This window comes from Meles meles, chromosome 18, assembly GCF_922984935.1.
Source record: "Meles meles chromosome 18, mMelMel3.1 paternal haplotype, whole genome shotgun sequence".
NCBI lineage: Eukaryota > Metazoa > Chordata > Mammalia > Carnivora > Mustelidae > Meles > Meles meles.
Window position 1 is genome coordinate 59,798,860 of NC_060083.1, and position 138,964 is coordinate 59,937,823.

At 50.9% G+C, this 138,964-nt stretch overlaps 5 protein-coding genes across 19 annotated transcripts; 2 read left to right on the forward strand and 3 right to left on the reverse strand.

Moving 5' to 3' along the window:
• Nucleotides 1-22,966: 22,966 nt before the first annotated feature.
• Nucleotides 22,967-53,179, reverse strand: MXRA7 (matrix remodeling associated 7). Its single transcript, XM_045985126.1, has 5 exons — nucleotides 52,875-53,179; nucleotides 38,232-38,307; nucleotides 34,114-34,210; nucleotides 27,217-27,327; nucleotides 22,967-23,066 (listed from the first exon to the last, which is right to left on the reverse strand). The coding sequence occupies exons 1-5, from the start codon at nucleotides 53,133-53,135 to the stop codon at nucleotides 22,982-22,984; spliced, it is 630 nt and encodes a 209-aa protein (XP_045841082.1). The 5' UTR covers nucleotides 53,136-53,179; the 3' UTR covers nucleotides 22,967-22,981.
• A 5,261-nt stretch (nucleotides 53,180-58,440) lies between these two features.
• Nucleotides 58,441-64,543, reverse strand: JMJD6 (jumonji domain containing 6, arginine demethylase and lysine hydroxylase). Of its 8 annotated transcripts, none has more exons than XM_045985822.1 (7): nucleotides 64,173-64,543; nucleotides 63,261-63,649; nucleotides 62,488-62,774; nucleotides 61,548-61,683; nucleotides 60,975-61,068; nucleotides 60,072-60,308; nucleotides 58,441-59,196 (listed from the first exon to the last, which is right to left on the reverse strand). In XM_045985822.1, the coding sequence occupies exons 1-7, from the start codon at nucleotides 64,299-64,301 to the stop codon at nucleotides 59,065-59,067; spliced, it is 1,404 nt and encodes a 467-aa protein (XP_045841778.1). In that variant the 5' UTR covers nucleotides 64,302-64,543; the 3' UTR covers nucleotides 58,441-59,064. The 8 variants fall into 8 exon arrangements, 7 of the variants coding, with proteins under 7 accessions (XP_045841778.1, XP_045841779.1, XP_045841780.1 ...); XM_045985824.1 differs by having other exon boundaries at nucleotides 58,447-59,196; nucleotides 60,072-60,210; nucleotides 60,975-61,063; nucleotides 61,586-61,683; nucleotides 64,173-64,539; XR_006815965.1 differs by having other exon boundaries at nucleotides 59,060-59,196; nucleotides 60,072-60,210; nucleotides 64,173-64,535.
• Nucleotides 64,544-64,705: 162 nt separating this feature from the next.
• Nucleotides 64,706-69,409, forward strand: METTL23 (methyltransferase like 23). 2 transcript variants are annotated; one of them, XM_045984101.1, is made up of 5 exons: nucleotides 64,706-65,075; nucleotides 67,142-67,246; nucleotides 68,480-68,717; nucleotides 68,806-68,890; nucleotides 69,039-69,409. In XM_045984101.1, the coding sequence occupies exons 2-5, from the start codon at nucleotides 67,163-67,165 to the stop codon at nucleotides 69,202-69,204; spliced, it is 573 nt and encodes a 190-aa protein (XP_045840057.1). In that variant the 5' UTR covers nucleotides 64,706-65,075; nucleotides 67,142-67,162; the 3' UTR covers nucleotides 69,205-69,409. The 2 variants fall into 2 exon arrangements, with proteins under 2 accessions (XP_045840057.1, XP_045840058.1); XM_045984102.1 differs by lacking the exon at nucleotides 64,706-65,075 and having other exon boundaries at nucleotides 67,158-67,229.
• Nucleotides 69,410-69,704: 295 nt separating this feature from the next.
• SRSF2 (serine and arginine rich splicing factor 2) lies at nucleotides 69,705-72,874 on the reverse strand. 7 transcript variants are annotated; one of them, XR_006815865.1, is made up of 4 exons: nucleotides 72,297-72,874; nucleotides 71,780-72,090; nucleotides 71,415-71,518; nucleotides 69,705-70,756 (listed from the first exon to the last, which is right to left on the reverse strand). XR_006815865.1 is itself a non-coding variant. In XM_045984100.1 (3 exons), the coding sequence occupies exons 1-2, from the start codon at nucleotides 72,656-72,658 to the stop codon at nucleotides 71,787-71,789; spliced, it is 666 nt and encodes a 221-aa protein (XP_045840056.1). In that variant the 5' UTR covers nucleotides 72,659-72,874; the 3' UTR covers nucleotides 69,705-71,518; nucleotides 71,780-71,786. The 7 variants fall into 7 exon arrangements, 3 of the variants coding, with proteins under 3 accessions (XP_045840056.1, XP_045840055.1, XP_045840054.1); XR_006815866.1 differs by having other exon boundaries at nucleotides 69,705-70,154; nucleotides 70,658-70,756; nucleotides 71,415-72,090; XR_006815867.1 differs by lacking the exon at nucleotides 71,415-71,518 and having other exon boundaries at nucleotides 69,705-70,154; nucleotides 70,658-70,756; nucleotides 72,297-72,873.
• A 225-nt stretch (nucleotides 72,875-73,099) lies between these two features.
• Nucleotides 73,100-98,885, forward strand: MFSD11 (major facilitator superfamily domain containing 11). Its single transcript, XM_045984097.1, has 14 exons — nucleotides 73,100-73,533; nucleotides 73,814-73,984; nucleotides 74,519-74,574; nucleotides 76,095-76,202; nucleotides 77,134-77,213; nucleotides 77,335-77,431; nucleotides 78,652-78,710; nucleotides 79,337-79,481; nucleotides 83,371-83,411; nucleotides 90,233-90,298; nucleotides 92,917-93,042; nucleotides 96,366-96,540; nucleotides 97,202-97,337; nucleotides 98,247-98,885. Exons 2-14 carry the CDS (start codon nucleotides 73,889-73,891, stop codon nucleotides 98,409-98,411), a joined length of 1,350 nt encoding a protein of 449 aa, XP_045840053.1. The 5' UTR covers nucleotides 73,100-73,533; nucleotides 73,814-73,888; the 3' UTR covers nucleotides 98,412-98,885.
• Nucleotides 98,886-138,964: the final 40,079 nt, after the last annotated feature.

Consider the following 138,964-nt stretch of genomic DNA (forward strand, 5'->3'; position numbering starts at 1 on the left):
AATTAAAAGATTTTCGGTAAAAGGGAAGCTCGCGACTCGCATATGGATAGGAAGCATGAAAATGTGTTAAAGATTTTTTCCTACTCATGAGAGTTAGTAGATGCAATAATTGATTCAAAAGAGAAGGCCGGAGGCACAAATTAACATAGAACAGGGATGGCTGACCATCAACGGCAAGCTGGGCAAAACTGGTTTTTCCACAGGGAGGACAGCAGAATCTGCGGCTATCAACTCCCTACAATTTACAGAATTGTAAAATAGCTCAAAGGCCGTGTTAGGCTGGAATCAGCTAAGCTGGAAGGCTGTCTCCTAGACGATGCATCCTTTTCCACATAAACACGCACAGTGTTTCTAGAGTGAAGGGACCTTGGAGCCACTCCAGGATTGCAATTGTTGGAAACGTCCTCTCCACTGGAAGACACTCTTGGTGACTTAGGGGAATGCTGGTACTGATGGAAAGAGGTCAGCTTTTTAGGGACGTTGAGTAGCGGGCGTTCAGCGTCCCTTTATATGTCCTGCCTTCTCTGTTTTCTGTACCATGCTCGCCCCTAACTTTTTTTAACAGTCTGATTGCGATATAATTTATGTACTATTTAGTTCGCACACTTAAGTGTACAATGCAGTGGAATGAATTGAATGTATTTACAGAACGGTGCAACCATCACAATAATCTAATTTTTTTTTAAGATTTTATTTATTTATTTGACAGACAGAGATCACAAGTAGGCAGAGAGAGAAAGGAGGAAGCAGGCTCCCCACTGAGCAGAGAGCCCGATGCGGGGCTTGATCCCAGGACTCTGGGATCATGATCTGAGTCGAAGTCAGAGGCTTTAACCCACTGAGCCACCCAGGCGCCCCACAATAATCTAATTTTATTATTAGTTTTTAAAAGATTTTATTTTTATTTTTAAGTCATCTCTACACCCAACATGGGGCTCGAACTCACAACCCCGAAATCAAGAGTCCCAATCTCTGCTGTTGAGCCAGCCAAGCACTGCTCAGTAATCTGATTTTAAAACATCTTCATCACACTCGAAGGAAAAAACCTTGTGCCATAAAGGGGAGCAAAATACACCACCCCAAAATATGCCTCCTTTATCACATTGATTATTTTAAGCTGGTTACTTTTAAGAAACTGCAGGCATGAGAGAGATGCTCTGAAGACCAAGTATAAGTTTGCCTTTTATAAGGGACATTCCCATTATAAAGGAAATCTCCATTTATAAGGGTGTCTTCCTCCATGTACCAGGAAGAGGATACCGAATTCCCTAGAAACTCTTGCTAATGGAGATGGTGTGGACTTGAATCTGCACAGCAGCCTCACCCTCGTGAGCCATGAAAACAGGGGCGTCTGGGTGGCTCAGTCAGTTGAGCGTCTAACTCTTGATCTCAGGGCGGTGAGTTTGAGCCCCGCCTTGGGTTCCAAGCTGGGCATGGAGCCTACTTAAAAAAAAAAAATGCAATCAAAACACAGCAGATTCAGGAAAAGCTCTTTATTTCCTTCTCCCCCACAAAAAAGGCCAGAGGAGCTGCTCCAGGAACAGAGTTATCAGCATGGATAACCTCATAAGGATGGGAACAGGGAGGCTAGGCAGGGAGGAGGCTAGCAAGTTCTGGTCCATCAAAGTCCTCTCTGTCCCATTGTTTCTGAGTGACCCTGCAAACATTTCCTGGTTTTCATCTTCCGGTGAAGTGCATTCCTTCTGCTTGAAGTCCCAGACCCCAACCCCCTCCTCCTTAGTTCAGGATGATATATGTACCTCCTTGAGCCTGACTGTCTTTGGAATTTCCACATCTGTGTGGATTCCCTGTATGTATGCTATTAAATTGGATTTTCTTCTGTTAAAGTGCCTCATGTCAATTTGATTCTTAGTCCAGTTAGAAAGTGCTTGGTAGTATTTAAAGTGATGACTTTGGCCATTTAGGGGAGCTACTGTTTTCCTGGGTCTCTCCCATGTATACAGGAGGGATGAATGTTATTCAACCTCTGTTTTTCTCGTTTAATCTGTCTGCTGTCAATTTAATTATTAAACCGGTCAAAGAACCTAGAAGGGCAGAAGAAAAACTTTGCCATCCCTGCAGCCCCGGACTTGCCACTTGTTGTAACCGTTTGTCTGGTTACTTCTGTATTTGTTTAATTCTTTCTTTTTTTAAAGATTTTATTTATTTATTTGACAGACAGATCACAAGTAGTCAGAGAGGCAGGCAGGGAGAGGAAGGGAAGCAGGCTCCCCGTTGAGCAGAGAGCCCGATGCGGGGCTCGATCCCAAGACCCTGGGATCATGACCTGAGGCGAAGGCAGAGGCTTTAACCCACTGAGCCACCCAGGCGCCCCTGTATTTGTTTAATTCTTGAATAATTCTATAAAGTCTATTCCTGGTTTGTGTGCAGACCGTGCAGCTCCCATTGTCTCTGCTCAGATTTTTCTTTTTAAAATATATTTTTTTTAATTTTAAAATAAAGTAAAATAAATAAAAGGCAGACACTTAACCGACTGAGCCACCCAGGGTGGCTGGCAGGTTTGGGTGGCTCAGTCGGTTAACTCTCTGCCTTTGGCTCAGGTCATGATCCCAGGGTCCTGGAATCGGGTCCTGTGTTGGGTGCCCTGCTCTTTGGGGAGCCTGCTTCTCGCTCTCCTCCCCACTCATGCTCTCTGTCACTGTCTCTGTCTCTGCCTTTCTCAAATAAATAACTAAATAACTAAGATATTTAAAAATATATTTTTTTAATTTTAAGGCTGGCTTTCTATAGGTCACCCCAGGTCGGCATAGTCACTTGTTGGACAAAGATTGTGCTTTAGCCAGTTAGGTTTTTATTCTTCTAGTATTGGGTGTGTGTGTGTGTGACTTGGAATCTGCTTTCACAGTTTAGGATTTTATAATTTTGTCCCTATTCATCGAGGCACTAGTAGCTTAAAAGTACCCCCCTCTTTTTAAAGATTTTATCTATTTATTAGACAGAGAAAGAGAGATCACAAGTAGGCAGAGAGGCAGGTGGGGTGGGGGTGGGAAGCAGGCTCCCCACTGAGCAGAGAGCCCGATGCAGGGCTGGATCCCAGGACTCTGGGATCATGTAAAAGTCCCCCTTCTAACTAACTATTTTCTTTTCTTTTTTCTTTTTTTTTAAGTAGGCTCCACACCCATCGTAGGCTTGAACTCATGACCCTGAGATCAAGAATCACATGCTCTACCAACTGAGCCAGCCAGGTGCCCCCAAAGTTCCTCTTTCTGAGGGGGAGAAGCCTTGGGCATTTACACAGTGTTCTAGACCACCAAGAATCCGTGTGATTTTATTTTATTTCATATACTTATTTTTTCTTTTAAAGTAAGGCATACTGCCATATGCAGTCCTTCGTGTGGATGTGTCTGGAGTCTTGGAAGTTTGACTACCCTACACTCTCTTACAAATAGACCTTGAGAGCTCCTTTAGCCCTTTCGGTAGGAGACGGCAGGTATTTGTATGCCCTTGACCAAAGAATAGTCCCCCTCTGTCGGGGAAGGTCATCCTATTCCCCCCAGTACACAGCTTTGGGAGGGATGCCCATGGAGTGGTGAGGGATGCTGGGGACCCCACCTAGCCAGTCAGATCAACCAAAGCAATCCTGGAGCGACGGGGTGATGGGCATCACAGTCAGATAGCTCTCACATCCAGTGTGATCTCATTTTTAAACCTGAGGTCCAAGTTGCTTGTTTCAGTTCCTTGAACCAGGAAGGCTCCTGACCTTTGCTGATGGGTCTTTGTGGTGTGGAAAATTCTCTTGACTCTGCTCCCCATCCTGCTCTGACTGCTCCAGCGTGGGGACACGTGCTTTCTGGACCCCCAGGAATGAGTGGAATCCTGTGAGGATTCTTCTCGGCTGTCTCTTTCCCTGGCTCTTTCCATTAAACTTCTGGCTGGTCTGCTCTTTTGCTTGTCTCTACTAGGATCATGGAGCTACCATCCCTATTAATGGTTTGCCCAAAATGTGCTTATCTCTGAAGAATCTATAAACCTTCATAGCACCAGGACACTATTGCCTTTGACTTTGAAGATATAGGACAAAGGACGTGAAGAAGTCTTTCTCTGGGGCTTGAGCAGCGTAAGTCTGAAAAGCATATATTGACAGTTATGGGTCGTGCTGTGACAGCGTTGAGCACCACCTTCAAGTGAAATAATCTTTAGTTTTATCTTTGATTAAGTCTGTGTTTGTACATCTGTGACATGGGGGCTTCTAAAGTGTGGGGTTCAGGCTAGGGGCTCCTCTTGTCTGTATCTTAATGTAATGTTATTCTATACCCCATTCAACCCCACTTTTCATCTCATCTCTTCTCTTCTCTCCTCTTTTTTTCTCTTCTCTTCTCTTCTCTTTTCTCTTCTCCTCTCCTCTCTTCTCTTCTCTCTCCCTTCCCTTCCCTTCCCTCCCCTCCCCTCCCCTCATTTATTTCCTTCATTCCTCCCTCCCTCCCTCCCTTCTTCCTTCCTTCCTTCCTTATTTTCCTTCCTTCTTTCTTAGCTAGAATGCCCTGGTTCACAAAAGTACAGTATTTTACAGCATTTGTCTTTATAACAGGCTCACACGGCATATTTATTACTTAGAAGTTTCTCACAGAAAGAGAAAGACAAACATAAAGCCATTTGGTTGAAAAAATACAATTTTAATTCATGAGTCTTTGTGGTCTGATGAAGGAATTGATGATTAAGGGTATCCTAGGCAAGTGTTCACTATTACGCTAGACAGCCTGTCTTCCATACAGAATGTCCTATCTCCTGGGTGGTCATGGTCAGAGGTGTGCTTGTCTTGGGACACTGAGTCTGGATCGGGTGGCCTGTCAAGTGCCCTCTGGTCTACTTCAGTGTTTGTGGAGGCGGCTAGAAAGGCCAGGAGGACGCTGATGGACCTTCTTGACAACATTTCTTCCATCTCCGGATGCAACGACAGTATTTCCTGTTCTCTTAAGACTCTAATATCAGGGGCACCTGGGTGGCTCAGTGGGTTAAGCCTCTGCCTTCGGCTCAGGTCATGATCTCAGGGTCCTGGGATCGAGTCCCACATCGGGCTCTCTGCTTAGCAGAGGGCCTGCTTCCCCCTCTCTCTCTGCCTGCCTCTCTGTCTACTTGTGATCTCTCTCTCTTGTCTAATAAATAAATAAAATCTTAAAAAAAAAAAAGACTCTAACATCAAAGAAGAATCCTACCTCACTTTCTAAGATCATTGCCTCTCTTTCCCTAGCACATGAGAAAGCTTCTGCCCTTCCTCATCCTCTCGTCATGAAGAAATACGTCCAACAGAAAGGTTGGTGCACCACTGAGCCCGGTGTCATGGTGACAAGTGCTACGGAAACGAAATACGGCGTGAGGTCAAAGTTTCTCCTGATGAATTTGTTCATTTCATACTTATTGAGAGATTCCTGTATGCTGGGCTCTTGGATGACTCCATGATGGAAGACATATAGGGTCACTGGAGGCACGGGGCCGGGGGTGCTGACCTGGGGGTGCATGAGTATAAAAAGGTTCTCCTGCAGTGCTCCCAACATGGCCAATGAGTTCCACAGAATAACATGGGACATGGAAGCATGACAGGCAGCACCAGGAAGGCTGAAGACGCACTGTAAGCAGGAAAAGTCAGCCCTGCCCACATTCAGCACTGGTGCCATCAGTATCTAGACAAGAAAGGCTGAGAGTGAGTGGCCAACTTGCCCTGCAGACCCCCTGCAGCATTAATAATTGCTATGTAGAAGGCAACTTTGTGGAGAGGGTGGACAAAGACAAAAGCCCATGTGGCTGGGGCTGAGCCAACAGAGGGCACAGGGTGGAGGGGCAGCTAGTGTTGGGAAAATAGAATTAAAAACAAATCTCCCAACCCCAAACCATCTCCACAAAGGTGGAGGAGAAAGGAAACATGCTACTGAATAAACTTAAACCAGAATTCAGTGGGCTTCGTAAGCAATCTGCTAAGAGAATGCTGCAAAGATGGAAAGAAACCTTGCCTTCTGATGCAGCCAAGTGGGTACAGGTCCCTACAAACATGTTCCCAACATAAGCAATAATTAATACTCAAATAAGAGTGCTGGACAGTGCAATTGTCACACGGAGTCCATCCTATCCTCTCTTGGTGGTTGGGGGGACCATCTGGGTAGCTAACTGGCTTTGAATAAAATAAATGAGACTCTTGCCCTCCCACAGAAATTGGGTATAGAGGGTGCTATCTTCCTCGATCATGTTTCCAAGAGATGCTTCCGGGAGTCCAGAAAGTCCAGAAAGACTTTCCTAGGTCTAGCAAGAGGATTCTTCAGCTTTAAAAAGACTCACATGCATTTCAAATGGACAGAGGAAGAATTCCCAAGTTTTCTAAAGCAAATGCTCCAAGAAAAGGGAGGGGAAGCAAATCTCCATCCTTATTCTTAACAGGGGAATTAAACATCTTAATTTTTTTACTTGTATCTGCTCTTACCCTAGACAAGCAGAGCATGTGGGCCTCGAAAGTCTCAGGAATTTGGGTTTACTCTGAGCTTGATGGGAAGCCCGGGGAGGTCTTGAGCTGGACAGCGTTCTAAAGGCTCAGTCTGGGTGCTGAGTGGAGACTTGGCCCCCAGGCTTGGCCTGATGTCTGTAGGGAGGAAGAGGACTTTGGAGGTTCCAGAAGGTTGAAAATGGAGCTGATTTCCTTTGATGGTTTGTGCCAAGGAGCCAAGCAGGTCTGCTAACTACAGCACTTAGCAGGGGTGTTTCTTGGCATTGTTCTGCGAGGGCCCCAGATTCCTGTATAATGAGTGTTATCTGGTCATTGTGGAATATGCCCAACGTTCTTCCACTTTTCTGGTCTTTTCTCTAGGACAGTGTCTCTCAAATGTTTCAAACTTCTCCCTAAAAGGTGGAAGTAAAGTAGAGCTCTGGGAAACAAATTCAGAGGAGCTATTTATGAGAAGAGTAAAGAAATGCTAATGAAGGCAATGGCCCAGGATATTCAAATGAGGTAGACAGTAATGTGTGCAACCATAGGGCAAGGCTGTGAATGTGCCCAGCTCCTGAGAAAGCAAGCAAAGAGAGACAGCATTATCGAAACCAGATCCAAACCAGTTTCTCTTTTTTTTTTTCAGGTTTCCCACCTGGACCCTTTGTGCCTTCATCATCCTTTATATAAACATTTGCTTGTAGAATATTCTAGCTAAACAAACAGGTCTCTGAAAAGAAGCAAACTAATTACATAGTCTCTTTTATGCTTGTGGCATAGAATCATAAATAGAATTACACACCACAGCGCGCTGAATGTTTGGTTTCCTCTCTGCCTTGCAGGCTGGGAGCTAATTCTTACCTGTTGGATCCACCTGCTCACCTGAATTCTTGGGTTTGTTTTTGCTCTTATTTGTTCTTTGGCTATTTGTTGTTGTTGCTCGGCTGCCGGTTGGTTTGGGAGCACTCACCCTGTTTCTGAGCTGCTGGCTGTTCTGAAACAAGAAGCTAATGGATCTTTACAGCTGCAGGAAGATTTGTTTTGTTTTTATATTTTTGCAAGGTCTTGGCTCTCAGGAAACGCAGATGTCATTTCACGTGGTACATGGGTCCTCTACTGTGGAGACCTTTGTCATCTAATTGCACAAGCGTCACCGATAAAGACAAAGTGCCAAATTGTAAATAAGAAGGACCTTCAGGTAACTTTGGGAGTGAAAGTCCTTTAATCTTTAGACAGTCCTCTCCCTTCTTTGGGGCGAGAAAGCTGTTTTGCTGCAGCTGTCTCCTGTAACTGGGCATCAGTGGGTTCCACGGCAAGCAGCCTCCTCCTGAGAGCAACACAGAATGCATTTCATCCCTTCCCTGTCTTGCTCGTTATACCTGGCCACTATTTAGCTGTATGACCTTTTTTTATTTTTTAAGATTTTATTTATTTGAGAGAGAAAGGGATTGAGAGAATGAGTGGAGAGGCAGAGGGAGAAGCAGACTCCTCCCTGAGCAGGGAGCCTGATGTGGGACTCAATCCCAGGACCCTGGGATCATGACCTGAGCTGAAGGCAGATGCTTAATAGACTGAGTCACCCAAGCACTCCCTAGCTGTACGATCTTCAGCAAATCACATGTTAATGGTTATAATAACAGTTCACAAGGGAACTTGTTAGAACTCTGTTCTAATCAGTTACATATATTATCTTATTCCTCATAACAAGCCAATGAAGTTGGCAGTTAAAATCCCCATTTTATAGATAAGGCAAAGCACACAGGAACTTGCCCGAAGCCCCTCAGCTGGGAAGTAGCACAGCCAGGATTTGGGCACCTGCACCATGATGCTGTGTGGCCCAGGGCTTTGTTAAACCTTAGTGTGGTCCTCTGTACCATGAGCTTGTTGATCAGATGTTCTCAAAGCTCCCAAAGATCCCTGGATGCATCCATGATGGGCAGTGTCTCACTAGTTTGAGTGCAGAGGAGGAAGGCTCCATGGTGGCCCTGTTCATTCCCCAGAACCTACCCCAGCAGACAAGTTCCGAAACCACTGCAGGCGGGACAAACCAGATAGGGCTCGTCTTCGTGGACCAGTGTTCACGGAGCTCTGCTCTGTCTGACGGTCAGTGTCTTACCCTACACCATCGTTCATACACTAGCTGAAATTCTTGCGTCGGATAGAGCCCCCAAACTTCTGGAAACAATTGGTTCTGGGGTTGTTTAATGAAACTAAAGTAAGTTAAGCCTTCTACACCCCAACTGGAATTGGCTTCTCTGTCCTTCGCCCTGGGGTTTGGAGGGCTTAGGCCTTATTAGTAAATTTAAAACACAACAGCAGGAATTTAAAGCCTGGGAAGAGAACAGGCAAGGCGGGCCCCATGGTCAGTTATGAGTAAAACTTTTTTTTTTTTTTTTAAATATTTTATTTATGTATTTGACAGACAGAGATCACAAGTAGGCAGAGAGGCAGGCAGAGAGAGAGAGAGGGAAGCAGGCTCCCCGCCGAGCAGAGAGCCCGATGCGGGGCTCGATCCCAGGACCCTGAGATCACGACCCGAGCCGAAGGCAGCGGCTTAACCCACTGAGCCACCCGGGCGCCCCAGTTATAAGTAAAACTTAAATATGCCTTTCTCTTTTTGTAATCCAAGTGCTTTATTTAAGTTTTACTTGCCAAGGCATCCACTTCAAAGACAGCTAGCGCAAATAAACACATCACCAGCCACCCCACTCGGTAAGGAGCCGACTGTCTCCCCTGCACGGTGGATCTTGCTTGGCGTCGATAACTGACCATGGGGGCCGCCTTGCCTGTTCTCTTCCCAGGCTTTAAATTCCTGCTGTTGTGTTTTAAATTTACTAATAAGGCCTAAGCCCTCCAAACCCCAGGTCCCCACCCTCCACCCCAATAAAAGCAGAACCCCAGGCCTGCACTCCTCTCTCTCTATCTCTCCCCCAGCTGTGTGGTGTAATTTCCAGGTACTGTTAAGTCATCAGCCTCTTTCAGAATTTCCTCATGGTTGTTGCTGAAGGGCCGCTTGTCATTGTAGCAAGAACCACCAGGGTCCACCCACTCATAATGCTGGTTTGGAAGCGGTGGGGGGTGGGGATGTGTGAGGGAGGCTCACCCAGGCTGGGACTGCGACAAAGCGATAGAAGACACTGGTTTTCCAACCCAGATGTCAGGGCTACGTGTTGTCAAAGAAGCACTCAGTCTAGTCCAGGAAAAGGGTTGGGAAGAGATTGAACTGAAGCTCTCTGGGCCTGTTATTACGTGGCACATCCAAAACATCCTGCCAAATGGAAATTAATTTCACATTAGTTACGTAGGGGCCAGAGCAGTGCCCCTTCCCCACCCCCAAAGATGGGCCACTTTGGCGTGAAAACTATCTTGAGATAAAAAGTAATCAAGGGGCGCCTGGGTGGCTCAGTGGGTTAAAGCTCTGCCTTTGGCTCAGGTCATGATCCCAGGGTCCTGGGATCGAGAGCCCCGTATCGGGCTCTCTGCTCAGCGGGGAGCCTGCTTCCCCCTCTCTCTCTCTCTGCCTGCCTCTCTGCCTACTGGTGATCTCTGTCAAGTAAATAAATAAAATCTTTAATAAAAAAGAGTAATCAAAACCCGGCAGATTCAGGAAAAGCTCTTTACCTCCTCCCCCTCCCCCCAACTGCCTAAAAAGAACTCAGGCAGAGGAGCTGCTTCAGGAACAGAGTTATCACCACGGATAACCTCGTCAGGATGGGAACAGGGAGGCTAAGCAGGGAGGAGGCTAGCGAGGCCTGGTCCATCAGAGTCCTCTCTGTCCCATTGTTTCCGCGTCGCCTGCAAACATTTCCTGGTTTTCATCTTCCTATGAAGTGCATTCCTTCTGCTTGAAGTCCCAGACCCCAACCCCCTCCTCCTTAGTTCCGGATGACATATGTACCTCCTTGAGCCTGACTGTCTTTGGAATTTCCGTGTCTGTGTGGATTCCCCAGATGCAAAAAGTTAGACTTTCTCCTTAATCTGTCTTATGTCTGGTTTACTCTTAGTCCAGCCAGAAGGACCTTGAAAGGGACAGGAAACTCTCTCTTTTTTTTTTTAAGATTTTATTTATTTATTTGTCAGAGAGAGAGAGAGAGCACAAGCAGGCAGAGTGGCAGGCAGAGACAGCGGGAGAAGCAGGCTTCCCGCTGAGCAAGAAGCCCAATGCAGGACTTGATCCCAGGACCCTGGATCATGAGCCAAAGGCAGAAGCTTAATGAATGAGCCATCCAGGTGTCCCAGGGACAGGAAATTCTTGCTCTGCGACAATTCACCTGCAGCACTGTGGCCATTCCATGCATCGGATGTTCCCTAGGATTCTTTTCTCTGCGACACTTTCCTATCCTCAGGTCCTTCACAATTACCCCTGAGAAGATACAGGGTAAGTAAGCGTCTTCTGTCTGGCATACTTGTACCAAGGAGAGAAACCCTGGAGGATGTCCACAAAAGAAGAGAAGGGGCTCCTTTGGGCACCCCTTTCGAGCCATGCCTAATAAGAAGAAAATGCCATTTCTCTAGACTCAAAATAGCAGCATATTTTTGCTAATATTAGAATTTTTACTAATCTTCTTCCCAGGGTTCAAATTTCGAAAATGAGGCCCTCTTCAGAATTGTGTCTTAAAAAAATAGAAAAGCTGGACTTCCTCCAAAAGAGCTAAGTAGGAGATCTCTTACTTTTCCCAAACCAGCGAGTGACAGTGGTGGAGAGGGACAGCAGCTTCGGGGAGTGGTCAGAATCCAACTTCTTTGTCATAGACGGCAAGGTGCTGAGAGGCATTCTCCATGTCATTCCAGAACTACCGGCTAAGGCTCGAAGCTGGAGACCAAGATGCCAAGTGGCTGTGGGTAGGCACAGCAGTGTAGACAGGAACCCCCGTGGGAAGCGGAGCCTGGTGTCTCCCGCTTACTGGAGTTATATAGCAACTTGACCCTTCTGCGAGCATGCGTCTTTGTGGGGCAGGACCTTTTGAGAACTGACATATGTTCCCTGGGGCTTCGGGGGTGCATATGCGTGAACATACACAGTAGTCCCAATAGAGCGACTCTTATTTCCAGTCTAGGGATTTCTGAAGGCAGGATACCCACTAGAGTGAGTGGCCCTCGCCAGTGGAGTCTGAGAAAACTGTGTGAGTCTGGGAATGAAGACGGGGTGCCCCTAGGCCAGTCTCCCACAGCCCTTGGAAGGCGCAGAAAAGACTCTGCATTTCCTGAGTTTTTATAAGCAGCAGCATGGAGGTCAAAGGAAGGGTGGGGCCCAGGGGCTGTCCAGGGGCCAAACAATGGGCTCTAGAGATGGGGAAGTGGACTGCCGGCGGGGGGTGGGGGGGGGGGGTGGGGGGGTGTCAGAAGATGAGGCTGTCCTTTCTGGGGGTGGGGGGGCTCAGCGATGGAGGAGACCGAGGGAAGCCCGCCGTCTATGCGGAGATCACTCTATGTTGGTGACCAGTAGTAGTAGATAGAACTAAGCCAAGCCTGACCTGGGGCACACAGCCAGTTCAATGGAAACATCTCTCTCCCTCCCTCCCCACCCCAACTATTTCCACTTCCTGTTCTCCACGCCAGGGCGGAGCTTGGAAGCCAAGCCTTGCCAAAAGAAGGAGCCCCCGTGCCCCACGCTCACCCCCAGCCCTGCCTGTCTCCGCATTCTCCCGGCAGCCAGGGGCAGTACTCCAGCGTGGACTGGGGAGAGGCACCTAACCTCTGAGGCTGATCAGCATCGGAGTTTGCAGCAGAGCTGGCCTGAGCTTTCCCCACCTACGGTGACCGAGTCTGCCCGCCACCCATCCCGCAACCCCCCTCCCACCAGGGACCAAGAGGGAGCTGGCACGGAAAGGCTGAGCTAGAGGGAGAAATTAGAGAATTGTTTCTCGTTTTTTTGCTGGGTCAGTTGAGGCTCAATGGAACCGCACTTAGACTGTTGTCTGGACCAGAATTTTCCTTGTCCTGACGTCGTGCCCTCTGATAACTCGCAGTTCTGTCCCGAGGGAGGCCCTTTTCTCAGACAACCCCGAGCACTTTCTGCGACTCTTCCATCCGGAAAGCTGAGACACAAAGCGTGCGGGTCCCGTAGCGCCCCAAGCGGAGATCTTTTACTCCAGACTTTGCAGTGGTTTTGACCCTGGGGACAGCGTCTTCCGCAGAATCCAAGACAAAGGACTGCGTATCACGTAAGAAGTTCGCTCTTTTCGGGAATTCACAGGAATAAGAGAAAGGATTGCTGATAGGCAAGCAGCCGTCTGGGTGAGTAAGGATGCCTTCTGACCACAGACGGAAGGACTGCGCCAAGATCAACAGCCTCCAGGGACAGGCAGGGCTGCACAGCCTGGGACAAAGCAGGTCCTCAGTGGTGCTGTGTACTTACTGCTTAACCAGAACCAGGGTTCAGTTTCGCTCAGCTACCTTGTGTTCATCCAGTCGTGTGATGCGTCCTTCACCGCCTCCTGACACTCCGGGTTCTGTGTTTGCCGTTCCAGTGACTACAGTAGATCAGTGATGTTAGAGAATAAAAAAGAAGTCAATCTTCCCAGCCAGAAGGTAAGATAAAGTGTGCCATAGTAAATGACTAGGTAAACGACTCAGCGCTTACACCCAAAGCCACCCCAGAGGATAACGGCCCCATGTCCTCCTGATTTTCCTGGTCAGAAGAGCTGGTTCCACCAAAGCCAGCCTGGAACCGCTATTCCCCAAAAGTGGGGTCCCCGGTGCTGCTGGGAAGCAAGCCCGGAGCCCTGGGTGCTGCCCGCCCGCCCCAGCCCCCACTCTTACCAGCTGTCACCAGGATTCAGTCCTTATCTCTAGATCCCATTTTCCATGGAAGGCAACCAGCGAGCGCTGGACAAGCAGCCAGTTAGGCTCTAGAGCAGGAAATGTACAGACGGGCGTGGGACATCTTGTTAGGCCAGAAAGCAAGGAGGCTCTCAGATGAGTCACATTAGAAGTTCACAGAATCTCTTGAGACCTGGCTGTTACTCTTCAAAAATGTCAAGGTCATGAAGGACAAAGAGACGGAGGAGCTGTTCCAGATCAAGGGAGACCAACCAATGCAGTGCTTAATCCCTGACTGGATCCTGGAATAGGGTTTTGTTTTGTTTTTAAAGATTTTTTTTTTTTTTATTATTTGAAAGAGAGAGAGGGAGAAAGAGGGAGAGAGAGTATGAGAAGGGGAAGGTTGGAAGGAGCAGCAGACTCCCCACCGAGCAGGGAGCCCCATGCGGGACTGGATCCTGGAACTCCAGGACCCTGACCCAAGCTGAAGGCGGTTGCCCAACCAATGAGCCACCCAGGCGTCCCTTGTTTTGTTTTTATTTTTTTCTTATTTTTTATTTTTAAAATATTTTATTTATTTGACAGAGATCACAAATAGGCAGAGGGGCAGGCAGAGAGAGAGGAAGGGAAGCAGGCTCCCTGCGGAGCAGAGAGCCCGATGCAGGGCTCGATCCCAGGACCCTGGGATCATGACCTGAGCTGAAGGCAGAGGCTTTAACCTGCTGAGCCACCCAGGTAACCCACCTTGTTTTGTTTTTTTTTTTTTTTAAAGATTTTATTTATTTATTTGACAGAGAGAGAGAGATCACAAGTAGGCAGAGAGGCAGGCAGAGAGAGAGGAGGAAGCAGGCTCCCTGCGGAGCAGAGAGCCCGATGCGGGGCTCGATCCCAGGACCCTGAGAACACGACCTGAGCCGAAGGCAGCGGCTTAATCCACTGAGCCACCCAGGCATAACACACTTTGTTGGGACAACTGGCAAAGTACGGCTACAGCATGGATGAAGTAATAGAAGTTAGCTGCTGATCGTCTCCTGATCATTGTTGGTGACTGTGCAAGAGTATGGCTTTGTTCTTAGGAAACAGACACTCTCGTGTTTGGGGGACCAGGAACACCCTGCGAGCAATTTACTGTCACATGGGTAAAATGTTATACCTGCGAAAAAGAAAATGATTAAGCAAATGAGATCAAATGCTAACAATTGGGGAACCTGGAGGGTCTATGAGAGCTCTTTGCATCGTTCTTGTAACTATCTTGCAAATCTAACATTTTTAGGAAAAAAACAAAACAAAACAGAGGCACCTGGGGTGGCTCAGTCATTAAGTGTCTGCCTTCAGCTCAGGTCGTGGTCCCAGGGTCCTGGGATCGAGCCCCGCATTGGGCTCCCTCCTCAGCGGGAAGCCTGCTTCTCCCTCTCCCAGTCCCCCCTGCTTGTGTTCCTTTCTCTCGCTGTGTCTCTGTCAAATGTATAAAATCTTAAAAACAACAACAACAACAAAACAAGGTCACAGGACACCATCAGCCAAATCCAGACGGTGGACTACTCTGTAAGACGCATGAGTGACCTGGTTTCTCTATCACATCAATGCCATTAAAAAAAAAAAAGGCAGGTAGACGGTTAGCTAATAAAAGACTTCAGACACAATGACTAATTGTAACGTGTGGCTCTTGTTTGCATTCTGCCTTGAACAAACCAGCTAATTTAGACAACCAGAGATTAGGTGACACGATGGAATTATTAATTTTATTGAGAGGGACAGTGGCACATGACTATGGTTTTTTCCAAATGTCTTTATTAGTTAAAGATGCAAATTAATGTATTTATGGGAGAAATGACCCAGTACCTGCGCTTGTCTTTAGAAGGCTGGCCAGGGGTGTAGGGGCGGACAGGAAATAAGATAGGCAAAGCCGGTAATCACTGAAGCTGAGCGACGGGGACGTAGGGTTTCAATACCTGATTTCCTCTACATTCTTGTATGTTTGAAATTTTCCATATAAAAATCTTGAAATCGATTACGCCCAAAGACTGCAGTTTAAATTCCATTATTTCAGATGACTCTTCCTTTTCTCCCACCAGTCAAGTCTTCCCGGAAATACGGTTCAGAGTCTCTCTCTGGTCCTTGCCTGGTGGTCTGGTGTCTCTTTTGATCCTGCTGGTGAGTGGCCCGCCTGCGCTTTCCTGCTGATGGGAAAGAAATCTAATTTGACTGGACTTCAAACCCAGATTGCAGTCATATGAAATTACAAAGAAACCATCCGACTCATGATGTCATTCACCTGTCTCCCCCTCAACTCATGTCCCTGGTCTCGCTTGATCACATATCTGAATTTTTGACAAAGAAACTAGTTCCACAAATGCAGAATGCAGAAACTCCAGTGTTTACAGAAAATGATACGCTCTTTCCTGTATAATCTGCAGACTGGACCTTTGTTGCATGTACCCCCATCTAGCATAGCAGCGAGGTTGACATGCCTGAGGCATTCTTTTATTTATTTATTTTTTAAGATTTTATTTATTTACTTGACAGACAGAGATCACAAGTAGGCAGAGAGGCAGGCAGAGAGAGAGGAGGAAGCCGACTTCTCGCTGAGCAGAGAGCCCGACTCGGGGCTCGATCCCAGGAGCCTGGGATCATGAACTGAGCCCAAGGCAGAGGCTTTAACCCACTGAGCCACCCAGGTGTCCCCGCCTGAGGCATTCTTATCTGAAAGCAATTCACTAAGGAAAACTCTGGAAAGATGAAAATGGTAAAGTCCGAATTAAAAGCTGTCACTGAGTTTCATGAAGTGTTCTCAAGAAGCAGACTCTCAGGGCGCCTGGGTGGCTCAGTGGGTTAAGCCTCTGCCTTCGGCTCAGGTCATGATCTCAGGGTCCTGGGATCGAGCCCCACATCGGTCTCTCTGCTCAGCAGGGAGCCTGCTTCCCCCTCTCTCTCTGCTTGCCTCTCTATCTACTTGTGCTCTCTCTATATATATCAAATGAATAGAATCTTAAAAAAAAAGAAGCAGACTCTCAAGTCGTTTGTTACCCACGACCGCAGAAACCAAGATGAAACACACAAAAAAGCAGACGAAATCTTGAACCATGGGAGAAGCAGATTAACTTCTTGCTCACAAGTCTGATACAAAGAAAGAACATGTCAAAACTCACACGCCAGGGTCTCCTGGGGGGCTCAGTCATTAAGCGTCTGCCTTCGGCTCAGGTCATGATCCCGGGGTCCTGGGATCGAGCCCCTCATCAGGCTCTCTGCTCGGCGGGAAGCCTGCTTCTCCCTCTCCCACTCCCCCTGCTTGTGTTCCCTCTCTCGCTGGGTCTCTCTCTGTCAAATAAATAAATAAAAACCTTAAAAAAAAAAACCCACACGCCACTCAGACATAAACTTTAAGGGTAAGTCTCAAGTAAATAGCTTCAAGTCTCAAGTAAATAGCTTGGGCATACGTGGAAAGATTTAAATTCTGATGTTTGCACAATGAACACCGACTCTTCTCTTTTGGTCATCTCGTTGGCACAGAATTGATTTTTAATATCTGCCCGTACCAGGATGGGTTTTTCTTCATCTTCTCACCATTTTTTCTCCCCACCCCCACTTCCTGAGTGGGAATCTTTGATAAGGGGAGAAAAAGAGACAGTTGTATGGCAAGAGACAGACAAAAAGCAAGAGGAAGATGTGTTTGTTCTAGACGTGTTTTACCTTTGCGCTTGTATGCTGCCCAAAGGGCTGAGTCCAAAGAGAAAAGAGGGAACGTGGAAGGTGCTTGAGGAAGGTTCGGGTACGTGGGTTCCTGGGGCAGCTGGCCAGGAAGTCCTGGTCAAAGAGCTCGTCGGGCCAACGGCAACGTTTGGGTGCCAGAAGCATCGCTGTCCCCTCCGGCCCAGTTCTGGATCTCTAGCCCACAGGGTGACTTGATCTCCCCATTTCCTTGTAGGATGTGTCCCTTCCTCTTAAATCTGCCAGAGCTGGTTTCTATGTGAACTCTGACCCATACCGTGCGTCAGTGAAAAACAAGAATTCCTGCATTTGTAGAAACTGAGGCCTGTGTTATCTGTTTTGTTCCTGGGCTCACCTCCCCGGTGAGATCCCCAGTCCTCCTTTACATTAGGGCTGCAGGGTTGCCGGGGCATGGGGAGGGGGAAGTCAGAAGACCAGGGGGCTCTACTCTTGGGGGAGGGGAGCTTGGTGCTTCTGGGCTGGTCCAAAAGGGTGAGAGGCACTGGGGAGGTTGGTCAATGGGTCACCAGGTTGGTCCCAGAGGGGTCCGCGCTCTAGGGGACACTCCAGGTTGTGCGTCACCGCTGAAGGGAGCCGTTCTCTGCAGGACCCTGGGCTGTGTGGTTCTTCCTTCATCCCAGGGCTCAGGGCTTCTCAGGGCAAAGGCAGGTGGGTGCAGACCCCCAGCGCTGCAGCCAGTGGGAGGAGATTGGAGTGTCTCTCGGCTTCTTCATCCGTACTGCTGGGCTAGTGACTCAGCCTCTCTTTGCCTCAATTTTCTTTTCTGTAAAATGGAAATAATAATCATGGTAGACGGGTTGATGCACCACCAGGTTCCCCAGCAGAAGGGAGGATTTCCCCCTCGCCCCTCTCGGTCAGCGCCTGTGCGGAGCACTTGGCCCGAGACAGCAGGCCCCTTTCATGGATCCAAAGAGTGATGGACAAGGCAGTGTTAACGCATGGTCTCCACACTCCACGGGGTCAACAGAATGGCCATCCCGTCTTCAGCACTCCCTCCAGGGTCCTCCGCGGCCCCTCTCTTCCTCTGGGAGGTGTTGATGCTGGAGCTCTCCCCCGTGAGCCTCTGGTACAGGGATCTCCACATCAGAGATTCCTGGGGACCCAGCCTGCCACACACCGCCTTCTCATTAGGACTAAAGTGCACAGAACTTGGGGCTCCTGGGTCGCTCACTGTTAGGCATCTGCCTTCGGCTCAGGTCGTGATCCCAGCGTCCTCGGATCGAATCCGTATCCAGCTCCCTGCTTCTCCCTCTCCCACTTCCCCTGCTTGCATTCCTGCTCTCGCTGTGTGTGTCTCTCTCAAATAAATACTTTTAAAAACAATAATAATTTAAAAATTAAAAAATTAAATGCACAGAACTTAAAATTCTCATCGCAGACCCAGGCACGAGCACACAAGAAACATCACGGGGGCTGTTACAAACCCAAGACCTATCTCCTTTCTCCTTATGATTAGAGATTTTTAAAAATCCTCTCAAAAGACCAAAGGAGGCAACCTCTGTGTGGGCTCACATTGCCATTTTGACTGGAATGCCGAAAAGCAAACACAGAAGCAAGAGCAATCAGGATTTTTGAGAGCTCATTCACATACCGCACAACTCATCTGTTGAAAGCAGACATTTCAATGGCTTTAGTATATTCCCAGAGCTGTGCACACATGACCACAGTCAACGTTAGGATGTTTTCATCACTTCCCCAAAATACCCTGTGCCCATTAGTGGCCACTGCTCTCTCCTTCCAGTCTACCCCAGCCCCGGGTAACCCCCAACCTACTTTCTGTGTCTATAAATTTGCCTTTTCGGGACATTTCATATAAATGGAATGATACCATGTATGGTCTTCTGTGTCTGGGTTTTTCACTTAACATAGTATTTTCAAGGTAACTACTCTGTTCCTTTTCATGGTTGACTTACATTCCGTTGTGTGGACAGACCACATCTTGTTTATCCATTCACCGGGTCCTGGGCATTTGGGTTGTTTTCACCTTTTAGCTATTATGAATAATGCTGCTATGAACTTTCATGACAAAGTTTTTCTGTGGGCATAGTCCCCACCCCACCACCAGCTTTATTGAGATATTGACGTTCAACATTGTGCAAGTTTCAGGTGCCTGGGTGGCTCAGTGGGTTAAGTCTCTGCCTTTGGCTCAGGACATGATCTCAGGGTTCTGGGATCGAGCCCTGAATTGGGCTCTCAGCTCAGCAGGGAGCCTGCTCCCCCTTCTCTCTCTGCCTGCCTCTCTGCCTACTTGTGATCCCTCTCTCTGTCAAATAAATAAATATAATCTTAAAAAAAAAAAACATTGTGCAAGGTTTAAGGTTGTCTAACACATTGATTTAATACAAGTACACAGGGTGCCTGGGTGGCTCAGTCAGTTAAGTATCTGCGTTCGGCTTGGGTTGTAATCCTGGAGTCCTGTGATCGAGTCCCTGCTCAGCTGGGAGCCTGCTTCTCCCTCTGCCTGCTGTTCTTGTTCTGTCCTTGTGCTCTCCCTCTCCCTCTCTCTGTCAAATAAATAAAAACCTTAAAAAAATACACATACACAGCAGAATGATTTCTACCATGATGTTAGCTAACATCCCCAATCACGTCACATAATGACCATTGGGGTTTTTTTTTTTTTTTTTGGTGAGTGCGGACTTCCTTTTGATTTCACATGGGTGTAGAGCTAGGAGTAAAATATGCCGAATCATATGGCAATTCTTTAATTTTTGGAGGAACTGCAGCTGTTTCATAAAGCAGCTGTCTCATTTTACAGTCCCATCGAGAGTGTGAGGGTTCCAACTTCCCCATGTCATCAACCACTCATTTTTTTTTTAAAGATTTTATGTATTTATTTGACAGAGAGAGATCACAAGGAGGCAGAGAGGCAGGCAGAGAGAGTGAGAGGGAAGCAGGCTCCCCGCCGAGCAGAGAGCCCGATGCGGGACTGGATCCCAGGACCCTGAGATCATGACCTGAGCCGAAGGCAGCGGCTTAACCCACTGAGCCACCCAGGCGCCCCCAACCACTCATTTTTATCTGTTTTGGCCGTTCTGATGGCTGTGAAGTCACGGCTCATGTTTTTGATTTGTGTTTGATTTGCACGTGGAGCATCTTTTCATGTGCTTGTTGGCCCTTATGCATATCTTCTTGGCAGAAATGTCTACTCAGATCCTTTGCTTATCTTAAAATTGGGTTATTTTGAATATATATATTTTTAAAGGTTTATTTATTTATTTTAGAGGGAGAGTATGCATATGTGGGCAAGTGGGGGTAGGGACACTTGCCTAGAGTGAAGAGGTGAAGAAAGAGGATCCCAGCAGACTTCCTGCTGGGGGTGGAGTGCCACGTGGGGCTCGATCGCGTGACCCTGAGATCATGACCCCCCGGAAACCAAAAGAGTGCTTGCTCAACTGCCTAAGCCACCCGGGCACCCCGTCTTCGATATCGTTTCCCTCTTCTATAAAAGAAGGTTACTGGGGCACCTGGGTGGCTCAGTGGATTAAGCCGCTGCCTTCGGCTCGGGTCATGGTCTCAGGGTCCTGGGATCGAGCCCCGCATCGGGCTCTCTGCTCCGCAGGGAGCCTGCTTCCTCCTCTCTCTCTGCCTGCCTCTCTGCCTACTTGTGATCTCTCTCTCTCTGTCAAATGAATAAATAAAATCTAAAAAAAAAAAAAAAAAAAGAAGGTTACTGTGTCCTTCACAGATTTGTCATGGAGATTTCACACAGTGCTCTGCACATCGCAGGCACCCCAAAAAGTTAGTGGACCTTCGTCTCACCTTGCCTTGAAAGTGGAAACCGAGTCAAATTCATTTAGCATTACATCACCTAGCGCACGCTTTGCACGAAGACAGGCTCAATAAACTTCGGAAAGTATAAATGTGCCCATTCACACCGCTCAAATATTCTAATTGGAATCTTATGTGGTTCGCCCCCTTGCTCCCATTACTTTCAGTGAACCTCTTCTTCTGAGAACAATGTTCTTAATTTTATTCCCCTTGCCAGCTGCCTCCTCTCCCGAAATTTAACTGGCACCATCAGGGAGGCTGATTACGAGACAAGCAAAGACGCCACCCGACAGGGCTGACGTGCACACGAGAACCCTTTGAAGGAGCTAGAGGACTGACAGCCTGTCAAACACAACCTGTCCCTTTTTGGAGAGCGCAAGGGAACGTAATTAAAGTCATTACAGAAGTGAGAAAAATGAGATTGTTTTCCCCCAAAAACCCCTGACTGCCGACTGACAGTAATTTCACAGTTCAGTAACCCGTCACCAGCCAGCCCCGGCTGAGGCATGGCCCTCGTTCTCATTTGGAGGGGACCGGGCCACCCGCCAGCCCAAAGATTTGGCGGGGGAGGGTCCCCGCTGGGACGTGGACAGGAGACCTCCAGGCCCGAGTCCCGCCTGACTGCTCGCTGAGCGCCGCTTCGGCACGCCCGGCTGAGCTGCCTGGGGCACACCGGGAAAGCTCCCGCACGGTGAGGCCCGGCGTCTCACTCCACCTTGCACCTTCTGGAAGGCCAGCCCAACAGCGAAGGCACGCTGCGGGGCATAGGGGTGCGTGCGGTTGTGCGCTCGCGCACCTCGGGCCCGGGCATAGCCGGGAATGTGGAAAACAAGGCGTGTGTGTCTTGGATTCGGCCGCAGGACGGCGGGGGAGCGGGGTGGGGGGTTCTGAAACCCTGGGTCACTTTCTCGAACCCACTGGAGGGCAGGCCCGGGCAGTGCTGGGGGATGAAGGTGGAGATGGGCGGCTCCTGGGCGCTGGGACCCGTGTCCCCATGCGGGGGTCGAGCAGGGTGCACTGCTCAGGGGCTGTCACGGGGCTCCGCGGGAGGGCACTGGAAGCCGGCTCCGGGCCGTCCAGCTCGCCACGCCGTACCCCGACGCGCCGGGCTGCTGGGCGCGGGGACCGATCTCCCGACCTGAGCCGCGGAGGGGCGGCGCCCGGGCGGGACTGCGAGCCCACGGCTGGCGACGCGGACTTCGCAGGAGGCGGGGAAAGCGGGACCCCAGCCCCGGCCCCCGGCAGCCAGCACTGACAAGGGCGAGGCCTGGTGTGGGCGGGACAGGCCAGCTCGCACTCCTCATTGGACAAATGCCCCTGTCCATCACTGAGGAAATGCGACCGGACATCCAGGACTTCCCCACCTCGGGGGAAGGCGGGCTCTGAGGAGATGGGCGGATGCGGTACCCAATAGCAGTCGAGCTATTTGCCTGCGCGAGAGATTGGCAGAGGCGCTAACCACGGAGACGTCGCGGAGGTTACTGGCTATGCCGGTGATTGGTGGCGGCGCTTGGGGCGTTCAGGCGCGGAGTGCTTCATAGTCTGGAAAACTGGCTTCCAGTGAACACGTGGGTGGGGGTGATGCTGCGGCGGGTTTTTCGTCTTGTGTAAGGCTCGAGGCTTTCACGGAGGCTCCTGAGTTTGGCTTTTCCTGGAATTACCCAGATTTTCCGGGCCCCTTACTAAAGCACCCCCTCCCCCGCGCAGGAGCAGGGCCGGACGAAGACGGGCGCTGCGCCCGCAGGGGCCTCGTGCATGTGCCGTGGGTTAAAGCGAAGATCCCGTGGAGGAGATTCAGTGGAAAGCAGGAACGAGGAGAACGGAAGATTCTGTGTTAGGAGCCCCTGGAAATTTGAATGGATGCTCAGCCTTCCTCACAAGAGAAAGACGCGAGCAAAAACTTCCCCGTCCGCTGGCGGGAGCCCAGACTCGGACGAGGTACGGCCTCGAGCTGGTGCAGAAACGGCTCTTTCGAGTCGCGGGCGGGTTGCGAACTGGTCCAAGCCCCGAGGGTTAGCGGGGGGAGGGGGTCTACGAAGTGTCACGTGTTCATTCACCTTGGGCCCAGCCACCCATGTGGGGGGATCTGGTCTGCAAATGCGCTTCCGCACGCAGGGAACTCCGAATGCACAGTTTAAGCCACAGCGCCGTTGTTTGAATTCGCCAAAGGTGGGAAACTGCACGAATGGCCATCCGCAGGGGAGCGTTTGAAGAGGCCATCCGCAGGGGAGCGTTTGAAGAGGCTTCGGGACGGCCGCCCCAGGGAGCATTCTACAGACATCGTAGCACTCAAGAGAATGAGGGAGCCAGCGGTTCTTTCTGTGCAGTGAGCTTCGGAGACCCATACAGGCCGCTCCCTTGAGCAAAAAAGATGCTGCAAGGAGAAAACCAACACTAAAAAAAATGGTTGCACGTAAGGGATGGAGGCGGTGGAGGTGCATCCGGTGGGAGACTTAAGGGGGAAATAGAATAAAAATAAAGTGATGCTGGGATGCCTGTTGGCTCAGTCCATTAAGCGTCTGCCTTCGGTTCAGGTCATGATCCCAGGGTCCTGGAATCAAGCCCCACATGCTTTCTTCCCCTTCTCCCTCTGCCTGCTGCTCCCCCTGCTTGTGCTCTCTGTCAAATAAATAAAATCCTAAATAAAAATAAAGAGATAGCCATACTAATAGTAAAAGAAAAACGAAACAAAAATCGGTGACAATAGAAATCTGCCAAGCTTGACCACTGTTCTGGGACCCGACATGAGATCCTGAAAGCACGTGGACAGGGCCACATTGTAGACGGGGTTAAGGGTTTCTGGCAGCCTGCCCCTCTCCAGGGCTCCTCCAGAAGATGAAGACAGAAAGAAAATGACTTTGACCTACTTTCACATTTATATGACCTTGCCTTCCATGGTTAGAAGTAGGGGTGGGTTGTGGATCCCAGACAGCGAGGATGAAGGGCCTAGTAGGTGACCACGGGCTTCTCTGCACCCAGGCATCCCTACAGGATATGGCTCAGAAGGAGACAGAGCTCCTCGCATCCCTTCTCCAGCACTGCTCGGTTCCACGGAAATGAAGCCGTGGCCTTCAGAAGGCACGTGGCTTGGCTGGATCCAGCCATCCTGACACATGAGGTCTTCCAGGCCCAAGAGCTGCCCGAAGGATAAACTTGGCTTCTGTTCATCTGAGTTCAGGGAGGTCCTGTGGACAAATGTGTTTTCTCACAATCAGACTGGGAAGACCCAGAACAACCCCAAAGTGACCTGTTTTTAGGAAAACTATTTCCATTTACAGATGTTAAAAAATTGAGAACAAGGGGTGCCTGGCCGGCTCAGTCAATAGAGGGTGTGACTCGATCTCAGGGATGTGAGTTCAAGCCCCACCATGGGTGTAGAGAGTGGTTAAAAAAATATTTATATTGAGAACAGGTACGAGTCATCCAAAAAGGGGGAAAAAGAGTTCACAGCAAGTTTGTTCCAGGTTTTAGGTTTTAAGCTGCCCTTAGAGCTGCTTTGATTGCACGTTTTCTTCAACACGGCCGTTTTTAGTACAGGAAGTGGGGAGACACCTAATTTTCCCGGATGCTGGCAGTTACAAGACTTTTTTTTTTTTTTTGAGACAGGGAGAAAGAGCACAAGCAGAGGGGGGTGGGCAGAGGGAGAAGCAGACTCCCCCGCTGAGCAGGGAGCCTGACTCTGGACTTGATCCCAGGGCCCTGAGATCGTGACCTGAGCCGAAGGCAGACGCCCAACCGACAGAGCCACCCCGGCGCCCCTACAACAGACATTTCGACGGAAGGTGGCCCTGAAAAGTTTCTAGTAAGCGGAGTCTGGTGAATAGAAACGAATCGTCTGTGGACTTGGGTTTTCGCGCACCGCGGGCCTGTGATGTGTGGGACGGTGACAAGCCCCGGCTGTTTGGGTCATGTAGGAAGCCGCAGTGAGGGGGCGCAGGGGAAGGGACTGAGAGTTGCGGGGCGGAGACTCTGGGCATCCCAAAGCCTCTTGAGCCCCAGACTGGAGCCCTTCAGCCTGGCTTCTGTCAGCCCCTGTGGCTCCGGGCCCTGCACGGCTGTGTCATGTCAGTGGTACCACATCGGTGGCGGCCCCGCCATGGCCTGTCTCACGGGAGTCTCACTCGGCGTTTGCTCTCTCCCTCCAGCCCTGCTGCTTCCTTCCCTGTACCTTAGGCTTTAAGTGGCCCTAATGGTATCGAGATCGTTTTCTTCCACCCAACGCTGTGCGGGTCTCCTCTTGGTTTCAGTTCGCAGGTGGGATGGTACCTTGTGGTGGTGTGTTATGGCCTTGCCATCGACTCTGAGAACGCCAGGAAACTTCTCAGAATGGGTTCTTCTCGTTTCCTGAGCGGGAGCGGTCCTGGCATCTGTCTGGCGGGACACATGGGTGGGAGTTGACGTGGGTTCTGAGTGGTTCTGACCACAATGGACTCGAAGGGGCCCCAGTGAGGCAGTTGAGGGGACAGGTATGGTGTAAGCACGGGTGGAAATGGCGGCAGAGCCATCCCCACAGTCCCAGTGAGTGGGCAATGCTTCCTTGAAGCATCAGAGGCTCAGTGTGAAACCTGGGCAACGGGACCACCACCCAGGAAGTATGCAGGGTGCTGTGTGCAGCATGCTTCAGAGGCTCCCCAGTCCCCACCAGGTGACACAGTGGTCCTGGTGTCTGCGCAGCCACTCCCTCCCCCATCCCTTCCTCACAGAGTCCTGATGGGGTCCAGTTCTCTGCTCCTCTGAACGGCCCTGTGTTCATGGGAACACCCCAGACCCAGGTACCGCAGCCAACCTTGGTCGGCCCATCTCCTCGCTGGAGATTGGTTGAGGTGTGAACACATGACATATTCTGGCCAATTGGGACCTGACAGGAGGCCGGGGACGGGGCAGCGGGACAGGCGCGAGGGATCCCTCACTCCTACGACACCAGGCAAAGGTGGCCCTTTTCCTGCATCCGGATGCGACATGTGAGCTGTGGCAGCAGTCTTGCAAGGACGAGGAAGGCTAGTGGGCCCCAGGAGCCCGAAGCGCAAGGAATTCGGAGCCACGGGGACGGCCGCATAGGCCCATTCTGCCTTTGGGCTCCTCCGTGCCCCGGCTCCCCTCTGGTTTGCTGCTGGACCGTCTTAGCCGATCCAAGGATATGAAAGCTCCTTGAGTTTACTTTCCAGAGTCCTGGGAATTTTGACTCAAGTACACAGGAGTCCTTCGTGTTTGGTGTAATCAGAGAAGAAGGATCCCAGTAGGAGGAGACGAAAGCCCATCAGTCGGCATCAGGGCAATGTGCTGGGCAGGGCGGCCCCGGGGTGGCGGAGCTGCGATGATGGGGAAGGGGTCGCTGGGAGGTGACAAAGGGAAGAAAGAACTCTTAAAATCAGAATTTTAAAAAAAAAAAGAGCAGTGACAAAAAGATGATTTTTAACAAAGAAAGAACCACAGACATTCGGCTAGAACAGCAGAGATCAGCCCCTCATTCCGGGCAGGCTGTCAGCAAGGAAGCAAAAGGAGTCAGGGCCACAGAAGGGAGGCGCCCGAGGAGAACTCCAGCACCGAGCGAGAGAGGAAGGAAGGAGAGGGACTCACTCCCGCCATCACTAACGTCAGGTGTGCAAAAGGCCACTGCTTCTTTGAGTTCACTGTACTGATTTAGCTTTATTCCAGCAAATACAAAATATTTCTAAGAACTTCGCAGGTTCTCTCCTCAGCAGACCCTCCCTAATTCCGTTTGCTATGAGCTTTCCTGCTAATGGAACAGAAACGGCCTGTGGAGCACGAAGGAACCGCTGTATTCCCCTCGTCCCACGTTGGCTGACCCCAGGAACCTACAGAACCCCCGAGCTGTCCCAGACACTCCCCATCAGGCCATTTTGGTGTTTTCCGGCGTGCTGTCTGGGGAGAGGCCCTTTCCCTACGCACATGCCTGTCTTCTCTGGAGGACCTTTGTCTCCCTACGGTGGGCACCATGTTGCATCTTTGATGTCTCTGTCTAGCAGGGGACACAGCGCTGGGTGTGTTATAAACACTCAAACGAGCCTCCCTTCCTTAAGCGGGAAGTCAGTGTCATGCTTAAATGGGACGGGCTCTTCTCGGGTCCCGCCTCTGAAGCCACTGATCAGTTCCAGCATGGAAGGTGGGTGTTGAGGTGTGGAGTTAGGGTTTTTGCTAAAAGCACGCTCAGAGCCTGGGACAGGCAGCAGCTCGCATCCCCGAGCACGGTGCCCCCCCCCCACCTGCCCGCACCTGGTGTGGAAAGGATTCGGGGGCGCTGTGCACAAGATGGGTAACAGGTCCCGCTGCCTGGGTGTCCAGCCTAACAACGCTGCACCCTCATTCTGCCTCAGAAGACTTCCTGGAAGCCTCCAGAACCATGGGGAGCATTCTTCTTAGCAAACGCGTCTAACTCTGACGACAGTGATCCCAATTCCTATAAAAGGAGGCCTAAGCTGTGGGAACCGCGCCATCAGGTGCCATGCACCTCTACAGCTATGTCTGGGAGAGGGAAGGAGCCTCGCCGGACGAAGGCCGCCTACATGTCATAGAGCCGGAGCTGCTCCTGCACGTCGCCGGCGGACATCTCCCCGAACGTCTCCTTGTTGTCCTGCATGAGCTTGAAGATGGCTGCCAGCTGCTCCTTCTGCACTCTGTGGGGAAGAGAGGACAGAGAGGAGAAAGGTGCTCCGAGCCCGGGGTGGCGGGGGCGCTGGGGGGCCCTGCTCTATCCGCTACTGCTGAGTCTGCTTTCCAGGACAAGAAGAAAATTAAACTGCACCAAAACCCACTCAAAGCTCAACGACCTCAGCTGGAAGGTTCTAAAAGCCGGCTCTAGGTCTCGGGTGTTCCCTGCAGGTCTGGGGACCCGCGTGACCGTGTGGGTTCCGGTGCCCCTGTTTCCCCTCGGGCCCCCTTTGAGCATTGACCTCGCACGTCGGGGGAGGTAATGGGGAGAGGCCCGTTCTGTTAGGTGGCTGGAGAGGGAGCCCCCGAAGAAACAGGTTAGTGACAGGCTCAGTTTAGAGGGATGAGGACAAAGACCACGGTCGGCCGAGACGGAGGGGGCGCACGTGGAGAGGCACACGGGGGCTTGACCCAGGGCTGGCATGGGGTCTCACTGCCCAGAGGAAGGGGCGCCTTTTCCTGATTTGCGCAGATACCATACAGCCAGCGGGGGCCCTGCCCCTCCTGCCATAGACCGGCCTGCACAAGCTGGGCTGCTGGGACTGACCGGCTGTTGTCTCTGTGAGGCTCGGCCACGCCATCTCACCAGCACAGGGCAACTCCCAGGAGCGCAAACGTTTGGAAAGGGTGGGGCAAGACTTCCTCAGAAAGCAGGGACGGTCTGCAGGTGGGTCCCCAGGCTGGCTGTTTGCACGGCGGGCGTCTGGCTTCTGCGGTGTCTCCGGGCCACCACACCCTGCTCCTGGGCCCTCTCAGCCTCTCCCTGCAGCTGGCCATGCCACAGACATGGGCAGGTCCCACGTGGCTGACTGGCACAACCTCCGGCCACCCAGCACCCAGAACGCTGCCCGGGGCCGGGTGGAGGTCTGAGCGTCTGGTCTTACACGTGTGTCCCAATAGATTTCCTTCCGTGGGAACCCCATTCTCCCATCCAGAAGTTGGTTTTCTGGCTACAGCAGCATCTAGAAACTCAAATATTGAAGTCCCAAACCCCAGCCTCTCTTTGTCACCCTGGGAATGTGCTTTCTACGGTCCGTTTCCCGTCTGGAGGAGAAGGAGCATGCGGTAGGCTTTTGATACTGTCCGAAGACAGCCCTGAGAACTGAAAGGGCGTGTGTTGAGCTCCTTGGTTGAAATCAGCATCTCCCCACCCCGAGCGACCACAGATTCTCAGATATTTTTGGTAGCTGTGGTGTTTGGGCATTTTTAACAGGGGTGGACCTATGACTTGGACTCGGCCAGAGAGCAACAGGCATTCAAAGTGAGAGAGAGCTCAAATTTTAATGGGTTCAAAGGAGATTATGTTTTAAAAACAAAGCAAAACTGAAAAACCACACAGTAACCGAGATCATCTACTCCAAGTTTATTGGGCTGAACAAAGGCCGAATACACAGATCCAAGCCATCAGGAGTATGTGAGGCCTGGTGCCTACAAGGCCCCAGCAGGAAGAGCCCAGACAACTAACTAGTTAGATAACTAACCTGTTACCTACTTACTGGATCCATAAGATCCCAGCCTGGGCAGGGCCGTTCTTACTGCTGTGTGGGGACCTGTGTGTCACCAAGCGTACATCTCCTCGTCACGTGGCTCAGCGTGGCTCACCCACTATTGCCTGGTCTGTTCTCCGCCCCCAAACCTAAGCTTTTAGGCCCAGAGGAGGAGGTCGCCGGGAATGTAACATGCCCCAGGGGTCAGCATCCTGGCCTTCCATTAAATGGCAAAAAAGTTCTCTATAAACTTACTGCTTAAAAAAAAAATGTTTTAACCAACACGTCTAAAAACTGCCGATTAGTCTCATATAGTATAAATACTGTCCAGTATAAAACTCCAAGAAACGGATCTGGGACTGATCTCACTATCTGGTGGAATTCTGACCTGGCTAGGACACCGTCTAGGGAACGGCACAGCCCAGAAATCTACTTCAAGCATGCTCTTCTGCCGAAGCGAAGGTGGAGATTCGGCTGAGCTGGTAAGAGCATCAGGGAAAAGGTCTCTGAGCCCCAAGACGACCGGATTGCAGAGACTGAGGGCAACAGAGACCTGGGGTTGGCGCTGGTTCCCTGCTCTGGGACCATCAGTATGGCATCCCTCGCCCCCTGCCACCGAGCCAGCCAGCAGGAAAGAGGGAAGTGGGCCCCCAGGGAAAGGAGGACAGTCAACCACCCCAGAGCGGCTAAGAGCACAGGAGCTTGGCCTCAGCTGTCTGCAATGCCTCAGAGTCTTTCTCGTTTGGGCTCCAGTGAAGGAGGAGGCTGGCAGAGGGTAGGGGAGGCACAAGAATGAAGCCACACTGGTTTTGCAATGACCAGGTGTCTGTCACTGGGGACATCACAGGTGTGAAGGGTGAGTGGAGAGCGGGGTTCAGCAAAAAGAAAGCCCAAAGTCTACAAAACCCTGGCTTCACCAAGCAATCCACACCAACTGGGAGGAACACCTCTACCCCGGGGTGGGGGGCCAAGGCACTCCCAGCACCCTCCCCGCCGAGGGGCAGGTCCTGATGGAGGGTCTGGGTCCCCGAAGATTTATGCCGGCCAGAGCCTGTACGGCCCTGCTCTGGGGATTTCCATTTTATCTCTCAAGCTTTTTAGATGCCAAAAGGAAAAGCCTTTAGCAGGAGGCTAAGGATAACTTCATTAGTCTTCGGTTCTGTAAAGAGAAATAGGGAGAAAAGATCATTTATTTTACTTCTTCCATCTAACAGGTATTGTGGGGAGGACATGGGACACGGGGACGAGGAGGAGGATGTTTCGGATTGCAGATGCTGGACACTGGTTTTCGGTCACGGGGCAGTTTGCTTCTTGTCACCTGCAGTAGGACACTCTGTTCCCCAAAGCTGGCCTGACTCGGCACAGGACCTCAGCAGCCTGCCACACCCCATTCTGAGTCTGGAGTCCGTGAGCTACTATTGAGTTAGGTCGGGCAGACCCTTTCTCTGGGCAGGTGGGCAAGGCAGACTCTAGGTCAGACATTGAGCGCTTCTGATTTTTGGCTCTGGGGTTTACTGGGCCCATCCTGTCAAGTTCGACTACTCCCTATTCCTGCCGGCAGGGTTTTGTCCCTGCTGGGAACACTGACACCCTAGGATGGACATCCACCTTTTCTAAATGACAACCAGGAGCACACAGACTCATCAAGGGATCGCCGGGGATCCGATTTTGTCCCTCCGGCGCCCTCTCCTGGAAGTCAGAGTCTCGCGTGTTTCTAGACCTTGACACTGGCCAAGCCTTGGCGGACGGACTCAGCAGGTTGCAGAGGCCAGGATATCCCAGAGCCTGGGTTCCCCGGCCTCTTCCCCACCCCCTGCCTGTGATGCAGTACGAAACACCTCCACCACAGTCGTGTCCCCTTCCAGAAAGGTCAGGACATTCTGAAGACCTTCAGAATAGGAGTGGGTGCTGAGGTCCCAGGTTCCCGTGTATCAGAGCCTTCCTGGTCTACCCTTTCCTCTGGACCAGAAGGCGGGGAGGAAAGATGGTGTGCGAGGACAGGAGTGGGCAGGGGTGCTGCTGCTTTCTCCTGCCAAGCTCACTAGCTTCCCGAGCTCTGAGAGCCAGAGGAGCCGTCAGCAGCCGGCAAGCCCACTGCCCCGTCCACGCTCGGAAGCTGGATGCGGCCCCTCCCAGAGAGACTGTGGTGGGAACGCACACCCCTGCCAGCCAGGCATGGCAAGGTCAAGGGGGCCTCGAGCCCTGAGCCCCAGGAGAAGCCCCAGAGGAGGGGGAAGGCCGTGACAGAACACGCTCTTCCTTGGGCGGCGACAGGCTCTGGATTCGCAAACCCAACCGTGTTCAGCCCCTCGGGCAGAAGGAAGCTGACCTGCGAGCGAGTCCAAGGATGGGAATGTCCATTTAAACACGCAGAGGAACGATCTGGGGGTCTTGATTTTAGTCCCGCTTCCTAAGTGCTATGCCCTGAAAATTTATAAAGTGAGGCTTTAGGGGATGCGGGATCACGTGACCACTGAGGCCCCGGGCTCAGCCTACTGCTGCTCCGTTGGCTGAGTTGAGAATTTTTAAAGTCAGGGATTTGCGGCATTTACTTGCAACCCAGCTGGGACCCAGAGTGCCAGGAGAGGAATTAGAAACCGGCAGCGTTTGGTCGGAAAGAATCTGACAGGCAAAGAAGAGAGCACACTTCGCTGGCCTGTGGTTTCAGCGGTTGGACAGTAACAGACGTGTTGTTTTCCATACTGGAATTCCAGGGCAGTGTCCTACACTCAGCTGGGACCAGAACGCACTTGCCCCCGCCAGCGCTTCCCGGGCCACACGGGAACTAGCGTGCTGTCAGTGGAGACTCGGAGCCCAGCGCGCCAGCCTCTGCAACCCCAAGCATCACCACGAGAGGGACAGACGCGGCTGCAGGAGGGGTGTGGTCAGGCAGCCCCATGCAGTGCCACGTGGGCTGGCCGCGTGCAGGGGCAGGAGGCGGCAGGCAGATGCAGGCAACAGCCGCGGGGAGCATGCTGGGAAGGGCAGGCATGAAAATGGACATGAACTCCAGCTCCACCCCGTGAGGACGGCACCACACTGAGCGGGGACTGTGTTTAAGGGCCACGGCGTCCACCGGCCCCTCCTTCTCCACTTGGGGAACAGCCTCCTTCACCCCGAGAGAAGCCCTGGAGCACAGTCTCCACCTTACGGAATAGCCAAATGTCAAGTGGTGCGTGAGAAGCCCTCCCCACGAGACCCCTCGGGAAAGAGCCCCCTGGCCGATGCAGAGTCTGCTGTCTAAACCCAACAGAGGACAGTCTTTCCCTCCCTCTTCCCGAAGTCCTGGCTCAGAGCCCAGGGTCGGTGGCCATCCGACCCCACAGCCTAAGGCCTGACATCCATTCCCTGTCCTTCCTGTGTCAATGGCTCCTCACAGCCACAGGGAGAACCTGCCCGAGCCCTGGCAATCAGGCCTGTCCCGGCCACAGCTCCGCCCACGGGGACCTCTGCGGGATCTCAGGTGCCCCCTGCCCTCCCTATTCTTAATCCAGGGGCCCCACGTGTTTTCTGTAAAGGGCCCGATACTGACTCTTCTGGGCCCTGTGGCCCATGTGGTCTCTGTTGCAATGACTCGTCCTGGCCACAGGGGCGTGGAAGCTGCCACAGACCACAGGAAACGGAAAGAGTGGCCGTGTTGCAGTCACACTGAGCTTACCGACCAGGACCGCACTCGGCCACTCCTTCCTCTGCCCTGGAAAACCTGCCTGTCCCACCACTCAGGAGCACAGGGTGTTTTTTTTTTTTTTTTTTTTTTTTTTTTTTTTTTTGCCACATGAGGCTTTCTTCTCAGGGCAGGACAAAGCGGCAGGGCGACACCCAGAGGTTCCCGAGGGGGACGACAGTTTGGCCCCAGCCTCACAAGGGGGCGCTAGCTCCCCACCGGCGGGTCCGCGAGGCCTGAGGACTTAGGTCCCCTGGGCTCCCAGAACCCTGCAGCCCTGGGAGGGGGCTGGGTCACAGGACGCCTCCCCCCCCCCCCCCCCACCGTGCTGGTGCCCGGAATGTACCAACTGGTTAATGAAGGCGGCGGAGGAGGGGAGGTTTAGATTGTGTCAGTCATGTCGGGGACACGTTAACAGACAGGGGGAGGGAAGCACCACTGGTCTAGGGCCTCAATCTCCTTACCAAAAGGATTTGCAAGAGTTATGTGTGGCTCAGGACCTAAGGAACTTGCTACAGGGAAGTGAGGTCAGAGGTCAGCTCAATCCTGAAATATAAAGGCAGCAAACCAGGTCACACCCAGAGACAGTGTCACCAACACCCAGGGGAGGGGCGCGGGCTCCCCTGGAGGCCACCTTCCCCTGCTCCGGGTCTTCCTCAGGCTGGGCCTACGCCGCCACCCCTCTGCCCCAGGGGAAGAGGCTTCCAGGCCGGGTTTGGAGGAGCTGGGGACAGTTGACAGAAGGGAAATGGGGATTCTTGTGGGCAAAGCGGCTTCTGACTTTGGAGGGACCCTGAGTGGCGTGGCCAGCTGCAATGAACGGCTGTTGGAGTTATGCATTCGAATACGCCCTCCTGCCCCCTGTGAGCCTAGCAGCCCAGCCTGGGTTCCTGTTTCGATTCCAGCTTGAACCGAAGCACGCCAGGCCCTGGGGCCGGCCGGCAGCGTGCAGGAGAAAGCTGGGCTGGGGGTCTGAGCACCGCTTCTCTCCCCAGCTGTCCTGCTGCTTCCAGAGCATTCCTTAGCACCCTGGCGGGATGGAGGGAGGCCCACGGGTGCGCAGTGGGTGTCCGGCGGGGGCGGAGGAGCCCCAGTTCTAAAACGGAGAAGCCAGGCAGCTGCCGTTGTGTGGGAGCCCCATGGAGCAGAACAGATGCAGACGGACCCACCCGCAGACGCTGGGCAGGAGGGGTGGGAGGGAAGGGGGAGGGGAGCTGCCAAGTGGATGAGCAGGAAGAATCGGTCTCAAGAGATAGATTGGTTTTGTCAGGAACTCGCCCTGGGAGGGAACGGCCAGATCTGCTCCAGGCTCTTCCCCGGCTGGCCTCTCGCTTTTCCTTTCTGAGTGGGAGGGAGGCGGGTGGAAGAGGGGTTCAGCCGCCCTCCCCTCCTCCCCAGCTCCCCCCCTCGGGGCACCCCAAGGGGACTGTCTGGGGGGGGGAACTGAGCCTGGCTGAGGACAGCCAGGACAGGAAAGAACCCCTAAACCAAAAGTGGGGGCGTGGCAGCGGCTAGGGCAGCGGCTTGCGCAGGCTCACCCCCTCAGCTCTCCCCCTGCCCCGCGTGACCGTGACCGGAGAGGAAGGTGCTCCACGGCCTACCTCTGCTCCTCCTCCAGCTCCTCTTTGGTCATCATCTTCTTGTACTGGTTTCCCCGCAGCTTCCCAGGGCTGTATTTAAAGGAGAAGACCTCTCCCCCTGCAGAGAGGAGATGGGGTCAGAGGCAGCAGGAGGGTCTGAGTGCTGGGGGGGCCTCCCCCAACTCAGGGTCCCCTTCCCCTTTTGTTAGTTTCAAAAGGGCCGTCTCGGCCAGAGGGGGTCTCACCCCACGCCCCTGTCCACCCCAGTGCCCGCACAGGAGCTGCCAGGCCTCAAGAGAGGGGGGTGGCGACTTTTCCTCTCGCCTGACAGGGTTTCCTCCCACACCCTTTCTGTGAAATCCCACGGCCCTTGAGGAACTCCAAATGGGGATATGGAGACAAAATTGTAACAGCTGGGGAGAAATTGGTCCCCCTCCTCAAACAGCACAGCTCTGTCCACCAAATGATGATTCCCTTCCCAGACCGGGCTGAGCTGTCCACAGGTCTGTCTGGCTGTCCCTCTCCAGCGAAGTCTCCCGCCGAGCTGCTGTCTGCAAGGATGGTCCACCCTCGTCTTTGAGGCCCCCCACTACTGCTGGGCGACTCACACCAGAGGGAGCAGGCTGGGCCAGGGTGCTGGGCTCCCTTCCTCTCCTCGGGCAGGAGGGTGCCTGGGACAGCACAGGGACTCCCAAGCCTCCTGCTGGGGTCCTCCAGCTCCAGGGCCTGGGGCTGCCTGCCAGTGATTAGAAATCTGGAACAACACATCCAGCCCACGGTAGGACATGGGAGTGTTGCGGCAGTTCCACACATCTTGAATTCGGGCATCAAAACTGGTTCGTATTACCGAGTGGGAGTGCTGGGATTTGCCAGCCTCTGAGGGCAGACTCCTAGCTGCCTTAGAACAAATCATCTCGAGGCCTGATGAGGGCACACCAGAGGTCTGGGCAGAGGGAAGCAGGACCATGAGACAGGGAGCAAGGGCAGGTGCTGGGCACACGGGCGTGGGCTGCAGGACAGAAGAGGAAAGTGCCCCAGAGCATCGCCCTGGGCTGAGCATCCAGAAGGAGACAGTCCCCTTGGAAGCGAGGCCCTGAAGTGGTCCTTCAGCCCGGCAGGTGTAGGGTACACAGCCCCGGCCGCCCCCAGGACAGAGCCTGAATGACCTGTCTTGTCTAATTCCCATGAAGGCGTAAAGCAGAGAGTATGGGAAATGCGGAGGCCAGCAAATCGCCCTTCCATGCAGGAGCAGACCTTTTCAGTTCTGTTCTGGAGAGTTTACCGCTCTGTCGTTCTGGTGCCAGGAATCGCAAACGCCTGGGCACCCTGCCCCAGGCCACCCTGGCCTCCCGCTGGCGCCTGTCCAGCTTGATCAGGCAGGCTGACGTGGGCCCAGGGGGGACGAAAACGCCTGGGCCCGTCGGATTCAGCTGCTCTCTGGGCTGAGGAAGGAAGGTTCTGGATGCAAATTCCGAACCCGAATGTTACGTGGTGGGGACCGTGTTCTCTCCGAAACCTCGCCGAGGAGAAGGCTGGCCGGCCCCACCGTCCTCTAGTGGCCCCCTCATCCCGGCCAACTGCCCAGAGAGCAAGGCTGAAGCCTTGCCTTGGGAAGAAGTTACTGGATTTGCACAAGGATTCCTTTGCTCTTTGTTCTTTCTGCAAATATTTAGTGAGCACTGTGCTCGGGCGGGAGACGTAGCAGCAAATAAAATGTACAGCAAGGAAAGAGAAGTCAGATACGGTTTGAAGTTGGTCGTGAGTGCTCTGCAGAAACGACATGGTGTGGGAGGGAGGGAGGGGGCGGCATCAGGAAGGGTTTTAGTTGAGGGGGTGCGGTGAGTTGAGGCCTGCGGTGTCTGGGGAGCAGATCCTGCAAAGCAAGGAGGCCGATGGCACTGAGTGGCAGAGAGAGGGGCCAGGTCATCATGCGGGTGGGGTGAGGCTTGGTTCTTCCTCCGGGTGGGATAGGGGCCTGGCCCAGAAACAGAGGAATCCATTCCCACCCCTCCCCACTGGGGTCCCCAGCCTCCGCTGGCCGGCTCTTCCTCCAGGCTGAGCTCTGTTCAGGTTGACAAGCAAAGGCTGGGAAGTTCCATTCTTTGTGGGCCCACAGAACCGGGAGCTTCCAGCAGCACCGGGTGTGGGCTGCCGGCATCTGGGGATCTGGGCACTTTGCTGAGTGATTCAGAGCTGCTGTCTGAGGGGCCTGGGTCCTTGAGGATCAGGAAAGCCCCAAAAAGCCTGCCGGAGGGGCATGATCGCACAGAGGCTGCCGTCTCAGAATGAGCACACAGCCGACGCCAGATTCCGGATCTCAGAAAGAGGCAACAGAGAAAGAAAACCAATTAGCCTCAACATCAAGGTCATTGTGTTGCTATGCTTTAGAAAAATCAAACATAAAAAACTCTGCCAGCTGGGTACGACTCAAGGTTTCCATTTATGGGGCAGGTCTGATTAGTCTCATGTTTTCGGGGCCAGGCAGAATGAACGACTAGAAAAGGCTTTCACTTAATCACATCGTATGTGGTGTACCCAGGGACAACGGTCGCATCCAATTTTGCCGGAGCGGAGGTTTTGATGGGAGGGCCCCCTGGGAGCAGGACTTCCTCCTGCGGCTTTCTGTGAATCACCAGGTCACTTAGGGAGGGCGTCTGAGCGGCACTAATCAATTAGCCTGAGAGCCGAGTGGCTCACTGCAGAGGGGCTGGGGGCTGGTCCTCTTTTCCTCTGACAGCTGCGGCCATAAACCTCCCCTCCCTCGCCTTGTCAGAGCTGCCAGGAAGATGCTGGGGGATGGGGGATGTCCTGGGGGCAGCAGTCAGATAAGGGGGAGGGCTCCTGATGAGGCACAGGGCTGGGTGTGAGCCTGGTGAGCCTCCCCTCGTCCTAGCCTGGGGCATCTGGCAGCCTTGGCTCTGGTCGCTGTCGGTGTCCCCAAGTCACTAACAGGATGCCGACTTTTGGCATCCCTGCAGGCACCTGGGGCCACCCAGGCAGGGACAGATGCCAGGGCCACAGTCCCAGGCATCTCTAACCTACAGATGATGGAGGAGAACCAAAAGCTCTGGGGAGAGCAGGCTCCTTCACCACCAGCCTGTGCAGCTGCCTGCCCTTGCCTCCTCCTCTGAGGCAGTACTGACAAGCCGCAGCCCCATGGGGCCTCAGGGGGGAGCTGTGGGGCCCCCAGTACTGCCCTGCTGCCGGCCACACGCCCACACCAGCCGTGGTCACAGCATTCCTGCAACCCTCTCTTTCCACTGCCCCTGCCAGCAGTCGGCTGAAAGTCACAGCAACAGTCTCACTTTAAAAAAAAAAAAATGATGAACTATTTCAAACATACACAAAAATTAAAAAAAAAAAAAGGAAAAGAAAAGGGGCGCCTGGGTGGCTCAGTTGTTAAGCGTCTGCCTTTAGCTCTGGTCATGATCCCAGGATGCTGGGATCGAGCCCCACATGGGGCTCCCTGCTCTGCAGGAAGCCTGTTTCCCCCCCTCTCACTGCCTCTCTCTGTCAAATAAAAAAGAAAAAAGAAACAAACAAACATACACAAAAGTCCAAGTAATAAGTCCTCCATGTACTTTCCATATAGACTTAACAAACGTTGACATGTTGGTTTTGTTTGTCGTTCGTTGGTGTGTTTTTAAAGAAATAGAACACGACAGGCCCAGCAGAGACCCAGACCACGTATGGTTCTGTCTCTGTCTGTCCAGGGGACTGGCCCTGGGGGGTGCCCAGGGCAAGCCCACCGCCGTCCACCCAGTCAGGTTTGAATCTGGCCAGTGTCTTAAATGCTCCCGGTCACTCCCGCTCCCTTCTCCTGGTGGGCGGGAGTCTGATGGCGGGGAGTCGGCCAGTCAGCTCGTCACCGTGCAGAACCGTGCAGCGCGGGCAGTGGCCCCGTGAGTGGCTTTCGTCTGTCACTGTCGAGAGACTGAAGTGTACGGGCAGTGATGGGAGGGGCGCTGGGGGGCAGGGCAGGAAACGGAGGGTCAGGGAGCTCCGTCCACTGGCAAGATGGGCCTTCCAGAGCCGGAGACAGCTCACAGTTTGGAGACAGGAAGGTGGGAACAGAAAGAGGAAAGGCAACCGGGCTGGGGTGGGGGGTGGGTACGCCCTGGGGGCCAGGTCCCACTCACCCTCCTCTTCCTCAGGCCCTGCGTGGGGTGGGCTCTCCTGGCCCGCCGCCTCCTCCTGCTCTGGTTCCTCTTCCTCCTGCAAGGCAAGGAGGGAGTCAGCCCCGGGCGCCCCGAGCGCGAGATGGTCCCTCTGATACGTCCTGCAGGTGCCTGACTCCTCGGCGAAAGCCACCTGATAGCGGGGCGGGGGTGGGGGGAGATGGTCACCCTGTGGGGGGAGCTGGTGGAATCCGCAGGATCTCTGTGTACAAGATGACAACGGGGAGGCTGTGGGCGGAGCAGCTACGCTTTTGACCATTGAACCTCAGTCCCTTTACCCTCTCTGGGTGGGTGCCTGTCAAAGGCTTTGGAGGCCTTCCCAGTAATGGGACGGGGACTCCCACCCACGCCCCCCGACCCGGCTCCAGAGAGTAGAACTAAAGGCTCAAGAGGAAGGCTGGCGGGCCATCTGCGGCCCAGGCCGGGCTGGGCCATCACAGGGGAGCGGCGCTCACGGGCGCAGACTCCGTCTCTGCCTCCTGGCACCTCGTTTGTACCCCTACTCTTAGGGGTCATCTCAGCGTCCATCTTCCCAAAATTGGAGCTCCACCTCCTTCAGGGCCGGCGCTCTCCCACGAATGGACTCAATAAACAGATGGCTGGAAGGAGTGTCCCAAGATGGCCTTCTTGGGAGGAAGGAGTGACTTCAACCTGCAGGAATGCTGGGCGGGGGACAGGGACGCACAGATTCTCCAGCTATAGGGAGTTTAGGGTCCGCACGGCCCAGGAAACCGTGACGGGAAGCGGGCGGGCAAACGCGGACAGACCCGCAGGTTCAGCGAGGGAAGCACACACAGGAGGGAGCCGCCCACAGCCGGTGCAGAGGGCAGCACGCCTGGGCTTTTGGGACTCGGCTCCCAGAGCAGGAGCCTGGAGTGGCCGGCAGCAGGCTCGCTCACAAAACAATGCGTGAAGCAGCCTGTCACAAGTGGCAAACCCAGAAAGGCCTTGAGTTTTCTGGGACTTTCTCGCCCTCTGGACCCTACAAAATGCAGCCGGGGAGAGCGGGGCAGGAGGCAGGAGCAGGACTTCTCCACTTGGCAACAGTGTCCAGCAAGCTCAGCACCAGCGAGATGGGAGCCACGCTGTCCCGAGTGCCGCCGTGATGCCCCCCAGATTTTGCACAGCAAAGCGTCTTTGTGGCTGTGGGGAGGGGGCCAGGCCTCTCCGGGCGAGGCAGGAAAAGGAGACACCCCTTTGACCCCGCAAACCCACTTCTGGGGATCTGCTCTGGACTGGGAAACCATCTGTCCACGTTTTTATACAAGGGCTCTGATCGTATAAAACAGAAGAAAACATGGCAGGAGAAAACACGGCAAACTGCAAACAAGGAAATGCTCATCCTTAGAGTGAAACGTCTTACCGGTAAATATATTTGGTTAATGTGTTCACCACGACATTACCAGGCTGAATACATCACGTGCCTGCGCTACGCAGCCCTGTGCTTTAAAAAGGAGGCAGCCGTGCAAACCGATGTGAGAAATGCATCAGGGTAAATGACCAAGAGGAAAAGGCAAGAGGCAGCACAGTGTGAGGGGGACAGTCTTCCTGGTGTCAATACAAAAACGGAAGTGCACACACATGCACCTGGACGCCAACGAAAGTTTTTCTGGAAGGATGGCAAGGCACTGTTAGCAGTGACTACCTTTGGGAGGTGGAGCTACCTTTGGGAGGCGGAGCTACCACTGGGGGTGGAGCCACCTTGGGGCGGGGCTACCTTGGGGGGAGGGGCGGCCCTTCTCTGTTCATCTGATCCATTTCCATATGTTTGGATTTCCTAATAATATGCACGAATATGCATTAATTACTCCTAACATGTTTTAAAAATACTACACAAGCTGAACTTGAAATCTGCTGGACTATGAAATCTATTTTTTTTTAAGGAAGAGAAAAGGAAAAAAAGAGAGACAAACAGCCATTAACCCATTCGGGGCTAGACCCCAGAAATCAGGCCAATAAAGAGACGGAGAGGAGGTGGATTCTCCCATTCTGTGTGAGGGACACCGAGATAAAAGAGAAATAAGCCCAGTCCCTTCCACAAGGATGTCATGATGCAAGCGGGAAGACAGCTACACAGATAACTGCCATCCAAGGTGAGAACGTCAAGAACCGAGGCCGACCCCACCACCCCAAAGGGACACGGTGAGGGCAGACCTGCTAACACTCTCCCGGGGAGAGGCTGGTCTATATTTGAATCTTGCACTTGACTTGTGAAGTGTGCTGTTGCTTAAACTGTGGTTGTGATCCTTTCGGCAGGTTAGGAAAGCAATTCAGAGGTCGCTACTGATAGATACATTTTTAAATTTTATTTATTTGTTTTGACAGACAGAGAGCATCACAAGCAGGCTGAGCAGCAGGCAGAGGCAGAGGGAGAAGCAGACTCCCCGCCAAGCAGGGAGCCCGACGTCGCAGGACTCGATCCCAGGACCCCGGGACCATGACCTGAGCTGAAGGCAGACGCTTCACCGACTGAGCCACCCAGGAGCCCCGCTCCTGATATTTTTTTTAAATGTGCAACCCACGACTTAGTGTGGTTTTCAGCTTTAAGAATTTCAGACGCTACAAACATACCAGAAGATGACATTGGAGAGGTTATTTTCATTTTAAATATACTGCTACTGTGCATTCAAGTTCATGTAATTACCACAGTCCGGGGCTAGATATGGCTCCAGCTGATTTTCAAAATTCAAAAAAATATTCACGGCCCGAGGTTCGGCGACCGAGGGATTGCTTTTGTGATTCCAGCCTCTCGATCTTACGACAATCTGACACACACCTGACCACCTGGGCATGACCTCAAGGGAGGCTGACCAGCTCCCCAAGGTGCCCGTGGGAGAGGGCTCTTCCACCCGGGCTTCCGGCGCGCACGAAGATTAAAATGAAAAACTTGGCATTCAAATGTCAGGACGCTAAGTATAAGAGGAATTTAAATAAGTAAATACACAACGGATGTGTGCTGTAACTTTGTAGCATTTACACTCCTCAAGTTATTAAAACCTAAAACTGCACGAAAACTTTGGAGGTACCCCTGTATCCCGGAATTAAATGACAGAAAAATAGCGCTATGTGTGTGGCAGACAGAGATACCGTTTTATAAAATTTCTGGCGTGCTGTGGCTTTATACATGGGCATGTAATTTAAAATAGATTTTTTACTGGAGAGTTTATGAAGTTTGGAAAGCAGTGTGGGGTTGGCCATGTACTGGTTTCTGTCTGTGCAGAAAACCCCTTCCTTCGGAAGATGCCCCTTGAAGCCCGTGGGCCCGCTGGGCACCAACCACCTCAGGGCGGCCAGACCCCCTCCCACAACAGACTGCTCACACCCCACTTTGCAAGGCCAGAACAGGTCAAGTCCTTGTGGGAGAGCACAGCGGCTGAGGGCTGGGCCCTGGGCACTGCAGGGAGCCCCCCTACCGCCGCAGGCTGGTCCAGGTTACTTGGTGAACTTTTAGATGACATCACCATAATGGAGCGGAGTCCATGATTAAACAAAACACTGTTTATTGCATTTTGCCCTTATTTTATAAAAAATGTGTCCCCGACAGAAAAACGGAAGTGCTGATGCCGGTAATAGAGTGGGCGGGTCTCGTACACAGCGCGCGTGGGACAAAGATGGTCGCGCTTCTGGACGTGGTGGCCCATTGACCGCCCTCCAGTGCTCTCTGCCTCCAGACGGTGACCGGTGTTCATGACCGAGAAGGAGGGCGGTACGGGGCAACACGGTCGTCAGCCAGGCTGCCCCTCTGCCCTTCCCTCCTGCAACACGTCCCACCTTCCATCCTGCTCTAGCATGTGCACTTTTGAAGATATGTTTTCTGGAACACACTGTGCGTCTAAACAACACAATAGAGGGGCCCCGAGGGCAGCTCGGTGAGCCTGAAGAGCAAAGTGAGGCCGCAGAAGGGACGCTAGGTAGGGAGCCTCGCGGCTTCCGCAGTGACTTGCAGGAGTTTGGTGTGGTTGTGGGGGACTGCGGGGGGTTGGGAAGCAGGGCTCGGACCAGGGAGATATTACAGGGGACAAGGCAACGGCGGGGGGGGGGGACCCCAGCAGCTTTAAAATGGGGAGAAATGGGAGGAGACCAGCCTTTTGGGAGCAGAAAGTGGAATGGCGTAGCGAGGACAAGATGGGAGGCAGGAGGAACTCCAAGAAGGGGGTTCAAAGCGCAGGTGAGAGAGGTCAGGCCTGACCTGGGCGGCGAAGGGACTCTGGCCTCCAGCTCCGTGTTTACTGAGTGAAATCAGCGAAGGACTGGCTGGCCCCGGCTGAAGGCGATCCCCTGGGGCTCTGGACGTCTGAATCCCACCCACCCTTGGCTTGCTTCCCCACACTCGATCACTGTGGATTTCTGGTCAGTGCCCTCGGTCCTGAGTACGCTGCAGAGTACCCAGTGTTGTGGGCTGAACTGTGTCCCTCCCCACGTTCACAGGCTGAGCTCCAAACCGCGAGTATGTCAGACTGTGACCACGTTTGGAGAGAGCGTCTTTGATGAAGGAATTCAGTTAAAATGAGGCTGACGGGGTGGGTAAGGCGGGGGGGGGGGTGTCCCCAACCCCATCTGACTGGTGTCCTTTTAAGAGGAAATCTAGAGACACCAGGGGACCTTGGGACCTCGCGGTTCTGGAGAAAAGAAATACCTGTGTTCCGAGCCGCCCAGTCTGTGGTACGGTCACACCAAGCTCTAATGAAAGTAAGTCGGTTTTGAGAAAACCGTGAATTGGCGACGCCCTCTGGGACCGACAGCCTGTGTCCTCCCGGCTGGTCCCCAGAGCAGTCTGGGGCTGGGACCCAACCCCTCACCTCACTGACCAGAGCCCACAGTTAAACTTCACATGTCCCGGGACACTTCTCCAATTCAGCCGTTTCCTCCAGTGGAGGGATGGCTCGGGGGAGAGGCCAAGCACGGGGCCAGGGGCTCCCGGAGGCCAAGGAGGGAGGCTTCTCGGAGCCAGCGCGAACCAGCAGCTGCGTATTGCCATTTATGGCTGCCCCGGCCGATCCAGAACTGATACACAGCGCGGAGGCAGAGGAGGGGGACAGAGAGACAGAGAGAGGGACGGAGACAGGGGTGGGGAAGACGCAGACAGAGAGAGAGAGAAAAAGAGACGTCTTCGTGTCTGCCTGAGGAGATGTTTCTGCCCTGGGGTCTCACACTCAGGACCCGCTGCGATCCGGGACTGGGTACCGGAGCTGACTCGGGCTGTTACCAACCCCCCCCCCCCCCCCCCCCCCGGTTAATCCAGGATGAAATTAGAGGACCGCGGGGCCACTTGCACGGGGATGCCTGTCCCTCGCTCCCCTGCCGCAGCCAGCAGAGAGAGCAGGGAGCTCTCAAGGGCCCGTGCACTCCTCCGCAGCCTGGGTCAGGCCCCTCCACCACACGGAGACCCGGCCCGGGTGCGGGTGCCGCGCTCCCTCCTGGCTCCCACCGCAGGCCCAGCGGGTCTGACGGCGCTCTCCCCCCTTCCAGACAGATTCCATTAGGCAATCGGGCTGTTCATCTTCTGCATTCAGAGGGCAGCAGCTGCGGGCGAGCAGAGGGCACAGAGCTGGTGCCAGCTCCCAGACCGCCCGCGCTGGATGGGGAGGGCGGGCCAGCACAGGTCACGGCGGGCTCTCTCCACCCGTGTGTCTCAGCAGCTCAGCCACCGGCGCCTAAGTGACAGCTCCAGGCCAAGGACGTGGGGGCCAGCCCTCTACATCCATATTTGCAGCTGGATAAGGTACCCCCCCACCAAGACAAGGAACTGACGTCTTCTTTTCCGAAAGTGGCCCCTCTCAACTCGTCAGATTTCCTCTGCGGTCGCAGCATCGTTGACACCTGGTCACGACCTGGGAATGGTGATCCAAGCCTGCCGCTTCTTTTCCACTTGGACTTCCCGACCGCCCCCACTCTCCATGCTCCTGCCAGTCACTCAGGGCCTGACGGGGCACCGTGTCCTTGACCTTCCTCTCCTCCAACTCACTGGCTCTGAGAACATCTTCAGATACCAGCTTTATGATTTTTTTTTCCTACTAAAACCCTAAAATGACCATTGCCATGCTTAATTCAAATACTCCCCGGCTCTGAGGTTCTCCTGCCTCGGGAAGGTTGGTCCCGAGTGCTTACTGGGAAGTGCTGTCCACAGTGGGTGGAAACTTGGGGTCTCCTTGGGCACACGGTCTGCCTTCCCCCATGTACCTCTGGGTGCTCCTTCCTCTGTCTGCACAGGATCCTCTGAGGCCACAGGACCCGGCAAGGATGGTTTTGAGTTCAGTTTATATCCTGGCCTCGGCAGGCAGAGCCCTGGAGCTCCACTGGGGGTGGAATGGAAGGGAATTGCTGTATGGAGGGAGGCGGGAAGAGAAGGGCCAAGACCCTCTGCCTGGCACACCCCCCCCCCCCCACACACACGGCAGTTCTGCTATTGCTTTATGCACTGGACTTCCATCTAAGATTGAAGAAGAAAAAGGGTATCTCGTGCTTTTAAAAATATGAGAAAACCACTGATCTAATGTGGTTGTTTTTTTTTGGGGGGGGTACCAAATTACTTTATTTGAAGGAATGGTACAAATGAAAGAGGTTGGGGCGCCTGGGTGGCTCAGTGGATTAAGCTGCTGCCTTCAGCTCGGGTCATGATCTCAGGGTCCTATGATCGAGCCCCGCATCGGGCTCTCTGCTCCGCCGGGAGCCTGCTTCCTCCTCTCTCTCTGCCTACTTGTAATCTCTCTCTCTGTCAAATAAATAAATAAAATCTTAAAAAAAAAAAAAAAAACAACAAAAAAAAAACAAATGAAAGAGGTTAAGTAGATGTTTTGGTACAACTTACAGAAAAGGTAAAGGTAACCCAAGACAAAATCTTAGCTAATAAAACCTTTGATGCATTGCCAGTTATCCAGTCTCTGTTTGAACACTTCTAGCCTCGGGGAGCTCACCACCTTACAGAGCAGACTGCCGCTCTGGGGCACGACACACAGCTCTAGTGCGTGCAGACAAGGCACACGAGGCTGGGAGCGTGAAGAGAAATGGTCTCGGCCTGCTGCAGGAGGCAGCATCTGCCTTGCTCCTTCTCTTCGCTGTCCTCGCAGCGGATGCACTCGCAAACAGGTGCTGGGCTCTGCTGTGTGCTGAGCCTCCTGCTGCAGCTGGGGCTGTGGCCGTGAACGTGGCACACCCGTTCTCCGGAGCCGACCTCTTGCTGCGGCAGACAATGGACACAAACATAAAGGGTGACCTCAGGGCTGTGAAGAGAGCCAGAGAGGGCGGCGTGCTGGGGTAGGGGTCGACGCACTTTCATGTTCGAAAGCTGCTCAGGGACACAGAGGCTTGCAAGGTGAAGGAACAGTCGTGTGGAAGTCTAGGCCAGGAAGGGGCTGCCAGGCAGAGCAAAGAGTTAATCCTGGGCTCCAGCTGAAGTGCAGGCCTGGGGAGTCCGAGAGCCCGGACAGCGACGGAGGGGGCACAGGACAACGGGGACCAGAGGCAGGGCTGGCCGCAGGGGCCGCGCTCAGAGTTTGGAATTTATTCTGCATGTGACGGGAGCCATCGCAGGACGTGGAACAGGAGCCTGGGCTGTGGTTTCCATGTGATAAAGATGGTGCCTGCAGACAGAGGTGACAGGACTTGCTGATGGAGGGACTTTGGGCCAGAATATAAGAAAACAAGGACGTTGTGTGGGCTTTCAGCCTGAGCAGCTTTGGGGGGCCACGGAGGAACTCCAAGCAGATGGTGAAGACCAGTGGGGGCAGGGAGGGGCCGAGGGCATGCGTGGTGGGCAGAAGTCAAGAACCCTTAACAGACATGATGGTCTCAGGGGACCTCAGGGGCTCATTGGACAACCATGGCCGGCAGCCGGCCACGTGAGGTCAAGCTCAAGGAGAGCCTGGGCTTCATCAGCCACCGATCAGGAGGATGACAGTGGCCAGCATGTTCTAGAAGACAGGTCTAGAAGTGAGCCATCCACTTGATACGGGCCTGAGCTCTTCCAGCACGGGCAAAGAACAAAGGAGGAATACTGAGGAAGAGGCGGACTCCTGAGGCGGGGCTGGGGGACGGGGTGTAGACTGTGCCCAGCACACGCCGTGCGGGGGGCAGGGAAGAGCCGGGTTGCAGGGCCAAGTTCAAGCAGCCAGACTGAAGGGCCATCCTGGACGCCGACCTCATATCCCCATTGAGGGCACATTCACAAGCCCTACACACGCTCTCTTGCTCCCATAGTCAAGCATGCCAGATCCAATCCTATCAGATTAACGGTTTTTGGAATTGTTCCTACAAAAGAGGATTTGGAGGGCATCGAAAGCTTCACTAAAAAAACCAAAAACAAACAAACAAAAAAACCACCCAGGGGCAGAAACACAGATTCTCCCCTTATCAGCAAGAATTAGGTGGGATTTTTGTGTCTACAGTTTGGTGGGGGGCTGGGGATAAACGGAGATGCTGGAGCACAGGGAGGAGAGCTCGTGGACTGACAGGACCAGAACAAGAAGGGGGAAGGGAAAGAAAACCGCTGTGCTGGGGACCAACCAGGCTGAAGAACTTTGACCAGAACCAACTTTAAGGATCCTTTTTTTTTTTTTTTAAAGATTTTATTTATTTATTTGACAAAGAGAGAGAGAGAGAGAGACCACAAGTAGGCAGAAAGGCAGGCGGGGGTGGGGGGAGCAGGTTCCCCGCTGAGCTGAGAGCCCGATGTGGGGCTTGATCCTAGGACCCTAAGTTCATGACCTGAGCCGAAGGCAGAGGCTTAACCCACCGAGCCACCCAGGCGCCCCAACTTTAAGTATCTTAGTAGAAGACGGGGGTCCAGGGTTTAAAGTTTCTAAGGTGGCCTCAATCAGGGGCACAGGAACTGGTGAGACTTCATGAAGAATAAAGATAAGAATGGTTTGACCCCGGAGCTGGGTTTACTAATCTTCATAGGACACCACTGGGTTGGAGGGATTTGCTTGTCTCGGGATTGATCTCAGAATCTGAGCCGTCAGTACATCAGCCTCCGGCCAGGAGACACAGGATTAATACCAAGGTCACAGAGCTAGCTTCTTGCTGAGAACATGTCCAGGGTTGTCTCCAGCGGAGGTCAGGTTGGCCAGAGTTAATGAACGCAAGGAGTACTTCCTTGCAAACACTAGAAACAGGCGCGCACACATACCCTCTCCCCCACCCCATACACAGAGGCCACGAAACAGGAGTGGTAATGGGAAAGCCCATGACTGCTAAGAGCTCTAGGACAGATCAGAGATGGTTTGAGTCCAACCCCTTCCGCTTGGGGAAACTGAGGCCCAGAGGTTCTATGACTTCTCTCAAGTCCTTCGGAGGCAAAAATATTAGGTGAACGCATACCGTGACTTCTCACGCCGGGTTTCCCCTGGACCCGTTAAATCTCATTTGTTGTTCCTTAGCCCCCGTGGCCAGGAGGACCCGATTGATCCTTCTTTCCTCCCGCGCTGGAGGGCAGGAAGGCAGCATCCCAGACCTCCTTCGTGGCTCTAACTGAACAGCAAGCTACTCTGTCCGCGTAAAGCACCCCTTCCAGGGGGAGGCTTCTGAACCCCAACAAAGTCCTGCTTTATGCACCGTCCCTAACGGCGGCCAAGCGAGCGTGGTCGGACTCTGGTTGTTCCAGAAATGCCTGAGCCGCCAGGGATCGGACGTTTCTCAGGAAGCACATCCACCAATGGTCTCAGGCCATCTCAGCCTCCCACTCTGTGGCTGAGGCTGACGGTCCGGGAAAGAACAGGGCTACGGACAGAGACTGTCTGAAAGGGCGCACGCTCCACTTTTCCCTTCTAACCCTCCGACGCTAGGCAGCTTCACTGCTTCCCACTGAGTAGAAAATTCTAACCGACGGCCACATTTTCTGTGTGCAAACAGACTATCTCTGGAAGAAAGAACAAAGTTGAACCATTAGGAAAATCCCCGGACTTCTTTCTCACATGGAAAAAAAAATAATTATGAGCTGGAACGACTTCGCATAAAACACTCTCTTGCGCTCCTGAACACTGGACTCTTGTTCACAGCTCTGGGCATCGTCCTCTGTTCAGGGATGTTCATGACTGTAATTACTGTGAACACACAGTTTTATGTTCTGCACTTTTCCTTACTTATTTCTACCAACTTGCTAATTAACTCAATGTCCGAATTAATGGACATTTGGACTATTTACAGTTTCCTTCCCAGCAAATCACTTAGACCTACTACAGACTGAGTGTCTATATCCTCCCCAAGTTCCTATGTTGAAGCCCTAAGCCCCAGTGTGATGGTATTTGGAGGCGGGGCCTTTGTTGGTAACTAGGGTAGCGTAAGGTCCTAAGAGTGGGGCCCCCAGGAAGGGATTATTGTCCTTATAAGAAGAGGAAGAGACCAGAGAGCTCTCTCTCCACTAAGTGCAGACACAGCCAGAAAGCGGCTGTCTCGTGAGCCAGGAAACAGGCTCTTACTGGGAACTGAATTGGCTGGCACCTTGATCTTGGACTTGCCAACCTCCAGAGCTGCGAGAAATAAATCTGTACTGTTTAAGTCTCCCAGTCTGTGGTATTTTGTTATAGCAGCCCGAGCTGACTGAGACAAGATTCCAAAGTGATATGAACAACTGCCAAATATCTATTTGGCCCTCGACTAGCTGGCTTCTGTGCTTTTGTTAAGAGAACAGAGAGCGGGGCCATGTTGACATCGCGAAGGTCAGGACAGATGATGCCGGAGTGGATTCACCTCCTAAATCGTTCCATGGCTTCTGCAGGGGGTGGGGGGCACAGGGACACACCTGTGGTGATGATGATGGTGATGGTAACGGACACAGCATGGACCTAAGAGCAGGATAACTTCAGAAGGTGAACTACAGGGCCGCTTGGGTGGCTCTGTTGGTTAAACGTCTGCCTTTGGCTCAGGTCATGATCTCGGGGTCCTGGGAAAAGGTCCAGGGTCCAGCTGCACAGTGAGGGCAGCCAAAGGAGGCTGGGCAGCTCAGTCAGACCACCACCACCAGTGTGTCTGAAAAACCAAGCCCTTTCCTGAGAAATTCCCCCACTGGTTTCTTTTTTCCAACACCGTATTTTTTTTTCACGTATAATTCACATACAGTGTTATAGAAGTTTTAGGTGTACAATATGATGATTCAACAACTCTACACATTTCTCAGGGCTCATCAAGATAAGTGTACTCTCCAACAGTGTGTTTTGGGAAATTCCAACTTACAGAAAAATCAGAAGAATGAAACAATGAACACTCATACACCCTTCTCCTAAATTCACCAGCTGTTAACGTTTTGCCATCTTTCCAGTCTCTCGTGTGTGCAGGTATGTGTCACTGTTAGGATCGTGACATGTCGTCCCTAAATGTTGGGGCATGCACCTTCCTTTTTAAAATTTATTTTATTTATTTATTTTTAGAGATTTTATTTATTTACTTATTTGTCAGGGAGAGAGAGAGATCATAAGCACAGGGAGCAGCAGGGACTGGCAGAGGGAGAAGCAGACTGAGTTGGGAGCTCGGCAACAAGGGGTTCAATCCCAGCGCCCTGGGATCATAACCTGAGCCGAAGGCAGACGATGGCTTAACGGACTGAGCCACTCTGGCCTCCCAGGCATGCGTCTTCCTAAGAACAAGGACATGTTTCTAATCATAACACCAGCACCACATGCATGGAATTGAGCATCGATGATCTCATAAGTCATTCCTTTGAGATATCTCCCAGCTACCTGCAAGATGCTCCTGACAGCTCCCCACTCGAGCCGCAATCCAGAATCCAATCAAGGATCAGACAACGCATTTGTCCGTCTTGTCTCTTTAGTCTTTAATCTAGATGAGTCTCCCTGCCTGTTCTGTGTGTGGTGACGTTGTCCCTACCCTGTTGCTGAGCAGAGCAAGGACCCAGAGTGCCAAGAAGTCCGAGTTCTGGCACGGATGCAAATCTAGCACTATTCGAGTGACCCTTGACCTTCACCTTGACCACGGTTTAGGAATTCTCTGACATAGCCTTGCTGGAATCCACACCTCCATTTCGCAAGAAGCCCGGCTCTCCTAAGATTGCAGCCTACACATCAGCACCCAAAGGCACTGTTTCCTGGCCTTAAAAGGGACCAGCTCTTATTCCTGACATTGTTGGCCATGATTCTTGTGAGGGCGGGGCGTGCCCATCATGCTTCCTCGGCTGCCCACCCCACACTCACCCCTAGGAGACATAACAAGAAAGACGTTCTAACAATACGGCTCTGCCCTTTGCTTGGCCTCCCTGTCCCGGCCGGCTGATCACCCCCCATTTCTTCAGTGGCTGCCCAGTGCCTCAGTCCATTACGCTACTTTGCTTCCCAGCACCGCAGGGCCGATTCCCCGATGACCCAGGGCTGCTTCCCTGGTGACCCAGAGCCGCACTGGAAGGCTGCTTCCTGCTGTGGAAGGCTGCTTCCCTGGGCTCCAGATCCTTTTCAATAATCAGCTTTGTGAGTCAGAGGCAGCAGCTGCCCTGGGCCTCCCGGGCCTGGCAGGGCAGAAAGATGATTGGATCAGAAGAAGTGCCATTAGTAAGGCAAGGTGGCTGCTCTGCATCCCCCCCACTGTCCCCCACCCCTGCCTCATTTCCCCAGGGCCCTTTGACCCGCTCTCCAGGCCCAGCAATATGATAATGAGATCTCAAGAAATGCCCCGACCCACGCCACATCCATATACAGACAATTTCTTAGCGGCTTCTTGCAGGGCTAATCCCACCACCGGGAAGGCAGAGCAGTGTGGGACAGTGGTATGTGTCCCCCCGCAGCACCTGACCCCAGGCCCGAGGCGCAGCCACGACTGTTTGCTGGCTGGAGTTGAGGGTGGGCTCAGCAGCTCGGCAAGGGTGGGGATCGGAACCCATAAGGGCAGGGAAACGGACTTAAATGTAACGCTTATGTTGGGATAATCTCGGGACCGGCTGTCGCACAGGGAGGAGAGACCGAAGCCTCGAAGCTCAGAGTCATCTGGCAGCTGCCCCACGTGGGAACCCCTGTGATGGGCTTTGTCCTCCAGAGCACCCACTCACCCCCATGGGACAAGCGTTTTCCTAATAGAGGCAAACTGTCCTCTGGCTGCTCCTGACCTGCGCCGCTGAGCCCCGCCCACCAGCTCTGGCACTGCCGAGGGCCCCACAGGCCTACTGCAAAGCTCTTTCAGAAGTGTGTCGCCCAGGGATTGAGACACTGACGAGCGCCGCTAAAGGCAGCGCTGCAATCTTCCGTCTAGAACTTGCTGCTGGGGGATCCGGGGCCCTGTGTAAATCGTGGGAGCAGGGCTGGTTGAGAACTGGGGCTGGCTGAGAAGGGCCCCCACATCTCTCCTGTGCCCAGGAGGCTGTGAGGGCAGGCAGAAGCCCAACCTAACACACCAGCCCAGGTCCCAAACCCTACCTGCCATCGGCCGGGGAGGTTTGCAAGAGCAGCTGGGCCTCCATTAAGCAGAGTCTCTGTCCTTGGCCCCCGGCGCGGGGCAGGGGATAAGACAGCCCTCCTCCGGCTGGTGAGAATCCGCTCTCATGACACAATTAGTCACCCACTTGTCAAACAAAGCGCCTGCTCAGAGGGGTCCCCGCGCACTTCACTTGGCAAAGAGAAGCCGGGCCTTGGCCCAGCCTCACGGCCTTCTCCCCTCAAGGGTTCTCTCCCCTGTAAACCACAGTGTCCAGCAAAATTCTAAAGGCCGCTGCAGATACTCTACTGACAGGGCCCCCAAGCAGCTTGCTCACGCTTTCTACTGTACCAGCCGCCCTCCCCTGCAGGAACAGGGGCTCGGGAGTAAGAGCAAGGCATTCTGGTCCAACAGACTCGGGGCGGAGTGGAAGCCCGCAGGGGTCAAGGGCGCCGAAATCCTGGCGGTGTGTCTCATGGCTGCCAAGTAGATTTCAGTGTAAAGAGCAGCACTGGAAAAAGTGTACGGGGCCAGGGGGATGGGTGCACATCTCTCCTGATGTCCCGAAGCAGGGAAGCAAGGCGTGTGGTCAGGACAGAGCTGAGGGACCGCAGGGAGCACGATGGGGCAGAAGCAGGAGGGCCGGTTCGGGGGTGCTCAGCTGCGGCTTTACCTTCGCCTCCACTCCCCCCAGGCCTGGCTTATCCGCAAGCCCAGGGCAGAGGTGCCAAAGCAGGTGTGCAGTTGGAAAGGCAGAGTACAATGACTGCGTTGGCGCGACGCCTCTTCTTCGGGCCCCGCCCTGTGCGCTTCCCACCCCGAGACCTCACTGGCTCTGGAGTCTGGATTTCACATTGGCTTAACAAGAAAAATCAGCATTTTTTTCCCAAAGTATGGCTATTTTTTCCTTATGGAGACAACTCTCATCCTCGCAGATCGTGAACATGCACGTGGATCCGGGAACGCGCGGCCGCAGGGGTGAGGCGCGAGGGGTGGGTGTGACCCGAGCCGGGAAGGAGGGAGCCGACCGGGAAGTGGAGCGCCAGCGCCACACACTACACAACTCCGACAGGCTCGGCGCTCGCAGGCACTTGGGAGGGGGAGGGCCATGGCGAGTTGGCTCGGCGGGGTCTGTGCTCCTGGGGGACAGTCGGCCCGAGGCTGGGAGCCCGGTCCCCGGCCCCGCCTGAGCTGCGGGGAGGGGGAGGCGGGCCCCGAGGTGGGGAGGGGCGCCCAGGAGGGCCGGGTCCGTACCTGCTTGGCCTCGGCGGCCTGCTCCTCCGCCTCCGCCGGCGCCGCCTCTCGCTCCCCCGGCCCCTCGAGCTCCCCGGGGCCCTCCGGCGCGGCCGCCGGCTCTGGGGCGCGGGGCGGTGCGGGGGTCCCGGGGGCCTTGGGCGGGGTCACGGGCTCTGGGCTCGCGGCCGCCCCGCGCCGCACCAGCAGCCAGGCGAGCAGCAGCGCCAGCACCGTGGCCAGCACGGGCAGCGCCGCCAGCAGCTCCGCGGGCGCCTCCATCGCGGCTCGGCCGCCCGAGTGCCCGCCCGCGGGGACCCCGAGGGAGCCCGCCGCGCCCCGCCCGCGCCCCGCCCCAGGGCGGAGCCCCTGCCCTCGCCCCGCCCTCTCGGACCCCCCTTTGCGGGGGGGTGGGGGTTGGTGTGGGGAGGACACGGATGCTGGGGGACCCTGACCCCTGCGGCGGCACTCCCGAGGCGGGCCAGTCCCTCCCTGCACCGGGCAGGCCTGCCGCTTGCGCTTCGATTTGTTTTGAAAACCCGGCTCCCAACGCTCTTTCCTCAGGCGCCCTTAGATTACTGTCATTTTCGGCATCATTTCCGCCCTGCACAGAAGGTCCAGCACTTTGGCACCGCAGGCTGGGAGACGCCGAGGCCCCGGACGGCCGGGAAGGCTGGCCTAAACCGTGGCATTGGCCTGCCCGTAAGGCGACGAAAGGCAAACGTTAACCGGCTCGCTCCCGGCCACTTCCAGATGGGCCGCAGCATCTTCCGGGAGCACCGGAGCTCCTGGCGGGGAATGCCGAGCCCTGACACCCGGCAGCCTTCAACACAAGCCTCACTGTAACGCGGCTGCCCCCCAAAGGCGGCTTTCTGGAATTCAGCTCCAGGTGCCTTGGGATAACATTGCTCCCAAACTGACTTTTCCTCTTGGAGTAATTCCCCTGTGGAGGGAGGGTGGAATGAAGGGAATTCTGTTGTTTCTCTTTCCCCAGATCCTTCCTTCCGTTGTGTTTGAGATAGATACGCTGTAACCAAAACGTTGTGTCTTTACCCCTCCCGATAAACACGGCGATAAACACGGCAAAGTTTGTCAGGTACCAGTTGAAAAAACAGGATGCCAGTTTTTGTTTAGGACACATTTCCTGCTTTTTTGGAAAAAGTACAGTGCCTGAGCTGGTATCTGGTGCACGCCAGAAGCTAGATGGAGTGCCGCTTACATGGGAGGCAGAAAGATGTGCTCAGGCTTCTTCCCCGGCTCCAGTTACGACCAGCATGCCCTCCAGAAAGAGGGGGAGCTTAGTCCTGGTGCTTCACATAATGGTAAGGGGTACCAGCAAAAGGAATTTCAGTGGTGATTGGTGAAAAATGCCCCAATGGGGCTCCTATCTGGCTTTTGACCCCCGGGGGACTTTCAGCCAAAGCAGTCCTTCTTTTTTGGCCCCTGCCTTCACTGTTTGAAAGTACACGTTTAAGGGGGCCCATGGTGCAAACGTAGCTACGTTCTGTATCTACTACCAGATGGATAACGAGAAGAAACAAGAACAATGCAAAAAACCGAGTTTCTTTTTAAAAGTTGCTTTATTTAAAATGATAAACAAGTTTCATCCAAGTGAAAGTTAAAACCACCCAGCCAAACGGCGGAGCCACAGGCAGCCCGTGGTGGAGCGCACGGTGAGACGGAAGCAGACGGAGCGGGCTGCTGGGTGCCTCTGTGGCAGCGGCCAGAGGCACAAGGACTCTGCATGGTCCCAGTTCTTCCGCACCGTCCGGTCACCTTGAAGACAGCAGGCCGGGCCAGTTCTCATGGGACTTTCAGCGAGGACCTGATGCCTCAAGTTTTTGAACAATGAGACGAAAGTCGAGAGCCACCACCTGAGGGTGCCAAGGCCCAAGGTTCATCTAGTTTCGTGGCATATAATGTAACGTCAGTGGAGCATCTTGACAGAAGGCAGGGAGGGAGGGGCGTGTGAGGAGAAACCACACAGGGAACCAGCCGCAGTACCCAGCACACACGACAAACACCTTGCGGAAACGCTATGCACGATTCGAGGAACCTACAGCTGTGCACGTATACGCCTAAAAGCACTTTTTACAACACTTCCCGCGAAACTCCTATTCTGTCCCATGCTCTTGTCTAAAATCCTATGTCACAACCAGACTGAACCTCTACTAATTTCATGACGTACTCACACCAGCAACTTTCTTGCTGATGCTTAAATATCTTGAGCTGATTTAGAGAGAAACCCAATACCAAGACCACAACGTGACGTTCTTATGTTCTTTTAGGAAGATCTCACAGACTTGAATACAGTAAGGTCTCACCTTGCTTTTCTGGTCATGGAAATGGACGTGCGTGATCCCTCCTAGCCTGAGCAGTGACCCTTGGGAACCGTGGACAGCACACTGCCTTTCAGCTACACGAGGGGAGGGACCTGCACTTGTCACAGCAGCATCGCCAGCGCCCAGAACACTGCCTGCCCCTCAAACGCGGGCTGAACACTTGGATGATTCATTAACGGGCACCTGCAAGCCTAAGCCAAATGGGAACGATGTCCCTGGGCTGGGTGGCTCTCCCCTCAAAGGTGTCACCCTGAATATCCCAGCACTACTAATGAGCCCAGAGACACCCGTGTGCGGCACCGGGTCCTTCAGGCTGGTGGTGAAGTCTTAGGTGCTCGCTCCCAAAGCCCCGGAGCCGCACACTGTCTTCTTCGACCCTGCTCGTCCCCGTCAGTAGTTCCGGACCCAAGAGTCCTTCTTCCAGGACCTTCCTGGTTTTTTAGTTGGGGAAGAATCCCTACTATTGTTGACGTCACTCGAAAGAGGAGGCTCAGACCAGGTGGGGTGAAGGGTTAACTTTAGAACAGACCTGGTTCCCTCTTCCTACCTGGTCTGCGGCACCTAGCCATCACTGCCCCCCTCTCCCTCCGACTCCCCCCCTCTCCCCTGCTTTATTCCCCCAACGGTGTGCTTGGGTGGCCCACAGCAACAGGGGACGGGGCGGGGTGGGAGGTGTTCAATCTCTGGCCTGGCTAAAACAAGGACTGTTCTACCGTCACTCGTGGGATGGCAAGAACCAAATGGCAGCACTTAAGCGACGTGATCCGAATGCTTCCCGGTGAGGGGACTGCGCGCCCGTCAGGTGGGCTGGATCCCTCCTTTCTGCATATTGTTTGTCAAAGGGTAATCACCCTTGGCCTCTCAGGAAGGCTAGTCTCTCCCATTCAAACCTCCGCCGCGTCATCCCAGCCACAGCAAAAGAGTCCTATCCTGCCCCCTGGCGGCAAATAATTTTGGTTTTGCTTTTTTTCTTTACGCTGTCGTTTAGAGAGAAGTTGATATGAATTAGAGAGGAAGGCGTGATAGCCCGACAGCAATACTGGGGTACAGAAAAAAAGCGTTTGGAAGATAGCACAAACATTTTAAAAAAGGGGACAGAGGAACCCCATTCAGGTGTGAACACAAAAAGACGGGTTCAGAGTTTGACTTTACTCACCCCCCAAAACACACCCTGGAATGGAGGGAAGCAAGGCTGTCTGAGCCCAGGAGGCCTGGTGGGGAAGCGGAGCGGCACCGAGGTGACAGGCGCCAAAGGTGAGGAACGTGGTGGACGTTCTCCGTCCACCCAGCCATGTTTTGGGGTCGGGATTTGAGAATGCAGAAAACTCTGGGGGACCAGCCTCCTAGGGGAAAGCCACGTGACCAACCCAGTGTCAAGAAACGATCATGAGTCTGTTAAAAATATAACCTTTGCACAGAAGAGCCCTGGATTCCCCAGATTATACCCACGGTCGGGGAGAATCCAGGGAGGCACCACCACACCGTCCCAGGCCGCTTGCACAGCTGCTCCTGGCCGCCCCGGGACGCTACAGGGCCAGCTCCTGCCGCCCTCCGGCTGCCCGTGCGCTTACCTACACCCCGCCAGAAAAGGGCACGCTGCTCAGTGCTTTTCACTGGACACATCCTTGACAAGCCCCCTCTCACTTTTATTTAAATTTAGCCGAATTGAGGGGCAGACGAAGGCAAGCAGGTCAACTGAGAGGGCAAGAGATGGAACCTGCTGGTCACAACCCCCAAGTCTTCACACCAGAGCCCTTCAGAAGCCTCAACATACCCGAGACCAGAAGCACCACCTGTGCGTTTATTCCGACCTGCAGCCCAAGCCACCCACCTAGCATCTGCGGGTCTAACCAGTGGGGACACTGACCGTGACGTCTCTCAGACAGTGAGAGCTTCTGCCTTTACGGATCACGTGGGGAGAAAGACCCATCTGCCGGAAGCGGGCCTGTTCACAACTTGAGTTCTGTGGGGAGAATCCGCCGGACCTTTCCCCTCCTGTTTCTAAACAGAAACCCTGATAGGTCATCCCTGCCCCAAAACACACCGCGCTGCATTCCCGAGCCCGTCTGGCGGTGGTGAGAAGGTCCCACATCTGAGGCCCGTGCTCGCGGTGGTGAGCGGCGCCACCTGCGCCGGCTGGGTTGGTAACACATTGGGGGTGGCGTGGGAGTGGCACTTTTCAGGTGTGATTGGCTCAGACGCAGATCCGAATCCACTCGCCCCTCGGGGCCTGCTGGTGCGCTGCCGGCTCTGGAGAGCAGAGGCTCCTCGCCCGTGTCGCTGAGGATCAGACGCGGCGAGACACTCAAGGGATCCCAGCCCTGCGGCCTCGAGGCGGAGCAGCGTGGCTTAGAGGGGACAGCACAGACGCCCTGGCCCCGCAGCGCACCGGCCGTCGGCGTTTCGGGTCTCACTGAGCTTCTCGACCCTCTACTCTTAGCAAGCGGTAAGGACAGCATGTGACCGAAGACAGAAGCCTGGGCCAGAGAAGGATGATCCGAATGCAAAGGAGACAAAGGAGAAGGCGGGAGCAGGGGATGTGGAAGCGGAGTGGAGCGGCCGCCCACAGCGCACAGGAGCCGCCTCAGGGAGAGTCTGTATTGGCTCAGGGGTGAGCCCGGCCTCCGCAAGTGTCCCTAATCCTGCCAAGGAAAGCACAACCGCCTGTCAGCAGCGTGGAGACAGCACGGCGGGCGCGAAGCTGGAAGGACACGTTAAAGCAGAAGCCCAGGGCCCCACATGCAAGTCAGGGCAGGGCCGTCCCTGAAACTTCTTCTGAGTAACTACTGAGTCGCGCGGCACAGCCAGGTGGGGTCCACAGCGACAGAAACCCCCCGGAAAAGCAAGAAGAGAAATCGGACAGTGGCTGTGAAGAGGGCAATCTGGTTGAGAAACGCAGAGTCTAGCTCATAAATTCACGCCACTAGGACACCTGAGCTTCTGGAATTGCAGTGTGAACAAACAGCAAGGCCTGTGGGTCCGCCACTCCGCTAACACACGTTGAGGAAACACCCAGCTGCTCAGAGATGCCAACAGCACAACAGTAACGTCACCCATGGCAGGCCAGGCCCCCAGACGCTTAGGGTCCCCAGAGCTTCCGTACTGAGCTTCCTCCCCGAAACCCCCTCCCCCGCTTACCGCCACCGTCAGTCAGACAGGTCAGCACGTGAGAAGAGGCTCTGGACCCGAACCTCAGTGTCGCCCACAGCGTGTCCACCGTGAGGGCATGCGCCGGCAGACGTGATCTTACTGACTCTAAGTCTGAACTCATTTAGATCCCATCCGGTTCAAACAAACAAACGTGGAGACGTCGTGAAGACCTTCGAGAAAATCGGAGCTCTTCACGGCTGTCTCACGTGGTGTGAGCGCTCAAAGTGACAATGGCAAGTGGGGGGGAAAGCAGGAGGCCACCCCTCTGGCTCCCGGGAGACACCGCGGACCTGCTCTCGGGCCGCCCCGACTGCCGCAACCATCTCTTCCCCGTCGAGGGCCCGGGGCAGTCGAGTCGCTGCTTTCCCACACCACCACAGGAATTGCCACAAGGGGAGGCTCTGGGATTCTCCAAGGACAGAAGTTGCAAAGATATAAAATGGTTTTAATTTTTATTAAATAACGTTAAGGGTTTCCTTGGCACCATCCACACAGATCCTTGCCTTTATGCGTAAAATAAGCCACGTGACTTTGCGTCGGTAGCGGAGAAAGCAGCTACTGGAGCAAACGCTAAGTGAACGGACTCCTATTCCAAGGGCGTGCTCGTTCTCCGGCTTTCTCCGGCTCCCCCCTGGTCTGCAGATCCAGAAGGCTGCCCTCCCCAGGGCCCTGGCCTCGCCGCGTGCACGTCCTCCTACAGAGACAGCAGCCGCGCGCGGTCACCTGGAGGAGCTGCGCTCTTTGCTCGCACAGTCGTCGTGGGAAGTGGTGTCCCCGTTGCCCATCATGCCGCACGTTCTCCGCTTTTTTCTGCGGTGCATCGTCCCATCGCCTTCAGACCCCGACTCGCACTGCACAGGAGGGCAGGGAGGAGGCAAAAGACAGGAAGTCAACCAGATGCAGGCCCTTCTGTCTGTAAATAACCTTCCGGCCTCCAGAGGCCGCACGAATGTCACCCGAGGCCTCCTGGAAGCGAAGCAGCCACAGACGACAGCTCCCAGCACGGTCCGCACCGACTTCTCCCTCGGGTGTTTCCGGCCCCCTGGACACTACGACCTCCCTCACATGCCACGTGTCCCCCCAGGGCTTGCCAGTGGGAGGGCTTGAAATCGAGACAGGCGTCAGCCCCCTGAGACAGCATGACGCCATTTCGCTGCCTCCAGGCAGACCCCGAGAGGGACACAAGAGGCCCGGCGCTGACGCTGTCCCCCACACCGCAGGCCCCGCAAGATACTGCAGCCCCAGACGATGCAAAGTGCTACGGCAGCAATTCCATCCAGTGAGGGCCCAGGTTCTTCTTCCCCAAAATGATGTCAGCTTCTAACAAGCCACCGAATTCGGGGAGCTTCCAGGCTTACAACCTACACCCACAGGGACACCTGTCACCGCCGGCTGCGAGGCTCCAAGTCTGAAGCCCCGCACTGCTGGTCACGAGCTGGGCGGCCCTTGGCCATTCACCTAGCGAAATCCCCCAATAATCCTCCTTTTATCTCTTCAAGTCGCTGCCGACAACGCACGAGCTCACGCGCGTGCACACACGCACGTGCGAGCACACACGCACACGCCGCCAGGCTAGAACATGGGCAAAATTCACGACCCGGCAGGAAGGGTGCAGTTGTAGCTCTTGCAACAAAGCGGGAGACTGTTTCCCCCTTTCCCCCTCCTGGGCAGGAGGTTCCAGGGGGACCTGCCCCGCAGGCCGGGGGTCCAAGAAGCGGGGCCTCACCTCGGAGTCCGAGTCGGACGAGCTGGAGCTGGAGGAGCTGGAGGAGTCGCTGGAGCTGTCGGAGGCGATGCCCGTGGACTCCTGCAGGTCGACGGAGTCAGCCAGCACCGCCAGCTCGGGGTGCTCTTGCTTCAAGATCCTGGGAGACAAGAAACATCGTTCCCAGTGCTGGGAGCGGCGGCGACACCGCGCGCAGTAACCGGACTCAAAGCTGAGGCCTGTCTCTCTCGGAGGCACCTGCGAAGGGCGGGCGCCTTGGCTCAGAATGGGCGCTGGGCAGTGGTGAGGCCGCACGGATCCACAGGCTGGGAACAGGCGCCCTAACGTGCTGCTCAGGCTTTGCTGAAAGGCGGACTGGCTGCACGCGAGTTACCGCGACCTTCGCACGCCAACGAGCCAGCCGTGCTGCCGACGTGAGGCCGGGTGCCCCGCGTCAGCCACTTATTTTTTTCCACCTGGGAGAAAGTCTCTCTCTTCCGTTTTTTCCTGAACCGTTCCTAGCTGACTTCTTTCAAACCCTTCCTTTCCACGACACAGCACTGAGTGACCGCAGTTGGGCTTGGTTACGTTCCATTCGTAAGAGGAGCAACAATTAGGTTTGCGACAAAGAAGAGGCAAGCAACAGAGAGGGTCCCCCTCACTCGAAGATAAAGCTGGACTGGACTTTTGGAGGACGCAGCCCTCCCCATAGGGACCTGATCTTGGCATCCACTCTAAGCAGGGACAAGAGACCAGCTGCGTGGTCAGGCCTTTAAGATGACCAAATCCCAGCACACAGCGGCCGACGGGATGGAGTCAGTGGGCCTTAGGTGCCTGAGAGTCCGGGGAGAATGAAGCCACCACCCTTGCTGGCCCTCTCAGCAGGGAGGCTGAGCACTGACCAAGCCAGGATCCCTCTCTTACCCCGAGAGCTGGTCCCTCCAGGTCAGGGTTGGGACACAGTGGCACGGGGTGGCTGGGGGTGGCTTGCACTGCCGCTGCCCGTGCTGTATCTGTTCTGTGGATAAACAGAGGAGCTAAGTCTCCAGGGCAGTCACCTCACTCACAAGAACTGAAGGTATTAAGTTTAAAGGCGAATAACGCTTCTCAGTAAGAAAAAGAAAGAACCAAAATGCAACCCAAACAAAATGGCTTCCTTTGCTACTGCTAGCTGCGGGGGGAGGGGGGGGGGAGAGCGGGGGGGGGGGGTACCAAAAAACAGAAAATAAAACAAAACAAAAACCAGAAAATAAGAACCAATCCCAATTATGGCCATGTTGACTGACTGATCAAACATGCAGTCTGACCCTGTCACCTGGAGGCTGGCAAGCATCCCGAGAACTAGCCCTGACCTTGGACCCACTCTCCTCTGCCCCAGCTCTCCCAGGCCTAAGATCGGCACACGTCACTGCGGCAGTGAACTCTTTTCCATTTCACCTCTGGGGTATGAACTGGAACGAAGTGAAAATAAGAAGAAAAAAAAAAAAAGTCTCTCACCTATACCATTTCCTCGATAACTTTGGTCTCCCTCTTACCGTCTTGTGCCATACAACAGGGAAGTTGGTGCTGCTGGCAAAATTCTGCGTGATGGCAATGGTGGTGTCAAGGTTAAGGACGACGTGCCACCAGCCTCCTGGAACCCAACGAGGAAACAGTTAAACAGGGTTAGGGTGTGCTTCTGTGCACGATCACAAACAACATAAGCTTGGTGAACAGAGGGTTCCTATCTACCCATCCACAGGCGAGACAGGTAGAGACTCAATGGAGACAGGAGATCCAGACTGGTCAATGCTTCTCCTGATCCAGAAATCACAACCTATTTGTGGAAAGTTCTACTGGAGCACAGCCCATGCCTGTTCATTTCCAGACTGCCTGTGGCTGCCTTCCTGCTCCACAGGCAGAGCTGAGCTGCTGGAACAGACCCGGTCTGGCCCACAGCACTTAAAATATTTATTCTCTGCCTTTTATAGGAAAAGTGTGTTGACCCCTGTGAGTCCAAACCTGGATTGAAACTGGAAAGGCAGCAAGTTTTTCAGCTCCTAGGAGGAGAACACCTACCTCCAGTATTAAACACCCTCACTTTCAACACTTAAGTCTGAAGTGAGCCAATGTTACACTGTATTGAAAACCCAATTCACAGAACAAGCTACAGTTTATCCACAGTCACACAAGATAACTACTAGGCATAAAGGTGAGTAGAATCTTTACACACAAGGAATTTATCAACACGTGTCATGTACGTAGGTTACAAGAGATGTGGACAGCAGCCCTCTAAGCACTTGACCGCACAGCCGCACATCACTGTCCGAGCTGTGCAGCGGTCAGTGGGTTTACAGTCAGCAGGCAGACGGGTCTCTTTGACTCCTAGATATACTTGTGCTCGGAAATGACAAACAACTGAAATCAAAGAATGTACTTCCTCTTAGTTCGTCTATACCTGGTACAAAGACAGTCTCTCCTGGTTTTTGTAAGATTTCCAGGGGTTTGAATTCAGGTGGCCATGTGGGAAGCTGTGTCCGGGGATGAATGATACTAAACCAAGTAATAGCTTCATCTTGCTGGTTCCCTCCTTCTTCACGGGTCACCTTGATGAGCTCCCTGGGCGTGCTGGTAGGAAACAGGCACCAGCGCTTGTGGCCCTGAACTAAGGCATTCCAGGCACTGGTCCCCAGAGGGTCGATGTGAATTCCAGTTCCAGAGCGCGGTGGCCCCATCACAAACCATCTAATGGAATGGAAACGTCCGAGATATGAAAGGTAATTTAACTGTACACGTATGCTACCAACGAGCGAGTTTTTAGTCTTATACTCTCTATTTCAGAGACTACATAAATCCTGCTACACAGACACACTAAATAATCATGCCTGGAATGCTCTGTCACAAGAAGGAAAAAAAAATCCACTGATGTGACTTACTACTACTGAACGTTAACTAATAAAATTTCCTTTAAAGATCAGTGGCTTAACTGTGGTAGCGTTTTTGAGTCACCTGGGGCGCCTTCAGAAATCCTGATGCCCAGGTGGCCATCCAGACCAGTGAAACCAGTCTGTGGCCGTAGGATCTAGGCAGACAGCAGTAACCCACTAAGTAAGCTCCATGTGCAGCCAAAGAGAACCACTCACTGTTATGGGAAAAGGTTAGCCGACCGAGCTCCAGTGACACAAACTGCCCTACGTGAGACCGTAAGGGCTTCACCGCGAGGTACTTTACCTGTAAGGGGGCCTGCGTTTCTCCCCAGCATACTGGAAGAGGTCATCGGTGAAGAACTTGGGCACCTTGTAATCTTCCAGAAGTTTCCTTCTTTTGGGGTGTTCGCCGTAGCTGCTGTCAAAGATGTAAAGGGGGCTGTCATCCCGGGTGCTCTCCATGTACTCGATGTAGTACTTCATCTTCATCTTCACCGAGTAGCCATCATTGTCCTCACCGCACTTGAACTTCTGGTTACGGTACTTCCTTTTCAGGCGCTCCAGGGTCCACTTCTCCTGCGCAGACCAACCGTCTTGGGCATTGAGCAGAACCACGGGCTTGTACGGTCTTTCGTATCGCTCCACGAACTCTTCCACCGACAGCTGCAATGCATCTGCCCTTTCCACGTTATCCTGAAGGAGTCAGAAAAGACCTATCCAGTTAAAAAAAAAAAAAATGTCCAGCGGCAGCAAAGGGCGTCCCCCAGGACCAATTAGCAACGACATACCTAAGGAGCCAGATTCTCTTTCTGGCTTATTTTGGGGAAGAGGCAGAGAAGAGAAGGGGCAAGGACCTGCGTGTGGACTGACACGTCGCACCCAGCGCCGCCCCACCAGGGGAAGGGGGCTCCGCATCTCCCACTCGTGGGCCTCCACAGTCGAGTCCCCTGGGCCCCACCGCCCAAAGGGGTCAAGGGGCGACGGTCCTTCCTGTGGGGATCGCCAAAGGCGTCAGCCTCCAGGTGGCCCGGCAGGCGGCGGCGGCGGCGCGGGAGGAAGGAGGCTCGCCCTGGAACCCGGCCCCATGACCCCGACCTCCGCGGGGTGCCGATGAGTCCATCGGAACTCGGGGGTGCCGCGCTGGACGCCGGGGGAGTCGCGCAGCCGCCCGGAGGTGCCCGTGCCCGGCCTCGGCCCGCGATCCCGGCCCACTCACCGCCACGGCCGCCGGGTTCAGCGAGAAGCTCTCGTAGTAGTTGTGACGGGTCCAGTCCAGCGAGTCCTTGAGCTCCGGCCGCGCACTACGCTTGGCCTCGCGGATCCGCTTCTTGCTCTTGTGGTTCATCCTCCGGGGGTCACCAGCTGCTCCCGCGACGACCTCGGCGCGCCTCGCTTCCTGCTTCCAACGCACCCCTCCCCCCCGGTCCGGACAGCGGCTGCGGCGGCGACACCCAAACGCCTTTCGCCCTGGCCCGGCGCCTTTAAAGTCGCCTTCCAGAAAATTCACTCCCCAACCACCTCCCGGGCCTCGGGTTGGGCACGCGGCGGCCGTCTTCCCCGCCCCCCGGCCTCTCGCGGTGAGCCATTGGCTCGGGCACCTCCGGGGTCCGCCCTCACACTCGCCGGCTCTCCGCCATGTTGGGAAGGTCGCGCCGATCGAGGAGCCGCCTCGTTGCGGCCCCGCCTCTCCCGCGCCCGCTTCCGGTGTGTGCGTCACTTCCGGGCGTAAGCCGCTTACCCGGCGGCCCATTTCCGGCGTGCGAGTGGCCGAGGCCACCTGTCTTCCGTGTCCCTTTTGCCTGGCCTCCGGTGTCTCCTCACCGCGCGGCCGCGTTGTCGCCCGCCGGAGCGGTGCGTTCCCCGCCTTTGCAGTCGAGTTGCAGCGACCCGGCAGGGCAGCGTAGCGTCCGTGAGGCGGCCCCGTCGGCCAGGGGTTTCCCGCGCGCGCAGCCTGGCAGCCCCGCGCTCTTCGCTGTTCCCGGCCCGGCGGGGGACCCCCGACTCCCCCCTGGACAAGCGTGGCCTCCGAGGGCATGAAGTCCGGGCCCAGCGCTTTCGATTCTCGGAGGAGCCGGGCCTGGGGGCCGAGGGGGCCGTGCTGGAGGTCAGCGTCCCGCAGGTGCGTGCGTCGGCACCCGTCGGGAGGCGCCTCCGGTCCTTTGCGGTGGCGCCCGCGGCAGGAGCCGCTCCCAGCCGGCCTGGAGGTGTTGGGAGGGGTGGGGGCGAGGTTTGGTGGCTACCCTGCTTTAGGATGGACCTCAGGGCGGGCAGGCTTGTGGCCTGAAGCTCTTGGCAGTCTTTAAGGAAGCAGCTTGGGGACCCTGCCACGAGAAGGGCCTTCCACATCGAATATTTTCTGCCAGAAAGGTGGCATTTTTGACACCAAGTATTTTCTTTGATCTTGTTGAAGGGCTTCTTGATTCAGCTTTAGCCAAGACGGGGGACTCCACCCTCACTTTCCAAATAAAGTTTCTTGGGTTGGCACGCACTTGCTCCTTTCAGCTCACGGCTGTTCCCAAACTCTCAGTAATAATAGCAGGAATACATTATGCGTCCGGTTTTTCAAAGCACTTGGACGTTGCAGTGTTTCGATTTTAACAGCAGTCTGTGAGGAGCGTGTCAGCAAAAACAATTTGAAGATGAAAAACCGCCCAAGAGGAGGTAGTCTCGAGTGAAACCCATTTCTGATCGTTTTTAAATGCCTTCGTGTTGAATATCCATTGGGATTTCTTCCCAAGTTTAGGAGCTGACCCCACGTGAGAATAAAGACCCCTTTACACCCAAATATGCAAACTCCTGTGGTCAGAAATCCTTTACTGTATCCTGCGTGAAATCTTCCAGGGCAGGCGTTTTATTCACGCCGCCCTCCCTACACTTAGAACCAACCAGTGGCAAGGCACTGATATTTTTGTTGAGTGAATTCACCTTTGATACTTCCAGGGCTTCAGCCCCCTTTCCAGCCAGTCCACTAGCAGCACCCTCTGCTCTAGAAAACAGAAAGACTTGCAGTTTTGCAGTTTAATAACTGCTCGCTTTGCTTATTTTGTGCCTGGCACATTGAGTCTCCCAAGTCACGGTATGAGATAGTATTTTGCAGGTAAGGAAACTGCGGCACAGACAGGTTAAGTAATGGGTGAGGTCATACGGCTAGTAAGTTACACATCTGGCATTTGAACTCAGGCAGGCTCATTCCAAAGGTGTGAGCCGTTATTTTGTGTCCCTAAATACTGTGCTCTCTCAGAATTCTGTATCTTTCCAAGGGCTGTGGAAGCTGTCTGCCCTCCCAACTCCAGGACTGAGCTGCTTTCAAACTTCTGGAATGTCCTTCTGGCCTCATTGTTTTTCATTAGCATACCAAGTTATGCCTGTGATTGTAACCCTCTGATACATTTTTTTTTTAATTTTATTTATGTATTTGACAGACAGAGATCACAAGTAGGCAGAGAGGCAGGCTCTCTGCTGAGCAGAGCCCGACCCGGCGCTCGATCCCAGGATCCTGAGATTATGACCTGAGCAGAAGGCAGAGGCTTTAACCCACTGAGCCACCCAGGCGCCCCCCTCTGATACATTAACTGCACTTAAAAGCTAATCTTCCTGCGGCCTACAAGACCCCACAGTTCTGATCCATGCCATCCCATGCCATCCCACTGACCTCAGCACTACCACAACCCTGCCGCCCAGCCCCCGTGCCCCTGCTCTCAGTGCTGTCTGTACTCCAGCCAGAGACTTTTTAGTTCCTGCTTCAGGACCCTTGCCAGAATCACTCTTATCTAGGACAGCCACCTTGTGGTCGCTGTCTCCACCCCTCGCTGCCCCCACTACTCTCTCACTAGGTTTTGTTGTTAGCATTATCATCAGCTAAAAATGTATGTGCTTACTTGTGGCTTATCTTTTCCCGTAGGGTATGTATGTGTCTATGTATGTATTCCGTGATAACCTAGTTACATCCTTAGCCCGCTACGCAGCGCAGTCCCTGGATAAATGCTTGTTGAGTGAATGAGTGTATGAAGAGTGCTTATCACACGGTATTGCAATTTTATAAACCCCATGGGATGTGAACTGGACAGCAGGGAACTGTCATTTTTGTGATAGATGCCAGGTGTCGGGCACTCTGATTGCTGTGAAAATAAATATTACAACTGTCAGCAGATGAGTTATTTTTGGCATACAAAAAATTCTTTTCAGGTGCTGCATCCTGAATATGGAATGTATGTTTGGCCCTGTGCGGTGGTCTTGGCTCAGTACCTATGGTTTCACAGAAGATCTCTGCCAGGCAAGGCTGTCCTAGAGGTACAAGTGCTCTTGAGGCTTCCTAAAATGCTCTGTTCAGATTTAAGTCTATGTGCTTGTTACTGATTTTTGTTAAAGATTTTTAAATCAGGTGATTTGCCAGCTTGTAAGTCATGTGAGCTAAGGATGCTTTTTATGTTTTTGTTTTAAAAAAGCACGTGCACCAGAGACCACAGGAGTCCCACGAGACTAAAATGTCATCTGGCCCTCTACATTATGCTGACCTTTATTCTAAGTGATTGACTAATTCTACAGAATCTTGGCATGGAAGCAATCATTAAGACTATCTTTTCAGGGTGTCCCAACAGGGTCATCTGGGGCCTACTGTGACACATTCATTTTCTCATACAATAGTCCTTTCCACTTTTGGAAATCTTTACAGTATCCCAAATTCTTTCTCATCACTCCACCTGACGTTAAGACTGCTAAAGGCTTGGAGAAATTAACTTTTGTTAAGTTTGCATAAATGGTACAAGGCTTAAATCTTAAGGCTGAGGACAAACCCAAAACTTAGTAACCTCTTAACTTTTGCAGAACCATGTGTGAGGGGTGTGAGTACTTAGCATACTTCTGACCCTGAACAGTGGCAATTTGTAAACATTCAGAAAAGATTGAGAATCTCCAAGCTTATGATCAGAACTGGAAATTACGTTTTAAATAGGGATAATACTTATAAAGGCATTCCTCGGTTATTCCTTACTTAGCATGCTCAAGACTTTGCCACTTTGAAGGCCCAACTGGAAAATCCCTTCTGCAGAAAGTCATGTTGCAGACCTGTCCGGTTATAGCCACATAAAAGCAGTAAAAATTGGTAGTAACAACCATAATGGCCAGGTGTGCATGCAAGTCACCCATCAGGCTTCTAGAGACCCAATGTTCTGTATAATTAAGAGTTTCTTTATAGACTGTAAGAGAACTGAAAATGACAAAGTGTCCCAAACTGCCTAGGGCATATTGAGCAATGAAGCTGCCAAGTACCATGAAGGTTGGAATAGTCAGTTGCAGAATGCAGGGCCCTGTATGGGACTTAACCTTCCCACCCCCCATAAGAGAAATCTCAGGAATTTCTACAAATTGAAAAGCTCAAAGCTTCATGGGGTAAAGCAATGTAATTGCGGCACCTTTTGTAGATAGGACAAGCTAATCATCAACTCTGTACTTAGAGAAACTAAGGCCCCCGATACCCTGCAATGGTTAAGCAGAACTTGGAATGCTATTTTTTAAATGTATTAGATTGGAGCTGGAGTGAGCCTTCCAGGAATTATGGCTGCAAAATGTGGCGCTGAAGTAATCTTGTCGGACAGTTCTGAGCTGCCTCACTGTCTAGAAATCTGCCGGCAAAGCTGTGAAATGAATGACCTGCCACAGGTACGCGTCATAGGACTGACATGGGGCCATGTGTCTCGGGATCTTCTGGCTCTATCATCACAAGATATTATACTTGCATCTGATGTGTTCTTTGAACCGGAAGGTAAACCTTTTTTGGCCTTCAATAGTAAATTTGGCTGGAGAGATGACCCAAGTTTCCTAAGTCCATTTAAGGAGTCCTTTCTTCCCAGATTTTGAAGACATCTTAACTACAGTCTACTTTTTGATGCAAAAAAACCCCAAAGTCCAATTGTGGTCCACTTACCAGGTAAGAAGGTAAGCCTGAATAATCCTGGTTTACTCTCAATTTTATTGAAACTTAAATCCTTACTCCTCATGCAGTATTTACGGAAAGGATAAATGAAAATGTATCTGAAGCAAAACAGGAAAACGTGATTTTAAAAAACAATTTATTTTTTTTCAGTGCTGACTGGTCACTTGAAGCTTTGCTCTACAAGTGGGATATGAAATGTGTCCACATTCCTCTGGAGTCTTTTGATGCAGACAAGGAAGATATAGCAGAATCTGCCCTCCCAGGAAGACATACTGTTGAAATGCTGGTCATCTCCTTTGCAAAGGACAGTCTCTGAATTACACCTACATACAGGCTGTTCTCAGACAATGTCAATACTAATTAGCAACCTGCCATGCCAACTAAGACTCAGACCACTTTAGCTTTTTGGGAGTACAAGCATTGAATTTGAGGATGGTCAGATCTGTTGGCCTTTAAGATTGTGATGGGTCACCTAGACAATACTCACAGGTTACAAAGCGATGAAAACAAAAATTAACACACCTGTTGTTGGTTTTTTTTTTTTAAAGGGGGGGACTTTGATTTTTAGGGGGGGGAAATCGTCAAAAACAGGGCATAAATTAAGCAAAGAGAAGGGGGTACCCACAACCTCAAGAAACTGCTACCTTAGAGCATTGATTTTAGGGGTTATGGGCACTGAAATGGCATTTCCACTTTAACTTAGGGAAAAAGTCAACACTACACATAATCACTTTCATACTGTACAGTCAGTAACAATTCACAAGGTAATTGCACAGGTATTTCCAATAAAGGGGAGGGAAAAAACACCAAGACATATTCTGAGAAAAGCTAACACCAAGGAAACGTTTTAATTAAACTACAGAAACAATGGTTATAGTACAGAATTTTCATGAGCAAAAAGATACACCATGTTATAAGTACTTACAAAGTTACAAACCATTTTTTGCTTCCTTAACATTTTCCATATTTTAAGTTCATACATGAAGATGATCAGATATACCATTTGGGGGGGAAGGGGGAAAAAAGGTGTATTTATCATCAGCTAGATGTGCTCACTGTATGCTCCGTTATTTATATGCAAGGCCCGGGTGACTGGAAGTGCAGTTGTCAGGCATTTTAATAAACTGGACAGCCATTTGTTTCTGCACGACAAGGCATCTTTACACAGGAGCAATCAGGAGAAAACAGGAAACAGCCAAGCACTCTGCACTGCAACACGCCACCTTAACAGCTAACCAGCATTACTCAACTGCTACACAACTGCGCCTAGTGCACAAAAATACACAAGAGAAGAGATTAGAATTGTGTTTGGTAAACAATCCTTTCAAAAAATCAAGTCTTTTCACCTGAAAAGTCTTTATACAAATTTGGATTCAGATTACCATTTAGATCTGAAGGTAAATAACATATACAAACAAATTTACACCGACTTTTGTAGGTTTTTAATTTTAAGGAATGAAGGCAATGTTGAGTCAATCTCTTGACAGCTTTAGGCTGTGTGTAATGGCTGCACACGTTTCCTTAAAAGTCAGGAGGCCACAAATTAGGTTACCAATCTGTTTAATTTCAAACAAAAAAAGTCAGCACTATATAAACAAAAGGAAAATTTACCTCAAATATCCAAGCCAATAATGAAATCTGAAGTCGTTCACCTCACTAAATTACAAGAAATTTGAATAACAGCAACAAAATGGCACATAAAATGAAGTTTGCCACCTGAGGCAATGCTTAAAACAAGTAAAAAGTTAGACAAAATGTTACAAAATAACCTTTTCAATAGCCAGTTGCGTGATCCAAGGGACTCTTCGATGGACTGAGTATGTGGTCCTGTGCCCCCAAGTCTTCTGTTACGTTGCTTGCTGACCCATCTAGGTTCGAAAAGAAAAAAGTTCAGTTTACCTTCCATTACAATGAAGCTCCCGAAAGTGCACATGGTTTCAGTTTCAGGCATGTACTTACTAAGGCTCTGGTGAAACAAGGAGGTTACGGAAAGGTTCCACCCAGCCATTATCAGTTTTTTAAAGGCCCAATTAGGAAATTTTCACAAAGGCTACCATCCGCTTTTACAAATTGGTGTTTACGTAATCTTGGCCAAATAACCAAGGTGAAAAATGATATAAGGGAGGGAAAAAGAAAAAGGAAAAAGGGGGGGGAAAAGGAAAAAGAAAAAAAAAAAAGGACGGTATCCAAAGAAAAACTTGAAATCAGAAAATCAGTCTATTTTAAGATAAATTTAGTCTTTAAATGAAACATTTGGCAATTGAGAATAAAGCTTTAATATCTGAGCTACTTAGGGCCCTTTCCTTTTAAAAAATAGGACCAAACAATTCGAGAGTTAAAGACACACTATCCTTTCCCCACCCAGTGCGATACCTGCAAACTTTTTGGGGGTTCCAAAAGTTCATCGCTTCTTTGCGCAATTCGTTTGCCACATCCGTTAGAAATGAAGTCCCAGTCAGTACAACAATAGTTGAACTGATCCTTTTCTCTAAGAGGATAGTGCATCTTTAACATTTAAAGACAAACCTGCTCCAATACACGCCCACAGAAACTGGTCCCTGGAGGATCAGCCAAATCAGTTAAAATCTGCAATACTGGCCAATATTCTTTTATCAAACAGGAGACCGCAGCTTTAAAGGGGAAAATGCAGACGTTGGATAAAAACAGCAAGAAATAGTCATTTTCATTAATAGGTCTCAAACAGTTTACGAAACAGCCATTATTATCTAAGCTTTACGCACATCCTCTCTGCAGACCCCTCTCTTCAGCATCTCTCCCAACGCCGCTCCCCGACAGCGGGAGCCGCACTTACACTAACACGGATCGCCACAAGCTCCTACACACCCCAGCTCTGAGTTCGGGCCGTGCGCCTCGGATCTCCCCGACATTACCATTCGCTTAAGAGGACACCGCTCCTTCCTCCTCGGGAGACTTGGGGGGGCTCTTGGAGCGCGACCTGGACTTGGACTCCCTCTTGGACACGGGCGGCGGACTCCGGGACCGGGAGCGGGACCGGGAGCGCGAGCGAGACCTGGACACCGACGAGGACTTGGACTTGGACCTTCGCGCCGACCTGGACTTGGACGTGGACCGCGACCTCGAGCGAGTGCGGGAGCGAGACTTGGAGCGGCTGTAGCGGGAGCGACTGCGGGACCTGGAGCGGCTCCGACTCCGGGAACGGCTGCGGCGGCGCCGCCGAGGGCTGCGGGCGGACGGGCCGGGCGTCAGGGAGGCCATCGGGGCTCGAGGGCCGCGCCCCGCCCGCGTGCTGCGCCCGCCCCGCCGCCATTACCGCGCCGCCCGCCGCCCGGGCGCCATTTCCCCCGCCGCGGCCCCGAGCCCGCCCGCCGCCGCCACGTGTCCACGCGAACCTTTGTGCCCCCCGCCCGCGCCCCCCGGCCCGCTCACCTGCGGCTCCGGCGTCCGTAGCCGCCGCCCCCGTACCGGCGGGGCGGCGGGCCCCGGCGGCTATGGTGCGAGTCGGGGGGTCGGCCGTAGCGCGCCATCTGCACCCGCAGCTCGCGGCCGTCCAGCACCGCCCCGTCCATGGCGTCCATGGCGTCCTCGGCGTCGCGCTTGTCGTGAAAGCGGACGAAGGCGAAGCCGCGGGACTCCTTGGTGTAGCGGTCCCGCGGGATGTACACATCGCCGACGCGCCCGTACTTCTCGAACACGCGCCTCAGGGTGTCGGGCGAGGTGCGGTAGGTCAGGTTGTCCACCTTGAGGGAGGTCATGCCCTCCACATCGGGAGGCGGGCGACCGTAACTCATGGCCCTGGAGAGCCGGCCGGGGGCCGCGACTGCGCGCCGAAAACTAACGCCCTGGGCGGGCCCGCGCGCTCGGCTGAGGCGGCGGTTTCCTCACACTCGGCCGGCTCGACGCCGCGCCGCGCCTCTGGCAGTTGGCTTCCGCGTGGAAACGCTGGGCGAGGCCGGACGGGTTTAGGGGCAAACAAGAGGAAACTCGACCCCACCAAAGAAACAACTGGGCGGGCGGCCGGCCCTAGCGCCCGTTTATATCCCTCCTCACAAAATGGCGCCCGCGCCACCCGGAAATGAATCCCCTGATTGGCTCGCCCCTCCCCGCCCCGCTACGCCGCGGCCACGCGCCCCACCCCTGTCCGACGCGCCTGCGCAGAGTCCGGCGGGCGGGCCGAAAAGCGCGGAGTCACTGTTGCTGGGAGGGGGGAGCGGAATTTTCGGGCAGTTGGAAAGCCCGCGAAAAGCTCTTTCCGGCTGCGAGGCCGTACGGGCGTTCTCCCGCAAGAGGAACAGGAAGCGCTCCCCTTCCAGGCCACGCCTTCTTTTCATGCCAATATCCGAGCCCCACGCCCCTTTTCTGCTCGGACCTCCGCAGGAGGTTCCCGCTTCTATCAGAGGGAGTACTTCTCCTTCTCCCCCCGTTTGCCCCGCGGTCCCCGGCCTTCTCAGACCCCGCTACAACGTCTCCGGGTTCCCTCCCGCAGTTCCCGATTTCTTGGTGGGGTTCCGCTTTGAAGCTCCTCCTTCGGGGGGGCGCGCGGGTTCGGCGCCCCTCCCCTCCTTACGGCGCGCCTGCGCGTCTCGGGCTGTACAGGACTACATTTCCCAGAGGGCCGAGCGGCCGGCCGAGGCTGCGGTCAGGTGACCGGGTCGCCTGACCCGCGGTGAGTCAGGGCCGGGCGGGCGGGGCCGCGCCGGCCGCTGCACCTCGGTCTTGGCGGGTGATCCCCCTTGCTGGCCCCTCAACCTGAGCCACGGCATTATTGGCGCCTCTCCGGGGTCGGGCCCTTCTCTGCTCGTATCGGCTCAAAGGAATGTCCTGACTGCCCGCGGGGAGAACCTCACTCTGGCCCGCGATTCGGATCCAAGAACTGGAAGTTGACAGCTTGGCAGCCTTGCTCCCGGATCGGCCTCCTCTTCTCACCATCTCATTTCCTTCCCCAGGATTGTCAGTGGGTTCGCCCCGAGGAGAGCTGACCGCCCTGGGCCGCTGCGGACCCCCGGCCACGTTGAGCCACAATGTCCCCGGAATCTAAAAAGCTCTTCAACATTATAATTTTAGGAGTTGCCTTTATGTTTATGTTCACCGCCTTTCAAACTTGTGGAAATGTGGCGGTGAGTCGGGATCTGTTCCTCCTCTGACGTGCCTCGTAACGCATTCCGAAAATGATAATAAACAGTAATTGTGCCGGACAGCGCGCTTAAGTTGCACCTTCCATTTCCCCACCGACCCTTCCTCGTTTTTGATGCCTCAGGTCAATTTCGTGTGTCAGACGTTTCTTGCTAATATTGCACCGGGATGGGGGAGTTAAACCGTGCGGCTCATTCCTCTGGTTGACCTGGGGGTTGTACGTTGACCTGTTATTTCTTGTGTGTGTGAAGGGCTCCATTAGTCGTGGGAGAATTGAGGAGAAAAGAACCCCCCGGCATAGCCTCAGCTGATCTTTCCCCCCCTTCCCTGTCCTCGGTTTGCTTTTTCCTGTTCTGCAGTCCTTCTTGTCTCCTAGTTGACTTTCAACATGAAGTACTGAGTATCTTGAGTTTTACTTTACCGGGGGCTTAGTTTTCAGTTCTTGGAGACAAACTTCGGTGGGGATGGGGAGGGAGACCGCGAAATGTTTTCATTGATTAGCTTTATCTTTCACGCAGCAAACTGTCATCAGGAGCTTAAATAGCACAGACTTTCACGGCAGTGGCTATACCAGGTATGGTACCCTGTGACTTTCCTTCCTATGTTACGATGGTTACCGAAATCTTACCAGAATCTCCGGCAATGGCTCTGTGATTGAATTCGAAGTGGTTGCTTTTTCTCTGTGTCTGGTCTGTTTGGGAGAACATAATAAAGATGGGGAGTTTAGGTTTCGTGTAGAATTAAATACTGGGTTTGAAATCCTGGTTTCATGGTTTAACACCGCATTACGTTAGGCAGGTTACTTCTGTGAGCCGTTTCCTCGCCTAGAAAATGGGTGTAAAGCTCTTGGCACAGCACCCGGCATTTAATAAACACTCAAGTGTTGCCGTAAACAGAGGATGTTTTATAAGATTCTTGAATCAGCCTTCCTGTCTTTGTCATTTTGTAATGATGAACATGCTGTCGTCAGGAGCTTTTAGATTTTTGTTAAGGTGTTTAGTCCCACTTTTACAGACAGAAAATAAAGTGAAAAGACCTTCATGAGTCACTAGTACTTTGTGATTGAAGCTGGGAGTGTAATGCACACATGGATATGAGCACTTGGATATAAACACGTACAGGTTCTTAATTTCTCTGCAATTAACCATTAGATGCTGACCAATATCCTCCCCTCCCCCCACAACTCACCTTATTTGCTTATTCCCTATGCTAAACCTGATCTTACACATGATGTTTGAGAATAATGGGGCGCTAATGTCTGTTTTTTTAAGTGATTAACAATACCACAGTTTTTACTTTGTCTTTCATTTCCAGAGAAACTTAACTGTTTGAAAGGATCATAAAAGTCACAGAATAATTTACTTTGGGTTTGTAGATAGTGTCTGGGGAATGAATTCAGGACCCTCAAGATGGTTTTATCACACTGCTGCACACGTGTGTTCTAGGGCTGGATCTATAGTAGCCGAATAATGTTCAAGTGAGACGATTAGATTGAGTTAAATAAGTTCTGGTTTAAGTGAGTGAGAACTCTGTGCTTGTTGGTCATAACCATGAAATTTCATGTAGTTGCCAGGAGCTGTAAACTAAGTTTGTAGAGCAGACTGGTTGACGAGGGCTTCTGGAGCGAGATACCAGGGATGGGATTCTGGCTTCCCTATTCCCCAGCTATCTAGCTGGACTTCTGGCAAGTAACTGAACCCCTCCATGTTTCAGTTTTCTTTTCTGTAGAGTGAGGATACTAATAATACTTTATAGAGCTGTCAGATTTAATAAAGAAAACATCCATAAAACACTTGGTTCGATGTCTGTTACGTGTTACATGTTAGCTGTTTTTTATATGTTACCATTCCATTAAAAGCATATTGTCCAAGGCAGGCTGAGTCAAAGGGAAAGCTGATGGGACTTCAAGATTCTGGGTACGTGAAAACCTCACTGTAGCATTCAGCTTAATGACAGAATTATCGTTAAGTTCAACTAGAGAAATGAAGGTTTGGGGCAAAAAAATCTATAGGTTCTAAGCAGATTTGAAAAAACGCACTTTTGAGACAGTGATTCAAGGGTTTTGTTTTTCCCTTTTATGTGTTGTGTGTACAGCATGGCAATTATTTATGGCGTGTTCTCCGCTTCAAATTTGATTACCCCATCGGTGGTTGCCGTTATAGGACCTCAGCTCTCTATGTTTGCGAGTGGTTTATTTTACAGGTGAGTAGTGTGATTTTCTTTCATTTAATCCAAACTCCCTCAGCACCTTCCAAGCACGTAGTAAACTTTTCACAAGAAACTGCTGACCTGGTGGTGCGTGGCTGGTTCAGTCAGAAAAGGCATGTGACAGTCGATTTCCGAGTTGTAGGTTCAAGCCGCACACTGGGTGCAGAGATTACTTAAAAAAAAATTTTTTTTGTTTGCCTACTTGGATTGAATAGCTTACAGGCAGTATTTTAGGGATTTGGTTCTTTTCTTGATGCCCAGAGATGCCTTGTTGTTTGAATGTGATGGTATGTGTACGCACTTGCTTTCACTTTACTAGTCATAAAAGTAGTATCCCCACATCTCTTTCTGTGAAGCTGGAAAGAACTTCCTGTCAAATACTCTTATTTTATATCACGTTGATTAACAGGAATTCAGCCGAGAGAACTAAGCTTTTCTTCTGGGTTGTAGAACTCCAGTCCCAGCACAAGCTGAGCTATTGGCAAAGGCCAATTGCAAACCCTCGTTCAGTGTCTGACCCAATTTGAAATAATACGTTAAGAAACGAGTAGGTCACATTTGTCCCTTTTTTCCCAATGCTGGGGAAGTCCTTTACAGGTTGACCTTTTTTTTTTTTCTTTAGGATTATTTATTTATTTATTTGACAGAGAGAGAGAGAGAGATCACAAGCAGGCAGAGAGGCAGGCAGAAAGAGAAGGGGAAGCAGGCTCCCTGCCGAGCAGAGAGCTCCATGCAGGGCTGGAACCCAGGACCCTGGGATCATGACCTGAGCCAAAGGCAGAGGCTTAACCCACTGAGCCACCCAGGCGCCCCCCAGGTTGACTTTTAAAACAAGAGAATCCTCAGAACTGATTCCTAGAAGGCATAATTGGCATTCTCTATGCGGTATTGTTTGACCGTAATGCGTTGACCTGTTACATTTTAGCATGTACATTGCCGTTTTTATCCAGCCTCTCCCGTGGTCGTTCTACACAGCCTCTGTTTTCATTGGAATTGCAGCTGCCGGTAAGTATCTTGATGTTTATTTTCTCTGTCTTCTGGGATTTATTTAAGCGTATCATGTGTTTCGTGGGGGAAGAAGCCAAGTGATCTCATTACCTTGACAAACTTTTGGTTTGAATTTCAGTGCTTTGGACAGCACAAGGAAATTGCCTGACAATAAATTCAGATGAGCATACTATTGGGAGAAACAGTGGAATTTTCTGGGCACTCTTACAATCTAGGTAATAATCCTCTTGGAGCTCAGTCTTTCCTTTAATTCTTGTCTCACCATTTTTTTAGATCTTGTGTTGCAAATTGCATCCTTCCATGTTCCAGGACCTGACTTCCTAGCTACGTGTGCTACGGATTTAACGTTTTATAGAATTGTGTGAAAGGCATGCACCCACCTCATCGGCACTCATGATTAGTAAAGAGAAAATCATGTTAACCGTAATGTATTTAGCATCTGCTATATTTCAGGCAGGGACCGTTGGCTTCCTTAGTAAATCTCAGTAATCCTCACCACCTCAGGAGACCAGAAGGTATTATCTGTGTTCTACAGATGAGAAAACAGGCTTAAAAGTGAAGTAACTGATCTGATTTAAACCATCCTTATCTGGATTCCAAAGACCACATCCTTCCCGCTGAGCAGCTCCTGATAACACGAACAAATATATTAAAATTCAAAAATGAGGGGCACCTGGCTGGCTCAGTCATGGGGGGGGGCATATGGCTCTTGATCTCAGGGTCATGAGTTGGAGCCACACGTTGGGTGTGTAGTGAGTACTTAAAAACAAATGAATTTTTAAAGATTTGAAAGTGAGACTGATTATATCAGTGCTGAACGATCTAGCATGTTATATATTTCCTAAGTAAAAAAGCAAAAATGGTCATTCTGTTGGGGAATCTGTCCTGAGGCTTTACCCTCATGGTTATTGCCTAAAATCGTGGTGTTGATAAGTCTTCATAAATACAGATGTTTAGTTGTAAGGGGGTGTGTATTAAGAAACCGAAGTGTAAGTGAATGATTCCTTCTCTGGGAAAGTATGCTAAAGTGTCTGATTAGATGCAGGTAACTGAATCGTGGGCCCCCCCACGCCTCACCATAGATTCTTTAAAACAGAGAATTGGAGAAGTAGCATAAGCTTGTTTCCAAGTAGTCATTTCCAGAGTTCCAGTAGATCACGTGTTTCCGAGAGAGTCGGGCCTTTGAAGAGCAGCTCTGATTCAGGTCAGGTGGAAGGAGACTGAATTCCATCTGGGTCAGTTAGTTTTTCAGAAGGAGTCAGGGCGGACTTGATACTCTTAAATGATCCAGGGCAGGTCGATACTGTTAAAATTATATATGCTTTAAAAAAACTTTTTCTCTCTCTCTTTTTAACAAATAATGGAAAAAATGCTTTAAAAACTATAAATATGGAAATAAATCCTCAACATGCTGTCCTCCCTTTTCTTCCCCCAGCTTGTTCTTTGGAAACCTCTACATATATTTTGCTTGGCAAGGGAAAACTCAAATATCAGGTTTGTGCTTTTTGCTTTGCTTTACGCACACGTTTGAAGACGAAGAATAATTTCACAAAAAGATCCATTATTGCTCTGTTCACATTGTGCTAATGAATTTTGCTGCCTTAAGTCCTCTCAGATTTTAGTCTTTAGTCACTTTTTTCCTTATATTACTTTTTTCCATTTTATAATTAAAAAAATTTTTTATAAACATATAATGTATTATTAGCCCCAGGGGTACCGGTCTGTGAATTGCTAGGTTTGTACACTTTAGCATTTCCTCATATTATTAAGCTAGGATTTTAGTTTTTGACTCCGCTTTGAGCAGCAGCTCAAGGTATAGGGGAAGCTCATGCCGTGTACAAGCTTACCAGTCGCTTGTTAGACTTTTGAACCCTTGTTTTGTCTGTGCACTTCTTTGGTTAAAAGAATATGATTAATTTCTTGTGCCATTTTTCTTTTGGCTTAGTAGTACTTTAACTGAAAGACAAAGGTAGAGGTCTTCTGTTGAGTTTCTTGTCTGAGATTTTCACTAATGCAGTAGAGTAAACACGTAACAAGGAAATGTTTGGATGGTTGTAAACACCACACTGACTCGAACTGTTTGCATGTGCTATCTGCTTTCTTCTTTCTTTTTTCTCTAGAGAGTGACCGAAGAACAGTGTTTATTGCCCTGACAGTGATTAGCCTTGTGGGGACAGTTCTTTTCTTTCTCATTCGGCAGCCAGATTCTGAAAATGTCCTGGGAGAAGATGAGTCTTCTGATGACCAGGACCTGGAAGTCAACGAGTAAGAAGTTGGCAATGTTCCTTTTTATTTGAAAATACATTCTGAGTGGTTGTAGTTTAGAGATTCCCAACCTTTTTTTCCTTTTTTAAAAGATTTTATTTATTTATTTGACAGAGAGAGAGATCACAAGCAGGCAGAGAGGCAGGCAGAGAGAGAGAGGAGGAAGCAGGCTCCCCACTGAGCAGAGAGCCCGATGCGGGGCTCGATCCCAGGACCTGAGATCATGACCTGAGCGGAAGGCAGAGGCTTTAACCCACTGAGCCACCCAGGCGCCCCTTCCCAACCTTTTCAGAGCCCTAATATCCAGTGTTGGGCAGTCAGGATGAAAAAATTTCATTTATTTATTTTTTATTATGTATGTATCTATGTATGTACTTTCTTTAAGTAGGTGACACACCCAGTGTGGGGCTACAACCCTGAGATCGAGAGGCACAGGCTCAGGGCCCCTGGGTGGCTTGGTCATTTAAATGTCCATCTCTTGATTTCAGTTCGGGTCATGATCTCAGGGTCCTGGGATTGAGCCCCACCTTGGGCTCTGCACCCAGCAGGGAGTGGGGAGTCCGCTGAAGATTCTGTCCCTCTCCCTTTACCCACCCCTCTCAGGCACCTGCTTGATCCCACATGTGCTTTCTCTCTCTCTCTCTCTCTCTCAAATAAAATCTTAAAAAGAGAAAGAAAAAAGAAACAGTTGCAGACTCCACTGACTGGGCCAGCCAGGCGGCCCAGAGGAAAGGGTTTTAAAGCCAATCAGAAGAGAAGGAAGACAAAGGGGGAGCTGTGGGGAGTCAGAAGGGAAAGGAAAGGAGAGGCAGGGAAACGTTTACAGGGGATTTGAGTCAATCCCAGGTTGTGGCTGACAAGTTGTCTGACCCTCAACAGTAGCCATAATCCTTTTCTTTCTCTGGGCCTCTGTTCCCTTTCAATTCAGCTGGCATCCCGTGTTTTAATGTACAAAGACGTGCATTTCTAAAGTTAAATGGAAGACAGTCTTTGCCCTCTGTTACGGTTTCTCTGACCCGGCCCCCAAATTTCCCTTTTCCTGTGGTACGTGGATGTGGCAGGGCCATGGACGGTCGTCCTTGATGATCCTCAGTCACACCCACCCTCCTGCACACACGGCCGGGTTTTTGCACTGACCTGCACATGCGCTTCTCCCCAAAGGAGTCCAAATGGGGAAACAGGTGTATAGCCCTGTGTTTTCCTAAAAACTGTAATTGCCTTGTGCCGTTTGAATTTTTAGTAAAACTACAACATCACAGACTATTTCTTTGCAGGTATTATCCAGGTTGGAGGAAAGGGAAATGAGAAATCTTTGCCAGTCTCATTCTGCTTTGTTTCTGAATCAGTAAATCATAAAGATTACTTTATGGCGTGTTATCTCTTGTTAGAACGCTGGCACTGAGCGTTCTGTGCTGCCTTGTTAATCCCAAAAAGGCCTAAAATTCTCCGGTCAGAGGATCACTAAGCATTCAAAATTTCACTAAGTTTGTTTAAAGCAAAAGAGAGGGGCACCCGGGTGGCTCAGTCGGTTAAGCGTCTCCCTTTAGCTCAGGTCATGATCCCAGGGTCCTGGGATTGAGCCCCACATCAGGCTCTCTACTCAGTGGGGAGGGAGCCTGCTTCTCCCTCTCCCTCTGCTGCTCCCCCTGCTTGTGTTCTCTCTCTCTGTCCTCATACATAAATAAACAAAATATTTAAAAAAATAATAATAAAGCAAAGAAGAGTCACCTTTGGTTTGAATATGTATGTACTTATGGGTGTATATTTCCGGTCCATATACGTAATGTCAACTATGTGTATATATTTTTAATCATAAGCTAACAGATGTTGCAGAAGGATTCTGTGAAGGTGAATACCACAGATTGAGCAGAAACTAAAACCCCGGTTCGTTTAGCCAGCGTCCAGTGTGGGTGCCGTACAGATAGATACAGGCCTTCCCTGTTCTCAGGGAATTTGTGGACAGAGGATCGTGTAACTGCTGGGATGCGGTGCTGAGGAAGGAGTTTTGCTTAGTCCTTTCAGCATTTTTGTCTCCCACACTTAAAGCTTTCTTGTCTTTATAAGGAGCACAGACCCTGCGCCAGTCCCCTTCTAAAGCTGAGGGGCACAGCAGTGATAAGTCCCTGCTCTTGCGTGGCTTAATTTTAGAGGGGGTGTAGATGGTCCTGGTGTAAAACCACAACGTGCGTGCGAAGAAGGCAGTGTATGGGGGAGATGCTGGAGGGCCGGGTGGCTCCCTGAGGCCTGACCGGTGAGGAGGGAGGATCAGCTGATGGCCACCACCAAGGCCAGGTGGTGGGAAGGGTGCGGTGGGTGCCAGGGCTGCAGGGAGGCACAGGGAGGGGTGGAAGTGGGAGTGTCTGCGGTGGGCAGGGAGTCAATCCTGGAAGGCTGAGCAGGTTCTGTTCTCGGTGTGACTGGAAGCCATTGAAGAGGGGAGGTGCCCAGGTGGCTTAGCTGAGCATCCGTCTCTTGATTTCGGGCTCAGGTCATGATTTCAGGGTCCTGAGATCAAGCCCAATGTCAGGCTCTGCTCTCAGCAGGGTTGGGGGGGGTGTCTGCTTAAGAGTCTCTCTCCGTCTGCCCCAACCTGCCTCAAAAAAAAAAAAAAAAAAAAAAGCCATTGAAGGAAAAAGTAGGATCTGATTTTAAAGGATTCCACTAAACTCCTTACAGAAGATGATTTGAGGACGCAAAACGGTAGCTCAACCTGAGTCGTCCCCTTATGCGTAATTGGCACGCGTGAAGCCCTGTGAGCTGGGCGACCTCTAGGAATTCCTTCATTGGCGGTCGCCTCTCTGGCCTCCCTCCTCCCCTTCCTCCCTGTGGTCTGTATCTGAGTGTCTGTTCCAGGCACTGTCCGGAGGGTGTTTCGTTGAACAAACAGAGAGAGGTTCGTGCATTCACGGAGCTTTCTAGTAGGTGAGAGAGAAAAGAAGTAGGAATCTTTTTAAAAAACAGTTTTTATTGAGATATAATTCACATGCTGTGCAGTTTACCCATTTAGAGTGTACGGTTCAGAGGTGCCTGGGTGGCTCAGTTGGTTAAGTGTCAGACTCTTTTTTTTTTTTTTTAATATTTTATTTGTTTATTTGACAGAGATCACAAGTAGGCAGAGAGGCAGGCAGAGAGAGAGGGGGAAACAGGCTCTCCGCTGAGCAGAGCGCCCGATGCGGGGCTCGATCCCAGGACCCTGAGATCATGACCTGAGCTGAAGGCAGAGGCTTTAACCCACTGAGCCACCCAGGCGCCCCAAGTGTCAGACTCTTGATTTTGGCTACACGGTCTCATTAAATCGTTCCAGCGAAGTGGTGGCGCCCCTGTTTTATAAACGGGGAAGTGAAACTTGGAGGCAAGGAATAACTATCTAACACTATACGAGGAAGAAGGGGCAAACCCAGCGCAGACCCTGCAGCCCACGTTTCTGACCCCCAGCTTCTCCCGCACCCGGCTGGCAGCCCAGGGGCTGGTGTTGCTTTTGAAGAGTTTTCACGCCGCACAACTTAGTTTTGAAGGAGTCAGAGTGGAGGGAAATCGAGTTCTTTCAAGGGGTTTTTATCGTATGGGAACAGCAGGGTGGAGGAGAGTTCTGTCCTGCCTGAAGTAGCCTTTCTGAGAAGGACACGCGGGGATGTGTGCTTCCAGCTTAGTTGGAGGGAATTGTGTTCAGCTGTTAATAAAGGGTCACCCAGGGAGCCCTTGTTCTCTGAGGCAAGGATGGGGTCCCGGAGGGACTCCCGGAGCAAGGAGCATCCCGGGCAACGGCGGTGTTTGCCAGACCACGTAGAGGACGGAGCTCTGACAAACATCCATGAAAATATGATAGCATTTTGGTTCTCTGTTCAGTTTTCAGGGGAAAACGCTTTGAAATTTTGTTTTATTTTTCCAGGTCTGCCCAGAGCACTATGGGAAAAGCAGTCGATGCATTCAGTAAGTATTTTCTGTGTCTGAAATACAAGAGCTGTTTGGGAACAGCCACAACATCTGCCTTTCCCCCTTTCCCTGGTGGCTTTGGATTGACGATCCTGCAGTGTTTTCGTTTCTCCAGGTATGCGGCTCCGCAGTCCGGTCGTCTTCTCGGCGTCTCTGTAACTGGGGGTGTGCGGGATGGACGGGAGCCCGACTGCCCGGCCTGGTGCCGTGCAAGGGACACGCGGGGAGGTGCGGATTGCTCATGGACTGGCGCTTTACAAGGCAGTGAGGACACACAGACCATCTCCTCAGAACCGAGTCTGGGAGAACAGTTGGGCTCGACTGCAGGGGGCTCTTCCCTCCATGATCATTTTGTGTTATTCTGAAGGTGTGTATCCCTAGAACACGCACCTACCATTCTCTGCATTTTATAGAAGAGAGAATCGAGGCTTAGAGAAATTATCTACCCAAGGTCAGATAGCTAGGACATTGCTGAGCCTAAACTGTGTCACAGGCAAAGCCAGTGAGTCCCATAACGGCCATCTTGTGGTTCCTTCAGAAACCGGCACACATGGCTTCCGGTTCTCGTAAGGCCTGATGGGGCCAGTTCTCTGCTTCTGCCTGTAGCTCTCTCAGCCTCTTTGTCTCCCAAGGAGAGAGAATCTGACCGCTGTCTAGTGGGGAACAGCCTTTTAGGGCCCGTGTTGTTTCAGTTAAGTCCTTCGGCCTTATTCGCTCTGTGCTTGTGGGGAGCCTACAGGTTGCCTTGGGCTCGGATGCAAATTCTTCATCTAATCAGCCATGGCCTGAGTCAGAGGATACAAAGCACCCAACTTCTAGCCAAGAATTCCTGTGGTCTCCTTTTTTAGAAAAGGCTATGGGTGTGGTAGTCTGAGTCTCGAATACATAGCATCTTATCCTTTGGGCTATTTAATCAGGCTTCTGTTACACGTATTTCTCATGTTTCAGGAACAGCTTCTTTTTTTTTTTTTTAAGATTTTATTTGTTTTTGAGAGAGAGAAGGAGAGAGAGCACGAGCCGGTTGAGGGACAGAGGGAGAAGCAGACTCCCTGCTGAGCAGGGAGCCCCACATGGAATTCGATCCCAGGACCCTGGGGTCAAGAGCTGGGCTGAAGGCAGATGGTTAACCAACTGAGCCATCCAGGTGCCCCCTCAGGAACACATTCTTAATGATATGCTGTAATTAAAAAGGATGCAGCCTGACTGTCCCCCAGCAAGACGGGAGGTCACCACAGTCAAAGGTCTGGCTTTCAGCTTTTCGAGCCTAGAAACTTGTTTGTCACAAGGCCCTTTATTGATCAGAGGGACCAGACGGGAAAGGACTCAACCTAACCAAACCCATGGAAATCTCAATTTAACCATTTTTTTTTAAGATTAAAAAAAAAATTTTTTTTAAGATTTTGTTTATTTATTAGAGAGAGAACAGGCAGAGGGAGAAGCAAACTCCCCACTGAGCAGAGACCCTGATGCAGGACTCGATCCCAGGACCGTGGGATCATGACCTGAGCCAAAGGCAGTCGCTTAACCAACTGAGCCACCCAGGTGCCCCTCGATTTAACCATATATGATGGCATTTAATATTTTTTACTGAGTCCTTTCATAGATATTCATTTCTTATTATTCCCTTCTTGGCCTAGAAAGCCACATTGGCTTATTGGTGAGCCATGGAGTCAAGAAAAAGGGAGATCGATGACCCCCAGGTTTATGGAATGGTCCATCCAGCCTTGGTGAGGCTTGATACGGCCTCTCTGCACCATTATGGAACCTGCTCTCCCTGGCTGCTGTTGATAGTAACCGGATTCAGTATGTCCTTCCTCAATGTACAGACCTCGCCTCAACTTCTCTGTCATTAGAATGGGCACTAATACAACGGGGGCCACGCAGTTTCACCACGGAACTAGTTGGTTGCTCGGGAGGGTGCAGGAGTGATGGGATGTTGAGCTGTCTCGTTTGAATGGGGAGAGGGAAGGAGCAGCCAAAAAGGTAAGGGGCGTGTGAGGTGTTACAGGGCAGGCAGATTTAGGAGCTGGTTGCTGGGCCCTGGGGAGCAATGGGAGGTAATGACATAGCAAGGAAGTCAAAGAGAAGACAGGAAGGAAGAAGACTGTCCAAGCTTTAAGTAATCTGTCTGTCTGGGGCGGGGGGCGGCATGGGGGGCTGTGTTTCATTTATTCTCAATCATCACATTCCCTCTGTTGACGCTGTGACGCGTGTTGTACAGGAAGGGCTCCTGGTTATCTGAAAAGCACTGCATTCCTCAACCGAGTGTGTATGCTTCATGGGTTTCTAGAAAGTTCTTTAAAATTTATTTCTAGTCTTGAAGCAATCCTAAAGTCGATCTGGAAGAATAAATCAGAAGGGCCCAGGAACTTTTTTTTTTTTTTTTTGACAGAGATCACAAGTAGGCAGAGAGAGGAAGGGAAGCAGGCTCCCCACTGAGCGGAGAGCCCGATGCGGGGCTTGATCCCTGGACCCTGAGATCATGACCTGAGCCGAAGGCAGAGGCTTTAACCCACTGAGCCACCCAGGCGCCCCAGGGCCCAGGAACTTTTTGAAAAGGAGAAGGACTTTCCCTAATGAATATTAAAGTCGACTGTGAGTTCATTTGAACACTTTGGAATAGAAAGAGCCGTGGAACTGGATTCTAGAATCAGGCCCACGTCCACAGTACAGTAAACACAATGAAAGACTTAAATAAGCAAAGTTAAGGAGCGGGATGTGTAGGAAAATGGACTCAAATGTCGTATCTCCTCGCATTCCAGATGGGTGCAACGTAGAGATGAAACTAGAAAAGTAACTGAAGAAACTTCTAAGCAGGTCACTCAGACGATAAGGGAAAAGAATGCCCTTTCGTTGCTTAAACTGTAAAACTTTGTCAAAGCAACTTAATAGAGCTAAAATGGCAGGGAAGGTAATTTGCTTGTGTCTAAGAAATACAGGTTTGAAAGTTTTCCATCAAATTTCAAAAGATAAAAAATTAATTGTCCGTGTTAGGGGGAGTAGGTGTTTATATGCATGAGACCGCCTTGCTGATGGGAATCTGTATTTGTGTTATTTTCTGAAGAGCCATTAGTCAGCAGGTTATCAGAAGCCTTCAAATGTGTGTGCCTTTACACCAGCAATTCTACTAATAGGATTATCCTCAGCAAATAATTTAAGAATTTTTGTCAAGATTTAATGGCTAGGATGTCTCTATGAGGGAGAAACTGAAAGTAATTGAAATATTTCTCTACAAGGCCTCAGTGCCTCGGTACGGTAGATTATCTTGGCCATTCAAATGAGCTCGATGATGTTAGAACATATTTGCTCTTTTATGTGAAAACAAATTTTAAAATCGTGCATGTAATGAAATTTGTTTCTGTCGAACATTTTTTTTAAGTCTGGAAGGGGATCCATTAAGCTCTTAGGTGGTATTTTTTTCTCCTAATAGAACAGGTTTATTGAATATAATTCACATGCTGTCTGATCACCCATTTAAAGTAGACAGTTGAGTGGCCTTTAGTACATTCACGGGGTTGTTCATCTGTCACCACAGTCAGTTCTAAGACCTATTCCTCACCGCGGAAGGAACTTCTGTCCCCATCAGCATTCACTCCCCATATCCTCCCCACCTCTCCCATCCCTCACCCCCGGTACCCGTTAATGCACTTTCTCTCTCTGGACTTGCCTATCCTGGAGGTTATTTCGCATACATAGAGTCGGACTCTGTGTGCTCTTCTGTGACCTGTTTCTCGGTTTGGGTTTTACTTCCAATCATGGTTTCGAGGCTCATCTGTGTTCTAGCGTGTTCTGCAGATGGGTTGTTTGTAGGCATCATGAATAATGCTGCTGTGAACATCTGTGGACAGGTTTTTTGGTTTGGTTTGGTTTTAAAGATTTTATTTATTTGAGAGAGAGAACGGGCATGAGGAGGGAAGGTCTGGACAAGGAGACCCCTGACGGAGCAGGGACACCCTCCCCCACCATGCAGGACTTGATGCCGGGACTCCAGGATCATGACCCGAGCTAAGGCAGTCAGTCAACCAACTGAGCCACCCAGGCGTCCTGTGCATGGGTTTTTGTATGGCTGTACGTCTGCACATCTCCATAGGCTCCTAGGAGCCGCAGGATTGCTGGGTGCTGTGGTCGCCATGGTTCACCTTCCGGGAACCAGCAGATGTCGTCTGGAGTGGCTGCACCATTTTACGGTCCCATCAGCCGTATCTGAAGGTTCCAGTTTCTCCAGGTTCTCCACTTCCTTGAACTCTTACCTGTCTTTCGGAGGATAGCTGTCCCTGTGGGTGTAAAGTGGCGTCTCGTGGTTTTGATTGGCATTTCCCGAATGGCTAAGGACGTGGAACCTATTTTCACATGCTCGTGGGGCATTTGCATTGCATCTCGGGAGACCTGTCTGCTCAGGTCCTTTGCCCGTTTTTTATGAGTTCTTTTTTTATTGCCGAGTTGTAAAAATTCTTCTCATACCCTTGATAAAAGTCTCTCATACATGATTTGCAAATCTTTTCTCCTGTTTCTTAGGTTGACTTTTCATTTTCTCAGTGGTATCTCTTAAAGCTCAAAAGTTCTGAATTTTTGATGATGGCTGATGATTTATCCATTTTATCTTTTGCGTGTGTTTTTGGGGTCCTAAGGTTTTGACTGGCCCGGGTCACAGAGATTTGCTCCTGTGTTTTCTTCTAAGACTTTTATAGTCTCAGCTCTGACATTGAGGTCTGGGATCTCTTCTAAGTTCCTTGTTGTGTGTGTTGTGAGGTGGGCGTCCAACCTCAGTCCTCTGCATATGGCCACCTGCTTGTCCCACTGAAAAGACTGTTGTTCTTTACCCCCTGGGTTGTGCTGGGGCCCCTGTTGAAAATTGACGGTAAATGTGAGTGTTTATTTCTGGATGCACGTGTCTGTCCTTACACTGGTAGCTCGCTGTGCTGATGACTGTCAAGCTCTGAAGTTGGAAAGGGTGAGCCCTCCAGCTTTGTTCTTTTTCAAGATCATTTTGGCCATGGTGGGCCCCTTGAATTTCCATATGAATTTTAGGATCACTTTATCTATTTCTGTAAATGGATGATGTTGTATTGTTGTGTTTTTTTTTTGATGTTGTATTGTTTTTAATGCACTTCATTTTTTTAGAACTTTTTAGATTTTTTAAAAATTTATTTGCGAGGGAGAGTGTGCGAGAGAGAGAAGGAGAAGGGGGAGGGGCAAAGGGAGAAGGAGAAACAGACTCCCCACTGAGCAGTGTGCCCCACGTGGGGCCTGATCCCAGGATTCCAGGATCACCACCTGAGCTGAAAGCAGACACTTAACTGCCTGAGCCTCTGAGGCGTACCATTAGAGCTGTTTTAGGGTCACAACAAAATTGAGAAGGAGGAGAGTTCCACTATGCGCCTCATCCTCAGAGAGACCACCCGGGTGCCCCAGCGTTTTACAATTTTTTGTTAAATCTTCTGATTATTCAAAAGCAAACATGCTTTGCTAATGTCTTCTTTTTTTTTTAATTAAAAATACTGTTTTAGGGTCACCTGGGTGGCTCAGTGGGTTAAGCCTCTGCCTTCAGCTCAGGTCATGATATCAGGGTCCTGGGATTGAACCCCACATCGGGTTCTCCACTCAGCGGGGAGCCTGCTTCCTCCTCTCTCTCTGCCTGCCTCTCTGTCTACTTGTGATCTCTCTCTCTCTCTCTGTCAAATAAATAAATAAAATCTTTTAAAAAAATACTGTTCTAAACCTCGTATTGATCCTATATTTTTTCCTGGAAATGCATGAAAATGGTGACAATATCTTACTGCATTTAGTCTCTTTATATTTCCGTGAGATTTGAGAAAAAAGTATCTTGTTCTGCATGTGGTGAAATTCAGGACAGACTGTGTCTTGTGTAACTTTTGTAGGGAGCAGTTGAGTAAGAACTAAAATCTGGAGCCTCTGTTGGTTTAGGACTAGTTTAGATCAGTGACCTTAAGCTATGAGATGGGAGCAGGTTCAAAAAGCTGGTTAAAGTATGCAGTTTTTAGGGGCGCCTGGGTGGCTCAGTGGGTTAAGCCTCTTCTTTCGACTTAGGTCATGATCTCAGGGTCCTGGGATCGGACCCTGCTTCAGGCTCCCTGCTCAGCAGGGAGTCTGCTTCCGCACCCTCCCCCCTGTCCCCCTCTCCCCGTCTCCGCCTGCCTCTCTGCCTACTTGTGATCTCTCTCTGTCAAATAAATAAATAAAATCTTAAAAAAAATATATGCAGTTTCTAGACCTGCATTTCCCATTGCGGATCTCCACCACATTGAACAGCATGAAAGCAGACGTTAGAGTAGTCCTAAGCAAATACGCCGAACTAGCTCTTCGGTCCCCAGATCCAGAGAACTGAGAATCGCAGGAAGTGGTGTGGTAGCCTCAGTGCCGTCAGCAAACTCCCTGGGTGGCAGTTGTCATCTGGAGTCCAGTCTTCAAGCCGCTCTGCGCCCACTCCTTCCCCCGGGACGTTAGCGCCCTGCCGGCCATTGTCACCCTTAGCCCAACTTCACTCAAGTCTGTTGACGCAGTCTTGTTTTGGTTGATCCTGTTTCTTTTCTCCGTTCCATTGTTGCTTTTTTAGATTCAAGCTGGAGAATGTGTGGGGCAAAACAGCACTATAGGATGTAGCGAAGCAGGTGGAGAGAACGTTTTATTTACAGGGCGGATTAAGTTCATCCCTTCAGCATCTGAATCCTTGACCTTGGTCCCCCTGTATTTGTCTGCCGGCGTTACCGACAAGAGGTGTCTGGGTTGAGTAAGTGTTTTGGAATCTTGGGGCAATTAAAACTGCATTAAGCACTCCTGCATTGTTTTCTTTCTTACAGAAAAGTCTCTGAAGTTATGTGTCACCAAGGAGATGCTGCTCCTTAGTATTACGACTGCCTATACAGGTAATGGGACTGACAGGTAATGGGACTGACAGCGGTCTGGGTTTTCTGTGGCTGCGTCATGACCGTGAGGACTGAAAACAACCGCCACGTGATTCTTTCTCACAGCTCTCTGCACTGATGGGGCTCAGCTACATGATTCTTCTTCTTCTTCTTCTTTTTTTTAAAGATTTTATTTATTTATTTGACAAACAGAGATCACAAGCAGGAGAGAGGCAGGCAGAGAGAGAAGGAGAAGCAGGCTCCCCAAGGCAGGCAGAGAGAGGGAGAAGCAGGCTCCCCGCTGAGCAGAGAGCCCGATGCGGGGCTCGATCCCAGGACACTGGGATCATGACCTGAGCCGAAGGCAGAGGCTTTAACCCACTGAGCCACCCAGGCGCCCCTACATGATTCTTCTGATGGTCTTAATTGAGGTCTCTTCTGGGTGCTGGTAGAGGCAGCTGGGGCTGTAGCTTCTGGATAGTTTCCTTTGCGTATCTGAAGGGGTCAAATTCAAGGCTGAGTCTCTGTTCATGGTAGTCTCCATGGCTGCGTGACCCCCTCCCAAGTGATCCCTTCCTTCTCATCCTGCAGGAAGGCCAGATTGCTTAGGGGCTCCAAAAAGAGCAAAAGGAGAACCAGCCAGACTTTCTGAAGGCTTGAGCCCAGTGTCACTTGGACTGCGTTTCACTGGTGAAAGCATGTCGCAGGGCCAGCCCAAATTCAGCGTGGGAGGGTTCTACCGAAGGGTTGACCCCGGAAGGCATGGTTCATTGCAACCAGTGATTTTTTTTTTTTTTTTCATTTGACAGAGAGATCACAAGTAGGCAGAGAGAGAGGAAGGGAAGCAGGCTCCCTGCTGAGCAGAGAGCCTGATGCAGGGCTCGATCCCAGGACCCTGAGATCATGACCTGAGCCAAAGGCAGAGGCTTTAACCCACTGAGCCACCCAGGCGCCCCGCAACCAGTGATTTTAGGGCAAAATGGAGCTCTGCAGAAAATAACTGAGTAAATCCTTCTAACTTTGTATGGATTCGTATACTTTCTAATGAAATGGAATGAGCTCTGTGGTTTCTTGGCAGCTCCGGAGCTCTCTCAGATCTTCAGAATGCTAAGGAAATCGGTTTCCTTTTAAAAAGTGCTGTTATGTCGAGGTGCCTGGGTGGCTCAGTCGGTGAAGCATCTGCCTTCAGCTTAGGTCCTGGGATCAAGGGAGCTAGGGTTCTGTGCTCCGTGGGGAGTCTGCTTCTCCCTCTGCCCCTCCCTGTTCACACTTTTGTGCGTGTGCACTCTTTCTCTCTGAAATAAAATCTTTTAAAAAAAAGTGCTGCCGTGTTAAAAAAAAAAAAAAAGTTATAATGGGCCAATGTTACTTTTGCCTTTATTTACCATACAGGTATAAACATCTTTTTTTGAGAAATAGAATGAATGGCAAACATCTTTAAAATTCACTTGTTTTGGTAGCATTAAGGAATGAGGTCTTCTACTGATTGACCTTAATTTTTGTAGCCCTAATTTTTAAAACTTCCTTTTCTGGGAAAAAGAGTTGAATGAAGATATTTTGCCCTTAAGCAGAGGTGGACAGCATGCATTGGTTTTCCAAACCTACTTCTGGTTAACTTGGAGAGCAACTGATAAGGTCCCATGTGCTTTAAAAATCATGATTACAGACTTACATGTGTACCGTCCTCTGTCCATCCCATATCCACACAGGATCATTTTGTTTGTTTGTAAGATTAATTTATTTGAGAGAGAGCCTGCGTATGCATGCGTGTGCACACGCATGAGCAAGGGGAGGGGCGGAGGGAGAGAATCCACACGGAGCACCGAGCCCGTCCTGGGGCTCGATCCCACAGCCCTGAGACCATGACCTGACCTGAAATCAGGAGTCAGATGCTCAACAGACTGAGCACCCACCCGGGTGCCCCGAAGGACAGTTTCTTTCTCTCTCTCTCTCTCTCTCTTTTTTTTAAAGATTTTATTTATTTATTTGACAGAGAGACACAGCGAGAGAGGGAACAGAAGCAGGGGGAGTTGGAGAGGGGGAAGCAGGCTCCCTGCCGAGCAGAGAGCCCAACGCGGGGCTGGATCCCAGGACCCTGGGGATCATGACCTGAGCCGAAGGCAGACCCTAATGACTGAATCACCCAGTCACCCCCGAAGGACAGTTTCTTTTCTTTTTTTTTTTTTTTTTTAAGATTTTATTTATTTATTTGACAGACAGATCACAAGTAGGCAGAGAGGCAGGCAGAGGGAGAGGAGGAAGCAGGCTTCCTGCGGAGCAGAGAGCCCGATGCGGGACTCGATCCCAGGACCCTGGGATCATGACCTGAGCCGAAGGCAGAGGCTTTAACCCACTGAGCCACCCAGGCGCCCCCGAAGGACAGTTTCTAACAGAAGGTTTAAAGGGTTTGCTTATTTGAGTTGTGTATTCTTACCGGAAACACAGGGCAGCTGCCATCTTGTGGCTAATTCCGTTTCATCAGCCACGAAGCATAAGACCGCTCTGCTTGGGGGGAGTAGCGCATCAGGCTGAAGGAGTTTTACTGTGTCAGTGTGTAAAAGCTTACATACCACCAGCCGGGAAGAAGAACCAGGAATGGAGATTGTGACTGTGTAATTGAATCCGCTTTTTTCCTCAAGGTCTGGAATTGACTTTCTTCTCTGGTGTCTATGGAACGTGTATTGGTGCTGTAAATAAATTCGGAACGGAAGAGAAAAGCCTCATTGGACTTTCTGGCATTTTCATTGGCATTGGAGAAATCTTAGGTTGGTCTAAAAAAAAGTTCCTGTGTGAAATCAGTTTGTTGTCGTTATCATAGATATTGTAAGTTTACTTCACCTCTCTGTCCTTGAATTTTAATTTCCTTGCTTATTTTTACCCAGACAGGTGTGTCTTTGTTTTTTTTTTTTATTATCATTGTTCTAAGATAATCATGAGATGTTTGCCATCTAATCCCCTGTCAAAACCGTAAATAGGAAAGCTTGTAGTCTCTCTCAGCTTTTTCTCTTAAAATACTTAGGGAAAGTGTCTTCTGAATCTTGGACGCAAGGTGGATGCCCCGTGTGAGTCCCAGGTCCGCAGGCGACCTTCTTTCTGATGTGGCTGCAAGTTTGGAGGTTCCCGTGGGCCCCCAGGAAAATGCGATACGTGCTACTAAAGCTTATTACGAAGGATGCAGGTGAACAGGCAGGTGCAGAAGCACACGGGGCAGAGACCAGGAGGGTCCCGACTGCAGGAACCTCTGTCCCTGTACGGTACCCTCCCAGTACGTGGACGTGTTCCCCAGCCAACCAGGGTAGCTCTCCCAAACCTATCGCTTAGGGGTTTGTGCAGACATTTCATGACAGAGGAAGGGTTGATGAGATCATTGGCTAATGACAGTTGAACTCAATCTCCAACCGCTCTCCCCTGCCCCAGGCCTGGGGGTCGGGGCTGACGGTTCCAGTCCTCTAAGCATGTCTTGGTCCTGGCAACCAGCCCCCATCCTGAAGCTAGCTGCACCACCCCCCACCCCCTCAGGGATCACCTCATTTGTATAAACTCTGATGTGGTCAGAAGGGAGTAATGGAGAACAACCAGGAGACACATCTGACCCCAAGGACGTTCCCCGGGTTCTAGGAGCAGCTCTGTGCAAAGAAGCTGGGAGGAGGATGGACAAGGAAAAAGACCAATGTTTTTTTTCTGTAGCACAATAGGTATTCCTCTTAAAAATATTACTTATTTATTTGACAGAGAGAGATCACAAGTAGATAGGCAGGCGGAGAGAGAGAGAGGTGGAAGCAGGCTCCCCACTGAGCAGAGAGCCCGATGCGGGGCTCGATCCCAGGACCCTGAGAACACGACTTGAGCCGAAGGCAGTGGCCTAACCCACTGAGCCACCCAGGCGCCCCTTTCTAATGCTTTTTATTCGAATTCTAGTTAACGTACAATGTAATATTAGTTTCAGGTGTACGATGTAGTGACTGAACACTTCCATACCCCTCCCGGGGCCCGGCACGCCTGCGGGTATCCCTTGGTCAGCAAAGTGGGTTCCATGCCTGGAGTGGTGTGTTGGATATTGTCCTGTAAGAGGAACTTTCCAGTTTGTCGGACACTTACTATGTATCCATTGTATGAATAAGAGACTCCCTGCCCACCTGGAGCTTATGGCCGAGGGAAGAAGACAGACGCTAAAAACCCATAGGACCCTTGGAGCGGCCGGTGCTGATCAGCACGGCCGGGAGAGCAGAATTCTGTGGTTTCTGTTCCTTCCTTTACTGGGCACACCTCGATCCGAACCGGGTGTTTCTATGTATCTGAACATGTGGAATGCAATTAGGGTAATTGTCTTAATGTTTTTGCTCATTCTCATATCTGCGACAGTTCTGGGTTTTTAAATTTCTTTGTACAGCTTTATTGAACTACAACTCACGTGCTGTGTATATCACCCACTTACAGTGTACGGGTCAGTGTTTTTTAGGTACACTCGGGCTGTGAGTCATCCCTGCAGTCTAATTTTAGAAAACGTTTCTTGCCCTTCCCCAGACAACTGCTAATGTCCTTTCTCTATGGATTTGCTTATTCTGGACTTTTCATATGAATGGAATCACAGGATACATGGTCTCTTAACTCTGGCTTCTTTCATTTAGCATCATGTTCCCAAGGTTCCTCCACGTTCTAGCACATACCAGCAGCATCCTTTCTTATGACTAAATAATATTTAATTGTACGGATCTATCCCATTTTACCCAGCCGTTCGTCATTCCCTGGACATTTGGGTTGTTTCCACTTTTCGGCCAGTGTAATTAATGCTGCTGTGAACACATATGTACGGTTGCTGTGCGGATATATGTTTTCATTTCCCTTGGGTTCTGTAACTAGCACCGGAATCGTTGGGTCCTATGGCACCTACACATGTAACTGCTTTCTCTCCTCATGATGGGTCGTGTTTTCCTGCTGCTTTGTCTGGTCCCACTGGAGATACCAGACTTTGTGAACTCTGCCTGGTGGGAGCTGGATATTTTTGTATTCTTAAAAATACTCTTTTTTTAAAAAAAAAAAGATTTTATTTATTAATTTATTTGACAGAGAGAGGGAGAGAGCACAAGTAAGCAGAGTGGCAGGCAGAGAGAGAGGGAGAAGCAGGCTCTCTGCTGAGCAGGGAGCCTGATGCGGGGCTTGATCCCAGGACCCTGGGATCATGACCTGAGCTGAAGCAGACGCTTAACCAACTGAGCCACACAGGCACCCCTAAATATTCTTGAGCTTTGTTCTTGGGTGTGGTTCACTTACTTGGAAACAGTAGGACTCTTTCAGGGCTTTTAAGGTTTGTTGGACAGAACCAAAGCAGTGCTCAGACGCGGGCTAATTATTCCTCACTCTTGAGCGGAGACCCTTCTGTGCACACCCAGTGCCCGTGAGTCGTAAGATGTCCTGACTGGCTTGAGGGACAAGGCCCCCGGCCCAGGGCAGGGTCTTAATACATCTAATAGAGCTAACCCTTCTAGACGGTTCTTTTGCAGCTCTCTGCTAATTTACTCACAGCCTGTGCTGACCAGCACTTAGGGAAGGCTCAGAGGAACCCACTGTAGATCTTTCGAATTGTCTCTCTGTGCTTTTCTTTCTGATAGCCTGTTCTGGAACTCTGTAGCCACCTAGGTATCCCTCCACTCAGGGAGGGCTGTGGGCTCCACCTACGCCCCCCCACACCCCCCACCCCTGCAGCCCAGCCTAAGCTTCTCTCTAGACCAGCACCTGGGCAGTAGCGGGGCTCCCCTCCTTCGCTTCCTGTCTCAGAGATCACTGCCCTTTGTCGTCTGATGTTTCCTGCCTTCAGAATTACTGCATCGTATTTGTTGTCCATTTTTTTTTTCAGGCAGGGGCTGAATCCACTCCCTGTTACCCCCACTGACCTAGAAGTCCATTCTGATTCTTGAAATTTCTTCCATTGCAACGGTTATTTTTTATTTTTAATATTTGTGCTTGCTTCCCCTTGATTAAATTAGTTGTTGGTTGCTCTGTTTTCCTTATTTTTTTTCAAGGAACCAAAATTTTGATTTATTAATCTGGCCTTGTGTTTTTCTGTTTCTCTACTTCATTGGTTCTGTAGGTGGAAGCCTCTTTGGTCTGCTGAGCAAGAATAATCGTTTCGGTAGAAATCCAGTTGTGTTGTTGGGCATCCTGGTGCATTTTATAGCTTTTTATTTGATATTTCTCAACATGCCTGGGGATGCCCCTATTGCTCCCGTTGAAGGGACCGATAGCAGCGCTTACATCAAATCCAGGTATAGTGACTGTCATTTTTCTAGTAATTTAAGGAAGGATGGGAGGTGATGGTGGCTAGATGTTCTGAATGGAGCAGTTAATCATTTTCTGAAATTCTGTTTTCTTTATAAGGTCCTCTGGCAAATGTTGATTATTTTAAATAGGAGCTCATGGAGAATCCCAAGTTATTTTTGTAATTGTTGGTTTTAACCTTTCGGCCCACTAAATGCTTTTTATGATCTGTGAAAGAACATTCGAGTATCCGATGTGATCCTGTAGCTGCTCTCTGAGCAGTGAAGAACCGTGGGGAAGGGGCAGGCCATCCCGTTCATTCACAGCTGGTTATGTCCGTTTCGAGGATCTGACTTCCCTGCATTCAACTCAAATCCGTTATAGATGGAGACATTAATGCCCAGACACACCATCCGGGGGGGCCCTTGCCCAAACCCAGTGTCTGCTCCCAGATAGTTCATAGACCAGACTTGGCTTGGACTGTGCAAGTGACTGTGTTTGAGCATAAATTCTTACTTTGTAGCGTCCAGTGTTTATTTCTTCTTATTTCATAGTGTTTATGACTTGAAAGCGAAATGCTCCTGTAGGGGAATTGCTCTGACGTTGGAAAGAGCTCTAACACATACTGTTAAGAGTGCTTGTTCAAAATTAATTTTCCCATTTGTGCAGCAAAGAAGTCGCCATTTTCTGCAGTTTCCTGCTGGGCCTTGGGGACAGCTGCTTCAATACCCAGTTGCTTAGTATCTTGGGCTTCCTCTACTCCGAAGACAGTGCGCCGGCCTTCGCTGTCTTCAAGTTTGTGCAGGTGAGCTCCCCTTCCAGCGGGGCTGACCTGGGCTCCTTTTTTTTTTTTTTTTTTTAAAGTGCTTTAACATTGTTTTCTCGATGGTTCTGAAATGAGAGTCAGGGGTATCCTTTAAAGTATTTCTGATTGGACTGAGGAAGCAGCGACGGGGCGTGATTTTCTCCCCCCGCCGCTTGTAAAAAAGATTTGCTGTTCCGGTTTTAGTGCACAGATTAGAGGCTTAGGTACCAGAGTCCCTTTGTTCTGTAGACAAGCGCATTTCTGACTGGGTGTGTACGTTATTTTATTACTCAGTTTCTCACAATATACTATTTTACTTATTTATTTAAAGATTTTATTTGAGGGACATCTGGGTGGCTCATTCAGTTAAACATCTGCCTTCGGCTCGGGTCATGATCCTGGGGTCCCGGGATCGAGTCCCGCATCGGGCTCCTCGCTCAGTGGACCTGCTTCTCCCGCTCCCTCGCCTTCTACTGCCCTGCTTGTGCTCTCTGTGTTGTGTGTGTCTCCCTTTCTCTGACAAATAAATAAATAAAATCTTAGAAAAAGATTTTATTTGAGATGGAGAGCAAGTGGGCACACATGGGTGTGGTGGGGGGCAGCGGGAGCAGCAGACTCCCCGCCAAGCAGGGAGCCCGATGCGGGGCTCAATCACAGGCCCCCAGGATCATGACCTGAGCCGAAGGCAGATGCTCAACCAACAGAGCCACCCAGGCGTCCTGCAAAATCCTATTTTGAATAACATTTCCGCTCGCCTGAGTTGCCGGCTCCCCGCCGGAGCGTACGGTGCGCATTTGTGACCTGGTGGCTGATGAAGTCCCATCCGGGCAGCAGTGAGGGTGGCGGGGCTTGCTGGGGAGCAGTGGGGTCGCCCGAGTGCGTCTTCTGACCTGTTCTGTTTCCTCTCAGTCCATCTGCGCAGCCGTGGCATTTTTCTACAGTAACTACCTTCTCCTTCACTGGCAACTCCTGGTCATGGTGATATTTGGATTCTTTGGGACCATTTCATTTTTCTCCGTGGAGTGGGCGGCCGCTGCCATCGTGGCCCGGGGCTCTGACTACCGAAGTATTTGACCCGGGGCATCTGCAAGGTGGGGCGCTGCGCCGGACGACACGCGGGACGTCAGCTTGGCTGAAGAAGCCACCTTCGGTTTCCGCAGAGTGCTGGATGCTGTTCAGGAAGGAAACACAGAGAATCAAGACCGCTCAGTTGGCCAGGGTTGGTGTTCAAGTTTACAGACATTAACTATTTAAAACAAGCAGAATAAGGAAATCTTGTTCTGTCAATTATAATCGTTCAAAAATGTTGTTTTTCATGTCCTCTGTCTCAAGTTCCTTATAATCATGCTATAGAGTGTAAATGTTTTCTTTGCCCTCCTGTTCTCCTCGAAAGATGCTGCCCCCATTCAGAACACTAGGCCGTATGTCAAGCGAAGATTCTTGCAGGGTGTGGGGTGTGTGCTGCCGTGTGATGATGGGGGGCATATACCAGCCCCCGTATGTGTCTGGGAGTGACGTTTAAATAAACTGTGAGACGCTGAAGTGGAATCTTTGAAAAGATTTGCACTTTCTTCCTCCTTAAACGCTTTGTTTTGGTAAGTTTCCCTACCTTGTCATGCGTAGCAAGGAGTAACTAATTATTATAAAACGAGGTGAAAATTGTCCAAAGTTTTTAAAATGAATCTAACATGTAAATGAACAAAAACACATTTAAAACAATATTTTTTTTTTAAGATTTTATTTTTATTTCTTTGAGAGAGTGAGAGCGAGCATGAGCAGGGGCAAAGGGAGAGGGAAAAACAGACTCCCCGCTGAGTGGGGAGCCCAATATGGGGCTCGATCCCATGACCTGGAGATCATGACCTGAGCCAAAGGCAGATGCTTAATCCACTGAACCACCCAGGCGCCCCCAAAAACACATTTAAACAACAACAAGAATACACATTTACCAGAGAAGGATTTTTGCTAGCATTTTCCTAGAAGATGCAATGCAAAAAAAGAAAGAGAAAGAAAAAGGGACGTGTAAGCTGTTCTGCGGTGAAAGGCTGCTGTCTGTCCTAGAGCAGACATCATTCCTCACGTCTTTCTGGGGATGCAGCGTAACTGTCTGGGAGGATATTTAAATGGACTCACTTTCCTCCATAAGAGCTTGCTTACAGATTCTTTCTAGTTGACATATTCAGAAACCATGAAACTCACCATTTTAAAATACACAATTTAATGTTTGTTTTTTAGTATATTCACAAAGTTGTACAGATAAGCACCATGGTGTAATTCTAGAACATTCTCATCACCCCAGAAAGAAACCCCATGCCTTTTAGCAGTCATTCCCTGTTGTCTGGCCTCGTGCTGGCAAGCACTACTTTGCTCTCTGTCTCTGTGGATTCGCCTGTTTGGACATTTCTTATGAATGGGAGAGCTCACGTTTACCTGTGATATTTAACTGTACGAATGATGAGTTTTACAGCAAGGTAAATTCAGCCAAGAGGACAGGTAATACTTTGTTTTCTATTGTTTTTTTAAACCTGCTAGAGGTTTGTAGATTTTTATAGTTGGCTTACAAATTTTTTTTTTTTTTAAGATTTTTTATTTATTTATTTGACAGACAGAGATCACAAGTAGGGAGAGAGGCAGGCAGAGAGAGAGGAAGGGAAGCAGGTTTCCTGCCAAGCAGAGAGCCCGATGCGGGGCTCGATTCCAGGACCCGGGGATCATGACCTGAGCTGAAGGCAGAGGCTTTAACCCACTGAGCCACCCAGGCGCCCCAGTTGGCTTACAAATTTGAAGAAATTCAGTGGAGTGTGATTTTCAGATGTGATGGCACGTGTCCTGCAGGGACTCAGAAAGCCGTGTGGTTAGCTCGGATCCCTAGAGAAATGGCGTTTGTGTGAAGTGCTGAACTCTTGCTTCAGGTTGTGTAAAGTTCTGGTTTTCTTTCTCAGCGCTGCGATAAACCCAGTTGTTTATTGATCGTGTATAAATAATCTGTAAATGCGATTGCATAATGAATTCAAGCGATTTTATTGTCTCTTTAGATACACGACTGCTTACCTGAGTGTGTTAGTTTTCCATCATTATAATCATAGATTACCCCAAAACTTAGCCCCTTAAAATGACTCACGCTTACCATCCCACGGTTTCCATGGGTCAGGAATCGGCGTGGCTAGGCCGGGTTGTCGGCTCAGAGTCCGTCACAAGGCTGGGTTGGGCTCCACTGGGGAGAGACCCCCTGCTCTGTTCACTCCTGCGGTTGTTGGCAAAAGTCAGCTCCTTGCAAGCTGCTGGATAAGAGTCTTCGTTTCTCATGGCTGTGGGCTGAAGGTCACCCTCTCTGTTCCTTGTGACATGGAGCTGTCCTTGGGGCAGCTCACAACATGGAAACTGTCTGCATCAGAGAAAGCAAGTGAGAAAAGCCAGAGAATGGTATAGCAAGACAGAAGTCACGGTCTTTTGTAACTTAATCTCAAAAGTGGCCTCCCAATACTTGTGCTGTATTCTCCTTGTTGGAGGCAAGTCGGTAGCCCTGGATGGGATATTCTACACGCGGTGAGTACCGGGAGTCAGTGAGCCTCTGAACCGTCTTATGAAGCTGCTTATCACACCAGGCTCACACTCCTTTGCATTTAAGCTCGCACGGGGCCCTGCGTTCCCACATCCCACCTTCTCCTGGGCTCTCGCTCCATTTGCTCATAACAGATCTGCAGAATGAGGCTGGCAGAGCTAAAGTAGTTTCTGGAAGTGACACAATACTTCCCTCCAAGAAAGCCGCAGCATCTCATCCCACTGGGAGGATTCCTGGTAACTCCCGTCAAGAAGGAACCGAAACAGGGTGTGGTACATAGTCAGGAAAACCACTTCCGGGCTGCGTCCCACTGATACGTGCAATCGTACTCACTCGGAGCTCTGGACTCACACTGTGTTTTCGGGGGTTTTGCTTTCACTCGGTTTTTTAATGTCTATAAATCGCGTCAATTTTGGTGGGCTCCTGCATCTTTTTTTTTCATATTTGAGTTAAAAAGGAAATGTGACAATGAAATAAAGAGTTTAGTTTTTATGCTCGTCTCATACACTGTCAGCTAATTTTATCTTCATATCTGTGCGTAGTAAAAGTCTTAGCTTGGTTTCACATGGGGGGTGTGCGTGGATATGGGTGTGCTGCCCTTTTATCAAAAATGTAATAAGGTAGGGGCGCCTGGGTGGCTCAGTGGGTTAAAGCCTCTGCCTTCGGCTCGGGTCATGGTTCCAGGATCTTGGGATCGAGCCCCTCGTCGGGCTTTCTGCTAGGCGGGGAGCCTGCTTCCCCTCCTTTCTCTCTGCCTGCCTGTCTGCCTACTTGTGATCTCTGTCTGTCAAATAAATAAAATCTTTTTTTAAAATAAATAAATAAAAATTTAAAAATAATAAAATTTAATAAGGTATATATTGAAATTTGGTCGAGACCTTGAACAACCTTGATTGAATCCCAGATGTCCTCTCCACTAGTGTGAAGAGCTCCCCATCCCCTCCCTAGAGTTCTCCCGTACCCAAAGGCTTGAAAACTGTTGGTGGGAATATGAAAATAGTGCATGCAGCCTCTATGGATAATAGTAGGGCGGTTCCAGAAAAATCTAGAACTAGAATTACCATATGAACACCATACATATCCATTTCTGGGTGTGTACCCAACACCGCTGAAAGCAGGAACTGGAACAGACACATGTAGAACCCGTTGGTAGCAGCATTATTTACTGTAGCCCAAAGGTGGCAACAACCCAGGTCTCCACGGACAGATGAACACGTGAATGAAATCGGGCTGCCCATACCGTGGAGTATCGTTCAGCCGTGCAAAGTGCTGACCCCCCTGCAACACGGATGAACCTTGAAAACACGACGCTGAGACACGCCTGTCACAAAAGAACAGATAAGCTACAATTCCACGCGTGTCAAATACCCAACACAGCCCCATTCACGGAGACAGAAAGAATAGTCGCCAGGGCCTGGGTGGGCGGAGGAACGCGGAAGTGTCTTCGAAAGAAAACCACGGGCCCAAAATGGCATCACTTCGACCAAGTCACCAAATCCGGACTTAATACCTTTGCTCCTTGCAGTGCAGCCTGAACCGGCCAGTGAGGAATTTTCTGGCCAGCATCGAGGAGGTAATCTGTCCCATGGGCCTTCTCCAAACCGCAAAGGAAGATGAGGGAATACACATACCGGGTCAGATCCCTTGCCCTTCCTGTAAGGGAAGGTGATCTTGCCTCAAAGAATCCTTTATTTTTTCCTTTTTCTAATAACTTTCTTTTCCTACGCTCCTTCCTATACAAATCGTTCTTTTTTGTTCCACTCCTCTACTTGCTAGGTGAGAAGCTGCCTGTTTCGTGCGTCTCTTAATAGACCCAAGTGGGTCTTCAAATGTACTCAGATGAATTTTGTTTTTGTTTTTTAAAGATTTTCTTTATCTGAGAGAGAGAGAGAGAGCGCACGAGTGTGCACTCAAGCAGGGGAGAGGGGTAGAGGAGAAGCAGACTCCCCACTGAATGGGGAGCCCCATGTGGGACTGATCCCAGGACGCTGAGATCATGACCTGAGCCAAAGGCAGACGTCTGCATAACCAACTGAGCCACCCAAGTGCCCGAATTTTGTTTTTTGACCACACATAGAGTGTCCTCTGGAGAAGGTAAGAGTCCTGCGGGGGGAGCGTCGTGACGGTTGTACCTCATGAGTGTGCTTAATGCCACTAAACTGTACGCTTCAAAATGGTTCAGATACACATTTATGTGTGTTTCACTATAATTAAAAATAAACTGGGGGGAGCATAAGTGATTGTGTTTCAAGGGATCCCAGGATCACCCGTAAGTTGGAAGATTTACTGAAGGAACCATGGGATTTAGCTTATCAGTGTACCCATGGGTAAGGTTTATGACGGCGACCTGGGAAGGATGGATCATAGGGACAAAGACCCAGGAAGAGTCTGGAGGAATCCAGAGGCACAGGCTTCCTTAAGTTCTCCCTCTGCTTGCAGCTGGGGCACAGGAGCACCTGGTTCGGGGGTTTTCCAAACAGACCAGGGTCAGCCACTCGCTGCTCACAAAATCCAAAGGCAGAGAGACGAGTGGGGGAGAAACAAGAAGGGAATCTATTTCGGTGAGACCAGCAATGGGAAGACAGCATCTCGACGATTGTCTCCAAAGTGCTAAAATCCTTCTAGGTTTATATGAGGACAGTGTGGGACAAAGATGGGTGGGTGCACGCAGGTGGGCGGTGAAGGTCAGGCTGGTCATTGTCCTGGGGACAATCACGTGGGCTCTTGCTGGCTCAGGGCAGTCCTTATTGTTTGAGGAGGTATTTCCAGTCCCCCTGTGGGATACTTTGCCTTCAGGGTCTTTTGCCTGAGTTAGGAGATAAGCCGGAAAGGAGAACTTAATTAGAAATTCCAGACTGAACTCAGTAAGGAGGTGGTTGACGTCCTCCTTCACCCCGGGAGATCACACAGAGAGCTCCCTCTTCCCCCAGAATGGAAAAGGCAGCACACGTGTACGATGTTCCTGCCCAGGAGAACCCATCAGGGACACAGTTGCCAGGGTTTGCGCTGGGCACAAGTCCTATGGGCTCTCTGCCTGGCGCAAGTGGGGATGCCAGACCCTGGAGAGAAGCGTGCATTTGTGTAGCAGGAACCTTGTCATTTGCCCCAAAAGTCTGGGCTCGCTGAGCCATGCTTAGCTGTTAACTGTTGGCCAGAAATGCTCTGAGAGCCTGCATGCCTGCCAAGGACCCGGTCTGCAAGCCCCTTCCAAGGGTGGTGGTCTCAGGCCCACTGTGTGAATCCTGTCGTGTACAAGCCCAAAGCCATTTTAAGAATAGTCTTAGGGGCGCCTGGGTGGCTCAGCAGGTTAAGCATCTGACTCGAAATCGGCTCAGGTCATGATCCCTGGGATCGAGTCCCGCATCGGGCTCTCTGCTCAGCGGAGAAGAGCCTGCTTCCCTTCCTCTCTCTCTGCCTGCCTCTCTTGTGATTTCTCTCTGTCAAGTAAATAAATAAAATCTTTAAAAAAAAATTTAAAAAAATAGTCTTATAAAAGGTTGGGATAGTTCTTCCTCATCACCAATGATACGGAAAAGCCTACAGAGGGAAAGGTCTCGAAATGAACTAGCCCTGGGTTTAATGTCAGACATTGCCTTTAGGGTCACAATCCTTGGAATCCTTGCTCTGCCTGGGGCGTCTGGGTGGCTCAGTTGGATAAGCGTCTGCCTTCAGCTCAGGTCATGATCTCGGGTCCTGGGATCGAGCCCCGCATTAGGCTCCCTGGTGAATAGGGAGTCTGCTTCTCCCTCTCCCTCTGCATTTGCACACTCTCTCAAATAAAATAAAATAAAAATAATTGTTCTTGAGAACTCTATGTCCGACTTTAATAGGTAAAAGTCTCTAATTTCCCCTATTCTGAGACTTCCCAGGTATCAGGGGACTTTAGAATTGTCCTCAAGGATGACGATCTCTCCTAAACCCATTTCTAGGCATGCCTCATTTGAATAAATGTCAAAAATGGGATAGCAAGGATTTGAGGGATTCTAGAAACTGTGACTGCTGTTCTTGAATCAAGTTTTGTTATAAATTAAATCATTTAACTAGAATATGTGTATCTTTCCTTAATTCCTCAAATTGAGACACTCATTTTGGGTTGTTTTTTTTTTGGACACCTTTTTAAAATTTTATTTTTTTAAGATTTTATTTATTTTAGAGAAATAGAGCACAAGCAGGGGAGTGGGAGGAGAGGAAGCGAGAAAATCCCAAGCAGACTCCACACTGAGTACAGAGCCCTACGCCGGCCTCGATCCCAGGACCCTGAGATCATGACCTGAGCCGATTTCGAGTCAGATGCTTAACCAGCTGAGCCACCCAGGCACCCCAACACCTTTTTTTTTTTTTTTTAAAGTAAACTCTACACCCAGGGTGGGGCTCAGAGTCATGACTCTGAGATCAAGAGTGACATGCTCTACCAACCAAGCCAGCCAGAAGCCCCTTGAGACACTCATTTTGTAATTGACAAAAAAAAAATATTCTTCAACTTTTGTAGCAACATGGACAGGACTGGAAGAAATTATGCTGAGCGAAATAAGTCAAGCAGAGAGAGTCAAGTATCATATGGTCTCACTTATTTGTGGAGCATAACAAATAACATGGAGGACATGGGGAGATGGAGAGGAGAGGGAGTTGAGGGAAACCGGAAGGGGAGATGAACCATGAGAGACTATGGACTCTGAAAAACAACCAGAAGGTTATGAAGGGGCGGCGGGAGGGGGTGGGGTGGGGTGGGAGGTTGAGGAACCAGGTGGTGGGTAATAGGGAGGGCACGTACTGCATGGAGCACTGAGTGTGATGCCAAAACAATGAACACTGTTATGCTGTAAATAAGCAAATAAAAATAAATAAATTAATTTAAAAAAATATTCTTTATAATATTGTAGTTTTGGAATGTTGGTAAGCTCCAGAGCCAACGGCCAAGAAAGAATTCTTGAGACATCTTTGGTGCAAAAAAGCGATTTTATTAAAGCACTGGGACAGGACAGGACCAGTGGGCAGAATGAATGGGGGCACCAGGGTTGTGACGAAGGCTGATTGTATAGTTGCGAGTTGGGGGTGAGGGACTGCAGGGGATCACCTCATGCTTTGTCCTCAGCTTGCCTTCTGCCCCCTCATCAATATCACCTAAGTGTCCACTTGGTTACTTTTGGTCCTCCAAGAAAAAGGAAGTCTCAGGCAAAGTGGATGAGATTCCAGCCATAGAATGGGACAGATGAACTACTGAAGAGAGAACTGGGTTTGAAAAGTTAATGTCTCATCAAACTATAACTACTTCAGCTCGTTGGGTTCTTTTGGTTTAGTTCCCAGCAAGTAAAACATAGACAACTGTTCTCTACAAGTCCTATTTCTGAAGAAGGGAACTGTCTGTATTTTCTTAAATACAGAAACAATTTCCATGAAATACTCTGACTTAAAAGTTTGGGTGATTCCTCTTTTGCTCATTTCTTTAAAACCTTTTTACTTTTTGAGTTAAAAAATAGACTATTATTATTAATTTTTAGATGAAAAAATAGACTTTAATTTCTAGTGCAATTGGGGTTCGGAAAAAAACTTGAGAGGAAGGTACGGAGATGTCCCATAGCCCTGCCCCTACTCATGCTTAATATCCACCACCACTCCCCTGATAAATTACCATCGTCCAGAGTCCATTGTTTGCATTAGGGTTCCTCTTCGAGTACATTCTGCGGGTTGGGGCAAACATACAGAGTAGTTTCACCGCCCAAAAGACCCTCTGTGCCCCTCCTATTTATTCTTCCTTCCGACAACCTCTGATCTTTTTACTGTTTCCATAGTTCTGCCTTTTCCAGAATGTCATGTAGTTAGTTGGAAACACACAGTCTGGAGCCTTTTCATTACTGGCTCCTTCCACTTAGCGCTATGCATTTAAGATTCCTCCATGTCTTTTCGTGGCTCGATAGCTCATTTCTTCTTAGCGCTGAATAATATTCCCTTGTCTGAGTTGTTAAAAACAAGACAAGACCAGGCCCCAAATGAATTCCTTTCTGCTGAGTCCCAAGTCACCTTCACCATTACCGTTTCAGCTCTCTCAGAAATGGAATCTTAAACCAGTCGATCAGGAATCGCTTGATGGACCCACGCCATTCCCTAAAGGAAAGTAACCTTGCTATAACCAACCTGCTCTTTTTTTCTTGGCCTGGTATAGCTCCCTTGTTCCTGCTTCCTGCTGCCCATAAAAGCCTTTCATTTTGTACAGCTCCTCAGAGCCCCTTTCTGCCTGCTAGATTGGATGCTGCTGGGTTCAAACACATTTTTGTTAACCTCTTAACATGGTTATGATGCCTCAGTTTATCTTTTAGCGCGATGTACACATCTTAGGTTTTGACATTAGGAATAAAGCTCCTGTAGACATCTCTGTGAAGCTTTTTGTGTAGACGTAAGTTTTCAACTCCTTTGATAAAGACCAACAGCCACAACCAGCTGGGTTGTTTGGTTCAAGTATGTTAGTTTGGTAGGAACTGACAAGCCGGCCTCCAAAGCGGCGGTAGAGTTTTGCATTCTCTATCGGCAATGCAGGCAAGTCCCGGTCCTGATCCACATCCTCAGCCACGTCCGGTGGTGACAGTTGTGGTTTTGGCCATTCTGATAGGTGTGTACCAGTATCTCATTGTTGCCTTAATTTGCATTTCCCTGAAGACACAGTGTGTGGAGCCCTTTTTTTAAAAAGATTTTTTTTTGTTATTTTTTATTTGTCAGAGAGAGAGAGAGAGAGAGGGATCACAGGCAGGCAGAGTGGCAGGCAGAGTCAGAGGGAGAAGCAGGCTCCCCGCCGAGCAAGGAGCCCGATGTGGGACTCGATCCCAGGACGCTGGGATCATGACCTGAGCCAAAGGCAGCTGCTCAACCAACTAAGCCACCCAGGCGTCCCTGGAGCCCTTTTTATCTTTGCCTTTGCCATCTGTTACCTTCTTTGGTGAAGTGTCTGTTAGGGTCTTTGTTTCTCATGTGTTTGGAATACAGTCCTCTATCAGAGGCATCTTTTGCAAATATTTTTTCCCAATTGTCTATGGCTTATTTTATTATTCTCTCGAGTGTGATTTCTTTTTGTTGATCCATAATGTATTAAATTTTATGGGACATGTGGGTGATTCAGTCAGTTGAGCATCTGCCTTCAGCTCAGGTCATGGTCCCAGGATCCTGGTATCGAGCCCCGTGGCCAGCTCCCTGCTCAGCGGGGCATCTGCTTCTCCCTCTCCATCTGCCTGCTGTTCCCCCTGCTTGTGTTCTCTCTCTCTCTCTCTCTCTGTCAAACAAATAAAATCATTTTTAAAAAATTTTAATACTAAGAAGTATTTTTTGTTGTTGTTCATTTGGTAGGCTAAGAAACGAAAATGTTTTACAGTGGCTTTCAAACTTGACATTATTTTCTACTTTGTATACAAATTGTCTGAACAGTCTGTGAGCACTGGTGCGTTTGGTTGTGACTGTTGGTTTTCTGAGCTGTTGTTAAATCTGGAAGGTTTGATGTTTTTATCAGGAGTAGTTCTGCCCTAATTCCACGAGAACCGAGACAGATAATTTAAAGAAAAAACTGATTGCCATTTTAGAGACGTCAAATCCAAAAGAGACTCATTTGGGCATTTCTTTTCGACTGCATTTCAATTCCTAGGTCCTCTTATTTTCTTTTCTTCCTTAAAATGTTGTCAGATATTCCCAATTCTTCAATCTTCTTTGTTTATATTCTAAGCTTGTTTGACTTTTTTTCTCCCCTTCTATTTTACATTTTAAAAGGGATCTTTTGGGATAATTGTCACATGAACTGAAAGCAAAGTCTTTTGATGACTCATCTTGTAGGCACTGTGAGAGCATATTGAGAAAAAAAGCAGATTTTTTTTCTCTACTTCTTTTATGTTGTTACAACCACTCAGACAAAAGAGGAGTACAGCAAATGCTGCCCGCTGGCATGTTGGGTAAGTAGTCTGTCGAATTGATGGGGCTGTCAGAGGGAGCCAAGCAGGAGCATCTGGGCTCCCTTTCCTCCCGAGGGTGGCTAGACCCAAATCCACACTGTGCGTTCTAGTCTGTGAAAATGATTTGTTTTGCATCCAGAACTTGCTCTAGACTGAAGGTCATTGCGGGGCGTGGGGCGGGGTCTGTGGTGCAGGCGAAAAAATTCCCCCAAGGCAGACAAAAGAGTTTATTGAATACAGGGTAAGGGCGGAGCGGGCAGTACTGCAAAGGAGAGACTGTCCACCACGAGGCGGTGGTGAGGGACTATAGTTGCAGGGAGTATGGGGACGGATGCAGTTTTCCCTTTTCTGGTAACCTTAGGAACCGGGCCTGGGAAGGCTGTTGTAAACAGCAAATCCATTGGAGTACACTGGGGAATGGAAGTGTGGGGGTGTCTCATTGGCTGGGCTATGATGGTCTCTCATTGGCTGGGCTGTGACTCTCTCATTGGCTGAACGATGACAGTTTCTTATTGGCTGGGCTGTGACTCTCTCATTGGCTGGACTATGACTGTCTCTCATTGGCTGGGTTGTTGCTTGGTAAGGAAAAAAACCTACCTTCCTCCCACTGGCATGGTGAAGTAGTAACTGACCTTCCTGGGCACTTGCATTGTTGGTCTTTTCCTGTTGGGTCTGCAGTGAACAACCCAGCTCCGTTTTAGTGAGGTTTCCCTTTATTAATCTTCACACTATTATTAATTTTTTTTTCCATTTTATTTATTTTTTCAGCGTAACAGTATTCATTCTTTTTGCACAACACCCAGTGCTCCATGCAAAACGTGCCCTCCCCATTACCCACCACCTGTTCCCCCTTAATTTTTTTTTAAGAGTAAGCTCTACCCACGGTGTGGGGCTTGAACTCATGATCCCAAGAGCAAGAGTCATGTGCTCTGACTGAACCAGCCAGATGCCCCCCAGTTTTTGTTTTTGTTTTTGTTTTTTTAAATTTTATTTAGTTACTTGACAGAGAGAGAGAGCGAGAGAGCGTGCAAGCTGGAGGAGTAGCAGGCAGAGGGAGAGGGAGAAGCAGGCTCCCCCCTGAGCAAGGAGCCCGACTTGGGGCTAGATCCCAGGACTCTGGGATCATGACCCAAGTCAAAGGCAGTTGCTTAACCAGCTGAGCCACCCAGGTGCCCCTCTTTTTTTTTTTTAAGAGAGAAAATTTTTATAAATGATCAACTATGTTCTTTGGATAATCATTATGATTCTGTTTTGTTCTGTATGAGAGGCCCCTTGCCATATGCTAGGTTTTAAGTTGTGCAGTCTTCATGTGGGGCATGTGAAAGTAGTATATTATATATGGGGTTGAAATCTGTAACAAGCTGAATGAAACCTGCTTTGTCATTGAAATCATATCAGCTCAAAATATCCAACTCCAGCTTTATACCAACTCAAACTATCATTTCCTGTGACTAATTTTCTTTTTAGTTATCATATTTAAGATAAGGTGTTATTTTATGAAATTGTGGAACTTTAAATCTGCCAGGGTCTTAGAAGTCACACCTTCTATACAGGTGACTAAACTGAGGCCTCGATATGTGAAGGGACCCTTCTGAGGTTGCTTTAGTTTCACTTGAGGTTTTGAATCTCAGTCCAGAACCTTTTGTATTCCACTGCCTTTTTAGACCTTGGCTGAGGTAAAGAAATTAAAAATGAAAAGAAAGCACAAAAGGAAAGGAGGGCACAGTATTCTATGGATTGGTCAATAGTGTGATGTTGCGAAATCGATTAGTCTTGGAGTATAGCAGTTTAGAGGTTTGGCTTCTCTTTTTGCCCTTGCTAATTTTGGTCTTGTTTTCCTCTTAAATAAAAGCTGCTTCTGCAGTGAAAAAAAAAAAAAAAACCAGAGAGAAAATTACACAGATAATAATGTGTTTGAAAAAGCCCATGAGTGGTACATCATTATTTGTTTTCTGGCGGCAGAACAATGAATGCTGTGTATAGGTGCCTGTAAACTTTTCTTATAGCTACAGAGCTGATTAGCGGCAGTGAAGTAACCTGTGCTGTGTTCTGTGTTCCAACGCAGAAGGTATGCATGCCTCGAATTTCCTGTATTTCTACCTCTATAAATACCATACCCATCTCAAGTGTATGATAGGGGCCAAGGGTAGGTCTCCCCAAGATGGACCACTTGGGCAGGAAGATTATTTTGAAATGCAATCAATCACTATTTTAAAGCAATCAAAACTCAGCAGATTCAGGAAAAGCTCCTTACCTCTGCTCAGCTGCCTGAACTCACATCAGAAAGGAGACCATATCTGGAAGAGGGCCGTTAACAGAGATGCCTTTTTAATCTAAGAAACGTATTTATGTAACAGGGCAATCCATGTTTTCCAAACATCTCTAGTGGTATTCCTTCCCTTTGTATGTCCAGATTCTACCCTTCTCTTTAGGTCATCTAAGCCTCATGTTGTCTGACTGTCTTTGGAATCTCATGTCTGTGTGGATTCCCCACACGTACCAAACTAGATTTGGTTTTCTCTTGTTAATCTGTCTTATTTCAGTTTGATTCTCAGTCTAGCTAGAAGGACTTTGAAGGGAAGAGGTCGTGTCTTCCTCCCACAGGCATAGTCAGGCTCTGCAGTGATAATTGTAGGTGTAAATATAGTGGTGAGCAAGGGTCACTGAGGAAATGTTGCAACTTCCAACATGAAATACTTGGCATATTGGTGACAGTGAACCTCAGGAGAAGGAGAATTTGACCACTCAGGTGAACTGGACAAACTGCTATGAAGACACTGTAACTGACTCAAGAAGAATTAGGAAATCTGAAATGACCTATAACGAATAAAGAAATTTAATGAATAATTAAAGCTCTTGGGGCACCTGGGTGAGTCTAAGTGTCTGCCTTGGGTTCAGGTCGTGATCCCAGGGTCCTGGGATTGAACCCCACGTTGGGATCCCTGCTCAGCGGGGAGTCACCTTCTCCCTCTGACCCTTACCCTACTTGTGCGCTCTCTCCCTCTAATAAATAAATAAAATCTTAAAAAAGAATTAGAAAATAAATTATCAAATTATTTCAGAACATAGAGGAGGAGGGGTCCCCAACTCATTCCAGTATGTCCCTGATACCAAAGCCAAAGCCAAAGATATCACGAGAGAAACTACAGTCAAATATTCCTTGTGAACATAGAGGCCGATATATGAACAAACTGAATAGAATAAAACAAACATATAAGAAAGATTATACACCACCACCCAGTGGAATTTATCTTGGGAATGTGAGATTAGTATCTAAAAGTCAATGTAATTGTGTCATTTTCCAAACACTAATAATTTTCCAACAGCAACTGGATGTCATACAAGTGAATTCGGTTCCGATTCTAAGTACCCAGAGTTAGCACAGACCCCATAAGTTGAAGCCTCAGTCCCAGACAGTCCCCCCTTCAGATCCCAGCCACAAGTCCCCAAGGCTGCCACACTTCTGCCTCACTGAGCACAAATTCAGGGGTTCCTACAACCTTTCCCTCAGATTTGATAATTCACTAGAGCAACTCATAAAATCAGGAAAATGCTATACTTAATATGGCAACGGTCTTATAAGGGACCCAACTCAGGAAGAGCCAAATGGAAGAGACGCACAAGGGGGAGGTGGGACAGAAGGCATTGGAGCTTCCATGTCCTTCCATGTCTTATCTGAGCATGCTACCCTCCTGGGGTATCTGATGTGTTCACCAACATGGAAGCTCCCTGAACTTGGTTCAAGAGTTTTTGTCAGGATTTTATTATGTAGGCATGACTGATTAGGTCACTGGTGTTGGTGGTTAATGCAACTTCCAGCTGGTCTCCCCCTGTTGGAGGTGGAGGGGATACGACTGAAATTCCATTGTCTAATCACGTGGTTGTTTCTTCTGGCAACCAGCCAGATCTCAAAGCTATGCAAGGGCCCACCCAGAGTCACCTCATTAGCATAAACTCAGGTATGATCTGAAGAGGCCCATTGTGGTGGTGATAGACACTCTTAGCACTCAGGAAATTCCAAGGGTTTTAGGAGCTCTGTGCCAGGAATGAGGGACAAAGACTCTGTGTGTGTGTGTGTGTGTGTGTGTGTGTGTGTGTGTACATTTTTTTTTTAAGATTTTATTTATTTATTTGACAGACAGAGATCACAAGCAGGCAGAGAGGCAGGCAGAGAGAGAGAGGAAGAAGCAGGCTCCCTGCGGAGCAGAAAGCCCGATGTGGGGCTCAATCCCAGAACTCTGGGATCATGACCCGAGGTGAAGGCAGAGGCTTTAACCACTGAGCCAACCAGGCGCCCCTGTATACATATTTTTTTTTTTGGTAAGATTTTATTTACCTATTTGAGAGAGAGTGAGCAAGAGAGAGAGCATGAACAGGGGCAGAGGGAGAGGGAGAAGCAGACTCCCCACTGAGCAGGGAGCCCAATGCGGGGCTCCAACCCAAGACCCTGGGATCATGGCCCGAGCCAAAGGCAGACGCTTAACCAACTGAGCCCCTGTATGTATGTATATATATATATTTTAAAAGATTTTATTTTTTAAATAAGCTCTACACCTATTGTGGGACTTGAACTCACAACCCCAAGGTCAAGGGTTGCGTGCTCCACCAAAGGAGCCAGCCAGGTGCCCCCGCCCATGTATTTTTTATTATACCTCAGGAATACACCATATAAATAAAATAAAGGACAAAAACTTCATAGTCATTCACATTGCAGAAAAAGCACTTGACAAAATCCAATACCATGCTTAAACAAAAACTAAGCAGCTTTCATTAAAGTAGGAATAGAGAGTATCTTCAACCAAATAGAGTCATCGATGGAAAAATCCACAGCTAACATCCTGCTTAATGCTGAAAAATTGAATGCTCTTTTCCTAAGATTGGGTTCAGGGCAAAATGTACATTTTTGCCATTTCTACAATAATACCAAAAAAAAAAAAAAAAAGATCCAGTTTGTCAAAGAAAACTGTCAATCACAGATAACATCATCTTATATGTTAATAATCCCAAGAATGCACACATAGACAAATAAACCTCCTCAAACTAATGTATTTACTAAGATTGGGATATAAAATCACTATACAGAAACCAACTGTATTTTATATACTAATATTGGACAATTTGCTGATGAAACTATTATAATTTGATTCACAATAGTATCAAAAAAAATAAAATAGTAATAAATTCAACAAAAATGTAATTTTTATTTACTGAAAACTACGAAGCATTTCTGGAAGGAATTAAAAATATAAATAAATGGAGAAAATCTCCATGTTCATGGGTTGGGAGATTTAGTCTCATTGAAGCATCGCCACGTTGATCTATAAAGAAATTCAATGCAATCATTCTCAAAATCCCAGCTGGACCTTTGTAATAGAAATCAACACGCTGACTTTAAGATTTGTAAGACAATACAAAGACCCTGGGACTGGCAAAACAATTTTGAAAAAGAATGAAGTAGGAGGTATTTTCGCTTTTTTATTGCAGGCTTACTCTTGAAGAAAGTGTTATTTATCAAGGCAGTACGGTGTTGGCGTTAAGGATGGAACCATATAAAATAACTGAGAGTCCAAAAATCCTTACATTTCTGGTCAACTGACAAAGATACCAATACAATGCACGTCGGGGAAAGATAGTCTTTTTCACAAGTGGCGCTGGGACAGTGGGACAGCCAGGAGCAGAAGAGATGAACTCAGATATTGGCAGACCGTCTTTCAAGGTAGAATGTTCATGGAAAATGGAATTCAGGACACCAGGAGAAGATCTGTTCCCTGGAGCACAGTGCGGAGCGAATGAATACGGAATTTATTGATGGAATTCACACCGGGCCATTAAGTATTTATCTATGAATAGGGATGGGACTTGTTTTCAAGGTAGTGAAAGCCTCTCCAGCCTTTGTTCCTATCCTCAGGTTTCCTTTTTTCTTTGGCTGGTTTGAACCCGGACCTGAAAACATGCTGACTCACGTAGATATTAGTAATGAAGGGATCGAAAGGCTTTCCTGCATTCACAGTGTGAGCACCACACACCCACAGGGTAGGGTAGCAGAACTTGGGTTTTGACTGGGTTTGATGTAAGGGAAATTTCTGCTAATGACTTGGACTTTATCTTTGCTAAAACACATGCGCTTTGGCCCAACTGCAAGTGACGGAGGAAAGACATTAAGGGTTCAAAGCCTTTGGCTGTGAAAAAATTCTTGAGACGTCTTTGGTGCAAAAAGATGGTTTTATTAAAGCCCGGGGACAGGCCCCTTGGGCAGAATGAGCTGCGCTTGGGTACTGAGGAGTGGCCCATTATATACTTTCAAGGTGGGAAGGGTTAGGGATCGTCTATGCCTCCCAGGTATTTTGACAACAAGGTTTCCAGGATCCTGAGGGGGCTAGCTATTGTTTTTTGTCTTAAGATTTTATTTATTTATTTGAAGGAGAGGGACACAGCCAGAGAGGGAACACAAGCAGGGGGAGAGGGAGAGGGAGAAGCAGGCTTCCCGCTGAGCAGAGAGCCTGATTCAGGGCTCCATCCCAGGACCCTGAGATCATGACCTGAGCCGAAGGCAGAGGCTTAATACCCGAGCCATCCGGGCTAGCTATTGCTAGGAGAAGATCCTAGAACTCAAGTCATGAAGACTCTTGGGATGTCTATCAGTGGGTCATATGCTTCGGGGATGATCAGTAACACGTATCTTGGGGGGTAGAGATAAAGGAAGTTTCCAAAGGAATTTTTTTTTTAATATTTTATTTATTTGACAGAGAGAAATCACAACTAGGCAGAGAGGCAGGCAGAGAGAGGGGAGGAGGCAGGCTCCCTGCGGAGCAGAGAGCCCGATGTGGGGCTCTATCCCAGGACTCTAGGATCATGACCTGAGCGGAAGGCAGAGGCTTTAACCCACTGAGCCACCCAGGCGCCCCTCCAAAGGAATTTTTATATGCTAAAGTAGACTTACAGGATCCTGGAGGTTCAGGCTGAGATTGCCTTTTGCCCTTAGCAAAGTATTAACTTTGAGGCAGCTGCGTTCCTAGAGGAAGGTCACTCGGCCTGTTTCAAGGACTTGTAAAGGAGCTGTAAGTAGTAAGCAAATTCAGTAATTTCTCTTCTGCCTTTGTTTCCCTCATCACCAGGAGCAAAGGTTATTCCTTTATCATGTTACTCCTCTGTCATGTGAAAATGCAAAGCAGTGAGGGTAAGCTGTGTACCAGGTCAAGAGCAAGGCACAGCATTGCATTCACGCACGACTCACCAGCTCCGCCGTCGAGTTCAGGTTTGGGCTGTATTTTCTCCCAAGAATTCTGTGTGGGTCAGGCCACGAGGCCCTTTTTGTTGCCTGTGCCCTATCTGTGGAATAAGGCTTCCCGTCTACACACCCTGACTTTGCAGAATGCTTTCAAGTACATTCTGACGTGAGCCTGCCAAGAACTTAGCACAGGAGTTGGGAGAGAGGCTGGGTATTCCCATAGCAGGGCTCAGAACTGGGCGCAGGGAGATAGGGGCTGGCCTAGGAGGGCAGGTAGGTGGCCTCCACTAGGCTTGGCCAGGCTGCCTCGACACAGCCTTTGCCTGGGTGCCCACTCCATTGTTGGGCTAACTGGAATTCTAGAAGCTGAATCTCGAGCCTAGGGCACCTGTTTTCTTCGATCCTGTCCAAGAGGATTTAGTTACTTAGCATCTCAGAGAAGATCCTGTCCAAGAGGATTTAGTTACTTAGCATCTCAGAGAAGCCTGCGGAAACATCGCCTTGTTAGGATTTGGGGAGCACAACCACCCTCCCCTTGAGGCTCGGTTTTATGGAAGGTCCCGTGGAGTTTGGGATTCAAATTAACCGTCAGATGAGGAGAGTGGGCTAGGGAGATTTCAGATGCATCGGGGAAGGAGTACGTTGTTTAAAGTTCCCAGGAGCCTCTGAAAGTAAGCGTAGGGCTGAGGCGCTGAGCAGGGGCAGAGGGCCCGCGGGTCCTGCATTTGCTGACTCAGTCTTGCTCAGCTTCAGCTCCCAAATTATGCTCTCCTGTGCAGATTTTTTTTTACCACTTGTCTCTCTGCATTATTGGAAACTGCAAGCTATCCCCAGTAAACAGTAAAGCCAATTTAAACCCAGTCAAGCCTGCAAGTATTAAAACTCAGGCTTGGAAATGGCGGGGTGGGGGGGGGGAGGATGACAGAGGCTCCTAAAGGAAGATCTCACTACCTCTTTGCCAGTGTCCCCAGGGGGAAGGGGGCGGTGAGGATGACAAATGACCCCCCTGGGGCTCCGGGGAGGAAGCTGGGGTTGCCTGCGGAGTGGATTTCATTTCATGCCAAGAAGAATGAGATTATAAATATCTTCAAGTGTCCTCTGCACAGGCAGGGGACACAGAGGTCCCAGTTGTTGGGAGGGAAATGAGAGGGCAGAGCAGGGTCTGTGCTGTGTGGGGTTGAGTGCCCAGGACGCTGGTGAGGTGGGAGTCACAGAGAGACACCATGTGCCTTTCAGGTAGGGGAGTGCTGGGAGCCGGGTCTAGGCTATGCCTGACCCTGCGTCTTCAGTCCGCTGGTGAATCTGAGGGCGCATCTCTTCCAGAGAGAGCCGCGGCATGCCTCTTGCCCTCTCGTGGCCCAGAGCTTGGCCCCAAGCAGGGTTTCTCAGCCCTGGCCCATTTGACATCTGGGCCAGATCATTGTGTTCTGGAACCGTCCAACCCGTGCAGTGGAGGACAGAGAGCCTCCCTGGGCTCTCCCTGCTGGGTCCCAGTAGCACCGTCAACCACCCCCCACAACCCCCAGCCAAGCTGTGACAACCAAAAATATCTCCAGACATCACCAAATGTCCCCTATGGGGCAAAATGGTCCCTGTTCTAGGAGGTGGCAAAAATGAGCCACGCGGAAGGCTTGTGAGGCATTTTGGCATTGAGAGGGGCTGCCTTGCTGAGAATGGGTCAATGCGGGGGGCGCGTAATCACACGGTCCTTGGAAGAGGGAGGCAGGAGGCTCAGAGACAGGGAAGGAGAGGGGTGTTAGAGGTGGGAGAGGAAGAGGGGTCGGATTCCTCACTGCCGATCCTGAAGATGCAGGAAGGGACAAGGAGCCAAGAAACGCCTCTAGAAGCTGGAAAAGGCAAGGAAACAGACCCTCTCCTCCAAGCCTCCAGAAGGAACGCAGCGCAGCCAACACCTTGATGGGAGCCCGGGGAGACCCACTGCAGACCTCTGACCACCGGAGCTCTCAGGGAATGAATGTGTGTTGTTAGAAGCCGCTGAGTTTGTAAGTGAAGGCACTGAATTTGTCACAGCAGCCCCAGAAATGAACCTAGTCGGTAGTCCTTGTTCTTTCTCAGCTGGGCTGTGGCTTCTTTTTCTTTCCTTTTCTTTTTTTAATATTTTATTTACTTATTTTTCAGAGAGAGGGAGCGAACAAGCAGGGGGAGCAGCAGGCAGAGGGAGAAGCAGGCTTCCCGCCAAGCAGGGAGCCCAATGTGGGACTCGATCCCAGGACCCTGGGATCATGACCTGAGCCGAAGGCAGACACCTAACGACTGGGCCACCCAGGCATCCCGCGGGCTGTGGGTTCTCAGGGTGGGAACGTGCCCTGGTTTGCTATACCCTTCGCATTTGTTTGTTTGCGAGGGTACTTCCGTCCTGAGGAGCCGGAGTCTTCCATAAACTCTTTCCTGGAGGGGCTCACGCAAAGCTGATGGCCTGGATTTTGATGGAACCTCTAATCCGTTGGCTGATAGGATTGTGGTATGGGAAGTCAGGCTGCAGAGTAATGCAAGCCTTGCGTGGCCCTACGGCTCTGCCTTGGACCTGCATCCTCTCCCTGATGCCTTGGCCACAAGTGTCCATCAGCCAGCATCTTTCTTGGAGCTTCTTGGGCTTCTCCGCCCTGGAATCGGCACTACAGGGGTCTGTCAAGTGCAGGCTGGACAGCATAAATGTGGGGGTCCTTCCTCCCAGCTACCATAGGAATCAGGTTGTGCAAAAATTCGCTGATTTAATAAATTCCTTAAGTTTTACTTTAAAATGAAAAAATAAAGTTTTAATGGACGTAATTATTTAGAGCAGTTTGAGGTTGATAGCAAAATTGAGCGGAAAGTACAAAGTTCTTATATATCCCTTGCCCCGCCCTCACCCCATACCACCTTCCCCACTATCACTAGTGGGGTGCATTTGCTGCGATCAAATACGAGCACTGACCGGTCATGGCCGCCAGAAGCCCACGGCTAACATGAGGGTTCACTGGGTGCTGCAGAATTTGCGGGTCTGGACAAATCACACTGGCACGTGTCCATCACTAGGGCATGGTACGGTTCCTCTGGAACGCGGACTGCAGAATGGACATGCTGCTCGTGGATAGTCCGTGTCATTCCCATGTAGCCCCACACGGCACCTGTCACTCTGGACAGTTGCCTGTTAAATGTATATGTTTTGTTATAAGGGAGGATCGGGTGAGGGAGGGCAACCAGGTCAGCGGAAAACCCTCCCAGCTTTATGAATATATGTTTGAGGCGTGCTCGCTTATTGCGATAAATTCAGCAAACACCAATCAGCTGCCATAGGTTAGGGAGCGAAGGTGATAGGGAGGGATCTGCCCTCCCGGAACTTCAGGGAGCTGGGCACATGTTGGATGCAAACAAGGTCTGCTCAGCGGGAATAAGGGGGCATCTGCCTAAAAGCCCAGCAGGATGTAGGAGAGGACAGAGTTGGGATGCCGGTGCTACCTACCAGGTCCTCCATCACCCAAGGCCGGGCAAAGCTCCAGATGCTGGAGCACCGGCCAGGGACTCTCTTCCCAAGTCATTCTTTCCTCCTGGGATTTTTGCTGACTCTTCCAGGCAGATGAGGAACCGGGATTCTGGTCCCTGCCGGGGGGCTGGAAGCAGCTCACGGACTTTGTGAAGCCGAATTTCTTCATCTGAAAATAGGGTGTGAATGAACACAATGGTGTGGAGGGCTTCTGTGAGCCGGGACCCCCTCTGACTGGTATGCAGGTGGAGGCCCCCACGGGACCAGGTCTGCCTCTGTTTGTTTCCATGTCCCTGGTCACCAAACCCCACCAGCCCTTAGCTGGTAGCTCCGGATTAGTTCCCAATGCTTGGGCAGAAGTTTCAGTGGAGGCCCCTCAGCCCTCAAATCCTGCACTACTTGCAGAATTAACAAGAGCTGGGTGGAGGGTGGACCCGGTCCCTTGCCAGCCAGGGGGTGTGGAGGGATTACTGCGCCAGCTGGCGATCCTGCAGGAAAGAAATGTGCAGGTGCAGCAGTGGGGCTCCTGTCCTTCGGTGCCCTGGGTTGGATGGTCCGCTCTTGCCTTTGGCCGGCGTGCTTCTGGAGACAGGTGTCCCCTTTGGTGTGGCAAATGCCGAGGGCCAGGAAGGAAGAAGAATAAGCTGGTGTGGGAGATGCAAACACACTTTGAGCTTCCACTCGGCCCTCCCAGGAAGCTTCTGCCTCCCAGGAAGCTTCTGGCCTGCTCTGCACGATCTCCTCTGGGTTGGTAGGAGGCATCCCTCATTAGCCTGCGGCTTGCGGCTGTTTTCTGCTGTTCCTGTTTAAGTCCCCGAGTTCACAGATTGTCCGTATCTTTCATTCCCTCCTTGGAAGTCTCTGGTAACTCAATTTGTGGAAAATTGAAAACCTTTCCAGATATTACTCTTTCGAAAGTGGTTTTACAGTACTGTTTTTTTTTTTTTTGTTTTTTTTTTTTTGTTTTTATTTGACAGAGAGAGATCACAAGTAGGCAGAGAGGCAGGCAGAGAGAGAGTGAGAGGGAAGCAGGCTCCCTGCTGAGCAGAGAACCCGATGCGGGACTCGATCCCAGGACCCTGAGACCACGACCTGAGCCGAAGGCAGCGGCCCAACCCACTGAGCCACCCAGGTGCCCCTCGAAAGTGGTTTTGCCTAAGAACATAACAACGTACAAGCCCCAGCAGGGCTGATTCATTTAGCTCTTGTTGCCCTTAACCTGAGAAGAAAACATAAACGGGAGGGCTGCAAAGTAACAGTGGAAACCAATGTATGAGCTCATTTTAAACAAAGGGTCTGTGTTTTTCCTCCAGCTCCACAGTTCCTAGAAAGTACTAGAGAACAGGAATGTGTGTATTTTGCCCCGCAATGTTTCATACTGCTGCACATCGCCACGAGGGGGCTGCAGGGCTAAATGCGGGCTCACGGGAGGGGTCCTGATCCACGGTCACTGTGCTTATCCTTACGGCAGAGGAGGAGTTCAGTGGCTTTTCCTGGCCCTCCGTGCTCTCCGAGGCCCCCTGGGCTTTCTTCTGCGAACACAGCACGGGAACCCACAGTCTGACTTCGGGGGCCTTCGTCCCTCCCCACATCTGCAGCGACGGCATCCTTCAACACTTGGCCGCGGGAGGACTCGGCCGCCAACCAGCTTGAGCCGCCCTTGTTGCGGCTTAGGTGAATTTCCCTGTTATTTTTGGGATGAGCCACTGATTCTGCTGTGGTGGGTTGAATAGTACTTCGGCCCTCCCCAAGATATTCCACATCCCAGCCCCGGGAAGCTGTGAATGTGACCTTATCTGGAAATAGGGTCTTGGCCAATGAACTTGAGGATCTCAGGATGAGGTCACTGAGGATTTAGGGCTCTGCATCTGATGGTTGGTTTCTTCTACGAGAAAGGAGGGAAACAGCGGGAAAGATGTGTGAAAACAGAGGCAGGGACAGGAGTGATGTAGCTACAAGCCACAGAATGCCAAGGACTGTCAGTTCATCCTAGGAACCAGGCGAGAGGCCTGGAACACATTCTCCCTCACAGCGTTCAAAGGAACCAAGTCCTGGCGACACTTCGATCTCAGACTTCTGGCTTCCAGAACTGCGTGAGAACACAGTTCTGTTGTTTTAAACTCCCTAGTTTGTGGCATTTTGTTGTGGTAGACCTGGAAAAATGAATACACCTCTCCCTGAGCCCTACAGTGGGCCAGTCTGCCCGGCTTTGCCCTGGTGACTGCCCCTGGGGCCCGCTGTGCACCTTTCTTCCCGCCTTCACTGGGGTGGGCTGTTTACGCCTAGATGGCTGATGGCGTATGTCATTAGCTGGAAAGTCTCAGAGGGGCTGTGTTGTTCTCTTCCGCTTTGTCCTCAGTTCTCTGTTGATTTCCCGAGAATAGACTCTATCTTTTGATAACTTCTCAGCTTGGCATAATTGCATAACCGCTTGGTCCCAGACTGTTCAGGAGAGAGGCTGGGAGATCCTAATTCCTCCTGTGGGAGAGGGTGACTGTGGCAGTTTTATCCCAGAGGGTGCTGGCTTCTGGCAGGGGTCCTCTGGCACAGATGAGCCCCACGCCGAAGGAGAGACTTCTGTCCTTCTGCTCTAACCTGGGGCTGAGCTCTGAGCGAACAGGGATCCCTTCTGCTCTGAGATGCCTCCTCTGGGTGGAAAATGCCAGGTCTGAATGGAGGGGATTGAAAAGCCCCAGGCAGGGGTCTTGGGAGGCTCATAGCCCCCCTTGTCTCCCAAGCTTCCTCTGGGAGCTCCACATGGGAAAGATGAAGGTGCCCCGAAGTCTCTCTCTTCCTCTTCTTTTTTTTTTTTTAAATTTTATTTATTTGTTTGACAGAGAGAGCAAGAGAGCACAAGCAGGGGGAACAGCAGAGGGAGAGGGAGAAGCAGGCTCCCTGCTGAGCAGGGAACCCGATGCGGGGCTCGATCCCTGGATCCTGGGATCATGACCCAAGCTGAAGGCAGATGCTTAACCAACTGAGCCACCCAGGTGCCCCTCTCTTCCTCTTCTTTGCAGTGAGAGAAAACCACTTACTTCCTGAACACAATCCAGTGTCTGCCCTTAGGTGGGTGGGTGGGTATGACAGGCCACTGACCTTGCAGTGGACCCTTCTTACCCAGGGTTGTAAGATTAACTCTCCCCTTGGATATGCTCTCCCTCTAACCTCTCACCTGGTAGGACTGGGATTGGTTTCATTAAGGTGGAGGGCAGGCTCCAGCTACCCGGGCAGCCGTGGGGTGACGGGAAGGATATGAGCCCAGAACACAAGCAGCCGTAAGCTGAGCGGGTCAGCTTACTCACCTCCATCTGCAATCGCTCCGGGCCTGCTTCTCCAGCAGAAACCATTCTGCCCTTAGTCCTGGGCGCACCAGCGGACCACCTTTCCTGGGGCATCTGCTCTGGGAGCAGGTGTGTGGAGGGCCCCTCCTTCAAGAGCAGGCAGGAACACACGCGGTGCGGCCTGTTGGGGCTGCCGAGGGGACGATCCTTACCCTTGCCCCTGTAACGGGGCGCACATGCAGAAGCACCCGGCTCCGGGGGTCCCGAACAAACCAGGCTCGGCCTCCCGGCGCTTACAAAATCCAGAGGCAGAGAGATGAGTGGTGGGGAAGTGAGAAGGGAATTTATTTCAGTGAGGCCAGGGGAAGACAGTTTCTCAAAGACTGTCTCCAAAGTGCTGGAAATACTTAAAGGTTTATATGAGGACAGTGTGGGACAAGGGTGGGTGGGTATGGGCAGGTGGGCAGAGGAGGTCAGGTTGACCGTTGTCTTGGGGTCAGTTATGCAGGTTTTGCTGGCTCAGGGCTGTCCCTGTGGCTTGAGTTTTGGTTCCCACCACTGGATACTTTGCTGGTAGGGTCTTTTGCCTGAGTTAGGAGATAAGCTAGAAAGGAGAACTTAATAAAAAAAATACAGGGTCCTGGAATTGAGCCCCATCGGGGTCCCTTCAGCGGGACTTCTTCCCCTCCACTGGCTTGTGCTTGTATGCTTTCTCTCTCTCAAATAATTAAATAAAAAAAAATCTTTTTTAAAAAGTACAGACTGAAGTCAGAATGGAGGTTGACTTCCACTTGGCTGAAGAGACTCAGGGACAAGCAAACCTGGCTTCAAATTACATCTGGTGCTTCCTAGTTGACATCCTGGGCAAATTGGTTTAACTTTTGGGGGCCTCAGTTTTATCCATAAGGCAATGGAACAAGGATAATAGGTTTTCCAAAGAGGAAGTGGGAAGGATCTAGGGCACTGTGCTGTCTACATTCTGGGACTGAGCTTCTGGGGGCTCCAGGCGCTGCTGGTCGGAGTGATTTCAGGGTCTAATACTCTGCTCTTGATGCTGCTTGCATATATTGTATTTTTAATTGAGTACGTAGTAATTTCATGATGAAATAAAACCCCTCGATTAAAAAATTTTTGTTTTATTTTATTAAAAAATAAAATTATCTATTTCATTTTATTTAAAAAGTCAAGTTATTGCACAGCATTGCCAATGTACTAAATGCTACTGGATGGAACATTGTTAATGCCGTGTGAATCTCGTATCAACAGGAACACTTTTTTTAAACATGGGGCGTGTTATTACAGACTACAGAAAATGAAAGAGTCATCAAATGAAATTCATAAACCCGAAACACACCAGTTTGAAAATAGGTAGTTAGACATTCGCGGGGAATTTTAAACATTTGGCTATGGACTAGATATTAGATGATTACGTAGATCATTGGATGACATTACGAAATTATTTTTAACTCTCTAATGCATGATTACAATTTTTTGATTATATACACAATTGCCTTTATAATTGATTACACATATATGAAATTGTGCTACTATTTTGAAAACTTAAGCTGTTCTATTTAGGGGTGAATGGTCATAATGTTTCCCGCAGACTGAAATTTTACAGCAAAAATGTATGAAAAAAGTAAAGTACGTATGGCAAAGTGCCAGAAAAACGTCAAATCATTCTTTCGGCAGCTTTCCCCTAATAGCTTTGATATTCTGTACCCCGCCCTCCCTGGGTGTGCACGCACGCACGCGGATGCGCGCACGTACGTAGTCGCATGGACGCACGCACGCACATACGCATGCACGTTCGCACGCATGCGCACATCTTCCTGTCTCCCGCGTTACCTCCTTATGGCTCTTAGAAGATCGAGCATGGCTGCCCCCGGTCCTGAAATAGAGCTGATTTGCTCCGGCCCCTTCTACGTTTTACTCAGCTTCCCTGGCTTTCCACTGCACCGTCTCGCCATGGGTTCCTGTCGGTTCCCTGCAGCATTGCCTCCAGCCTCCTGGCACCCCCTCCAAGGGGTCCCCCTCTCTTGTTTCCCGAGCTCAGCACCAGCCTGCCGTCCCCTCGTGGGCTCCTCTCTCTCGGTGTGGCCAGTGAAGGCGGGCGCCTTCTCCGGCCATTGATGGCCAGCGGTCCAGCCGTTCCTGGCCTCTCGCGTGGCTGAGCCTGGGAGACGCATTAGTGTCTTCGGGCTGCAGTAACGAAGTTCTCTGAACTGCGTGGCCTGGAGCAACAGCAGTTTGTTTTCTCAGAGTTCTGGAAGGCAGCCCTCAAAGTCAGCAGGCCCGTGAGCCGCGCTCCACCCGAAGCCTCCAGGGGGGCATCTTTCCTGCCTCTTCCAGCCTCCGGGGCTCCAGGTGGTCCTTGGCCTGAGGCTGAGGCCCTCCAGCCTCTGTCTCCATCTTCACGTGGCTTCTTCCTCCCAAATCACCCTTGGCCTTTCTCTTCTAAGGACACCTGTCATTGGATCTAAGCCCAACGGGGTAATTTAGGATTATCTTGAGCCCCTGACTTAATGACATCTGCAAAGACTCTTTCCAACTAAGGACGGACGCACAGGTTCCAGGGAGTGAACAAATTTGTGGGAGGTCACCTTTTGCAGCGCGAGTGTGCTCCGTGAGCAACCGATGATGTTTCTGGGCTGCCTTTCCCTCTGTTGATCTGAAACCCTCCAGGGAGCTTGCTGGGTGTAATCAGATTACCCCAGAGGCGGAGGGCAGGGAGAACCTGAAGAAGGAGACAAGCCACTCCTGCTTGGTAGGTGGCAGTTTCCGTAAGCAAAGGGAACTTCATAAGAGGCTTGTCTTGAGCAGCAGCAAGATGAATGGGTCCCTGGACCCATCTGCCATACTTACCTGGGTTCAGTCATATATAGTGTGCAGGTGTTCTCAACACCACATCACGATCCAAGATTGTGTCCTTGGAGCAGCCTCTGAGAGCAAGAAAGGCAAGCAGAACCCACATTTTAAGGACAGGAGTGGGGATAAGGAGCTTTTGAGTGCCTGGGTTCATTTCAAACATGCCTGGCAGTCATGTTTTTTTAATGACCTTGCCCAGCGCTTTCCCCGTGATATAGGAAGAGATGTTAGGGTTCAAAGCCAATGGCCAAGAAAGAATTCTTGAGATGCCTTTGGTGCAAAAAGGTGTTTTTATTAAAGCACAGGGACAGGGGCTGTAGACAGAAAGAGCTGCGTTGGGGTCATGAGGAGTGGCCCATTATATACTTTCAAGTTGGGCAATGGTTAGGGATAACCTAAGTCTCTAAGGAATTTTAGAAGCAAGATTTGTAGGACCTTGAGGGGGTAGCTGTTATTGGGAAAAGGTCATTTATTACCATCTAACAACACTTTAGTTATGAGACTTTGCAGATGTGTATCAGTGGGTCATATGGTTGGGGGATGATTGCCAACATGTATCTTGGTTGCGGGGAGGCAGAGATAAAGTTTCTAAAGGAATTTTTAAATGTTCAAGTAGATTTACAGGATCTTAGGGGTTGGACTAAGATTTCATTTTGCCCTTAACAAAGTATCAACATCAAGGCAGCTGAGTCCCTAGAGAAATTTCACTCTGCCTGTTTCAAGGACTTGTCAGTGAGCTGTAGGTAGTAAGGAAATACAGTTATTTCTCTTCTGCCTTTGTTTCTCATATCACCAGGACTCCCTAAAAGGTGGCCTGTCTGAGGGCCTGGCATCCTTTCTCACATCTGCGATGATAAACAGATCTGGGTTGGTCTCAGTTCTGCTCCTCGCCAGCTGCCTAACGACGCCGAGTGAGGCATGTCTTCTCTGGGCCTTGGCAGGCTCAGCTGCACCATGATCACAGACTGGGGGCATGGAACGGGATGATGGACCGGCAGGGGCACTGTGTGTTTCTTCTGCAGGCGGGTGTTCTCCAACGGAAGGTGAGCAGGACTTTCCTTCTCTCCCCACTCTGCTCTGAGGGTGAGACGGTGGCAGGGGGCCAGGGCAGGGGAGCAACGAGGCCCAGTGTTTCTGAAGCCTCCAGATCTGCTCGGGGCAGCCTCATCCTTCCAGTGCATTTGAGGGTTCTTCCTGTGAAGTCTCTATTTGCAACCCTGGCATCAGGCGCTGGGTAATGAGGCGCGGCACCTGCTGTTTCCTGGCCGGGGCGAATGTGTGTGTCTGCCGATGGAATTCTGTGTGGATTAATTAAAATGGGAGAAAGCATTTCTCCTGAATTATTTACCAGCTTCCAGGGGAGCAAACAATCATTGCGGCATCTTATTATTGATGTGCCGGAGTCTCTCTTTTGGGGGTGCTGCTCCAAGCCTGGGGTTTGGGGTCGGGCGGAGACGGGAGCTGGTCCTTTCTGCGGCTTTGAACAGCTTCGTTCCAGGAAGCTCAGGGCTGCTCGTGGGCATGATCAGAGGCGCACTTCATTCTTAACGCCCGAAGGGAAATGCCCTTTATGGGGACAGTCTGCGGGGGAGCTCTGTAGAAAGTCCCTCCCACGGAGCCTCATCTTGTTTTCTTTTTTATTTTAATTAATTAATTAATCCATTTTATTTATTTTTATTTTATTCTTTTTTATTCAGAGAGGGCCCTACCCCCCCAGGCTCAGCTGTCACCCCAGCCATGCTCTGGGGCAGTGACTTCCCTGTGCCCGGCTCAGGTCTAGGTGCGAGCGCGGGGCCCCACGGGCTTCTGGGCAGTGTGTGGGTGCTCGGGGGTATTCGTGGGCTGTTCCGTTGTCTGGCTGGGGAGGGTCGGCGTGAGTTTGCGCAACTGTTGCCTGTGTGCACGTTCCCAGAGTGCTGCTCTGCTGTGTAGGCCCCTCCCCAACAATGTCGTCTACCTTCAAGGACCAGGGGCACCGTTCTGAATCTCTGGGATGGCCCTTTAGTCCCGAAACTGATTCTCAAGATGAGCTGGGCTGCCCTCCCCTAGGTGGGTGGCTCCTGACCAGCCCCCTCCATTCACCCCTTTGGCTTCTCCCAGGGTTTGTAGACCCTTAGGCCTGCCAAGTCCATCTTTCGAGGCTGCTTGTCTTCCCTTCAGTGGTCTCCTGTTTTCCTGCTCGCTTTCCCATCCCCTTGGGCCCGTTTCCAGGCTGCATCTGAGATCCACACTTGGCCAAGACGAGCCCAGGTACGTATGTGTGAACAAGCAGCCCGGTGGGCTTTTCCTCGGATGGTGGAGCTCTTTTTAAGACAGACTGTAGTTATGTTAATGCTCTTCTCTCTCCCTCTCTCTCTCTCTCTCTTTTTAAGATTTAATTAATTTATTTGACAGAGAGACAGTGAGAGCGGAAACACAAACAGGGGGAGCGGCAGGCAGAGGGAGAAGCAGGCTTCCCACAGAGCAAGGGGAGCCCGATGTGGGACTCGATTCCAGAACCCCAGAATCGTGACCTGAGCTGAAGGCAGTCGCCCAACGAACTGAGCCCCCCAGGTCCCCAGGGCTCTTCTTTTCTTAAAAAAAAAAAAAAAATTGTTGCTTTCAGGATGATGAACACTCACACGTAACAGCAGAAGTAAGGCGTTAACGCTAAAGCTGGTGGGGCTTGATGCAGGGTGATCGCTCTGGATCTGCGCATAACGGGTGAGACCAGCCCTCCCCTCTCCACTTTGACGCCTGCAACTGCCTAGCCAAGAGGAGACCAGCGTTGTCCAGGGTCATTGGGCTTGGATCTGAGTTAATGAGGTATTGAGGACTGTGTTCAGTGCGCTGATTCTTCTCATGCATTTAAGATAGTCAAATTCAGATTATCCTTAAAAGCTGAAATTAGAAATAGAAATAACATGTCCTACAGTAAAGCAGGGTAGAGACCTCTTGGGACGCCACTTAAAGTTCTCCCAGACGGGCTGCATTTTAGGGAGGAGAGGGGGAGTCATCGGAGGTGAGTCAGACAATCCAAGCTTCCTGGCTTCAGAAATCTGTGAGTGAGGGCTGTCTGCCTTAAACTCTTCCTTCCCTCTTGCCTCAGGCCAAGTGATTCCTCTGACTTTGGACGAATTTGGAAAATTTTAATATTAATGGCAGATTTGCTGTAGACATCTGCACTCATACGTGGGTGTTTCTGGATGTATGTCTTGCTCGTCACTCGGTACTTAACCCCGAATCACGTGCACATGCCCGGGTCTGTGTTTTAGCTGTTGCTGTGTAACAGATTACTCCAAAACGTAGAGGTCTACAGCGACAAGTGCGGTCTCGCAGTTTCCGTGGGTCAGGAATCTGGGCACAGCTTTTGGCTCCCGAAGCCTGCAGTCAGGGTGCTGGCTGGGGCTGGGTTCTCAGCAGACAGCTCGCCCCGGGAGAGGATCCACTTCCAGCCTCACTCACAAGGTTGTCTGCAAGTTCAGCTCCTTACTGGTCAGAAGCTGCCCTCGGTTTTCTGACATGAGGGCTTCTTCGGAGAGCGGGTCTCCACATGGCAGCTGGCTTCCCTCAGAGAGCAAGAAAGGATCAGGCAAGACAGAAGCCACAGATTTCTTGTAACCCAGTTTTGGAAGTGATACCCCACCACATCCGTAAATTCGAGATGGTAGAAGCAGGTCACCAGGTCCAGCCTGCTCTCGAGCAGGAGGGATTCCACAAGCACAAGGAGGTGAGGGTTGCTGGGCCATCTTGGAGGCCTCCTACGGTCCTCACTGCCTGTGGGGAATCTGCGTGTGTTGGGAGAGCTAATAACACCCCCACATTTGTAGGTCGGGAACGTTCTCTCTGGCTGTCTGGAAGGGATAGGCCCCCACTGCCGTCTATTAATTTATTTGACTTTATCAAGTTTTGCACTTTGCCAGCAACTTGCTTCTGTCTATGATAGAGCACCCAGTTAAAGTCCTCAGAGCGCAGCCATATGTAACAGCGGGTCGCTGTGTGTATGAAAATGCCAGCTGTAACATGTCAGCAAGAAAAGGTGTTTTGCCAAGGGTTGTAGTTTCCAGACGGGGGCTCTGGCCGAGAGGTAAGCTTCGCGAGACCACCTCCACGGCAGCAGGGCCAGACCAGCATGAATGCATCCTCATGATCATGCTTACCCGACGGGGATCAAGGTCCTTGGACGTAGGGTGCCCTCCACCAGGGGGAAAATGACGTGGCAAGCCCTGGTCAGCTCTGTTTAAAGGGGGCGCCCTCACTGAGCCGAGCATGCCAGTCCCTTAGGCTGCTGAGTCAGGGTGAGCAGGAATCGGGTCACTCTCTTCTCTTTCCTGAGTAAGTACGTACCCATCGTAAAGCAACTCAGAATCCAGGGGACTTCACAGCGCGTGCTGCGTCCCAGTTAGCTGACGGGGACCTCCCAAGAACGACCACTTCTGGTCAGGACCATCAGCCAGACAGCCAGACCCTGCTTCTGCTCCCCCTACCACTTGCCCCTTGGGGAGTCTCTGGTTCTTCTGGGAGTATGCTGTGGTAGAAATTACATGGCTTTGGGATAGGACAGACAACTTCCCAGCTGTGAGAACTCAGTGTTCCCCTCTGTAAAATGGGGATAATACCACCTACTAGTGAGGTTGTGTGGTGATTAAATAATTTACGCAGAGAGCCTAGCAGAATTACAGACACATCAGGGTCACATGAAATATCAATTTTCTCCTTTCTTTTCCCCATCCCCCTCACCAAAGTCCCTCTGCTTAGCATTTTATTCCAGGAGCATCTCCCGGTGAGTGGTGCTGTGCTGGGCGCCGAGGACCTCCGGTTGGAGGGGGTCTGCTGCATTGATGGAGCCCCCTCCCCAGGGACAGCACTGGTCCATTTCTCTGCAGTGATTTTTAGGGCAGAGCAGCCCCCCGGTCCCTTGTGGGGGAATAGCAGAGAAGGAGACTTACAGAGTGAAACGGACTATTTGTGTCCCCCCAATTCTCAGGGAAGTACAATAGCATTTGGAGATGGGGCTTTGGAGGTAATTAGGTTAGATGAGGTCATGATGATGGAGACCCCTGTGATGGAACTAATGTCCTTGTAAAGGAGATCCCAGAGTGCTTGCTTTCTCTCTGTAGCATGAGAGGACAGGGAGAAGCCAAGGCAAGGACTCCCATCAACCTGACCTCGCTGGTGCCGTGACCCCAGACTTCAGCCTCCAGAGCTGTGAGAACACACATTTCCGTTTCAGCCATGCAGTGTGCGGTATTTTGTTACGATAGCTCAGCAGACAGACTTCCGCTCTGTCCTTCTGGAAGCTTCTGCCTTGCACGGGGGTGGGGGGGGTGGGGGGGTGAGCTACCATTCAGTGTAGTTATAGGACGTCCCTTTCTGCTGGAGGCTGGGGCCCAGAACCCTTGGATGGAAGAGAAACACCCTTCTTTTTGTTGTTGTTGTATTTTGAAGATTTTAAAGGTTGTAATTGGCAGAGAGTGCGTGGGAGAGCACACAAGTCGGGGAGCGGGAGGCAGAGGGAGAAGCAGGCTCCCCACTGAGCAGAGAACCCGATGCGGGGATCCATCCAAGGGCCCTGGGATCATGACCTGACCTGAAGGCAGACCTGACCGACTCAACCACCCAGGCACTCTGAGAAGCACCCTCCTTAGGAGGAAGTTGCGTGTCGTTCAGCAGAGGTTGGAGGTGGTGGAGGGTCAGTATCTGATTGGTATTTGGTGGCCTCTTATGATCGAGAGCAAGGCACGGGGTCCATTCGGAGCTAGGACAAGTCTGAGTGTCTTTGGGCAGTGATTGGATTCTGTTCTTCCAACAGCCAGTTGCAAATTCTGTTCCTGCAGAGACCCTGAGAGACCTCTTGGAGGCTTAGGGAGGAGGAGAGTCACCCATCCTTGGCCGGAAAGGGGTCCTCTCTAGTCTGGAGGGGGGCACTGCCCCCACCAATCCCGGCAGCTTCAACAAGGACATTCATCCACCCCCCAGAGTGGTTGGATTCCCCTTGGTTGCCTTCAGGTCCACCCCTCCCCTCCCCCAAAATCTGGCCCCTGTCATCCCATGGCCTCTGTAGACTCAGGGGCCAGATGGCACCCCAGCATGCTGGTCCCTGGGGGGCGTTGTACCCCACCCCCAGGTGCCTGAATACCTCCCGAAAAGGTGTTCTCTTTGTTGTTCAACTTTTGTCTTATCTTTGCTGAATTATGCTTATTTTTTTCCCTCACTGGCCTCTGAACAGAGACAGGGAGAGGGACAAAGAAAGGGAAAAGGATTCTTTCTCACCGTGTCCGTGGAGCGCACGTTCTCTTTGTGTGTGTGAGATGTCTGGGAGTCTGAGCTTTGAAAGCTTGGCTTACGTGGTCTAATTGCGCCATCTCAGTCCTGGCTTGGTGCCTCGCATTTGGGTTTTGTGGATTTGAAGGGGGAGGGGTAGTTGCGGGGGTTGGGGCAGCTGCCTAACTGATGGATATTTCTAGCAAATCCAAGTTTGCTTTCCTGGGTTTATTCTGTCCTCTGTCATCAACCTCCCGACCTGTTGTCTCTTGTCTTGTCTCTTCCCGGTGTCTCTGGGACCTGGTTTAAGACCATCCCTGTGCTCCTCACAGCGTCCCTGGGGGGCCCACACCAGGCTCACCCACCCACCTGCCGATTCACAGCTCCCGTTCGCGCTGGGCCCTGGGCGTCAGAGCGGGCACAGGCACTCGTGCTCGCCCGCCTGGGGGCCCCACGAGGCTCCAGGAGTTCTTCCCACGCTTCGGAGGAAACTGGCCAAATGCAGAGACACCAGAATCCAGCTGGATTCGATTAAGCCTCTCACTCACGTAGCACAATACCTTTCTTTTCACTAAAATTGTGTGGTTTTAGAAACTAGAGTTTTTCCCCCCAAAAATGGGACTTACGGTAACGTGCGATAGTTTATTGCGTTGCATTTAGTATTGTGAAGTGAGTTGAACAAAAATTCACAAGTTCCCCATTTTATTTTCTAATACAGTAAGTATTGATCAAGACCATGGGTATCAACAAAAGCTCTGTGGGATCTTCGGTAATTTTTAAGAAGGTAAAAAGGATTCTGGGACAAACATTTGAGAACTGCAGAGAGAAGTAACATAGAATCATTCAGCCGCTTATCTGGGAAGCAGTAATAGTCCGACTCCACAGACGGAAAAGTAAAGCCCTGACAGGGTATTCACTCCTGGTTTCACAGGAAGTGGCTGAACAAGGATTTGAAAAAAATATTCATTAAAGACAATAGTTAATACATACTAACTGTAAAAAAAAAATTGGAAAAGGAAAAAATTGATCCCACTTATAAATCTGTCATTTAATATTTGGAATACTTCCTTTGTCCCCAAACTTAATCTACATCATTTCGATTGTTAGGGTGGGTGGGATTGAACCCAGAGCTGGGTCACAGCGACAGGCTGAGGTCGTGTCTCCTGGTGGCGGCGGAGGGCGGTTCCTTGTGAGGAAGGGGCGTCTGCCTGTGCCTCCTCCTGTCTCCAGAGTGTCCAGAAACAGGACCCGCTGACTGTGTTACAGGCTGAGCTTTGTCCCTCCAAGAGTCATATGAGGAAGCCCCAGTGCCCAGGGCCTCAGACTGTGACTGGAGACGGGGTCTTGAGGAGGCGACCCCGCTAAAACGAGGCCCTTGGGGTGGGGTGGGGGCCGTTCCTGCCTTCTGCCTGGTGTCCCTACAGGAGGGGAGTCTGGGAGACACCAGGGGTGCACGTGCTCACAGGAAAGCCCCAGAGAATGCGGCGACAAGGTGTCATTGGGACACCAGGGACAGAGGCCTCCGGAGAGAGCCACCCTGCCCTCGCCAGGACCTTGGACTTGGGGTCTCCAGGAGTATGAGAGAATAAATGTCTGGTTAGGCCCCGGGTCCACCGTACCTTGTGTGGCAGCCCCAGCAAACGAACACCCTGGGTCTGATCCCTTCTGTGGGAACAGGGGTCTGAGTGGGGTGGAGCCCTGGGCTGACCTGGGCTGTTTCCCTGTGGGGGATCTGCGGGGTGATGGCTATGACGTCACAAGACACAGCAGGGGCCGGCCTTAGAACCCCTGCACATGGCCTGCTCCTGAGCTCTGCTCCGCCTGCTTGGGGCTGGGGCTGCTGCCTTCGCCCTGAGCTCAAGGTGCCAGGAAGGAGCTCAGCCTTCTGGGCATGGGGCCTGGGAGCGGGTCCTCCCCAGCGAGCAAGCTCTGACCCTGTGGAAATGGCCCTGCTGGCCCAGACCCCTGAGAGCAGTTCTGTTCCCACTGAAGAGTTCAGCTGGCCTTGGCAGTGGGCCAGCGCCAGTAAGAACCGGATCTGGAATCCGTGGAAAGCAGAGTGTGGCTCTCACTCTGTCCAGGCAGCCGGCCGGGGCAGGGAGGGACAGGTTACCCCCTCCCCTTGCTGACTCCCAGCGTCTCAAGGACACCGGGAAAAGGCGCAGGCAGGCAGCCCGCTAAGTGGCTGCTGGGCATTGTCCCTGGCTCCTGGTCCTGCCTCCTTAATGACCACATTGACCTGAGTGTCCTTCCTGCCTTCTGGTGATTGCTTTGAGCTACTGCCTGTTTCTTCCCTCTTACGGTCTACACTTCCGTGCCTCCCATTCTCTCAACCTGCTCCAGCGGGCTTCAGCCTTCAGCGGCCGGCCCTCGCAGCGTCATCTCATGCTTGGACTCTATCTAGAGCACCACGTTTTCTGGGTTTCCTTGCTGGCCACCCCCTCCTTCTGTGGTCCCCAGTGCTGGCTGCCCCAGACTCTTGGCCCCTGGCTGGCCCCTCTGCCCCCCAGCACTGCCCCATAGAGCTTTCTGTGATGGGGTTCGGGGGGGGATGTCTTCCCTTCCCACTGTGTATGTGGGAGCCACGAGCCATGTGTACGCTCGCGAGTGGCCGCAACTGAGGTTTCCTTCCCACTTCATCTGCGTTGACTTAATGTAACCAGCCGCAGTGGCTGAGACTCCCCTCGGTAAGGACAGTGTCACCCTAGGGGTCTTTTACCATCTGCTGCTGTCTTCCGGATCTCGACTCCCTGCACTGACACCTGCCCTGGGTACCAGAACCATCTCAGGCTGCCCAGCAGGCACACACCTAGCATACCATGCCAGAAACCTTGACCTCACCACCCCCTCTTCTCAGATAAGCCTCCCCGAGCCCCACACTGCTTATCCCCACGCTCAGGAGGCATATTCTCTTGCTCTTAACATCTCAGCCCCGAGATGGGCTCTCCCCTCCAGACATATCCCCGACCAACACTTCTGTACACCCCAGGTGGCCTCCCTGTCTCCCCGCCTCCGCTGGGTCCCTCTCTGCCCAGCAGCCTGAGCCATCCGTCTAGGGCGGGAACCCTCGCATCCGGCTCCCACAACTACAAAGGCCCCAGAAAAGTCCACACCTTGGGACCATGGCCTACAAGCCCCCTGGAGTCTGGCCTGCCAGCTTCTCAACCCACCCCCACCTCCTTTTACTACCCCTGTGGGTGCTGTGGCCTTTCTTTGTGCCAGGACTCCCTCTGCTCAGGACCCTCTCCCCATCCGTGCGTGGTCTCCCCTGCTCACGTCAGTCTGAGGTCCCGTGCTCAGAGACGTCTTGTCTCCCAAACGCAGCCCACGGCCTTCTTTAGAGAGTGCTCAGTCTTCGAGCTAGGACGCATGCCTGGCTGCCCTCGGGGAAACAGCCTGCTCTCTGGCTCATCTTTGGGCTCCCAGTAAGCATACTTGAGCGACCCTGGGTTCAGTTCCCACTCTGTCTCCCTCTCTGCCCCCCGCTGGCTGGGCCCTGCTCTCACTGCCCTGGCACACTTCCCCCATTTCTCCCTGGTTTCCCTCCTCCGGGCAGGGAGTAGAAGGAAGCAGGGAGGCTGAGAGTCCTGAGTGAGAGAAGTCCGTATCACATCATCAGTCCCAAGCTGAAGTTCGGACTTGCTGCTCATGCTGGGTCCTGCAAGGGGGTCCCCACTCAGCTCCATTACTTGGCCCCACCCCTACTGGGTGCGTGCCTGGGAGGATTTCCTCTTAGACCCAGTGGGTCCAGGGTGCCTGGTTTAGTCCTTGGTCTCTCTGGGTTTCAGACACCCCCCCTGTAGCTCAGGGAGCAAATCCAGGTGTTCTTGGGGGGCAGGGCTGACCTGCCCTCGCCAGGCTGGGGCTGGCAGCCAGCTCTCCTCTGTTAGAGGGCCGAGCGGGTGTGGTCCTGGTCAGGGGTCATCCGGGCCTTCAGACCCAGGTCTGTCCTGAGCCAGATCTGAGCACTTTGGCTGGAGTCCGCCTACTTCCACTGCCCCTCCCCTCATTGTGGAGCCCCTTAGCGGCAAACCCAAACTTCTCTGCGAGCACGGTCCCACCCTAATTATAAGGCAGGAGAGCGCTGCTCTTGTCAGCTCTGCCTTTAATTTTCTCTAATTAGAGCTGAGCTCTGAGCACTATTACCCGTCTAATCTGCTTAATACAGGCACACACTCCCCTCTCCCCGGCCCCCTTCCTGGGCTTCTAACGTCAGCCCCTTTGCAGCTGGGGGGCAGTTTCCCGAGTGGGCACCTGTCATGGGCTGAATGGTGCCTCCGTTCCTGGACTCACACATCGAAGCCCTAACCCACAACATCTCGCGGTGTGACTGTGTTTTGAGACGGATTTTCAAAGAGGAGGTTAAGTTAAGATGAGGTCGTCAGGATGGGCCCTAATCCGATATGACTGATATCCTAGTAAGACAAGGACGGACGCAGACCCTGTGAAGGACCGAGGCCTTAGGAGAAACCAACCCCACCCACACCTTGATTTCAGACTTCTGGCCTTCAGAACGGTGAGAAAATAGACTTCTGTTTTTTAAGCTGCCCTGTCCACTGTCCTTTGTTATGGCAGCCCTGGGGGCCCATCCAGCAACCGAGGCCACTGCCTGAGAAGCTTCCTCCTCCTGGGAGAGGTCGCCCAGGAGGGGCCGGGCTTCAGGACCCACCTGTGGCCAGTTGGTCAGAGGGAGCCGGGCCTTCTCCTCTGGCCTGGCCTCAAAGTGCCATCTCAGGGGGGAGGTTCAGCTAGGGGTGTGGTATGCCCCTCCGTGTGTCTGTGTTGGCATGTTTACAGATGGGAGGACTGGGCAAGCTTAGCCTTACGACCACATTCCCCGCTTCCTCCCCACAGACCACGCAGGGTGCCATTGCTTGCTTCCTTAAAAACAAATAAACACCTTTATTGAATTACAGCTTTCAAAATGAAAATGCTCAGGGGCACCTGGGTGGCTCAGTGGGTTAAGCGTCTGCCTTCCGCTCAGGTCATGATCTCAGGGTCCTGGGATCGAGTCCCGCATTGGGCTCTCTGCTCAGCGGGGAGCCTGCTTCTCCCTCTCTGCCTGCTGCTCTGCCTGCTTGTGATCTCTCTCTCTCTGTGTCAAATAAAAAAAAAAAATCTTAAAAAAAAAAAAGAAAATGCTTAGACTTGGGGTCTCTAGGAGTACGAGAGAATAAATGTCTGGTTAGGCCCCCGGTGCCCCGTACCTTGTGTGGCAGCCCCAGCAAACGAACACCCTGGCTCTGATCCTCTCTGTGGGAGCAGGGGTGTGAGTGGGGTGGGGCCCTGGGCTGACCTGGGCTACCCAGGGGCGTGTCAACCATTGTATTCACCTTATCACCAGCAGCATAATTGAGATAGATTTTTTTTTTAAAGATTTTATTTATTTATTTGACAGAGAGAGAGATCACAAGTAGGCAGAGAGGCAGGCAGAGAGAGAGGAGGAAGCAGGCTCCCTGCGGAGCAGAGAGCCCGATGTGGGGCTCCATCCCAGGACCCTGAGATCATGACCTGAGCCGAAGGCAGCGGCTTAATCCACTGAGCCACCCAGGCGCCCAGAGATAGATTTTTTTTCCAGCCTCATTGAGGTAAAATTGGCAAATAAAATTACATTTTTAAAGTGTGTGGTATAGTGATTTGATGTATGTGTACATCAGACAAAGACTTCCCAGTTTGTTAATTGACAAATTCATCCCCTCACATGTTTCCCATTTTTTTTTTAAGATTTTATTCGGAAATTAAATAACAGCAAATTTAACAAAATTGGTTGTGTTTTATTCCAGGCATGTAAAAATAATAAGATCACAAACTCTCTTAGTGCCCTTCATGTTAAAAAAGAGCAACTCTGGGGTGCCTGGGTGGCTCAGTGGGTTAAGCCTCTGCCTTCGGCTCAGGTCACGATCCCAGGGTTCTGGGATCGAGCCCCGCATTGGGCTCTCTGCTCAGCAGGGAGCCTGCTTCTCCCTCTCTTTCTGCCTTTGTGATCTCTCTCTCTCTGTCAAATAAATAAATAAAATATTAAAAAAAAACAAACAAACTTTGTAGCCATCTTAATGGTCCCAGAAAAAAACACCCAGTAGAAATCACAGTCACTCTTTTTTTTTTTAATTATAAGATTTTATTTATTTGACAGAGACACAGCGAGAGAGGGAACACAAGCAGGAAGAGTGGGAGAGGGAGAAGCAGGCCCCGAGATCATGGCCTGAGCCAAAGGCAGACACTGAATGACTGAGCCGCCCCGGTGCCCCACGTGTTTCCCATTTCTGCGTAAGAACACTTAAGTTCTCACACTTTCATAGCCAATTTCAACTACAGGAGACCGTGTTATCGACTCGAGTCACCGTGTTATCCTGACCTTGCGACTTACTCACCTGCTAACTGGAAGTTTGTACGTTTGGCCAACTTCTCCCAATTTCCCCCCAGCCCCAGGCTCCCGTACCCACCTTTCTGCTCTCAGTGTCTATGAATCCGACTTCTTGCGTCTCCTCTCTAAGACGCTGCACGTAAATGATGCCATGCAGTGCGTCTCTTTCTCTGCTTATGTCACGTAGCATCACGCCCTGCGGGTGCCTCCATGTCGCTGCACATGGCTGGCTCTCCTCCTTTTTTAAAGCCTGGACGATACTCCACTGTGTATGTGTTTGTAGACACGCCGTTATCTTCCCATTCGTCCGTTGACCTAACTTGGCTGTTGTGATTAGCGCTGCAACGAACATGGGAAGATAGTTCCAGGGAGCCGTCCCCTGTGGATATACACCCAGAAGTGGGATTGCTGGATCGCGGGATAGAAATGTTTAATTTCTTGGGGACTTCCCATACTGTTTTCCACCGTTTGCTTTCCCGCCAGCAGGGCACGAGGGTTCCTTTTCTCCACAGTCCGGCCAGCGTTTGTTGTCTCTTGTCTCCTTGATGATGGCCATCCTGATAGGCCTGAGGTGATATCTCCTTGTGGTTTTGATTTTCATTTCCCTGACGGTGAGGGATGCGAAGCCCCTTTTCATGCGTCTGTTGGCCGTTTGTGTCTTCTTTGGAAAAA

Bases quoted from the DNA above. Each gene is read 5' to 3' on its own strand.
- MXRA7 (XM_045985126.1), bottom strand. From the start codon at position 53,135: ATGGAGGCGCCCGCGGAGCTGCTGGCGGCGCTGCCCGTGCTGGCCACG. The intron at 38,308-52,874 runs GTACGGACCCGG...CTTGCCTTGCAG, and splicing joins AGGCCGCCGAGGCCAAGCAG to GAGGAAGAGGAACCAGAGCA. The intron at 34,211-38,231 runs GTGAGTGGGACC...TCCTCTCTGCAG, and splicing joins AGGGCCTGAGGAAGAGGAGG to GGGGAGAGGTCTTCTCCTTT.
- JMJD6 (XM_045985822.1), bottom strand. From the start codon at position 64,301: ATGAACCACAAGAGCAAGAAGCGGATCCGCGAGGCCAAGCGTAGTGCG. The intron at 63,650-64,172 runs GTGAGTGGGCCG...TGACTCCTTCAG, and splicing joins TGAACCCGGCGGCCGTGGCG to GATAACGTGGAAAGGGCAGA. The intron at 61,069-61,547 runs GTGAGAGACTTT...GTTTATCCACAG, and splicing joins TTATCGAGGAAATGGTATAG to AACAGATACAGCACGGGCAG.
- METTL23 (XM_045984101.1), top strand. From the start codon at position 67,163: ATGTATGTTTGGCCCTGTGCGGTGGTCTTGGCTCAGTACCTATGGTTT. The intron at 67,247-68,479 runs GTACAAGTGCTC...TAAATGTATTAG, and splicing joins CAGGCAAGGCTGTCCTAGAG to ATTGGAGCTGGAGTGAGCCT. The intron at 68,891-69,038 runs GTAAGCCTGAAT...ATTTTTTTTCAG, and splicing joins TCCACTTACCAGGTAAGAAG to TGCTGACTGGTCACTTGAAG.
- SRSF2 (XM_045984100.1), bottom strand. From the start codon at position 72,658: ATGAGTTACGGTCGCCCGCCTCCCGATGTGGAGGGCATGACCTCCCTC. The intron at 72,091-72,296 runs GTGAGCGGGCCG...GTCCGCCCGCAG, and splicing joins TACGGACGCCGGAGCCGCAG to CCCTCGGCGGCGCCGCCGCA.
- MFSD11 (XM_045984097.1), top strand. From the start codon at position 73,889: ATGTCCCCGGAATCTAAAAAGCTCTTCAACATTATAATTTTAGGAGTT. The intron at 73,985-74,518 runs GTGAGTCGGGAT...TCTTTCACGCAG, and splicing joins AAACTTGTGGAAATGTGGCG to CAAACTGTCATCAGGAGCTT. The intron at 77,214-77,334 runs GTAAGTATCTTG...TTTGAATTTCAG, and splicing joins CATTGGAATTGCAGCTGCCG to TGCTTTGGACAGCACAAGGA.